The following is a 117,746-nucleotide window of genomic DNA, read 5'->3' as shown; positions in this document are numbered from 1 at the left end:
GGCAAAGGTCTCGCTGGATTGATAGAGCTGTCTTGCCCCTGGAGGGTTAGTAAATGATGGACGCACACCTTAGTTCCATCTAATTGAACAATCATCAATATGAGACTGACTCCAAGGCGCGCACACACATGCAGCAGAAGCCGTACACAAGGTGCAGTATTGTGTAGATGTGTGTATAGTGTGAACACAGATCAATGCCTGGAGGCGTTGTCCCCTTTATCAGACTTGAGATCTGTCCTGTGGAACCATCACTCTCCCAAACCCAGTCATCATCAGGCCTGCCTCTGGTCACTAGTGTGTAAGAGTGTGTGTGTATGTGTGTGTGTGCATGAAAATCACACTGACTACATTTTATTTGGAAATTTTAATGTTTTTAATGTTATTCTTAAAGCGTCAGTTCACCAAAATTACACACACACACACGAAAAAACAAACAAACAAAATAGATTTTCTCACTTGCCTCTATGGCCATGCAGATAGTTTTGTTTTCTGCCTAATACAATGGAGTCTAATTTTTTTTTGTGGTTCTCACAGCACTGAAAAATTCAACTTTAAAAAATTCAACAGCAACATCTCACTCCAGAATCAGTGTCCTCATTACTCTTGATTATCTGGAGAACAAGCTGTCAACAGTTGTCACAGTTTTCCTTTAGTAGAAAATAGTTTTAAAAAAAATTTAAAAAAAACTCCCGACATAAAAGCTGAGTTCTGATTCCTATGTGGATAAATAACACACATAGAAGTGACCCTTTAATCCACTGACACAGAAAAGTTACACACACAACAAATGCAAACATGTAGGCTTCACTTTGCTCACACGGGGGCACAAATTATGGCTGCAACTAACAATTATTCTCATTAATGATTAATCTATTGATTATTTTCATGAATAACCAATCATTTATACTACAAAATGTCAGAAAATAGTGAAAAATATCTATCACAATATCCTAAATCTCAGTGTGATGTATTGCTAGTTTTGTCTGACCAACAGTCCAAAACCAGTAAATGTTTTGGAATTTTATCTTGAAAAATGAAATGATTAATTGACTATCAAAATAGTTTTCAAGTAATTATCAACAAATTAAATGACTCGCTAATCGTTTCAGTTCTAGCACAAACACAAACAAAGGCGTGCACACACACATACTGTACATACCGTGGTTTCCACCCGGTTGTTTCCAGCCAGCATGTTTTGTGATGGAATGAGCATGAAGTTGCACTGGGGACAAACAACTAAGAAAATAAACTGCTGCTACTTACTCTACATGTACACTGATGTACAGCCAGTTTTGGGACTCTGTTCATATGGCAATAAAGGTTAGGATGTGAGGCGATTAGGCTTCAGATGGTATAGACGGACTAGTGCCCATTGTTCCTGGGCCACATGATTTGTGATAAGGTATCCATATCTGGTTCAGTGGTGTGTTCACTGTCGCTGCTGTGGTATTAATAGGCCAGATACACATCAGCTATTCATATTTTCTGCTACGGGGAAAAGGTGAACCAGCCGCTGTACTCTTCATATTCCTCTTGTTATCTGTATTTGCCACATGCATTCATCTTCATTTGCATTCATCAATCAATTCATCATCACAGCTCACCCATGTGCACCTCTCTCTCTTCCTTCTGGTCTCTATGGCGGTCTCTCTCGTTTGCCTACGGCCTATGGTAATATTGGAGTGGTAACATCAGGGTTTATGAGGCATGTGATGGCATGCGTCATCACTGTATTTATTCCACAGTGTGTGTCCGTATGTTTCTGTAGCACACAAAGACAGTCTGAGTACATTTACATGATGTGCTGTTGTGGTTAATAAAGGTTCGATGTGTGGTTGAGGCACATTACTCTGTTGATGTCTGTTTTTCACAGTTCCACCTCACTTTAACATCTGTGAGTGCATGTGTGTGTGTTTGTGTGAGGTTGGTATAGAGAGAGAGTGAGAGAGAGAGAGAGTGAGTGACAGTTTGATCTTTGTTGTTTGGTCTAATCTGATGTGACTGGGCTCCCTTATCTCTATTTACGCATCTGTTTAGCGCTGAGCTAACAATCAAACAATAAGTTTCTCTCTCTCTTTTTCACACACACACACAAATACACATACTGTGTACACAGAAACACAAGGATGCACTTGAAATTCTGGACTCCATGACAACATTCCCACCTATTTTATATTTTATAGAAATCATATTTAAAGAAAAAAGCAAATGTAATAAATGGAATAGATTTGTAAATGAATGTTTATTATGCTTTTAAAAAATATAACATATAAAATTCAACATGCTGAGATGATGCACAAGCAATAAGACAGCAGTGGTCAATAAATAGTGTTATGACTTCATTTCTGAGGAAAAGCTTCTACTACAGTAGAAACAAATTCACCTTTCAGTAAGCTCAACACCAGTTAATGAAGTTTACTGAGCATGTGATGTTTCCCCCTTTTGTAACTATTTCTGTTCTTCCAACTCTCTCTGGTGTACTGAAACATTTCTTTTGCAGCAGTCATTTAAACACTGACAGACCCTGCAGCAGTGGTGGAATATAACTAAGTACATTTACTCAAATACTGAACTTAAGCATTATTTTTAGATACTTATACTTGTGTATTTTGATTTCATACCACTTTATACATCTGCATACTCATCAGTTTGTACTTTTTACTTCATTACATTTATTTTACATCTGTAGTTATTAGTGTTATTTACTGTAAATAATATATATGATGTCTTATAAAACATGATGCATTGTAATAGATTAACTATCCAGTATATAAAGGAGTAGATTGTAGCTCCACTGTGACCAACTACAGTGGTAAAATTCTGCTTGCATTCAGTATTAATGCATCAGTAATCTAATGATTTAACTGCACTGAGTTATCTATTTTTCCTTTAAGTACATTAAGTATCAATAGTACTTACCTTTAAGTAACTGTTTTATTGCAGGACTTTTATGGGCGGCATAGTGTTGCAGTGGTTAGCACTGTCGCCTCACAACAAGAGGGTTCTGGGTTCAAACCCACCAGCAAGATGAGGCCCTTCTGTGTGGAGTTTGCATGTTCTCTCCAAGTACTCCGGCTTCCTCCCACAGACCACAGACATACAGGTGAGGTGAATTGTTGACTCTAAATCCCCCCTGCATCCCTCTAGGGTATAAGCAGTAAAGAAAAAGGAAGAATGGAGGACTTTTACTCATAATGGAGTATTTTTACAGTGTGTGATTTTACTAAAGTTAATTCACGCTCAGTATTAATGTGCTATTGGGAAGGACCAACATTTTGAGCTTGCAAGTTGGATGCTTAATAACTTCGCTTTCATTTACTATTTTATTGGAAAATCCAACCCAGAAGACAAATGATAAACAAATGTAGACAGCCTGCAGCTTAAATAGCTGACGCAATAAACTTAGCAAATGCTACTTAAGACTCTGACTGCCAACAAACATAAGTAATAAAGGTGCATGTTCATATAAGTTTTGTTTTCACATAAATAGGATTTTTCTAGCTTGGTGAGACCATTAAATTTTTCCTGGAAGGGATTTGGCTTTCTCAAAAACAACATGAAAACAGGGAGAAGCAGGTGAAACAGGGACTGAAGACAACATTTTCATTTCACTTGGTGTCTCAGGTGGCGAATGTTTTGAACATTGTCAAACTATTTTTACTGTATACATTGATATTTACATTAAGGGACATTTGTATTTACCACTGATACAAATACTCCCCTCAGCATCTGCAGACACACACCATACAGATGTTGTACACAAGCAATTAAAATTGATTTGTCTACAAGTCAAAGTGCAGTTAATGAGGTTGATAAAGACAGAGAACATTTTTTTTTTTTTTTTTTTTAATCACTAGATTCCTGTCGTGTCAGGTCCCATTGACAAAAAAGACAAGACAGGTGAAAGAAAGAGGTTGACCACAAAGGGAAAGAGACAGGTGATGAGAGGAGAGGGTTACTCATGTCTCAGAGGAGTGGTGTTAGACTGGCAGTATAGTCTACCTCAAATTGAATTTGGCATGTTCCCACAGGCCAAATGGTGGTTTTGAGCGCCACATTTGGCTTTGATCGCTGCAGTGTGTGGGGGCTGGTCGGCTGAACTTGTTGAAATATTCCCATCGCCTTGTACACCAATACACATCAGGTCTTTTTTTTTTTTTTTTTTTTTTTTGCAGCTCTGTTGTTTCCTCTCACTGTGACTGGCAGGTTCCTCCATCTGGCGTGGATGTTGTTAAACAAACAGACCTCGGGCCGCAGGGAATATACTGAGATTTCCACACATTGCCGCATTCAACAGCCGTTTGTGAACTCAACAAATTGCATTTCTTTTGGAGTGTAGGACTCAACTTAAAAGTTGTTGGAGTGACTTTCTGTTCCTGGCTGGACCGTGATGTATTAACATTAAAGACATGAAGCTTTGACAAGGAACAAGACAGTATGGAGGGTGTAGATGAGGGGATGGGGGCCTTGTTATAGGATGGAGACAGAAAGGAACGAAGGGGATTGGTGAGGAAGCAGGCCATGTTTTTAAAAGAGAAGCCTTTTTAGCTCTCTGTAAATTTTTCCACCTTGCATACTATATGTGTGCATTTACTTTGCATTCAGTCGTTCAGTCTATCTCTCATTCCCTCTCCTTCCCACTCCGCACACCGAGCGGAAAGTGAGGGAAAGTGGCAATTGAATTTCCTTCCAATGGCAGTGTGGAATAGGAAAAAAGTGCAGGGCCACAGTGCAAGCCTCTATCTCATGCAGACACTGAACGCAGCCTTAATCCATTCCTCTGCCCTTCCCTTTCCACACATACTTGTCTCCAAACCCCCTCCACTCCATTCCTGGAATAAATTATTTCATTTCTTTTTGGTCCGCAGCATTTTTATTTGTCTCTGTGGCGCGCCTCAACTTCTGTCCCTGTGGAGAGCCCTGATGAATGTGTTGGGCTCACACCCTCTGATCATCCCTGCTCTGAACGCCTTTAGATACACACTGTCTTCTGGCTGCCTCCAATGCACATAAGGACTCTCTCTTTCCTTCACCCTCCTCTCTCTCTCTCTCTCTCTATCTCTCTCTCTCTCTCTCTCTCTCTCTCTCTCGCTCTCTCTCTCTCACACACACACACACACACACACAAATACACAAAGCAATAATGAAAGCTGTAGAATAGATCTGGATTCTTTATCTTTTTCTTCACGCACACAAACTCCATAGAGACAAAAACGCATTTTCACTCTCCTCTGTGGATATGAGCTTGTGCTGCTGCTCCTTGTTCAGATTAATGATGACATTTAAGAACACTGAACAATTTCAAATAACATCAATAGTTTATCCGGGAACATACATACAACAATGTATGGAATTCAGTCTATATTACTGAGCTCATGAATATGTAGAAAAGCTGCAAAATGAATTATTCTTTTTTATAATTGGAAGAGAGAGTCTAAGGACATGATTAACAGAGCAAGAACTCTTTGTGTGTAATATCATGTGTTCATATGGTTGCATGCGTGGGGGGCACTGAACATGTGTGTTTTGAAGGAATTAATGAAGGCAGTTGCGCTTTCTCTTGTGCCAAGTTATCATGTCGGGGTGCTGCGCTGATTGACATGGTCTGGAACGCTGTCTGGGACCCCTAACAATGTTGGATGAGACCTCATCTTCCTCAGTGCCGTGCGCGTGTGTTTCCCAACGCGACATAGCTTGACAACACAAGATTGGGATTCGATAAGGATAAGTGAGCGTACTGTTTCATCCAGGTCACCGGGGGGATTCACTCCTAACACACAGAGATTCACACACACACACACACACACACACACACACACACACACACACACATATATATATATAGAGACCACATTCCCCCTAGCAGGAGGTCCTCCAGTGGTATCAATTAAGGAACCGGTCCAATCAGTGTCAGCTAATCTTAGCACCAGCTTGATACCCAACTACAAGGAGATTAAGATTAAGCTTACATTTTAACACAGAGGAGCCAGCCACACAAACATATACACAAAAGACCCCCCACTCACAACACATAAAACACACATTACACATCTCAACACACAGAGATGTTAACACAACAGCCTCGTTTTTGTCTGCTGTGAAGTTGCATCTGGCGGCATTTCTGCTTTGAGATGCTCTGTGAACAGAGGACAATAATGGAATGTGTACTTTTTCTCACTGTTATTTTTCTCTCCTCTTGTCTCCCCCTTTGCTAGGCTAAAGTCTGACCTAAATACTTCAGGTTTTTGATGATTGGACCAAAACAGAGATCACAGGCGTCCAGCGGGCTTGTCGTGATAGTGGAGAAAAGGGAGGGAGGCTGAGGATCCGGACACACTCACAGAAAGATGCTGGTATTACCACATTTCATAACTGTACAACACGGAGCTCATAAACCAGTCAAACCTTATCCCCACAGACCGCTGAATTCATCATCTTAAATCTTACTCAAAGCCTTACCTTTCACCCTGCCGTGAGATGAAAAAGCTGCAATGTATCGGCTCTGTGCCCTCCACCAAGCCACTGCTAATCCCGGCCTGGGCGGGAGGGGTCCATCATTCACACGCTCAGAGGGGACACCAGAGAACTTTTGCCCTTGGCTTGTGACCACACCTTGAGATTGAAGAGCCGGTAATGCAGCGATGGCAGCTGGCCCACCAGTTAATGATGTGCTTTTTCCTTTTTCAGCTTAATACAGATCTGTACTGCTCACCATCATCACTGTTTTGACACATAGCCACATGCACGCACACGCGCACACACACACACACACATTGTTTCTCTGCCAAACACACACACGCACATGGACACAATAAGAACAGGAAACATAGAGGTCAAAGAACGATTCAACAGTTTTTTAAGAGCATCCATTCATTTTTCATTTAATGACATGAGGCGATGTGATAGGTGTAATCACCGTGATGAAGTCCCCTCCAATTCCATCAACACCTGCTCCTTTGTACCGCAGGACAGGATATAAGAAAGGGCAGCTCAGACCAGAAGAGTTTTAAAAGTCTTTCTCTTGGGTAGAAGGCTTCCTCAGCTGAATTTTACTCATCAGTGTTAAAAGATTAGCTGTGGAGCTAACCACCAAAGTCATAAAGTTACCTGTTATGATATAATAGTGAGATTTTATTATAGTCATTAATCTTAGTTTTCTAAATTAAATGTTTCCCAAGTAGGCAGGAATATTTTTATTTTACCTGCAAAGTATAAATCATCAGATTAGTGCTGTCTAATGCATCTAAAGGTGCGTAGGAAAATTTCAGTCATTCTGTAAGTAGCCTAATAGGCATGTCTGGCAAAGATCTAAGACCAAAACACTGCATTTTTAATAAAGGTAGAGCTGACGGTGTGTGAGAATTTAAACTTCAATTCATAAATAAAAATAATTTGCAAGTAAAACAACAGACCTGTCAAAATAGTAGTTCTCTGAATTCTACTGTTGCTGTGCCTTGAGCTAAATGCTAACATCTGCATGCTAACATGCTCACTATGATGATGCTAACATACCGTTTTTAAGTAAGTATAATGTTTAGCATCTTTGTTTAGCATGTTAGCATGCTAGTATTTGCTAATTAGCACAAAACCCAAAGTGCAGTGGAGGCTGATGGGAATGACATTAGTTTAGTTTTGCAGGAATGATGGTGACGCTACTGTATATGGAAAGTTAAGGGATCACCAAAGTTATTCAAATTCATGTCTTTGGAGAAAATGCACATCTCTCACAAATTTCATGACAATCCACCCTACAGTCAATACATTTCACTCAAAACCACATATCAAGCTCATGATGGTGCTAGAGGAAAAGTCAGGGGATCACTAAAGCCATTAGGCTTCATCCTCTGGGGTCCATGAATGTCTGTTGTTGTTGAGATGTTTCAGTCTGGAAGAAAGTGGTGGACCAACCAATCAACACTGGCATTGCTCTAACCACATCACTAGTGTGGCTAAAAACATTAACTTGTCTAAAACTTCTTGTCTTAAACTTGTCACCTCTGTATCACATTTTCAAAGAATACAAAGGATAAATCTTAGACTACAGTAAACGTCCATTTCATCCAATGATCAATCAGGATCAATCAGGAAACTAATCTTTTGATCAACTTCATAATTGCAGGATCAGTCATCCGAGAGTGCCACCATTTCTCACCATAGTTACCATTAACCCTGTTCCCAAACAACCCGGAAACCACAATTAGATAATCAATTGAAGTAATCAATGACTTGATAAACTGCTGAATACATGTCTAAGTCACCACCAATCATCCTTTAAACTGTGGTGATGCATGTGCTGTCAGAGCTCTGTGTGCATTGAGTCCAGAGAGAATAGAGGCGAAGACAAGCAAAGCACACCTCAGCTCTCTGAAGTGGCTTCCCTTCTTCTAAACACTGATCTGATAAGATAAGAGCAAACCCCACCAGGAATTTGTTTTCACTGCTCTTTCATGGTAGAGCGGATGATAGCGAAGACATGTGGAGAAGAGAGCCACTTTGGCCCCGTCTCAAGACACTAAGAAAAGCAAGTGAATTCCACCAGAGAGGAAGAATCCAGAGCCAGTTATTGGTTTTGGCCCCGTCAGACTGACCCAATGAAGCCAAACATCTGCTTCTCTTATTTGATGGGGAGGCAACAATATGTGCTTGGCAGTCACCGTCAGCGCTCACTCACACAAAGGGAGAATGGCCCGCGACTCAAGGACAGACACGGGCGAGAAATTATGACTGCTTCGATTCCACTACTCATTGACCAAACACAGATTCAATTAAACCCAGCTGAAGGTCACGAGGTAATACAATGTAAGCGAGTCTGGCGCTGTGCTTAATGGAAGTCCTCATGGCTCTGGTAATATTTAATCCAATGGCCCATCCTGACTACCCACGTGTGTCAGGCATTTATATACCATGAGAGCTGTCATAACCTGAGTGTTGGGAAAGAAGTGTCACAGTGGGGAAGGGGCCTGTCTGAGGAATGTGCTTCAAATTCAAAGACTAATGTTAACAACCGTGTTACCTAATGTTGCCAGATATAGAAAGATAATAGTGTTATTGTTGAAAACAGTCTTGGCGACAGAGAAGAAAGAACAGATAGTGATCAAAGAGAAGGAGGGGGTGACACAGGTGAGGAGGTAGTAAAGTACAGTGGGCGGGGAGTGGATACTATGGGAGGGAGAGAAAGGGGGAGGGAGCGGGAGAAAAAAAGAGATAAGGAGGAAACAGGCGAAGGAATTTGCGAGGAACTGAAAGCAGCGGAGGGCGGTTGAGGGGAAAGGGAGGAGCGCTGAGCTGTCAGCAAGGTTACACATGAGAAGTCTAGGGAGGAATTAAAACAAAAGCACAGAGAGGCAGGGACAGAGTAGAACAGGTAGAGTTGGTAAGAAGTAGGTTTCAATCTCACCTCACAGCTAATTACCACTTTCTCACTTTGGTGCAAGGAAGTAAACAGAAAGTAAGAGAGAAAAGCAGAACACACAAACAGAAAGGGCAGCTGAAGGCAGGAGAGGAGAAAGCAGAAGTAACAAGAAAAGGAGGGAGAGAGCGGTTAAAAAAAGTCGTGTCCAGGAGATTAATTGAGGGAGAGAAAAGAAAAAAAGGAGCAGCGAGGGAGAAAAAGTAAGAAAACAGCAGATACTCATTGACAGAGAGGACTGGACTTAACTCCATGGACTACTGACATCAGCAAAACAAGGGAAAGAAGAGCGTCAGAAAAGAGGTCACTGCGGTGCAGCAGCAGTTAGCTTTCCTGAGAGTGTCTACTATGCAACCAAGACAGCTGAGATAGACAGAGTCAAGCACAGAGACTCAGTTCTCAAAGACAAACTCTCTGTAACAGCACCATGTTGATGAAAGAGTACCGTATATGCATGCCACTGACTGTGGATGAGGTAAGTGTGTTTGTCTTTCCCACACTTTTTCTGTCACACACACACACACTGAGTTTTCCCCTCCAACAACTGTAAATTGGAAGACAAGAGGGGTTTATATTTCAAATGTGGAAGTGTTGTTTCAAGTTGTAATCTTGAAAGTGTTAATGTGCTGATAAGAAAACTGCCAACAGAGCACACAGACCTCCTGTAGCTGCTCTGTGGGAGCTTGGCACATTGGGTAGCGAGGTATGTTCAGCACCAACGGACTCGGCCAATCTGACGGAGCCAACGCGAAACACCTGGCCGGCAGCATCATAGCACTGCTGTTGTGTCTAAATTATCTCCCCCATCTGTCTCCCTCTCTGCTTCCCTCGCTCGCTGAAGCGCTCCTCGCTGCACAGAAACTAGTTGGACTGGTTACGGCTTGGCCAGACCTAAATGCAAACAAAGGCATTTGGCCTGCAGGTTTGTAAACAAAGGAGATCCCGCCAGAGGGAAAAGGGGGGAGGAAGAGGGAGTTATGCGCCAAAGTGCCCTTCAAAAGAAATGTCCTCACCACCTCTTATACCGTCCCTCCGCTCCCTCCCCTTCAATTCTACCTGTTACCATAACAATGACAGTGACAAATAGCAGTCCAAAATAGGATTTACTGTATCAGTACAGGGCACACAGAAACTTGAGCTTGCAGCAAATCCTCTTTCGTCTGAATGTAATGCAAGTATAACTGCAGCTTATTTGAGGCAGTGGTATCAAATTGTGACATTTACCTTAGTGCAAGCCATTTACAACATCCTAAACTGCGCTCCACTTTTAAGGGGTGCATTGTTGATTTTCAGGTATGAATTATCCAGTAAGCACTCCTGTAACACAATATAGCTTGGTGATGTTGAAGAATGTTCACTATTGTATTCCACTGTGAGAAAAGCAGACAGGTGGCAGCTGTGGTTTAGGTGGCAGAGTTAATCACCCTTTAATTGTAGGGTTGGTGGTTGTAACTCAGCTTTGATTCATATGTTGAAGTTTCCTTTAGCGAGATACTGAACTCCAAGTTGCCCGTATGAAGGAAAAATGTAAGTCACTTTGAGCAAAAGTGTCTGCCGCGTAAACATAATGCAGTATGAAAGTGCTCATCTAAATTACACAATAATGTGCATTATATACTGTATATTTATCTAACTTTTTTTGGGGGGGGGGATTAGATAAAAATGCTTGTGGTGGTTATTCTGGGAAAAGGTTTTTGTAAAATCTTGTTTTGCAAAATCTATCTCATTTTCATTGTCAGTGATCCAATCCAGGGTTACATAACAAACTCAAGTCTTTCCTTTTATTACTTTATCACAAGTTTCTTTTTTTAAAAAGTTGCCTTGAGCATATTTTTTAAATCATAAATTCTTTCATTTTCAGTTGCTGTCACACTGACACTATCTGCAGAGTCGCCGCCCCTCAGTGATGAGCTATATTTACACTTCATGCAGGAATTTATATCAAACTCACTGATTGTAAACCTATCCTCACCAAGACAGTAGGAGGAAAATACATGCCAAATACTGTCAGTGAATGAGTTTCTCTACACATCTGTCATCACAGCTTTTCAGAGTGCGTAGTAGTGATTTAAGGATATATAAGTCTTTCAACTTCCTGCTGAAATTAACCAGAAAAGTGAAAAAGATCCAAAACCTTTGTGTGGGATGGGCTGACTACTTTGTAGCGTGTTAGTCTTAAGACTAACACACTACTTTTTTTTTTTTACTGTGTAAAAACATCCATCACTGTGATTAATTAAGTTCTATGAATACTCAATAAGTAAATATTGAATGTTGACATTCCACAGTAATTGGAACAAGAAGGAGGAGTGTCACAGTGATTTCGACAGTGTACAGTGAAGGATGACAAACTGATATCTGCCCTCGTCTTTCTCTCTTCCTCCCCATTTTTCTCTGTTTCTCCTTTTAATTAAAATAATACTTTAGTGGCACATCGATATAGGGCGACAAAATGAATTACATTACGGTGGCCACAGCAGAACAGTTTGTGTTTTCAGTATAATTTTATTGCTTTTTCATAATAACTTTATAAACAGAGTTCATCAAGCGATTTGCAATTAAAGCAAACATAATCATGTACACAGAAACAAGTTATGGAGGAATACAAAGAGATACTGTAGATTGCAGCATCAGTGGAAAAAAATAATTACTGTGTAATGCACGTCATTTTAAATTGCTGAAAAGACAACACTGATTCTGTCAGGCTGAGCTCATCCATAGAGCCGGTGCCCAAAGGCATCGTCCTCTTTCGACTCACTAACACAAAATACACCCGACTCATTGGCATCAAGCTCAAACTAGGCCTGCACTAGACAAGAAAGTCCCATCCCCCCTAATTTACACACCATGCATTCACCCTCACTGGCCAAATTAAATTTTGATGTCTGATATGGTCACTTGAGGGAAATCTTTGTACACAGCAAGTGACTATTTAAAAAATGAAGAGCAAATACAAAACTTGTGCATAAGCAGCACTGAGTAGGCTAAGTGCCTGTCGAGACAAAACCAGACTCAGCAACTGTGGCTGAACCTGCTGCCAGGATATTTTCTGTTGTTGTTTTCTCACCAGCTACTAAGAGCTTCCACTAAGTGGGTGGTGCTTATTATAATTACTTCAATGGAGTGCGCAGTTTATTGATTTGATGTGACCGGATGAACAGACACGTAATACATGTTGCATGTACAAAGTAGACAGAAATAACAATACAAATACCTGCTCAGTTTAAATTTTGCAACACTGTCTTAATGCATGACCATAATCAACAAACACTTTGTGAATGAAACTGACCCTGCACTCACTTTGATAGGAGATTGAGGATGATGGAAGATGATTATACTTTCAGCTTCACGTTTTCTCATCACAGTTTTTTTTTTTCTCTCTTTACCCCATCCCCCATCTTCACCACTGTAAACCACATCCTAAACCTCTCCTCGGGTTCCAGTATAGGATTGGGCAGCTGTACATGATCAGTAAGCACAGCTGTGAACAGAGTGGTGGGGGAGAAGGGGTGGAGGTGGTGAGGAACGAATCAGATATTCATCCCCAGCACGGCCCAGGACAGCTGACCGAGAAGCGAATCTACCTCAGCAGGTAGAGTGCACTCTAATGATTCTGTTGCTGAACTATAATTCTGCCAATTTGAAAACTGAGCTTTATCCTCAGGTTGCCAGTTCTTCTTCAATCTTTGATCTCTTACTTCACTGTAAAGCAGGTTGAAGGTATCACTACTGACAAGCCATAAGAGATAAACAGCACAGTAATAGTCATACTACAGTGGAACCTGCCTACATCCAAAGTCCAAATACCAGAAACATGTTGAGGCCTATACTGTGGGGTTACAGTGGAAATGTTATTGTACTGTAATGAGCTCATTGGCCAGAAAACAGTTCAAGTATTTTTGATTGTGTAAATACAGACTGGGAAAAACACACCCACGTCATCCTGATGGTGGTAATTATAGCATATGTGGGACATTTTTAGCCTCTGATATTTATCTTCTATTGTTGAAAATACATCAGTGTATTAAAAGGTATTAAAAGCTATTCACACCGTAACTATATGCACAATAAGCACAAATTATCAGGTACTTTTTGTTAATTGTTAGTCATACATTCAAAATAATGGTAACAATTTACTTTAAATCCCCCTATTTAGCATTTAGAAGCAGTATGTCAACAGGTAATAAATGGTTTATAAATGTTGGGCATCCATAAATGCAGGCTGGTGTATAAATGGATGATGAGTGACAATACAATAAAATACAGATAAGGATACAAAACATGTCTTAAAGGTCCTATATGTTAGAATTATGAAGCAATTTACATGTATTAATTGTTTTTTATTGCCAATGAGTGAACGGGTTGTAAACTCTAAAGATGAGACCTTCCACAACTTTGTTGGTTGGGTCTATCAGCCTTTGGAGAGATTTCTATGTGAAGGACCTGGGCCAGATTTTCTGTGAAAATCCAACGGATGTGACGTTTTTGCATGCTGCCGAGTGCCTAGCCTCTCTCCAACTAACGTCAACATATGACCAACACCCACCACAATAAAAACAGTGCTATCCGAGTAGAAACACCCTGCAGATATTGGTTCTCCAGCTAATGAGACAGCTAGCTGCCTCCATCAACCACTACGCATTTCACAACAAAACACCTCTGCAATGACAAGTCGCCCACTCCCGAGCACACACACACAACTAAAACAACATTATTTCCTCAACAAAGGAGCAGAAAACAAGCTCCAGAGCGAGAGCAGAACATAACTTAACCCTTTTGTTTTTTCTGTTGGTAGTCCAAAGGTGGTAATAAGCACACATTTCACAACAAAACCACAGCGCGTTGCTCCCCAGGCAAAGCTTGCTGAGCCGACCGGTGTTTAGTAAACACGACTGGTAAAAAATAAGTTGGCGGCTTGTGGGTGGGGTCAGCTTTCTGGCAGAGAGTTAGATGAGAACATCTCATCTAATTTTCTGGTATTGATCTTTCTGGCAGGAAAATATAGGCAAATATAAAGCCACAGCTGGCATCTGGTTAGCTTAGTTTGCATGAAACAGGGCAAAACAGCTAGTCTGGCTCTGTCTAAAGGCTACAAAATACAAAATGCAGCTACTACCGCCTCTCAAGCTCACCAATTAGCATGTCGTATAATATTTGTTGAATCTGTACAACAGCAAAAAAAAAAAAAAAAGAAAGTGTAAAAATTACAATTTGAGGATTTACGGGGGTTATGACTGTTTGTTAGCTGGGAGCAGTTACCAGGCAACCTGCAGTGACTCCAGGAAGTTATTGCTGCAAGCAAAGAAATTGTCCGGAACGTAAACCCCTTAATGGGCAGATTTTGTAACCTTTGGAAATGAACAGGATACCCTTTTCCCCTTGTTTACAGTCTTTATGCTAAGCTAATCTAACCGGCTGCTGGCTTCATATTACCATACAAACTTGAGAGTGATACTGATTTTCTCATCTAACTCTGCAAAAGGTGAATTAGAGTATATCCCGAAATGTAAAATAATTGCTTTGATGTGCTGTCAATATGTCAAGAACTTCAACTCCAAGTATTTATATTTTTTATAATATATATATATATATTATAGTATATTAAATACTTCTTCACTTTCCATTACTAAACATCATACCCTTATGCAGTCCATGAGCTGTGGCTGAAAGCTCCTCAAGAAATCTTTTAAGTAGAACTAGTTGGTGGACACTGAGTTAAGATTTTTTTTTTTTTTTTTGCTAAACTACTGCTTGCACGGTTAAGAATGAACCTTGAAACTCAATAGTTTTAAACCCGCTTGTGAATGATTTGTTTATAGACCAGTTATGAATGCTTCAGGAACAAACACAAATACATTAACAAACACTTAAAAATGTATTTATGTCTACTTAAAACTATCTTATTGTGCTTTATAATATACTGCTTATAAACCCTGAATAGGATGGGTTAAAATAAGAAGTGCAGGAATTTGAAGCCTGACTGTAATGTCTGTTTTACTGTGGTTAAAGAATTATTTGATATTAACCCCTAAACCAGTGACAGTTCATCAATCTATTAATTGTGATTATGATGAAAAGCCCAGTCTGAAAACAAGCAGAATTTTCTTTTAACTCTAAATTCATTTCCTAACCCTAAACTCACCTCACTCATTACCCTAATGTAACCTCAACACTAATTCTAATCACCACTATAAACCCAAGGCCTAATTCTAAAATAAACTCTTAGAGAAGTAAAGAAATGTTCTCACTGTGGAGGATTTTCCTAATCTCTGTGCTTGTGGGACATTTAGTCCTCATTAGTGAAGAAATGCCAGAACACACACACACATTTGTATTTCTATCTTTGTGAGGACCCTTATTAACATAATGCATTCTCTAGCCCTAACAAATACAAATAAATATCTAACTCCATCCCTCATCTTAAACTGAACCTAAACCTTTTTCTAACCTTTCAAACCAAGTCTTAACCCTTAAACAGCTCTTTGAAGGTCCTCACATTCCAAAAATGTCCTCACTCCCGAGGTCTAAATCTCAAACTGGTCCTCACAAAGATAGACATACGAGTTTACACACGCACACTCTTAAGTACAGTGAGTGCAGAATGTATCCCACCTCAATCATGTTCTGACATGTGACCTAGAAGCTACAGTTACAATTCATCACCACAGGTGTAATTGGGAATGAGTCATACAAATGAACGCTGTGGTGAGAGTAGCCTACAGGTAATCTGGCTATAAATGGCACAAAAACCACTTAGAATCTCTCTGTCTCTCTCCATAATCTCTCTCTCGGACTCTCTTACCCACTCTTCCACTCTCTCCGACTGATTCTTATTTCTTCTTGTTTTGGATTCAGTAAACTGCCGTCTTGGGCGAAAGCGTTCATCCCGCGATTCTTCTATGTGACAGAGAAGGCCTGGAACTTCTACCCATACACCATCACAGGTGCTTGTGTGTTTGTGTTTGAGTGTCTTTGTTTGTGTTAAACATCAGGTTACTTTCACCTTAATGCATTATACAAAACTTATTTACTTTTAACAGCTGGTTTTCCTGGTACCATCAAATATTTATCATTGTGTATGCATGTATTCCCCTGTGGTACCATGGAGCTATTGCGTGTTCATGCATGTATGAGTAACTAATGCTGTTTCTCCCTTTCCATATTGAACGTCCCTGGTGCTTCAGAGTACTCAGTAAGTATTCTCACACTTCATTTACTGTACATGAATGCAACAGAGCTCATTCTCATATCTTTCCAGTATCAGAGGATCTAATCTGCACTAGCATCCACTCTCTGTGTCTCTACCCCTCAACTCTTTTTCCTCATTTTTACCTCTTGTCACCCTGTAGGTATCATTTCTCCCCAAGTTCAGCATCCGTATTGAGACGAGATTTGAGAACAACAACGGAAGTAACAACAATGTAAGTATGAGGGAGAGAGAGCGAGAGGTGAGAAAGATGGAATGATTAGAGGGGCAGGGGGAGAAGACAAAGAGAAGGAGAGAAATCACAATTTTCTCTACAGCGCAAAGAAAATGTTCATCAAATTGATGTGCCCATTACAAGGAAAACAAGCAAAGCACAAAATGCACTATTGGCAGATCTATTAACCAGACATGCAGCGCGGTGAGCACGGCTGCCATGCTGCATTTTGTCCAAGGCCTACACACATAAAAATACACACACAGACATTCACAAGCAATTGCAACTCTGTGTGGTTCTGGTGCTTGCGCTCGGTAATCAAGAAAGTAACAAGACCCAACATGTCAAAAAATGGAGATCTGGGGATCTGCTTGTGGAGAGAAATGTGGTGATTCCTGTTTCATGTCACTGGTTGTTAAATGTTACATAAGTTTATTCCAAACAAACACCCATGACCTACACACATGATCATGTAACCTTCAAGGCTTTCTGTTTTTCTATGAATATATACACCACACAGAAGACAGAGCGAGACAATGAGTCTGACGAGAAAACCGTGAGAGCATCATGCCCTGAGCATGTTGTAGAAAGCAACACAATACATCCAGCTAATGCAACACATTCCATGAGAGGGAGCAAGACCTTGGGTAGACACAGACCAGAGAGAGAGCACCACAGGAGCGTAGCGGGCTATTATCTAACACCAGGTTTTTTTTATTTGTTAGTTTTCAGCTGTGAAATGTACAACTTCGGCGGAGCATTAGAACAAATTTTTGACAAGGTCAGATAAAAGTGCGCCCACCACCCACCGCCATCCCTCTCAAGGAAAAGTGTATTCCGCCCTCATAACTCTTCTTTTATCCCTTTTAATATCCCTTCTACATCCTTGTTTTTTTTTTCATCCTCGCCCGCTCCTCTCTCTGTCTGTTCTCTCCTCTGCTCACTCCAGTGTAAGTTGCTCCAAGGGCCTCAGGGTGGGATATAGAGAGGGGTGTTATGGTGTGTGACCTCAGTTTTCAACACAGTTACTCATCTACTCTCATCCTTTCCTCCACTGAGTGAGTGAATGTATATGTGTTTGAGAGGGTGTGTGAGTGTCTGCTCTCATTATACTGTATGACCTCCCCGCATCTGTTTGAATGCAGGTGTTTGGGGACACACCGACTCCAGCAGAGGATGTGAGTGTACTGGATATCCTGAGTGACCCCATCCCTGAAAAGCACTACAAAGAGTCGGAGGTACATACTGTTCTTTTATTAACACACAAACATATACTGTTGTTTACTCTTTTGAATCAAGAAAAAAAAGTGTTTTAATTACATTGAAGGAATGGTTCAATATTTTGGGAACTATGCTTTGGGAAACTGGGAGACTGTTGAATAAAGGGTTAACCACAGTTAAATGCTGTAGCCAATCAGAATACATGTTCAACAGATATACTGGACAGAAGTTGTGGGGCTTGCTCCTGATGAAGTAAAGTCTTAACAGCAACCTCATTTTCTGCCTTGTTATTATAGATAACTTAACATGGTGTCAGAATAAAGCTTCGAAAAGTTATCTGAAGTCGCCCAAAGGGGGGAGAAGGATATGCCTCCTTAAGACAGTCAAAAGCCCTCCTGTGTGAAAAATAGAATTAGTGAGTAGCTAAATGGGCTAAACAAGCTAGCAGTGTCGAAAAAAAATTGTTGGCCAACCATAAATTAAGTAAAAATAAGTTGGGGAATAACACAGGAAACAGGCTGTGGATAAGTCAGACAAACATAAATGAGCGAATTAACAGAAAACTACGTGAAAGGCAGAAAAGATGAGTGAGCCAGCACAAGCAGCAGCAGCTCCAGTTAGCAGTGTACAACTGACCCCACCAGCAAAGTCTGATTTTAATAACGCAAGTGAATGGTCAAAGTGGATAAGACATTTTGAGCGCTTCAGAATAGCATCAAGCCTGGATAAACAGACACAAGAATATTGAGTAAATACACTGATGTACACTCTAGGGGACAAAGCTGGGAACAAAATGAATGTCTTGCCCTTAAATGATAATCAGGAAAAATCTTATGAAGATGTGAAACAGGCTTTTGAGAAACACTGTGTGAGCAAAAGGAACATTATTGTTGAGTGTGCACGGTTCAACAAGCACAATCAAGAGCCTGGAGAAAGTGCTGAAGCATTTATTACTGCCGTCCATAGTCTAGCTGAACATTGTGCATTTGGAGATCTAAGAGAAGAATTGATCAGAGACAGGATTGTTGTTGGCCTAAGAGATGAAAAACTGTCTGAGTCACTGCAATTAGATCATGAACTCACATTAGTCAAAACTATAGCCAGGGTGCATCACAGTGAGGAAATAAAGAAGCAGCAGCCAATACTACGTGGCAGCTTAAATGAGAGGCAGTCAGAGAACTTAGATGCAAGGCGGCAGACCGAGAGAGGCACAAAAGGACAAAAATAGAGCCCACAAGTCAAGCCAGAAAATAAAAACAGAGCCACAGGTTGTGGAAGATGTGGAAATGCAACAAATCACCAGAGGAAGGACTGCCCCGCCAAAGATGCAGAATATCACAAATGCAGATTCTGCAGACCATTGAGCAGAAGGTGTCACGTTTCTTGGAGAGGTGGTCATTCAGATTGACAGTGTTGAACATGAGAGGACAGAAACTCTTGAGTTGAGTGGAGAGACAGCGGAGTTCAAATTAGACACTGGAGCTGGAGTTAGTTATTCTGAGCCACCACTAATCTACAGACAAGCATGGGACGCTGCAGCCACCCAGGATACCCCTGTATGATCCGGGCAGGCAGGCCCTGGACGTAAGAGGATACTTCAAATGAGAACTGGAGTTTGGAAACAAGACAACTGAACAGGACATCTATGTGGTGGTCAAACTGATGAAACCTCTGTTGGGGCTTCTAGTCATTGAGGCCTTGACTCAGGTGGGAGACAACATCAGAAATAGTTACCCCATGGTGTTCAAAGGTTTGGGGAAGCTGAAGGACCCATACAAGATTGAACTGGAGCCAGGGGCCACACTATATGCCCTGTCTGTCCCACGTTGAGTCCCTCTCCCACTGCGGGATAAAGTCAGGGCAGAACTGGAAGGCATGGAAGCAATGGGAGGGATATCTAAGGTCACTCAACCCACTCTGTGGTGTGCCGGCCTAGTGGTTGTGCCCAAAGCAAGATCAAAGGAGAAACTCAGGCTGTCTGTAGATCTGACACCCCTGAATAAGTGGGTCAAGAGGGAGAGACATATCCTACCAGCTGTGGATCACACTCTAGCTATGATCTCAGGAGTTAAATTTTTCACCAAACTGGATGCCACATCAGGATTTTGACAAATTCCCCTAACCGAAGACAGCACTCTCCTGACCACCTTCATAACCCCATTTGGTTGCTACTGTTTCAAAAGGCTGCCATTTGGGATCTCCTAAGCTCCAGAACATTTCCAGAGATGGATGATGCAAATGCTGGAGGGCTGCAAAGGAGTGGTATGCCACGCTAATGACATTTTGGTGTATGGCAAAGATCAGGCTGAACATGATACCAGGCTGCAACAGGTACTCAGGAGACTGAGAGATGAAGGGCTAACAAGGACAAACGTGAGTTTGCCAGGAGCAAAATTATGTTTCTCAGACACTGCATCACCACTGAGGGAGTCAACCGTGACCCAAGCAAGGTCAAAGCCATTCTGGAAATGCCGGATCCGACCTGTGTTGCCGACATCAGAAGAGTGATGGGCATGGCTGATTACCTGGGCAAGACCTGCCTCATCTGGCATCATTCACACAACCTCTGAAAGATCTTCTGTCTGAGAAGACAGAATGGTATTGGGGAGCATCAAAACGAGAGGCTTTTCAGAGGCTGAAGTCAGAACTCAGCTCATTCGCTGTATACTCATCCAAAGCAGAAATGTGTCACCTGATGCATCGTCCTTTGGTCTTGGCACCGTACTGATCCAGAAACAGCCAGACAGTAGTGACTGTAAGCCAGTTGTGTTCATCTCTTGAGGTTTGTCTGATGCTAAGAAACACTATGCTTAGATTGAGAAGGAGGCATTAGTGGTGACCTGGTCATGCGAGCACCTGCAATCGTACCTGCTTGGTATGACGTTCACAGTTGAGATGGATCACAAAGTTCTAGTGCCCCTACTAAGTACAAAGGCGCTGGACAAGCTTCCTCCTCAAATCCTGAGATTCCGACTGAAATTCTCCTATGACATTGTACATGTGCCCTAAGGCTGCTCATCACCGCAGACACACTGTCACAAGCACCAGTGGAGCACATGGTCACTCAGGCAGAAGAAGAGCAGGAGGCAGACATCCAAATCTTTGTGGACCCAGACAGTCTCTCCCAGCTACTGAAGTTAGACTGCAGCAACTTGCAGAGAGGCAGAAAGAAGACACCATCTCCAGTACACTAATCCACAACTGTCTAACTGAGTGGCCTGACAAAGCCCACCTGCCACCTGTAGGACCTTACTAGAAGGAGAGACAGAACCTGTCCCTAGCTGTGGGATGTCTCCTGAAATGAAAAAGAATTGCCATCCCCAGCTTGTTAAGAAAAGAAATGCTTGACATCCTCCATCAGGGCCACCAAGGGATAGTCAAGTGCTGAGCCAGGGCCCGCCACTCAGTCTGGTGCCCAGGACTTTCAGGTAATATTAGCCAGAAAGTTGGAAACTTTCCCATATGCACAAAACACAGAACAACACAGAGGGAGGAACCCCTGTTGACAACTTCTATACCTGAGAGACCATGGCAATGTGTGAAGACAGACTTATTCATCTGGGACAAGAACACCTACCTTGTAGTGGTTGAATATTTCTCTCAATATATTGAAGTCGCCCATCTCCATGTTGCATCAGCCAACACAGGCATATCGGCTCTGCAGAACATCTTTGCTCAGCATGGGGTCCCAGAGCTGCTGATGTCAGACAACGGCCCACAGTATGCCTGTACTCTCTTCAAAGACTTTGCCAGAGTGTGTGGATTCACTCACATAATCAGCAGCCAAAGATACCCACAAGCCAATGGAGAGCCTGAGCGAGTTGTGGCCACCATGAAAAGCTTGTGGAAAGAGGGAGGAGTTCATTCTAAAGCTTTACTTGTCATGGAGAGTAGCAGGAAAAGGACCCAAATGCCGGACAGCAAGCAGAGCAAATCTGAAGAAATTTCTTTATTCTGAGATTGTGCAGGCAAAAACAAAAGCTGGCTGATCAAAACAGAATACGGGACAAGCAGATCAAACTGAACAGGACTGAACAGACAGAACAAAGGATCCAACAAAGACTGAACTGAAAACCAGGACTTAAAAACTAACTGAACTAACGAGGAGATGAAGTGCAGGCGGGGAGATGGGCGGAGAAGCTCAGGAGAGGGAAGTGAGGCGACAAAACAGGAGAACAGACAGGGAGTCTTGGCATTGATTCTGCAAGTCTCTGAAACTCTTCTGGAGGGATAAACACCATTCTTCAAACAGATATTCCCTCATTTGGTGTTTTGATGATGGTGGTGGAGAGCGCTGTCTAACACGTCAGTCCAAAATCTCCCATAGGTGTTAAATTGGGTTGGTTGGTTGGGTCACTGTAGGGGTCAAGCATTCAGGTCTGTACCAGTTTTTCCTTTAATTTGTCACCCGTCTGTATTTTACAAGCTCAGACAGACACTCACGTCCACCCAAGAGACTGAATTTATAAAGGTGCAATGTTGGTGAGAAACATAAGTGTTACATGTGTTGCAAAAAAAATAAAATGACTTGGTTTCAGTTAAAGTGGTTATGGTTCAAAAGAAATGAATGGGATCATTAATGTGAATAAAAATAAGGCTAAGCATTTTTTCTTGTTGTTAAATGCTAAAAGAAAAGGAGAAAGAAATAGATACTAGTTCAACAGGTATGTGGAAGTTGTAGGGCTTGTTCCTGACAAAGTTAAGTGTTAACAGCAACCTCACTCTCTGCCTTGTTATTATAGATGATGACAGACCAATGCCACTCTCAAGTCTTTGCACTAAGTATAGAGCTAAAGGCAAGGGAAAATGAGCTTTTAGCTTAACTTAGCATGAAGACTGGAAGACGCCTAGCTAGCCTGGCTCAGTCCAGTTCAAAAATACAACTACCAGTATCTTGTTGGTTTAACTTGAATACAAAGAAATACAGAAGTATAAAAGGGAAAGACAAAAGAAAGAGGTAGATAGAGGAAGGAAGTCAATGCAGCTGATCACTGGTTGCAAAGCAGTAGTTACAGCTCATAACTCTCGATAAAGACACAATATGTCTTTTTTTACATTGCAAAGAAGCATATTTCCTAAAATGCTGAATTATTTGTTTAGGAAATATAGAAATAATGTGGACACCAGCACACAAATTATCATACAAAATGCAAAAACACTCTTTTTCTTTTCTTTACTTGCTTGTGTTTTTGCTTCTGAAAGAGCATAAATCAGTAATACACCCACACACTTTTCCCAATCTGCCCAATCTTCATTCCCTTCCCACTAAGTCTCACACATTTTTACTGCCAGCCAGTCCATAGACCCAAAGGTCAATTCACAGGACTGGTACATGCAGATAAACACACATTGACACAGGTGCAGATACATAAACAAGCGCACATGCATTCACGTACATGCAAAAAAAACCAAAAAAAAACGCAAGCACACCAATCTCATGGATTGCAGTCATCCTTTGGTCATAGATGCATAATGTATGTTATCACACTTTTCTCTTATGAAATGTGTTGAGCAACAATCTGCTTCCACCTCCACACACATACTGTATCATCACACTCACTCTCTCATACACATACATACACATCCATAGCTTCCCTCTGAACATGCCTCAGAGGGCCAAAGTTTCTGCAGACTCAGCAAGTAGCATATAGACCCACTGTTTGCTCTTTGTAGGACCTGAGTTGCTGGCAGTCAAGTAAAACTGGCCGAGGGCCTCTGGAGAAAGGCTGGATAGAGGACCAGAGGCCCATTATGTGCTCCTATAAGAGGGTGCAATGCAGCTTCGAGGTCTACGGCTTCCAGACCAGGACTGAAGAGTTCATACACAAAGTGAGACAAAGTTTTCTTTTTCCCTGTGCTGATGTTAAGGGGGTTGGATCAAGATAAGATCTGCAATTAAAGATACAAGCTTTTATAGGTGTAAGACAAAGTGAAAAAATTAAAATTTACATCTAATTGAATTTAATGAAGTGTTCTGCTCAATTTGAGTATTAATTTCTGTATGTTAGAGTCTTTCACTTCACATTTGGAGTGAAATGATGATCCTCAACAATCCTGAATGATTATTTGTTATTTGAATGTGCTGTGTTGCATTTTGATAAATAAATCATTAACATATTAATTTATAGACATTAGTATTATTACCAAGTCCAACGACAAGAAGGTTGTTAGCCCCAAATGACCTCTGCACTGTATCTTATGTAATGCACCATTGGGTCAGATTTATTAGGATTTTCTGTATTCTTTCTATTCTAGTCTTCTCTGTATTTCTCTGGAAAGTTTTCAGAGTTTCTGACTATGGAGATTAGTGGATTAAGTTAAACAGCTAGTGGAAAAATCACTTTCACAAGAAGAAAAAAAAAGTGAAACTCGCAATGCTCAGTTAGTAACGTTATTACTGTGAAGCAAGAGTGTTTACAGGAAATGAAACAAAGCATATAATACCACTGAGATTAGTAATATTCCACTTATCTGAGATAAGGTACCGCTTATCTTAACCATGTTCTCATTTCTGTCAAGTAATTACACAAAGGTATGGCCATTATATTGACAATGACGTACTGCAAAATAATGCTCAATGTAGCATTTCACACAGAGCTGCACACAATAAATGTAGCATTTTAATGACTTTGTTTCTTTCCCACCATGTTTTTGTTTTCTGTATCATCTCAGAACATCCGGGACATTCTTCTGGTTGGCCACAGGCAAGCCGTAGCGTGGGTAGACGAGTGGCACGGTGGGTCAGAAAGAGTCACAATGCAAATGTTTCACATTAAGATACAAAATATAACAGAGCAGTGCAGTTTTACTTTGTTGTATTTTTAAATATAACTTTACCCTCAATATACATGTGGTGAACTTTAATACATATTTGATGCTCTATTCTAATGCAGTGCGTGCTGTGCTATCCCCCACAGGGCTGAGTTTGGAGGAGGTGAGAGAGTACGAGCGGGCGATGCAAGAGAAGACCAACAGCAAAGTCAAATCAAGCCAGAACAACACAGGTGGGGTTGGAGCTCCTGACCTGCACTGTACAGAAATACCACAGAGAATCGGGAGGGGATGGAGGGGGAGGAGGGGAGTGGGGGAGAGGAGAGAGAATACAGCTGGATATGAGAGCTGTGGAGGTAGAGAGAGATGGAGGTGAAAACGGAGTGTAATGAGTCGCACAGTAGATGAAAAGAACAGTAAGTTTGAAATGTATAGTTGTGCTCCACGGTAATTATTCTTGCATTTAATTTCAGCATAATAAACAGCAGATATACTGTAGCAGAGCTGTGAGAATGTAAAGAAGAGGAAGCACAGAGAGAAAAACACACAGATTCCCATCCAAGGCACACATTTTTGGATCATTAGGAATTTACAATACATCTGAACAGCTATTTATTTACCCTGCCATGTAATCCACTGCTGTCAATGGACTGCATAATAGCATGAATTAATAACTCTTTAATGCTAACAGGCTTGAGCTGAGGCTGGTTGCACCACTAGTGCTTTAGCTGTGCCCTACAAGTACCCAGATGGCTGGTGTACATCTGTGAGAGAAAAATGGAGAGGGAAGAGCAGTCATAAGGCATTTCACAACACAAGGAGCAGTGAGGAGGGAGAGACAGAGGGTGTGTGCCCAGAAAAGGACGACAGAGAGACAGATGTAAAGGACTGAATAAGAGTGTAGACTGGCTCATGAAGTGATAATGCCACTGCGTCGGTCTGATAAACACTGTAATGCAGCCACCTGCTGAACTCTCCCCATCACCAGCCCTTGCAACATAAATAACCAGCCATTGCAGCACTTAGCTGCAAATGTCAGGCCTGGTGGAGTGTGTGGGCATATGTGTTGTCTGTGTATGTGTGCGCGCGTGCGTGTGTGCATACATGTATGTTTGTGTGTGTGTGTGTGTGTGTGTGTGTGTGTGTGTGTGGTCACCCTGCCCCCTGCTGGTTATTCTGGTGAACCTCAGCTGGATGTGAGAGATATCAAAGGTAGAATTCCCAATATGGCCCGTAGCATCTTGCTGCCTGCGCTCTGCATGTACGCTCACTCTCTCTCTCTCTTTCTCTCTCTCTCTCTCTCCTCTCTCTCTCTCTCTCTCTCTCTGCGATATTGAGAGACATCAAGCTGCAACAAATCTGCAGTCATTGCTCAACCTGCTGCAGCTCGCTGCACCGCCATAACCCCCTACAGGCCAACCACTGCTACTGCGTGTATCTCAGCACAGACCGAGTAATAGTTTTCATTTCATTCATCTGCTGTAATAAAAGTAAATGGATGTCATTTACTCTAGAGAGTCTAATAAAAAATCGGGTGTGTGAGTTGAATACCAACGAGGGATTTAACTAACTGTAATCTAAGTGTACAACACAGATTTTAAGTATACTTAAACAAATTGAAAACTCCAACACGGTTCTCCATTTGTTGCTTTTCTTCTCAGTGCCTCTTTCACTTTTCTTCCTCTTTTATCTCTGTCCTGTTGTTTCTTGCAACTCATGTGTATCTTATTGTTTCTCCATCTCTCTGCCTCTCAGTTTCAATTTGCTTTATTGGCATGACATGTTAAATTTATGGACAAAGGGAAAAGGAGCAATAAAAAAAATCTCTTATCTGTCTATCTATCCTTTCTTTCTTTCTTTCTTTCAGGCACACCAGCTGCCTCTCGTCCTGTTTTATCTCGCTCCATCTCCGTGACAGACGAGCGTTCCCTGAAGAAGATGGGAGTGACAACTGCAGCCATGTCTGACCCCTCGGCCTCTTCTGTGCCGCACAATCCCATTCGACTCAACTCCACCCCTGAATGATACCTCTCACACACACACACACACACACACACACACACACACACACACACACACCCCTACTGTACAGTGCATACACACAGAAACCAAAGTCAACATTCATCAGAGCCATGTAATGTTATTTCTCAAACACAACCACATGCTGAATATAATCACATTGTAGAGGTTACTTGTTCTCCCAATTGTACAGCATTAATGCCACACAAATACTATGTGCCTGCTCAAAGACAATTTCTACTGTCACCAGTGTCTTCAACAGCCCGTAAATGCAGTGTATTTCAGAGCTTTCTCTCCATTCCTAAGCTATCGTGAAGCTCACTGACCACCAGCAGGGCTCTACGATTGTTTCCCAGCCCCTGGCCAGAAGCCTACAGACAGATGCATAAGGAGTTTAATAGAGTGGATCTAATGAGAGAGCAGAGGAGAAGACGGGGGAGAGGGGGAGGGGGGCTGTCAATGCTATGGATCTGCTCTCCTCTCCAACTCAGCCAATAGGTCAGGCCAGGTGTATTGACAGAGGGCAGTGAGGCGTTGTATTGGCTCCTTGATCGCTTAGCTGAGAGTTGCAAATGGGTCAAGCCAAGGCTAAACTTCAATTATGAGTCAATGATCTGACCATTTATAAGACTATTAGCTTAATTTTTTTATGTACATTTAGAGGAGAATGGGTTCTAATCATCAGGGATGTTGGCATGATTTCACTGATTTGATGCATATAATGCAGAAATAGTACAGTTTGCTTTTATTCTATTTGTTTTTAATTGTTTATTTGTAATATTAAGTATGAGGATGAATCAAGTGGAAAATGTATGAGGAAATTGCACTGTATAGTCTTTTATAATGGATTTATATCAATAAATACAATTTCTTTCCAATGAAAAGGTTCACTGGTGCCGTGATATCTGCACATATAAGTGAAAAAAATGGACTCCCTTTTGATCAGTATTGACCTGTAAAGATGGACCAGCTGCTGGCCCATCACAGAGCTCACATGTAATCTACTCACCAATTTCACACTTGTGTGCCATGTGGAAACAGCTTCCAGCAGCAGTGGACGTGAAAAGAAGCAGCCACTCGGTCCGGCCTAGTTTGGCTCTGTAGCTCGTAGCGGTTTTCTCTGCAAGACAAGGACGAAGAATAATGAATGTTTAACAGATGCAGGGTTGTGAGTTGGGCGTGTGTGCATGTCTGTCATCGCTGTATCACTTTATTGTACAAGACTTCAGGACAAAAGCCCAGGCTTGTCACGGAGAGACTTGGAAGTTCATGTGATTGACAGACATGGCAGCTTCCTTTGAATGGTGCATTAAATAGCTCACATTATGGGGCTCATTATAGGCGTCTTTTATCCATACAAATCAAGAACCAGTATGACAATTTGTTATTAGGTTCCCGACAAAGGGCTGCAGATGTGCATTCACAAACACACACACACATAAATACATAAATACATGCACGCAAAACTCTTTCTCAGTGTTTCTTTTTACAGTAGCAGCAGGAGGCTGATATGAAAGAGCAAGTGCTCAACACAGCCAGTCCTGTTCACAAGTGCTGCAGAGGGAGCACAAACTGCCAGCTCTACTGCATTAACATTACCTCTTTCTCTTCTACTTCTTTGTCTCTCCCATTAAATTTTCTCTCTCATTATTACCGTCTCCGCTATTCTCCTCCGCTCCCTCTCCTTTCTCTCCGTCCTCCTCCTTTATTCTCCCTCTCTCATTCTTGAAATATCCCTTGATCTCCCTTTCTTTCGTTTTTCTTTATCTGTGTGTCCTCATCTGCGTTCCTCAAGAGGGCCTCTAAAGAAGATGTACTGTGTTCATTATATGGAAATGTTCCCCATGGTACATTATCATAGATCCTGACCCTGTAGCGCTGAATCATCCTGCTATTCCCAGTTCGCCCGTCAGACCCCACAAATAGTATGGCAGAGGAAAGATGGGACGCTCTCCAGAGCTGCACTGCCGTCTGCTCCACTAACTGTACTGTACATGTTACGCCCTGAAAAGGGGAGATAAAAATAAAGACGCTCTGACACGATGCTTCATCTCTGGCAGCTTCATTGAGAATGTATTATTTTCTGAAGTATTTACATAGGTACACAAGTTCTTTCAATATTTTTCAACAATAATGTGTGTTTTCTTTCAATTTAAAGGTCAACTATCCAATCTTATTTTCTTCTTCTCTGTCACCTTTCTTTTACAGGTAAGTAAACAGGTAAGTGTATTGTCATTTCTCACTTTTTCTTAAACAGGTAAAATCAAACGTGACAGGTAAATATTTATGAGAATGGTCTATTAATCAATAAAGAAACTTGAATTGTCAAACTTAAATCATCTGGAGTGAAATAATGATCCTCAATAATTCTGAATGATTATTTGTTATTTGAATGTGCCATGTGTTGCATTTTAACATAAATGAACCATTAACATATTCATTTATAGACATTAGTATTATTACCAAGTCCAACGCCAAGAGGGTTGTTAGCCTGAAATGACCTCTTCACTGTATCTTATGTAATGCACAATTGGGTCAGATTTATTAGGATTTTTTTCTGTATTCTTTCTATTCTAGTCTTCTCTGTAATTTCTGGAAGGTTTTCAGAGTTTCTGACTATGGATGTTGGTGGATTAAGTTAAACAGCTGATGGAGAAATCACTTTCAACACATTTATCCTCCACAATGAAGCAAAGCAATGAATCATGAAGAAAAACCAAAAACACTAAGAGCAAAACTAGCGATACCAAGTTTGCAACGTTATTACTGTGAAGCAAGAGTGTTTACAGGAAATGGGGTCTTAGTTCTAACAAAGCATATAATACCACTGAGATAAGTTTCCACTTATCTGAGATAAGGTACCACTTATCTTAACCATGTTCTCATTTCTGTCAAGTAGGCTAATTACACAAAGGTATGGCCATTACATTGACAATGACGTACTGTAAAATAATGTTCAATGTAGCATTTCACACAGAGCTGCACACAATAAATGTAGCATTTTAATGACTTTGTTTCTTTGCCGCCATGTTTTTGTTTTCTGTATCATCTCATTCTTCTGGTTGGCCACAGGCTAGCTGTAGCGTGGGTAGACGGGTGGCACGGTGGGTCAGAAAAAGTCATAATGCAAATGTTTCATATTGAGATACAAAACATAACAGAGCAGTGCAGTTTTACTTTGTTAAATGTCGTGGAAATCAGCAAAAATATTGTGTAAAACATTAGTATCCATTTGTCTCTTCTAGTTGTTATATTCTTTGTTCCTTATCATAGACAGTTATTTAAGAAATGAACACACAAACGTATTAGTAATTAACCACACACATCAGCACAGTAAAGGTTAACCACACACATACACATTAGCAACCTCATACTCTGCATGCGTGTCTCACTGAGCTAAGCATGATCAAAATGTACACAATGGGCCAAATCCACAAAAATTGGGTTGTGCTGCATTTGCACCCCCAATCTGCCCCGTTTGAAGGTCCTATTCACAAAAGATTTTGCACAAATGATAAGCCATAAAGTTTTGCAGCTGAGTGCAATTTGCCCTTGTTTTGCGTCTGGTTGAGTAAGTTGAGCTGTTTCCAGTGTTTCAGGCTTTTCTCCACACAGACTGGTCGATAATGAAAACTGCAGAGAGCACAAAAGCCTCAATTTGCGTCACAAATCAACTTTCATAAATCAACTTTTTTGCTTCTTTTACTCCTCTAGTATTTCACATCTATAACATAATCTACTGAAATGTCAAAGTAAAGCTATTAATGTGACTCAGGCAGGTCTGACACGTGTTAGATTAATGTCTGAATCTTACAATAATGTTGTTCAGGTGTCACTGAATGTATCCAGGATGTCGCAAAAACTCAGTGCTGATGTTTCTGTTTGTTGGCCACAGCTGGCTGCAGCATCACACAGCAGCTGAAACGATAAGTGCGTCTCCAAACTAAGAAAGAGGCTGCGTGCATTTACGCACACGGCACAGCAGCAGTAACTTCATTAACACTGGATCAGTCAGGATCTGACGATAATTAATACTGTTTGGTGTGTAGGTGTGTTTGGCTACACACCTATAGGTCAGCTGTTACACCCAGATTCCAGGTTTATACGGTGGACTTGTTTGTAATGAAGCAGCCCTTTACTGTATGGATGAATCCTGAGCTCTGTCAGCGCTGTTATTTTTATATCCGATATAAGCCCACAACCCCACTTGATCCACCCATATCTGACTGTAGATTTCGCCCTCATTCAATATCAATTCAGTATCATTCAATACCTGACAAGCTTGAAGATTTGAAGAGAGAGAGTGAGTGAGGATTGAGTCTGTTTTTGCAACGAGGCTTATTTGCATAGAAAGGGACCACTTTTGCGCCAAATGTACGAATGTTACCTAATTTACATACATGCAAATGCAACAGGCGCACCATGACGCTATTTGCTTGGCAGCGCAGTTTGCGGTGCATTGTGAATTACACGCTATCTTCTTGCCTCATTTGCACTGGTTTAGCGGTCGCAAAAGCCGCGCAATCCTTTTGCGGATTTAGCTCAATATGTGTTGCACCTCTGCTGGCCACATGCCGCTCTCTGCAGCATGCCCGACAGCAAGGTTGCAGAGATTTATGGGCATGAAACAAGGTCATGCGCATGCGCAGAACCGCTGAGTGGCACATTCGATAGGTAGCACAAATCAACAGAACACCTGCCAAAGTTTGAACGGAGTTTAGCTAGCTGCTTAACAATGTACCAATTAACAATCTAAAAATCAAAATAATGCTTCCAAAACACTCAACATTCAATCAGCACATTAACAAAACAAACAAAACAACTTAGCAAACATATTCCAACGTTCAAGAGCATAAATAATCATTTCATACCTGAAAAGGAGGGATATCAATAAAGATGCTTCGACGTTTCCTTTCCGACAGCTTCATTGAGAATAAGGCCGACAACTCCCCCTTCCGGCCTCTGCAGGCATGACTAATCAATCAATCTCTCAAAAATGCTCAACAACTAGATCATAGATTAACTCCTCTGGCAGTTAGCTATCCTTATACTTTTTAAATCTGTTAGCCTTGGTTTTTTAACATTTTAACCTCTTTCTTTCGCAGGGCTTAAACATTTTAACCTCTTTCACAAGACTTTGTTTTTATAGGACTTTTTACATTTATAGTTATGATCTATTTATAAATTAATTCCCTTTTGTCTCTGGATCAGCTTCCTAATACAGTCAATCTATCACACACTCCCCTGGAAAATTAGATGTCGTCAGAACAAAGTTTATGTACCAAGGGTTCTCAACCTGATATGTTCTAGTTGTCTCAACTGTCTCTTCAGGGTGATAGCAATGCAGTGACTGTTTTTGGCATGACGATAAATATGGATGTACTGCCTTATACATGACTCCATTAAATCCAGTGATCTTTTCGCTTCAGTCAAACAGTCTTTTTCTGTACTGAACAGCCAAAATCTGTTTTATGCCTTGTATCCCTGCATGAATAAGGGTCGCAAAACTTGGAATTGATTTGTCTACATTGTCACTGGTTGAACTTCTCTATATAGTCTGAGTTGATACTGGTAAAGCATTTCATGTGCTGCACTATAGCATGCTGGAATCCCAAAGTGGTCATAGGTGAAGATTTTAGGGGCTCATCTTTCTCTCTTTGGTCGGTCATGTCATTGTTCTCTGTCATCTTCATCTGAATCTGGATACGGGGATACCAGACTCTCATCTTGTGCTTCTTGAACTGGTTGTACATCTTCACTCTGATTATCATCTTCCCACAGCACATTCCCCTGCTGTGTCTCAGACTCATTTGTGTTTGTTATAGACCATTCTTCAACCACTGGCCCATCAGTGCTCAACACTGGTGTCTTCTGGTCACTGTCCCCTTGTGTGTCAGCATGCTCAATGGTGCTGTCTGCAATGGGCACTACTGGCTTGTAATAGTACCCGCATTCGCCGTCATCATCTTCCTCTTCCTGATTTGCGTTTTCTGCGGCTGTCTCCATCATCTTTTTCTTTTACTTAGATGCTGCTTTTGGCTGAATTTCCAAGGGTAAGTGATCACACAGTAGAAACAGGTTGCGATGCATGATTCTTGATCTTCCCCTTCCCTGTTCAGGCTTGACTTCATAGACTGGGATGTCTTCTCCAACCTGACGGATCACAACATGGATATTCTCTTCCCAATGATTACAAAGCTTTCCAGTGTCTCCTCTAAGTGTCAGCTTTCTACTCAATCACAGAATACAACACTGAGCTTCTCACTTTTCCATCATAATGTCTTTTACTCATTTCTGTTGACTTCTTTGCATTCTCTTGTACTATTTCATATGCTTCCTGCATTTCTCGCTTCCATTATTCCATGTATGTTCGATGGTCTGGTTTTCCTGTGTCAGAGGTGAGACCAGACGGGAGATCAATAGGTAACCTGGGGGACCTTACGGATAAAAGGTAAAAAGGGGAGAAACCTATTGCCTTGCATCGTGTGCAGTTACATGCATGGATCAGCTTGTTCAAGGAATCTTTCAAGTTTGTCTTCTGTTTATCTATAAGTGTCTAGCATTTGTGGCAATGTTCGGTTAAATGCTCGACTTGCCCATTTCCCTGCGGGAGATAGGGTGTTGTTCACAGTCCAACTACACTACAGCTCTTTTTCTTGTCATCTTGCTGTGTTTGTCGAATCTCAGCAACCCAGAATGGTTTGTGCATCTCTTCGCTCACTGCTTTTCATTGGAGAGAGGTAAGTACTGGACAGACCCACGGTGGGCGGGAGTCTTGAGTCTCAACAGCTTGGATTGTCGCTGCCACACAATCTGATGCCAACTCTTCAGTACACTGTCCCATCATCTCCTCAATATTTACAGGCAATCTTGACAGACTGTCAGCATCCACATTTTCTTTACCTGGACAGTATTAGACTGCAAGCTCTGCTACCCATCTGCATCCAGTTGTGTTGAGTACTTGACAGGACATAAGTAAGCAGATTATTATCACTAAACACAGTGAAAGTAGGCACATAATACAAGTAATATTGGAATTTCTCTGTGAATGCCCGCTTTAAGGTGAAAAATTTTCTTGAATGGAGATGATAATTCTGCTCAGAGACTGTAAGTGTCCAGGAACCGTAGGCTATCACATTGAGTTTATCATCTTGTCATTGGTATAGACCTGCCCCGAGGCCTTGGTTTGAGGCATCTGTATGGAGGATAAATGGCTGTGAGAAGTCTGGGAACCTAAGGACTGGTGGCTCGACCAGACAGTCTATTAGCAACTCCAATATGTGTTGATGTTCTTCAGTCCACACAATTGGTTTGTGTGATGGCACTCCTTAACTCTACCCTGTAGCTCGCCTGGTGTTTATCCTGTTTTGTGGCACATTGTTGTCTTCTGTTGTCCCTTTCAGCAAGTTAAGTGGCCTGGAAAGGCCCAGAAAAGTCCTGTATGTATTGCCTGTAATAACTTAACAAGTCCATGGTAGCTTGTAGCTCTCCTATATTGTTCAGTCTCTTATTTGTCAAGGATCTCACAGTGATGGTGTCAGCTGGATTGATTTTGCTACCTTCAGCTGAAATGACTCTTCCTAGATAGCAGACCTTGCATTTAAATAATTCACACTTGCTGGGTTGTAGTTTCATCCCATACTTCCTCAACAGCTGAAGTACTTTTGTGATGTGGTTTACATGATCCTCAAACAATCGACTGTACACTGATGTGTCATCCAGGTAGGGGCCGCAGATGTTGTCTCACATGTCTTCCAAACACTCCTCCATAGAGTGTTGAAAGGCTGTGTGTGCATTCATTTGCACAAATGGAATCCTTATCCATTCGTACAGGCCCCATGGAGTCACAAATGCAGTAAAAGGCCTGCTGTCTTTATCCATAAAGCCCCGATGGTAGGCCTCTCCTTGGTCTAACAATGAAAACCACAAGTGGTTTTCATTGCGTAATCCCAGGACTGTCAAGGATGTCCTGCATTCGAGGAATCGGTTGTCTGTCAGGGTGGGTTTTTTTGTTTAGCTTTTTCCTTACACAGACAACCTCACTGAGACTGAGGCATTGTCATGGATGTATTATAAGAGCTGGATAGGGCTCCGCCACTCAGCCTTGCAGCCAATTTTCCCCGGTGGCCACTTGTGGTATTGCAGCAAAAAATCCCCCTGCGACCCAAGAAGGACTTTCCTCATAGACCACCATTGTAAAAGAGACGTCTGTAAAACTGTTGACAGGACACCTCGGACTGCAAACAATATCAATTATGATTTTTTTCTATTATTAATTTTTGATACATGGTGGTTTTATATTTGTAAAACTTTCCTCGAGCCAAGAAAAGCGATTTTAAAATATATGATGTCATCACAATGTAAAGTCTATGGGCCAAGCAGGAAGTCTTAGGCGGGGCCAGCGGGGGAAACACCACTGCACATATGCAGTGGGCTGCACAACACGGAAGCAAACCCAGAAGCTAGAAACTTTTTTGACATATGTGCCAGCCGAGCAATGCTTATTGGACAGAATTGGCGCCATTTTAACTCCTCTGGTGGGTAGGTATCCTTATACTTTTTCAAAGCTTTTAACCCTGTTAACCTTGTTTTTTAACATTTAAACCTCTTTATTTTACAGGGCTTATATATTTTAACCTCTTTCACAAGACTTTGTTTTTATAGGACTTTTTACTTTAAAGTTATGACCTATTTATAAATGAATTCCCTTTTGTCCCTGGATCAGCTTCCAAATAAAATCAATATGTCACATAAACTGTCACTTTCATGTGGAACCTTGAGCTGGACGCCTGTGAGTGCACAAGAGACAGAGAGAGGACAGCAGCAAAGACTGGGGGAAAGTAAGAAAAAAATTAATTAGGAAATCAAGAAAAGCACACAAAATGACCAAGAAAGAGTAAACTTTAGATAGTATGAGTTATAACAAGCAGGAAGTAGAGCCAGAGTCTGTGTGTCCTGGTAAAGAAAAGAATGAAAAAGTATGTGTGTGTTTGTACATAATTTCTCCTCCACCTTAATGGCATTTTGCCTAACCACACTGATGTATGAGCCTCTCGTCCAGATCAATACACGCTCTCCATTCACTGGACAGACAGTAATGCAACTGCCTCGTTTGTTTGATGATGTGTGCACGTGCCTGTGTGTCTGTGTGTGTCCATGTCTTTCAAACTGGTCCCCATTTCCTGGCAGTATCTTTAACTCTGCCGTTAAGAGAAAGTGACCATTAAGCCACATAGTTTAGCATGTCACTAACTTAATCGCTTAATCCACATGCCAGCATTGATTTCATAAGCGTGTAATGTGTGTGTGTGTGTGTGTGTGTGTGTGTGTGTGTGTGTGTGTGTGTGTGTGTGTGTGTGTGTGAAAGGTCTGTACAGACACACAAATGAGTGTTAAGTGAATTAAAAGGCGAGATAATACTCTCAGAATATTTACCTCCCATTGTAAATTTATCTGTGTCTGATATGGCATGTATGTGTGTATATTTCTCAGAGATTTTGTGTGTGCGCGTGTGTGTGTGTGTGTGTGTGAATGCCCATGAGTGTTAGTCTTGCATAGGACTAAAAGGTGAGGCTAGGATGCTTGTGTTCCCTCATTACAGTGTCAGCAATACAGTTTTTAGCCCACTCAACCACATAAATGACTTCAAATCCTCTGTGTATTAATCCTCACCACTGGGAACCCAATTTGTAACCTCTGCCCAGTAATACGTTAACTGGACTTTATCTGGGGACAGGCAGAGTGTAAAATTCATACAGTATCTGAGAGAACTAATTGAACCAATTAAGAAAGTGAATATGGATTACTGTGAGACTGTGAACACACACATCCCCTCTGGAATAGAGTTGGAGACCACTGCTTTCACGCGATAATGATTGTCATTGCAAATGGATGGCAGTGCTGGGTCTCAGTGTGCTGCGTAACAACACTCCCAGAGTCGGCTGGCTTTGCATTTACACTGATGTGTTTTCATTTCCTTAGCAGCTGATCCCACGGCTGCTATTCTGGGCAGTAATTAATTGCATGCGGGTAAAGGAAAAGTCAAGGATAAGTGTTAAAACTGTTCCTCGCCTTGTACACACGCTCACATCACACACAAACATAAAGGCAGCGCTCGTTTTTCACACAAACACACATTTGCTAGAGGAAACAAAAAGGGGAACGAGTATAAACAAGGAGATACACAGAAACTTGCACAAAAATAAGAGCCTTGGGTACTTCATGCTTTAAATATCTTAATCAGCAAGCCCATAAAGCCTCCCGATTTTAATTGCCCCACCATGACTATTAATTACATAACAGCCATTGCAGCCAGCATGCCCATATGTTTGCTAATAGGAAAGGATGGATTAGAATAGTGAGTGGAATATATTAGAATACAATGGTTTTTATTGATCTACAAAGGTAGAATTACATTTCCCCTCCGGGATGCACACATAAACAACAGCTTTTTTTTTCTTGTGAGCTCCAAAGAACGACATAAAACACATGGCAGGAGACATTTCATAGGCAGAGAGAACAATGTATCGTATTATTGTAAAAAGGTAAGGCAGAACACCATAGATTACTGTATAACAAAAGATGCTTCATACAGTAGGCTGCAAGAAAAATGCACCATATTGTTGTGAAACTGAAACACTATCTTGTGAGTTGTTTGTGGACAACATCCTCTGAGGGGACAACATATACAGCTCTGATAATACAAGAATGGATCCACTCACATGTGGATCAGGAAACCTTGCCTGGGATTTTTGCATGTAAACCTGATGTCAGTTTATAAGATTGTAGACAAACTGATTCAAGAGCCACCAAGCTCAGCAAGCTACCTTGGCTAGATTCTTAGCACCTTAAAATATAAATCTATTTCTTCATGGAGGGATCAAATGTTTTCATCTGTAAAATGATACATATTTGTTGAATTTGTAAAACAACAGTTACATTTTTATACCCATTGTACCACAGGTCTCAGAGTTTATTCCCTTCAGCAGAGCAACTTTTAATGTGCTAAGTGCCTGTTGACTGTAATCCTGCCACAAGACTGATCCCAATATCTTTTAAAGGTGCAAGTATATAATGACTGAAATTTCTCCTCTTAAAAAATGGTCCCAAACACCCAGGTTTCCAGCACTCTGGCGGCAGCAGTTAGACAAAAGCAACCTTTTCTGTCCTTGGCCTCCAAATCTTTTGCAGTTTTGTTGTGTGATTTTGATTATTGCTATCTTGTAAGAGCTTGCTGGTCCTAGCGACATAGTTTGTACTTATCTGTGTAAATTCTGTTAATAGAATGATCCACCTTTTGTGAATAGTACTGAAGCTTCATTAATACTCTTATACTAAGAGTTAGATTTAGTGAACGTCTTTTTGATGTTTTTTTGTTTGTTTTTTGTTTGCTTGTGTGATAATTAAGAATATTGCAAAAATATTAACATCATTTATGCTACTATTGTTATTTTTAGTGGACAGATAGTTCCGAGGATGTAAAAATACCCGATAATGTATATTTCCAAACAGTTTCAACAAAAGTACAAATCATTGAGCTGATGCTGCCTTCCGGTGGGCTGTTGGGCTTCAAACTGTAGGCAGCCCACAATTTTTTACCATAGATATATAGACGTGGATGCCTAATTTGTAAAGAGAAAAATAAAAGCACCCTAGCCGCCATATCTCACTGGCCGAATGCGCAATCTAAGTGTATATATCTATGGTGACCTCACAAAGGTAATTTAGCACTAATAGCAACAGTCAATCAATGAACTTCAGTCCAATCCACTCAACTGTGCTCTTCCTTCAGCTTACATGATTTACAAGGTGAAGGCCCCTTTGATCAATTATATATTGTTGAACTGAATGATCATATTGTTATGACCGTTGTTATGACTATTTTATCCCGTGCTCTTTCTCTCCAAGTTTCTGTGTCTGACCTACAAGGCATGGTGACAGGCCGCTTTAGACTGACTGTACTGTGGGATACAGGCAGACACATGTCAACAGGTGATTGGCTCTTCAGTGACAGTTCAGGATGACAGCGAGGTGTCAGCTGGTCTGCAGATCGGAGCAGAAGTCTCCTTTCATGTCTCCCACCCCACCTGACAGTTTTGTCTCTATTAGTAGGAGTGACCTACTACTGCAATTTGCACTTCTGTGAGACATATTGTTGCTCATGGAACAATAAAGCTTGTAAACAGAGACAATTTTTTAATTTGTTGGGGACCTAGTTCAGCTGCACTTTGTGACTGATTTTGATCTGTTTTTGGTTGAGGGGTTTAGGGCAGAATGATGTACTTTATTTTTATTTTGCAAGGCTACATGGATTCTTCTCACCCAGACTGTTTGTTTACATTTTGGCTTGACAGTTTGTGCATTATTTATTATATAAAATTATCATTTATGGCTCCTCTGATTATTATTTAGTCTTTCATATCAGGAGAGCACAAGAGTTTGGTGTCATAAATTTGAATTTATATTCAGCATATAAAGCTTCTCACTTGTCACGTCATCCTTTCTGTACTTTAAATATCTTTGAGTGAAAGACTTGTTAAGCAGTTCAAACTGTTTTAAATGTATGTAACTGTATATCTGTGTGTATTATTTGGGGATGTAATTTGAAGAAAAAAACCAATGAAATCCTATGAAAAACTGAAAAGTCTTAGACAATATGGTAATGACTACCCAAGTGTTAATTCCATATAAACGCCCACATGGTTTTTATTCTCCTGCTGCTCACATAACATCTATTACAACTTTCCATAGCTCTAGGCCAAACTTTCCTCTCGTCTCTCTTTCTTCCCACCCTCTGTCTTTCTCTCCCTCTCATCTGCGCTCATTTCCAACTTTGCCACTGCACTCTGTTTTGTTTCCAAATCAAAGTAATGAAATGGATCTTTACTGAGGTGATTTTCATAGCAAGCAAAGAGGGGGCTGTCATTAGTGCATCATTCGGGGGGGACGATGAGCAAAATGAAAAACAGGAGGAGAAAGTGAGCAGAGAGACAAATCAAAGAGACTCGGCTGCCTGGCTTACTTTTCCAGCCAGATCTATAGCTCTCGCCTTAAGGTAAAATCCACCCTTGAATACTCTTACACTGTTATAAGTCATCAATCTGTGGTGTTCAGTGGATTGCAGCAGTTCGTTTGTCATTAAGTGTTGACATTTTTACTCTACAATGGATTTCTCCATGTGTGTTGAATACTGATGTAATCTTGTACATCTAGAAAGAAGCTCCTGTTCTTTGATTCAAAGATGCTGTTGCCAAACCCAACCGAACACTGATATTTCAGAAAACTCAATTTTATGTGCTACTGAACTAGCTAAAAGTATTTTGACATGACATCACACCATCTGTATTTGGACAGTCATTCATGCTGTCCAAGACTAACAAGCCATGCTGTGAGGCTGTACTCAGGCACAGCAATGCCTTGAGCTAAATGCTAAAGTCAACATGCTAACAGAATGATGTTTATGAAGTTCATCATCTTAGTTTATCGTGATATCATGCTAACTTTTACTAATTAGTGCAAAATACAGCTGAGGCTGAGGGGAACGTTAGTTTTGCAGGTGTTTGGCCATAAACCAAAGTATTGGACTAATTGAAATTTTGACCTCATGGTAGTGCTAGATTAAAAATCAAGGGATCACCAATGCTGTTACAGTTCATCGTCAGAAGAACAGGAATTTTTGCATCAAATTACTGGCAACCTATCCAAAAATTATATAATCTTTACCAGATAACTGGAAACCTGTACCTGCTGGTGGTGTTAGAGGAAAGGTCAGGGGCTCACTGAAATCTGTAGGATTCCTCTTCTGGGGAATATGAATGTCTGGAAATCCATCCAATAGTTGTTGAGATATTACTATTACTCTACTGACCAACGAACAAGGCAACATTTCCAAACCTTGAACCATCCCACTAAAATGACTAAAAAAGTACGACACCAAACAACAAAAGTGACTTACAAGTGACTTACTTATTAGTGAAATACAGATTTTAGCAGCAAAAGCTTCCCTAAATTGTTTGTTTTTTACAGTGATTTTTTTTCTTCTTTAAGCCACATTAGTTAAAAACACGTCACTGGAAATAACAAATGGTGCTTTTTAATTCATTAACTGGTATTTTGGTGAATTCCCTTAAGTTATCAGGGTGGAATGGAGCTGAAGTGCGCCTGTGAGCCTCTGTTACTATGGGCCGTTGTATTGTGCTGTCGTGTCTACCTGCTTCACAGGCCTATTATAGAGACATCAGGGGAGTAACAGAGGCCGACAGAGACAAACAGGTCACCCTTACCTGGGCTGCAGGATAAACGATTTCCCCTCCACCACTGCTCTACCCCCCCTTATTTTCTCTTCAACTTCATCCCTCCATTCAACCCCCCATCAGCCAACCTCTCCTCTTTTCTACCTGTCTGCCATCGGACTTCTTCCCATCTCCATCCCCTCGACTAGCTCCTCTGCCCGCCCTCTACCTCCCTTCTCCCCATCCCAACCCCATCTCTGTGCCCCACCTCCCCACCCCCTCACTCCCACCCCCACACACAACAGAATTAATATTAAAAAGGTGACTGTGTGTGTGTGCAGGGAGGGGGTGATGAGAGGAGGACAGCGTGTACAATGACCTTACTCGCAAATCGTTGCCTCATGTACAGCAAGCATGTCCTTGTTGCAACACCATAACAGCTCCAAGCCCCAGACCACAAGGAGGCATAAACAAACACACACCCTTGCACACACACACACACAAACATGTACTCCAACAGCTACTTCTCCCTCTCTCTTTCCACAGCAGTGTAGGATGCTCATTATCTACCCTTAAAATTTCATTCAGTTTACTTGGTTGGCATTTAACAGAAAGAACAGCTGATACTCCGTTCTTGTGGGAAAGTGTTGTAGCTGAGTATAACATAGCTTTTTTTAGCTCTGACACCTCAATCAGGTGAAGAATGTGCCTGCAGCCGGTTCCTCTTTAACTGTCATAGAAAGGGACAAATGATGTCAGACTCTGTTGCCACTGCTTCAAAGATGCACATGTCCTTTTAAAAAGCCCCGGAGCTCTGGCATTTAACATTAACATAAGACAGGTGCCGTCATGCATTCAGCTCTGTGTCACCAGCTTGCGTATTTATGCATGCAATCTCATCCGCTGATGTATGATCACATGCATACCGCATACGTGAATGCATAGGTGTGCATGTATGCGCGTGTGTATGTGTGTGTGTGTGGGTCTGTGTTGCTGTAGCATAAATCATTGGAGCTGAGCAGGGGGCTGGTGCTGCTCCCTCCATCTGTCTCTGTCTGCAGGGGTGAGGTATTTTACACTGATGATAGGGCGAACGGAGGGAGGTGAGAAAAAGTGAGCCATGCTCGAGTCGTGTGGGATGGACAGAAAAATAAATGCTGTGGTATCGAAGGGCAGCGGGCAGCGTGTGCATCCTGTGAGTACGTGGAGAGACTTGGGGGAAGGGATGCGTCGAAGCCTTCAGCTCACATAATCCGCATCTCTGCAGGGCCTGTTACTCACTACCTAAGATCTACTTCTGTGAAACAGACTGTTATGCAGTGCTGAAAAAATAATGCTGCTCCTATGAGGTATCTGCATGCAGTCCTCCATCTACTGCAGGCTGCATACTGGATATGTATGAATGAATGCCACTGGAAACTACAAACTCAATATCTGCTTGGTCCAACATTTACTTTGTGTCGGTAATATGGACACATTAGCCCCTCTTTTGGACTAAATGATGTTTTCTTGTTCCGTCTACATGCAGAGACGGAACAATCCTAGGAACTGGCTTCATCTGTGGGAGAAGAACTGGCTGTCCACTAGTTACCTCCCTTCCATCAATCCTGCTCACCCCCCTAACAGGATAAACCGAAGCAGAACAGCCCCTGAACAAATGTATCCAGTACTTCCTGATCAGGTTGTCACAGTGACGAGGGAAAACGCTCTTCAACTGTACAGCATAGGGATTCAAGCTACTACACTGAGCTTGTTCCGCTGAGGTGTCCTTGAGCAATGAAATGAATCCCCAACACATCCAGAAATTGTTCTGAGAGCGACCCTGCAGTCTGTCCTACCTGTGGAGAGGAGGCAAGTGTACAGAGAATATACACTATGGGTTACACATGCAGCAAACTCACTTAAAGCAGCAGCAGCTGGTCGGCACATCATACAGGACTGAGCGCAACACCGCTGGACACTCTGCTTCGTTGAGCAGCCTCTGTTCCAGCTACACCCACAAGAAACTGAGAGAGCTTAGTGCAAAAACAATTCAAAAGCTGGAATAGGTTTTGAGCCCCCATTTATGACTCGTGTTGAATCCCTCATCCCTCCTATCCATTTGGATTACAGAGTTTCGAAGAGAGTGAATGACAAAGACAAGAGGAGAGACTGTTGGCTTATGTGGGTCTACCGTTGAAGGAGAGGGAGTCATGCTTGGTTGGCTTGGTTGTTAAGGTAGAGGGAGCAGAATCTCTCCTGACAGACAACCAGTAGCTTGCCACACTGCAACATTTGGTTCTGGGTTCTGAGATTAGCTCAAGCATGGCAATCTCTCCTTGGAAGCATTCTGGAGGGCTTAAAGAGGCAGCCTTAGAGCAGCAACATAACTGTGGAAAGGACAGAGCCATGCCAGGATTTTTTTTTTTGATTTTTTTTGATTTTTTTATACAAACTCAGAATTGGCAACTGAACACTGCATAGTAACAGTCGCATGATTGTTGCTGCATGTCATGTAGCTTGGTTCTTAAAGGAACACTTCAATATTTTATTTTCCAAGGGTTAGATGGGAAGACTGATATCACTCATATCTGTCCATTCAATATGAAGCTAGCAGCAGGTTAGCTTTTACCTTGCGAGGCAGCTGGATTGACAAGATCACATGAGAATCCATCTTGTCAGCCTTCGACTTATGCACTTGTGTCCGAACCACCAGTGGTTCGAACCAATCAGCATCCTATGAGGATTCTCATGTGATCGCATGATCTCAAGAATCTAACTGCCTAAGATAGTGATAAACAGATGGTTCATCCAATCACCTGCCAAGTATTTTTTGAAAGTGCCTTCCCCTTTCCAAACAGTTTCCAAGGACAACCACTCAGATGGTTCTGTGTAACAAACCATCTGGCACATCTGGTTAGGTTAGCTTAGCTTAGCATAAAAACTGGAAATAGGGGGATATACAGCTAACCTGGTTCTGTCCAAAGCCATTTTAATGAGGCCAGTCTGTCAACACAGCAGAGATGCCAATGCAATGAAAAAATGTAGGGTTCTTCAGCAAGAAAGTTGAGCCTGGTTCAACTGCAATGCAACATCATCTGGCAAGACGCTATGGTTACCAATCAAATACGAGCAAGTGCACATTACTTTGCAACGTAAAAGGCGGCCAAAACAACATGTCCCTTCCAACACTTCACTAATTTACATGTTATATCTCATTTGTGTAATCCGAACAAAAATTAAGTGTAACAACAACAATCTGTGGTTTTATGAAGAGTTACATGCTGGACTATTTCTTGGCCAGGCACAGTGACTTACTGAAATCAGCACCATTAGGTTGCCAAGCAACCAGCACAGACTCTAAGAAGTCACTGCATCCCGCCAAGACATACAATAGTCCAGCACATAATGTCTGTAAAAACACAACCTGTCTTTTAACCTTTGTACAAATGAAACAAGTAAGATATAACGTGCTGTTAATTTTAGAGGTGCTGTTATAGGTTTTATATAGTTTTTTTTTAACCTTTGTTTCCCTCTGTTTCCAGTTTTTATGCTAAGATAACCAGCTGCTGACTGTAACTTTATGTTGCATGGACAAAAATGAGAGAAATATCAATCTCCTTGTCTAACTCTCAACAAGAAAGTGAATATGCACTTTTCCCAAAATGTTGAACTATTTCTTTAAAAGTATGCCGTTTGGGCAGAGCATCATAGCTGCTATTAACAGTGTGCAAGGACACACTCTTACCATCTGTACAAGACAGATAATTGAACTGTGTGATGTTCAGTGGGGTCAACTCTGAGTTTATTCCATGTTATAAATAAAATGAAGATGTAAAAGAGCACTTCTGATCATATGGGTGAGAGGTATTGACCCACCTTGAGCACAAATGTGGGTTACGATAAACATGTAGAGATATTTCCACATACAGAAACCCACACATGTGACGAGGTCAATCTAATCTGTGGCTGTATTCAAAGCATATAGAATAAGGATGCAGGGGGTAGTTAATCCCTACAGTACTCCTACGACCTTGGAGGGATGGGAGCCCTTATATCCTCATTAACATGGATGAAGCATGGCCATCGGGTGAATACACCTACCAGATCACCCTGGTTCTCCTGCAAACTACTAGACAAGTAACAAGCATACTCAGATCCAAGTGCATACATGTATGCACACTGAAAAGAGCAGCCAGGCATGCACAAACCTCCAGCATCTATTTTTCATTATTACAATGCTATCAGCTGGAGGCAAGGTTGGGCTATGTTACACTGCAGCTGTGCAGAGGCTGCGTGTGTGAGGTGGGCTGTCATTGACACTCGCCCTCAAACATGAGTCGTTGCTAAAAAGTACAGGAAAGACCCAGCGGGAAGCAGAAGGGGAGCGGTGAGCAGTGTAGTCTAGTCCACATCCTGCGCTGGAACTCAGCTGTGTCCTTTGCAGGCTCAAACACACACAAGACTGCTTGTGGCTTTGTTTTATCTGATTTGGCTGTAATCTTTCTTCCACAAGACAATAACTTACAAGAGGACAAATATCAGCAGCTCAGGTGCAGGCAGTTTAACAAAGTGCACAGTAAGGATCAGATCATTTTGTGTTTATGTTCTCTGCAATGTCCTGTCCTGTGTACTTTTATGTCTTGTCAAGGATAAACTGTGAACTATTTAAAAGGAACAAAAAGTGTCTGAAGTAAGAAGGTAGTCCCTCATGTTGACATATATATCAGATGTCTTGAGGGTTTAATGTAGAGAAAAAAGTACACTAAAGCTTGTTCGTACTAAATTCATGCAGAGATGTCACATGTCAAGGCTGTCAAAACAATAACCACAGCAGCTATTGGTGCTAAACATTCATTAACAAACAGAACAACTCAATAAATTAGACAGGACAGGGCACAGAATGATCTAATCCTCTGTCAAAATGAGGGACAATCAGTTCTACAAAACACAAAAAAACATCAGGCAGTAATACAATCTTGTGTTATTTGCCAATTAAATTTTCATGAACAATTGGAGCAAGTACTGATGATTTACATGGTACTATTATTTGTTAAGTGTCACGGCTTTTTAGACTTACTGCGGGTCACTAACATTGAACTCAACATGCACACATACACACCTGCAAGGGAAAATTGGTCCCTATAATGTGATTTTTGATGTAACTTTCACAGAGATTTCTTGTTGGGTCTTTGCTCTTTATTATAAAGATAAAAAACTAAATTTGGGTTTCAATTTGGACCAAATTGACAAAAATTGACAAATTGTTATGCAAAGTAGCTTAACAAGACAAACCTCAACACTGACATAAAGGTTGAATCACCTTTGAGGATGTAAGTGGAAATTTGTGAAGGATTTTTCTTCCTAAAAACACTAAAACAAGATAAAAATGTCCCAACCTGAAGCCAAATAAACATCCTGCAGTTTTGTTGGCAAACAGTTTGCTCTGATTTTGTAGAGCTTTATATCTGCTGTTGCTCTGTTGAAGACAGTCATTAACCCGAACACAATTAACACAACTAAGCTTTGCTCTATGAGCCTCTTTTTCTCCCAAAGCTTGTATGAAGTGTTCAATTAAAAAAATCACATTACTCATCCTTCTGCCATTCTGCTCATTGACCTTCTTTCCAGTGGTGGAAGAAGCAGGCATCCTCTTGCAGTATTAAAACACTACATTACAAGTAAAAGTGTTATAGAGCAAAATGTACTAGGGTATCAAAAATGAAAGTACTCATAATGCCCTCTGAATGTTAGACTACATATATATTATATATTGGATTATTATTACTGAGGCATTAATATGTAAATTGCATTTTACTATTGTGTTAGCTGTTAGCTGTAGAGGTAATATTAACTATTTTATACACTGTCGGGTAGTTTATTTTACAACAGAGCATCATATCTTATAAGCTCATGATATGTTTTGTATGCAAAATCTAAATCTGTAACTTGTAACTATGTACAGTATAGTATGAAGTAACAGAAAATGGAAATATTAAAGGAAAATACAAGAACCTCAAATTTATTCTTAAGCGACTATACTGTAATGTACTTTTTTGAGGGGATTACCTCACCATACAATAAGAGCAAAGAAAAAAAAACAAATAAATAAGAACACTTAAAATAGTAATAATAATAATAATAATAATAATAATAATAATAATAATAATAATAATAATAATAATGACATAAATTTTAGTCAATGATGAGGGTGATCTGTATAGCTTCACCATATCAACAACCATCATCACCAGTGTCATAAATATCATCGTCACAGTTATTGAGCATCAGATATTTTTAAGACAATACTGTGATGTGTCAGCAGGAGGCAGAGAAAAGCAGGCTAATAGCTACTAATAGTAGAAAAACAAAATAAGCCAAACACCAGTGCACTGAGATTTTAATTCACAGAGTATTGCTATACTGTTGATTTTTTATTGCTTTATGAAATGCAGATCCTGTCATGAGTCATTGGATTAATGTCCTGAAAAAGATTTTTTTTCGCAACATGTCCAAATTTCATATTAAAATATTCACAGGATCCGCGAAAGCTTCTCAGTTTCTTTTTACATTATAATAAACCACGATAATGGAAAATACTGTCTATATTTATCCCACCCTAAGCCTACAGCATGCTAGTAAAGTTTCTAGATAGGCACACTTACTAAAAAGCCTCTGGGTTACTTTTTCTGTTGGTACAAGGCAAAGTGTGAGCTGCACAGAGGAGTCATTTTAGGCTGATATTATAAAACACTGTAGCAGCAAATTATAAAAAATCAGGCACAAATTCTTCAGATGGTCTTCATGTTCCTTAACAGATCCTGAGCAGAGTTCAGCAAAACACTCTGACTGACTAGTTTCATGTATCACATTAAGGAGTAACCTTCACATACATACTGTGGAAGAAGAATTGTTTTCACAGTGTATGAATTGGAGTTGCCTGAACTTCTCTTTATGGGTCTATATTGGGGTAGTCTTTATGAAGTCTTCATGAAGTCTTGGGGTCTTGGGATTGCAGTTGGAAACTTCAAACATTTTCTAAGGTAACACTAAGCCGAGAAAAAAAAATATGCTTCAGAGAAGAAAAGTTGAAAGTTGGTTAAGCTTTCATCCCACAGGGTTGTACAGCTCCACTACTGACTGTCAAGAAGCTCGGCTGGAGTTGTTGAGGTTCCTGCTATTGTGGCGAAGGTCAGTTTAAGAACCAGTACATCAAAAACATTTCTACCCACTCGTTTTGTGACTGCAGAGCCAAATAATGCCACATCGGGTTAGCCTTGAAAATGAGGCTCTTTTCTTCCTGCATTTTTTTTTTCTTTTTTACTAAAAGAGGCAAAACATCTGTGGTACAGAAAGACTGTTCAGTCAAGCCTTGTTTTGGTGCTAATTAGTCCAATTAGCCTTCCCCATCTCACACAGTTTTAAACAAAGACGAGCAGCAGCTCTGCTCAGCTTAACCAGCCCCGCAGTTTGATGTGTGGTAGCGCTGGAAAGCTGCAGGAGCCTCTAGTTACAGACACAGACGCAGGCTACTTTAAACAGTTTCGGGGCATCCTTCCTCCACAGGATAAAACTGCACCCTGCCATGTCTTTTGAAATATTCTGTGTATGTCCCTTTAGCAAGATTTTAGCACAGAAACGTGCTTTTGTGTGTTAGGAGTCAGACTGCAGTGTGGAGGTAATATTCCCACAGCCGTAACTTCATGATTAGCAATGCTGAAGGGCACGTTCCATATTGGTCGCCTCAGCCTGTACTGTGTGATAACAGATTTCATGAGGAGGTGTAAATGAACCAGTTAGATACAGCTCAACAGAGAACTACAAGGAAATTTGTTATTCTGAACATATGAAGAATAATTAATCATTCCTCAACAACAAGCCTCTTTAGAAGCAGTTTATCATCATGAATCAACCCACTTCTTCTTTCCATTTGTCCTCTTATGAAAATTAAACAAGTTATTATTTACAAATCATATAATTATGAACAGTAAGATACTGATATCTGACTGTTGTCACACCATTAATTCTACTGTCTTATAGCAGAAAGAACAACAAGAGGGAACAGAATTTGAATCTTTCAGACATATCCTCCTTGGGGCAGAGGAGCAGTAATAATTCACCAGCTTTTGCAGCAGAAAACAAGACTTCTGTGGTGGTTTCATTGAATGCCCGTGTTTTATGTCCCAAGAGGAAATGATACATTCAGATGTTTTTATTTTCTTTCTACAGACTACCAGTCTGAGGGTCAATGTAAAAGTACAAAACTGTACAGTGAATGCCCTCTCAACACTGGCTGTTGATAGAAAGGTCTAAAAAAAAGTCTATGAGTCAAGAATATGTTCAGTCGTATTGCTTTTTCTTTTGTTTTCTTTCATTTTCATTATTGAAAATGCTGTATTTTATTGATCTTATTGATCTTTATTGAGTTTATTGAACATTTTAATATATATCAAAATGAAAGAAAAATTAAACACATAAAATGAGAAAGGGGTGTGCTCGAATACAAATACATTTTTCGGCTAAGCACAAATAGTGGATTTTATACAAATATTTGTTTCATACAAATATTTTTAAAATTATTTGTTGAGGATGTTCCCCAGAGATAAAGCTGAGCTACTGACACAAGCAAAGTGCTCCCAAGGGACTCTCCATAACCTGTTGTTCCCCTTCTCCTTTCCACAAAGTTAGGTTGTAAAAAATAGGCAATAAATGAAAAGTGCAAAGCAATAATTGCCTTTGAAGTTCTTCCCTACATGTTACACAGTGGGCTGTGAAAGATAAACTGAGGAGAAGTCTGCTCATCACCAAGTTAATACATCCTGTGAATATATATTTATATTTTTCACAGTGCTCCATGATTTCAATGTTTGCTCCTAATTTAGGAGCACATGTACACATTGGGGGGCAAAGTTAGCTTATAGTCCAACACAAGTAACGTTTTCCCCGTTTCAATGTTGAAAAACATGTAATTGCTACCAGAGTTTTAATTCTACATTTATCAGTCAGAAGTGGAATTTTTCTGTTATTTATTTTGGTATGTTTATCCAGGCCAGCCAAGGCTCGTAACATAATGTATTGTATGTACAAGAGTTTGTGACTGTGTCATGTAGCACTTATTTTGTTTTATTTTGTTGTTTCTCCAGCTATGAGAGAGGTCCTGTAGCATCGATGTATGGTATCACCTTTATCTTCATCCTAAAGTGACTGTGTAATAGGTCAGGGGTATTTCACCATATGCCATTGATGGCTTAGAGTACGTTGGTTTTCATTACAACCAAAGACAACAAAAGTTGATTTCACTGAATAGCTACTTGTCTCTGACTGAAAGTGTGTTAATCAATTAAATAATCTGATCTAGTCTGTTGTTGGGATGAAAATCTGCATGGAATAAGGTTGAACAGTTTCTGGTGAGCACATTAGATAAATAAATAGATAGATAGATAGATAGATAGATAGATAGATAGATAGATAGATAGATAGATAGATAGATAGATAGATAGATAGATAGATGATTTATAACAGTAAGTTCATTCATTTGTGCTGTTTTATTTTTCTCAGGCACTATGGGTTGGCATTATTCACCATGTCTGTGACATTCACACCCGTCATCAGGAGAGGTCTAGATAAGTGATACACATTTGTTTGCCTATGTAGCATATTAACTTACCCTGTAAGTCCTACTCTTGGTTAAATAACACTATTTTCACATGTACAACTGTATAAAATGTATGAAATAGTAAATTATCTCTATGTGTAATGGTACTGTCCTCCACAGAAGCAGTTTTCCATGCACCTGCTGCTCTACACACAGCTCCTAGAGCAGATGAGGAACAGCAGTGCCAGTGAATCATGGGTGTTGTTCCTGCCATGAGAGCATCTTCATCCCAAGCAGTAAATTGAATACCTTTGGTGTGGTTTTGGTCTGACCTTTGTCAGCTATTATATGTGCAGCAATTTGACTGCTGGAAGGTGATCGGATAAGTTTAATCACACTGCTTTTAGTGTTCAAACAGACTAATGATTTGATAGATTATTCTGTCTTTATCAGAATCAACTCTGAAGAACACAGAATAAGCTGTCAATATGTTTGTGTTTGAACAGTAAAAGCTGCATGTTTATGTTATCCTTTTATTGTCCAGATTGAAAAGGATGTCCAAAAACGTTTCTGTTAAATAAAAGATATTTTTATTACAAATGTCATTATTCTCAGTGTTGTTTTTTATATATTTTTTTGTGGCTCAAACTAGTGAATTACAGTTAACATAACCTGAAGTGGCAATGAAAATTAATCCATAACATGTACTACAGTGCCCTGTTCTGAGGATCAGTGGTATTCCAACTTCACTACTGTTTTATGTTGCTTTATAAATATAAATAATGACAATATAAATTAATGGTGGAAGTGGTAATGACAATATACTGACTGCAGGGAAATACTGTCAATGTATAAGTATATATTAATATGTTTATCATTGCAATTATCACAGCACATCTGATGAATATCATTTATTTGGTAAACTTGCACATTTAAGTTGAACAAATGTGAATATATAAACAAAGAGTTTAATAATTATCCAGAAAATATATAAATATAGAAAATGTATAGAACAAGTATAAAATAAATAAAATATCAGAAATGTAACAAATAAATATGAGATGATTTGATGCCTTGATGATGAACAGGCAGGTGTGTGAGTACCTGAGATACTGTGTGGACGTTCCAGAGGACCTGGAGGGAAACTCAGAGGCCAGGTGTGAAACCAGTGTGATGTCTTTGGAGGACCAGGGAACTTGTCCCTGATCCTCCAAACACAGCAACTGGGGATGACAAGTCGGTTTCCCTGGCCTAAAGAGCCATGCTGTCAATAGATGAAATGTCTATAGGCAGCATAACAGTACTCTTGGTTGTCATCCCCAGGCTTCCTGGTTTGGCCAATTACCATAATGTCCTCCCAGTACCGCCTGTGAATGTATAAAGAGCATTTTCAAGACAGTACTGGGAGAAGTGAGGTATTATTATTATTACACAATCTGCAGGGTACTGGCCACAGCATTTCCTCTCCCGGTCCGTAGGCATGTCTCTACAGTTACTACAAGTACATCATGGTACCCCTGGCACTCCAGCAAACGATGGGACACCATGCCTGCACTGATGCATCATCAAGGCATCAAAAATGAACCCTGGCCGCCTCCGAAGCAGTTCACTGGTGAGCTGCCTGTGCTCCTCCAAGGTCATCTCTTCAAGAAGTGTCTGAAAACATAAAACACAGGAAAAACACAGATAAGGCTTTATAGGTTATAAGTTTCATGATATGTTGGAAATATGGTAATGGTAGTGCAGAATATCGATTGTAGGCTATCCAGTGTTCCCAAACATGTCTACAACAATAACATGATTTTTGAAAAAAGTCAAAATATTGCTGCTCGATACTGTTCCTATATAGTATTTATATAATCATTCAGTAGTGTTGCTGATGTTTTCAGTAGCCTCTTTTATACAGAGAACCCGCATTATAGCCGTAAAGAGGATCCAAGGGGAGGACATTTCTCTTCGTTTGATAACGTTAAAAGTAAAGTTAGACTTTTCTGTCGGCTTCCCGATTCATTTTAAAAAGACGAGAGAAAGAGAGAGAGAGAGCAGCTGTGGTCGAGTGAGCTAGAGGGTGAATGAAGAGAGGGAGCGCTAGTAACGTTAGTGGGGAAGCTGGTGAACCAGATTGATATACGTTATTTTCCGATTGTTTCACAGCGGTTAGTTTCTAAAGCACAAACACACCCACACACCTCTTCAACCCTGCAGCTGTACGCTGCGCCACCTAATTTGGTCTGAATACGGGCTAAACAGAACAGCGAGGCGGATTACAGGCGCAGTATTCCCGCCTTGAACGGGCTGTGTAAAAGGGGCTACTGACTCACATTACACTGATAACACATCAAACTATACAGACTACAGTGATGTAAAGCACAGAGCTGCTATGTAAATACCACTTTGTGTTGTATTGGCATTTTTAATATCGTGCAGAATGGGTAGGAATATGATAAAATGATTGTATAAATAACGTCACAAACCTCAGTCGCTTCGGTCCCTTTGGGGGGTATCCAGCCTCTTGCCCTGCTTCCGCGGTGCCGGTGTTTGCTCTCCTCCCTCGCCTGGCCCTGCCTGCAGAAGAACCGCTAACTCACCTTCTTTCTCACCCTCTTCCTCCTCCTCTAACCTCCAGTACTTGACTCTGCAAATGGATAATAAAATATGTAACGTTATCCTGCCAACGCTATCTCGCCATCAATAATGCCTAACGTTAGAATAAAATAACATAAATTTCGTTTAGCATGATGTTGCTAATGTTAGCTTGTATTACCAAAACAATAAAACACTCATAAGTGCTATCTTACTTGTGAGATATAACCTATGGTATTATAGACTAAATAATTAAATAACATCTTCAACTCATCGTTTGACTTGTTAGAAATGCTCGAAGTTGTCGTGGACGATGACATCTTCAGCAAATAGCTTCTTGTCCTTGAAGGCCACCGTAGCTTCTGGAACCTCTCCAAAGTCTTAGGGAGGGGAGGCGTGAGCAGCGGAGTGCTTCAATCTAGAACTTCACTGTTAGAGGCCGCTAAATACCACACATATTACACACTGGACCTTTAAAATCTACTGCCATCATCTGGTCAAAAAATGTTCAATTTGTCCGATACTTCGGTTTAAATACTTGCAAATCTAATGACATTCCCTTCAGTCTCAGCTGTGCTAATCTGCAAACGTTAGCAGGCTAACATGCTAAACTAAGATGGTGAACATAGAAAAAATTATAGCTGTTAAACATCTGCGTGTTAGCTGGCTGGCCAGAGAGTTAAACATATCATTAATCAGATCACCTAATCATAAATCCTGTCCTTAGAACAGATGTTTGGTTGGTTTGTTATTCATCATAGAAAGGCTTCAAAAGGTCAATCAGGGAACAAACCTGCTTTTTTCGGCAATAAGTGCTTCTAGTTCATGATCAGGTGACTCAGCAGAGGCCTTTTACATGGGTGTAAATTTGCAAAAAGGTTTTGACTAAATATACTCATAATAATAAATTAATTAAATAAATACCATACCTTTTTAGTGAGTAAAGTGTGTTTCCATTATGTTCTAATTAATGGCTTTAAACTAGAAGTTATTTGACTAGATTCAGCCTCACTTTTTGTCTCTCTCTCCATTGTTTAGTTTCCCTGTGTCTTCTCTCTTCTGTGTGAATGCTGTGCCTGACTTTTTCTTCATGTATGTATGTGTATAATTTTGTCATCCAGATTTTCCATGTTGTCACTTTGCTATTTTTGTCTGAACACACAACATCTATTGCATGTCTGTTCATCCTGGAAAAGGGATCCCACCTCTGTTGCTCTTGCTTACATTTCTCACATTTTTTCCACATTAAAGGGTCTCCTAATCCAATTTGAGGGTCTGATGACAGAGTGTGTCATATGTTGTACAGATTGTAACACCCATTGAGGCAAATGTGTCATTTGTATATTGGGCTATATAAATAAAAGTGACTTGACAACATTTTTGTCATACAATTAAATTGTCAAGGTTGTTTTGGTCAAGTTTACATTCATACTACTACCATGTGGAGAATTGGCTGGACTTTTCCTTTTAAGCATATTTTTGGGCATTTTATTCACTTATTGGACAGCGACAGTTGAGAGATGACAGGAAATGACATGCAACAAATGTGGTTATGTGGCATTTGGCTTAACCACATGGCTACCAGGGCCTGCCTGGCTGGACTTCATCCTTTAACCAATTCTTCTTACGTTTAGCCAACAATTTTTATTCATTAATTCAACTGTTTATTTCTTATTTTTAGCTAACTATTTCATTCAACATCACACCAATATGTCCTTTGTTTTTCTCCTTAACATAAATATATTGATATATGTTTTAATCAAATCAAAACTTCTATTTTTAAGTTGAGTTAGATCAGATAAGTTGAGTTAATTAGTTCAGCTTTCCATGTTCCCCCTGGCAACTGCAAAAAATGCCGCCTGGGGCCAGTACCCCTGGTTAATAATCACTATGTACTGTATATATGTATATATGAGGCTGTCGCTGGAGAGCCAGCAGCAGTTCAGGGCCTCATGCTCTTGCAGTCTTTCATTGAGTCTCTTATAACCACACAGCTCACATAGTAAAGAGATTATTTGATGGATTTTACAACCCATGTATTGGTTGCTGTGGTACCAAATGCCTTTTTTCTGCTCTAATACTGAAAACGTGATTACTGCTCACTGTTGGCTAACTGACACACTGGCTACAGTAGCTGCTGAGAAATTAACATCCCTCTGCCTGCTCTCATATGGTTTATAATTGCAAAGCAAACCTCTCAGAGGAGCGCCACAGAAATCGAACCATAGCGACCTTCTGCCAGTGATCAAAGCCTACCTCAACTAGCCCCCACCACCCCCACCCCCACCCCAACACCCCACCCCAACCCCGACCCAAGAGACGAAACGAGAGAGCAAGGAAAAGAGAGAGCGAGATGGAGGGAGAGAATCCACACAAACCACCTCACATCTCAGGGAGAGCTACCTGCTTTACATATGAAACACACCTTTCTCCCTTTAATTCCCATGAAATCGCGCAGGAAGCGGTTATTGCAAGGGGGGGTGGGGGGAGGAAGTGATGTGGAACGGCTAGAGGGGCCATTACAGAGACTCCCTCATTACACCCTGGTCACAGCTTTGGAGTATTACCCCTGTGAAAACACACTCTCTCACCCCCGGGTGTCAAAGAGAGTAGATTGTCTCCTCTTATTTCTCTCTTTGTACCTTGTCTCTAGACAGGTATGGTAGGGTTAAACTTATCAACACATTATGCAGCTGTAGCTTGCTGTAGCACTAACAGACAGGCTGGTTTAGATCTCTCCAGGCTGTAATTGAGTCTAAAGAATTGTCTGTTGTATTCTTATGTTCCCCTCTTTGATTGGAACAGAGATGGATCCTCACAACATATCTTGGTCTGTGAACAATCAGTCAATTAATCAACCCACCGGCTTTTATAGAGGCTCCTCATTTGCAGCAACAGTGTCTTAACCACTGAAGAGAGCTGTTAAATCATCAAGTCTGATGAGAAAAAAAGAAATGCCTCTCTAAAGGCGTATTCTTGCGTTGGAGAGCAATATGAGTTGTTTGGCAAGACATCAAAGAGGAAAAACATCCTGACTCATCTGTCAGATTCATGTGCATCCATCAAGCCGACTTTCTCTGTTCATTAGGAGATGCAGTTTACAGTAGAGGCTGTTTGCAGGAATATTGGCAAATGCAAAAAATAATTGATTGTAAAATACATAATTCAGTACATCAGTATCAACACAAGTGAGAAAACAGCTGCCACAGTTAGAAATTATGTATTCAACTGACTATTCAGGTACCTGTGTTGAACTAAACTTTGGCCCAGTAACAGGTCTATCAAAGAAGGGTATAATTTAGGGTTTTCAAACCTGTCCAGTTGAATCAGACTCTAGTTTGTTTTCCCCTTTGGTGCGAATCGTTTGGGCAGATCTGAACACTGCAATCATACTTGTGTGCAGACTAAAACAACCCTACCAAGACCCTTTGAGGAAGTGATCTCAGTCCAGTCTTGTGTCGAAGTCTGTTCCCCCTAGAATAGTGTTTCCCTTCCATTAGAATTGTGTTTCCCATCGCACCACCTCCATGGCTGGCGTTAGTGCTTAGGTTATGGTTAATGTTAGACGTAGCAGATATAACCGGTTGGGGTCAGGTTAAAGGTATACTATGCAGGATTTTCCTAAAAGAGAATGTATAGGCTCATACAAAAATAATCGCTCTAAATCATTACTTATGACCCACTAGAAGTGTGAAGTGGTGTATGTATCTGCAGAGACTCTGCTCTCTGCCTGTATTTTCTTATTTTCGTGCGCTTCGGCTGCATTCACACCAAATCTGGCAATACGGCACCTTCCCAAAGGGTTGTGCAGATATGTGGGTGTGTATTTGTGCTTTAAAAAGTAACCACTGTGAGACAATCAGAAAATAACGTTCTATTTATCTGATTCACTGCTTTTTTCTCGCTAGCATAACTCCCTCTCTTCGTTCACTCTCTTGCTCGTGCTCTCAGCTCGTCCTGGTGTCACTGAGCCAGAGAGGAGGGGCCAACATTGAATGTTGTGTTTATAAACAGCAACCGACAAATCCTGCATAGTGTGCCTTTAAGCATCTCAGAAGACAACTGGTTGGGGTTAGGGGTAAGGTTGGGTGCAGGTTAAGGTAAGGGGAAATACATATCATCAGGGAAACAGACACAACACTGGTCCCAAATGAATTCAGGAGTGATTCGTCTGCCATGGGAACATGATCTGACCACAGTCCGACCCAACTAATAGGCGTACTCTGCAAGTTTGAACTCCCGTAGTCAGGTACGCTTTGTTTGCTGGGATGTGGATGAGCAACATAAACAGTTGCTAGCAGCTAGACAGAGAGTGAGTCAAGATCCAACCTGGACCAGCGCAACCAAGTATGTTGCATTTGGGCAGAAGACCTTCATCAAGACCTTCTTCCTGTCTTTATGTCCTTGCTCCCGCCCCTGACACATCTGACCAATGAGTGGAGTGAACATTGTCACGTGGCTTTTAGTGATGCATTTTGGTTCGCTTGAATTTTTTCTGGGTGATAAACCGAACCAATGGAAAACACAACAGTTGCAACTCAACTACTGATTCAGACCAGAGCAAACTATAGATTGAAAACACCCTTACTGTGAGTTCAGACAGAACACAAAGTGAGTTTTAGAGGCAGCACAATTGCATATAAAGTCTGATGGAAAGACATGAATGTCTGCAAGAGTTGAAAATGTTTCAACTTGAGCGAAATATTTGGGCTTAATGAATGTGTTTCATAAACATATAGAGAGGAGATGAAATGAGACTGGAAGGAAATAACAGAAAGAACCAGAGTTTCTGGTGAGTTCTGAGTTCAGTCAGAGGCTGAACTGAGCACAAACACACAGACACAGTCTGTCCTTTGCTAGCTAGCTTAGAGCTAATGTACAGTTGGTATTTTGGCCATTCGGGGCAAATAAACACAAATAGTCCAGCAGTAAAAAACATGCGAATGAGGCATGGTGAAAATTCACTTTGCGTTCTGTCTTAACACACCATAAGACTAATAAGGTTTTCATAGTCGAGAGTCAGTATCTAAACTCAGTTTAATCACCTTTTTATCTATATGTAGGTCATTATGACCTAAACTTGGACACATAATTCATTACAATATGTGATTACATTAAACATTAAAGTGATTTAAGTTATGTGATGACGTGGTATTTGAAGGGAAAACACAATTTACAGTTTTTTAAAAATATCTTTTATCTTTTAGGGGGTTTTTTGGTGGTCCTTTGCCTTGATGATCACTGACTTTACAGCTACATTATTGTTCCTCCAGATAATGATACTGTGTCATTATGAAGATTAATCATCAAGCCATGTGGGTGTCAGTGCTGTTGCACTGATATTTAAGCAGCATATTGGTAGAAATGAATATTTAATTCACTTTGAGATCATCAATATTTGATAAGACATAATTTTGGACAGTTTCTTGTGAAATATATAAGCAATCAGTAGTTTTTCTTACAATTTCTTCATAAAGTAGTCCACTGGTTAATCCGTTCAGCATGTCGTATCACAGCAATGATACTTAACTCAGATAAAAGTTTGATCGCTTAACCCAGATAAAAGAAACAAAGAAGAGCCACGTAGAAAATCTATTAAGACTTTAATTTTCTTAATGCTTTTAAATACATTTTGGACAGGGGTCGATATCTTTGGCATGAATAAATTACATAATAAATAAAAGCAAACACATTGTATTTTGTCTCATGTTTACACAAATAAGGCATTTATAGCAGCAGAAGTGGCCAACAGAGTCTCAGTTACCTGTAACACCCTGGTGTTTCCGGCTTCAAATCTAAATCGGGTCACATTATAACAGTATGTAACCTGGGTTTAGTCAAACCTGTGAAACTGTCTCAGGGGTGATCTGGTCTCTGAGACAGGAAACTCTGCACTAGTGTTCGGAAATTAAATTAGAAACAAGGAAAACACTAGTGGAGGCCCTAAAGCACTGGAAGTCACAGGAGGTAGCATCTTACTCTCCTGCCTATCAATTTTCTTTTTTTTTTGTCATGCAGCTGGCAATGTTTATTGATCGCTATGATTATCATAGCCATCCATCCACATTTAACTGCATTTTTCATTGTTTCTGTAGTAAAAGCTGCACAAGAAATGCTTCAACATAATCTGTAGTATTGTGTTGAAGGCTTGCCTATGCTCAGATATCTTCTTCCAATAATTCATCGCAACTGTCTTGCTTAATAAGACATTGGTTTATCATTAGAACAAGAAACTAGAGGTTCAAAGGTTTGCGTACAAAAAAAACATGACATGATCACAGTATGACCTTACATCTGCCAGTTGCTGTGCCCTTTACATAAACCATATTGCACTCAGCACATTACTTTTATTTTAACACAATACGGTGGAGAATGAGCAGGGGACGAAACACAGTTTTTGCAAAATAAAGTGGTCTTACAGAAAGACATCCAGTTAGTTATTCCCCATATGAATGAGCCAATCAGAACCCCTCAAAATGATTCATGGCATATGCAGCCAATTAAGAGTAAAATGTAATATATGTAGATGGGATCTTGTGTCTAAATTACATTTATCTGGTGCAGGATAGGTTAATGGCAGCTAACCTCTGTCAGATTTTTTATTGATGTTATTATGTTAAATGGGGTTGAGAATGTATATGAGGAGATTGGACATAACTCACTGAAAGTGTATTATACAAACAAATAATGTACCCATTTCTACATGACCAGTAAATCATTTAGAATATGAAAGCAACATCACTGTCACAATTAGGAAAATGTGCAGCATTTACTGGATTAGTCCCAACTGACAAGCTCACCTCTGGTCATGTGACATGTCTCATATACTCCAAACATATCACGTGCTAATTTTACAGTGCATTTTATAGTCACTTCTTATATTGAACTGTACAGCAAAGATTTAACAAAGTCAAATAATACATTCAAGGAATTAATTTACAGAGTGAACAGGTGTGGTCTTGGCGCTGGGTTATAAATTGTGCTAAATCTGGCTTTGCCAGTAGCAGGGTAAGCACTGAGCAGCGGGCCAGACACAGTTGGGGGTTAATCAGGGAACAAAATGACCACCTGTTTTTGCAAAGCGATGAGGAAACTCTCACTTGTCTGATTGGTGCATTTGTATGGGGACTATTTTTGGGGCGGTTGCCTGATTGCTCTCCTGGAGAATGGTGACTTGAACAAGGTAATGTGGCTGTTCTGATGATTACACTGGATATCTACACTGGAGTTACTGCCCGCTGGCAATGAGAATACAACGAAATGTCTGGTCTGAAATGTGGACACAGCCTCTGTTCTGTGTCTTCCACTCGTATCCTATACAGATCAATCATACCGCACACAAACAGGCACACTTAATTGTAAGTGTGTGTAACTACAAGTGCATTTGGCAATAATGCTTATAAATATACATGGAAGCATTTTTGTGTTGACACATACAAACAAAAAGCAGCCCTTTGTGGACAGTCACATACAGTCAGAAATATTGAACACACACATACTTACACACATAAGCTCGCACACACACTTGCACTTGCACGTACACATGAACACGCACACACACTGCTTGTTTGTAGCTTCTGCCAGCTTTCTCCCTCTGCATGCCGACTGTGTGTCTGGCACTGGGGTTAAGGTCTGGAGCCACACACAAGCTGTGTGCGCTGCCTGGCTTTTACACACTCTAAATGGGCTTTATGAATGGCTAGGACTCAATGACTGAGTCAACACCAGGGGCCACACTCAACCCAATCCGACAACAGGTTTTGGAGATAAGTCAGAAACAACATTCTCCCAGCGCAGCCAGGAAGCATGTTTAAATTAATATGCCACCAGGTTTTCTTTTGTTTTGCACTGCAAACATTGTGCTGTGGAGTGTGTCAATCCACAGATGTGTTGCTTGTTTGCCATTTCTGGCTGAGCCCAAGTGCTTTTAAACAGCGCTCTGCAGTGTCTATGTGTGTGTGCATGTGTTTGTGCTCTTGTTGCCCCATCAAAGCTATGTTTGATCTGATCGCTGCAATGAATCCAGCTCTCGACATTGCGTGGAGCCAATGACTCTGACAGCCTATCAATGATGGATGGATGGAGGCCTCTATTCACAATCTTGTGCCCTCAGTGGGATTCATACACTCTTCCCCATTCATGACAATCAAACAATACAACGCTCACCTACTGTACATAGAGAGTTATAAACAAATATGCGCACACAAGTTCTCACCACTGCTCTATCATTAGATCCAACACTCAATTGGCACTTACTCGCGTTGTTCTCCTGACTAGATCCTTGCTTGTGTTGTATTAACGCTCAGATGTACGTTAGATAAAAGCATCTGCTAAATGAAATTGTAACACTGTAACATTGTAACATTCAGATCTGAATCCAGACTGAAGTCTGTCTCAACGAAGGGAGCTGTGGGCGGGGTAAGCGGGCGCAGGCCAGACGTCAGCATTTCAAGCCAGTCAGCAGCATCAAACTGTGTCGGAGCCCGTCGTTTCCGTGACTTTCCAGTGGACAACAGAGGGGAGGTGCAGATGGGGGGTGGTGGAGGAGCAGGGATCACCTGGCTTGGGGTTATTACAGCAGGAGATGGAGGAAGCTCCAGTAAGAGAGAGGAGCAAAGAGGCGAAGGCAAGAAGTTGTCATCCTTGGTGTGCTGCTGATCGGCTTGAGGGGGAGGAGAAGGGCTGGGGGCCGAGTGGGCAAGGGATTTATGATCAGAGACATTGGTGGAGCCTGGAAGGATGGTAGTAAAAATGATTAGACACTGAAAGAAATAACAGTTCCATTTAGGTTACATTCATGATTAATTATGGGATACTCACGGACGCAAGTAATAGACTCGTCCAGAATGTCATCTATGGACTGCCGAGGGTCCATCTGTTGGCAAGAGAAAGGAAAAACACTTAATTCCCTCTGTACAAAAGGAACTCTTCCTGAGGTGATCTCCTGTTCATCTAAAGACTCTAACCTGTGCTTTCTGGATGGCCTCCTGTAGTTCTTCCTCCAAGCTGCGAACACCAGGCAAGGCCTGAACAGGACTTGCTGTAATCTGAACTGGCAGCTCAAAGTCCTGGCCAATCACATCACATGGTTGGCAGCAAAACACCTGATTAGAAAGCACAGGGTAAATTAGTTGACAGGTGGTGCTGGGAGCATGCTCAAACGTTTAGAAAGCAAGGCTCTGTGGTGCATCCTTGAAAAGAGGCATCTGCATGTGATGTGTGTGTATTGATTTTTGTGTTTACCTGTGTAAACAACACCTCGGTCTGTGCGTCTGTTTCTGGCTTCCCTCTAGAGCATCCTGGGTCCTGTTGCAGGAACGGATGAAGGGATCCTCCGCAAGACTAGAAGATGACAGGAATGGTAAAAAGGTAGTTATGATTTTATTTCTTGAAAACAGTCACCCTGTTAAATGGACTGTTCTCCAACACATCTGAGATCAAAGATCCAAGCCTGTCAGTCCTCACCTCATTGCCAGTGTTAGCAGAGCGTTCCCTAGGCCTGCTCCGTATTCTCTCCCTCATCTCCAGCTCCACGCTCAGCTCCTGCTGCTGTTGCTGCTGCTGCTCATTATCAGTTCTCCAGGGAGTACCACATTGCAGAGGCGAGGAGGACGACATGGGTAGACTGGGACTTGGAGTTCCTGAGGCGGTGCTGGCAGGAGCCAGGAAGACGGTGTTGGTAAGACCACACTGTTCACCTGCCAAACTGACTGATGCAGCATTCGAGAAACCATTCGAGACAGCATTCAGGATCCCATTTGGGGCTTCACTGAGAATCCCATTAGGAATTCCCCTGTCCTGGATGTACATCTGTTGGTTGGGGCTGCTGCCGGGCGAGTCTGGTCCAGAGCTGGAGCTTAAGCTGGGGCTCTGGTTGGGTGGCAGCTGGGGGCTGGGAGTGAGGGGCTCCATGCTAGTCCCCAGCTGGCAGAGGGGTGCAGGAGTGAGACAAGCATGGGGGAGCTGGAAGGGACGGAGACGCTGCAACAGGGCAGGCTTAGTGCCGGAGACAGGGAGGCCGCGCTTACGCAGCTGCTGCCGCAGCTCTGACACCTAGGGGAGGGAAAGTCTTATGAGTTTGTCTTAAATTGTAAATAAGAGTTGTTGGTTCTCAGACATTTTCTGCTTTTCAAAGCTTTTCTTACTGTTAGATCAACAAGATTGGCCGGGAGAAGCTCAGGCTTGGATGTGGAGTTTGTGTCCATAGGCGTGTGGTTTGTTGTGGCAGGAACAGGTTGGGGGTTCAGGGGCATGGCACCAGAGGACTTCACAAGATCACTGTGACCTCCACTGGAGGAAAACGGGACCATTAACTCACCAGAAACAGGACTAATGTCCTGCATAGTTCCCAGGCTCAGATTGAATTACCCGACACTATCAGCAGCAAACTACTAACTGCATACCTTGGTACAACAGTGAGCTGCTGTTGTGGTTGTAGTTGTTGCTGTTGTTGCTGCTGCTGGTTCTGAAGGATTTGCAGCTGGAGGAAGACCTGCTGCTGCTTCAGGAGATGGGAATAGGCTGGGTCTAAAGACTGGGTAGAGGTAGGGCTCTTCTGTTTGGCTCCTCCCCCTGGAAATAAACACATTTCCAGGCTTAATTCAAACACCAAGCAACAAGAGCAAGTCTTGAATGGACTAATGAAAGGAATTTTTAAATAAATGTAGAAAAGCAAAGCATCAAATTGGTACCTCCAGTCCCAGACCCTCCTCTCTGGTCTGGAGGAATGTACTGGTGATACTTGAGTTTCCTCATCTTAGGTTTGGTGTCCCGCGGTTTCCGTGGGCGGGGGAGGTGGCTGAAGTTGAGGGAGGATGGCAGGGAGGAGGAACAAGTGGGGCTGGGAGGCCGAGCTGTCTGTAAAGATACAAAATACCCACATTTCCTTTAAGTGTAACTATACTGAGGTTCCAATGAGTAATTTCAAGAATAGCATGTAAAATATCACACAGAGAAAATGTCAAGCCGTTTCACGTTGTTTGACAGTATTTGCCCCATGTCAAGGTTAAATTCTTACATGAAATGTACAAATGTCTCGCAAATCTCCAGATGACAGCATGTGCTGGTTCTGACATATAGCCACGCTGCTTTCGTGTGAATGTGTTAACCTACAGGGCAAATACTGAGCTCCCCCAGAAGTGCAAATTGACAGTAATGAATGCAGAGCAGCTTACAGCAGAGCATTGTGTTTGACAAAACAGAGGAGTGACCATCCTGTTAGGTTAAAGACCTTTACAATGCTGTTTTATCTCTCATGTTGTATACCTGCTGTGAATACCTGTCACCAACACAAGCACACACTCACACGTACACAATCTAAATGCTGATTTCCTCAATGAAAATCACGTTTATTTCCCTGCATTCATGACATTGACATTTTATTTTCCGGAGTCAAAATAAAAAAAGACCCTTATAAAATTTAAAAAAAGAAAACCTAAATGAAAGCAACAGAATTAGTATGCATTAACCCCAGGTTACCTTTGGCAGCAGGGGTGTGGTCTGAGAGGTCAGATAGATCCCATTTGGTCTCCCAGTTGTTGCCATGGAGTTTGATTCACCCAGTGTTACACTCATTGGTTGTCTGATGCCCTCGGTTGCCGGGAGCAACGCCAAACCAGACTGAAAACAGAATATTACATTATGAGAGTTAACGTAATTTATAAACTCATCAGTCTGTTAATATTTATTTTAATGTATTTATCAGAGGGTGTTGATGGGAAGTAATTTAACTTCCCCTCTTTTTAACTTTTCACAATTCATGAATCTTAATCAAAACTAAATCTCAGTGCTGTTTCCTCACCTGAGCATGACCGGGGCTGTGGTTAAGGGGCGGGCCCACAGCTGAGAAGTCACTCAGTAATTGGTCACCTGAGAGCCCTGGCAGTGAACGGAAGGCCGGTGATTGGTGAACGCCGTGTTGCTCAGTGGGCGAGGAGGAGGAGCAGGTGGAGATGTCATCTTCGAAGACATCAGCGGACAGAGGGAAAGAGGCAGGACCTGAGGAAATGTAAAGTGAAAAGAGGTAAGGTCACAGGAGGAGCTGAAGAGATTGGGTGAGAAATAAAATGTATGCAATACGGTGTGTGTGTGTTTGGACTCGTGTTGACTCACGGTTCTCAAGGGGCAGTGTGTGTTCGTGCTGTTGCTCCACAGGTCCAGGCGGATGTTGGATCCTCTCGCTGAGGTCCTGTGCCTGGCGAGCCTTCTTCTGCCTCTGGGCCCCGCATACACTCCTCTCTGTGGGTGGGAGGAAGAGGGAGGGATGGTGAAAGATAAAGGGGACAGATGGGAGACCAGCAGAGAAAGAGAGAGAGAGAGAGAATAGGAGATTGGAGTGAGAGAAGCAACAGGATTTCAGAGCATATGTGATGTGAGACTGTGTTGCTACAGGCAATCCGTCCGAATTCAAACCAACAGAGGCATCAAAAAATAGTAAACACTCCTGCCCATAGGGAGATGTACTCCCTTGGATATGAACATGCACACACAACATTTTTAAAAGGGCAGAAAAGGACTGTTTAGGAAATCAGACAGTCTGAAAAGCCAGATATTATAAAAGCAGTGTTTTCAATTAAAAAGAAAGGTTAGAGGGGTGCGAAGAGGAGGAGGAGAGATAAAGAGAGATGAGAGAGTAAGATGTCAGTAATGGGAGAAAATGATGACTCTGATCCCTGGATGGGCGGGCTTATCATGTGCTGCCAATCACTGATATGTTTGCTGGCTGCTTCGAATGCAGAGTTACAGTGTGCAACAAGGTCACATTTCTATTTAACTGACAGCTGATGAAACGTCAAGCCCGTTGCTAGATTTACACACTTCATTTCCTCGTGCAACTACTGTACAACAGAGAGCAGAGGGCAGCACAGATATGATAAAATACAGACATGGAGAGGAAGAGAGAGAGCAGAAGGAGACAGCGACAGTACTGTAAGCAGGGCATCACCTTGTGCAGTTTCAGTGTTCAGACCACTAGGGGGCAACTTCTGAGTGGCACCATCGTCAGTTAGACGCTGCATCAGGAAACAGCAGGTCAAACAAACAGCCAGGGATTACAATGCAGTTTACTCAGGGGAAAGTTAAATACTGCTGTAGTCCAATGGCAATTATTTCCTCCAGAGTTTTTGCAAGATCTTTGAAGCAGCGCTTGGAATTTATGCAGCAAAGATCCTCCACTGAAACCAATGTAAAGTCTTTTTTCAGGTTATTTTTAGTCTCCACTCAGTCTATTCAGTTGTTTTTCAGTGGGAATGTTGATTTATTCCTCAAGAAAACACAGCAAAAGTAAACAAAATTTGGTCTCATCATGTTCTTTCAAATAAAAAAATGATCCTAAATGTGAAGTGAAAAATTTCTTTACATTGCATCATGGCTCTTACTGCATCAACATCCTTATTTAATCAGTTGGATATCAATGAGAAACAGGATGCTACTCACCAGAGCTTCACTCTGGTCTTTCTCCGCTTTTTGAGAGGGACAAGTAGATTTCAACCCTACAAAAACAAGATGAAGTTATAAGTCAAAATGACAATGCAGCAGAGGAAGAGAAAGATTGTTTTTCAAATCAGAACCCTCATTTCTACTAGCCTAGTAGAGGAGCAACTTGGGTGAACTGAGAACAAAGCACTTTCAGCCTTCAATTCATCCCTTCAAGTTACAGCATGGAGCATCTCAGGTGCTCTTTTGTGTCGACAGGCATCAGAATGTGCAGCGCTTCTTGTGCAACCCGCTTCAGCCTCAGAAATCAAGGAGGGAACTGAAGCAAGGTGCACTGCCTGTCGACAAAGGGATTGTTTTTTGCTTCCCTACGCTGTGAACTACTCTGTAAATTTACTGCAAAAATCTGGATGAATCTGAATGTGCATGTTCTGCATATGAGTCTGCAGCACATTTTATTTACATAGCTTCTTACATATACATATAATGAGTGATATTAAGAACATATTATTATTTTTGCACATACGTTAATTCCTGCATGTATGCTTGTATCCAAATTGGCATAATCCTTGCATGATTGTATCTGCATTTCAAAACTCGCTGCAATGAAAATATGCAGGTTTTTTTACAGTGCATCTTTACAATCCTGACACCTTGCTGTATGTGTGGCCTTGTTAAGTCTTGTTAAGGTGAATACAACACACATTGTGCATATCATATATTATATTTTTGTTATTATCCATTATCATTTTCTCTGCATATTTTCATATTATTTAGTTACATTTTCCCATTATTAACATGCATTTTTAAGCACAAATTTTAGTAGAATAAAAGAAAGTAAACAATCAATATCATTAACTTACAAAGACATTTACAAATCAATAGGCAATCATCTTTCAGTTAGATGAGGTGACCTAAGGATCATTAATATGAAACTGAATCAATTATTATGTTAATGATATACATAGACTAACCAGGGTCTGCATTGATCTCACTCTGCCTTCGGTTCTGAATCCTCAACTGCAGGACTGAAAGACAAGAACAGAGTTTGTTTGGGCTGTTAAAAAATTACGAAATATAACAAGTTACACTTATGGAGACGGACAAACAAAAAGTTTAAAGAACAAACTATCTGGAAAAATAAATCACACACTTGACGGAGAAAGGTAAGAGTTGAGCAAAGCAAGACAGCATGCTCACTGTCAAATGATACGTCCTTGCAACTTATATTACCGCATGACTTTGCATTGCTTGTAGATTATATATCCTCTTGCATGCATACACACGTATGCACAGACGCATTAACATTCAGTACACAAACAGGTGAAGAAGGGTAGGGCTGGGCCGGGGGCCACCAAGTGCCCCCCTCCCCCCCGATACATTTTGGTGAGTTTTGAGACCTGAGAGACCTGACGAGGGGAGCGGAGGTCTGCACAGGGGGTTGAGGCCAGTAACTATTTATCTCTCAGTATGTCTATTTCTGTTGGTCCCATCCCCCCTTCAGCTGTCCCGCTCTCTCCACAAGCCTCTCATGCATCCCCTTCTCACGTCATCCTCATTTGTGCTGCTAACTATACTCTTCCTGCTTTCCTGCCTCTCAGACGACTCAAAACAAAAGTTTAACATGGTAGAAATCTGGATTTTAAGCACCTTCACACAGCTCCGTTCTTATAACAAGCAGTGCTTGACACACTGGAGTTTCAGATCAGTTCCAGAGTGTACCAGCAGAGTTTTTATGTACTTAAACACAGGGCCCAAAACAAACCCTGAACACCACTTTTAATCACAAACATGCATTACATAATGTAGCAGTTCCCAGCCTGGGAGTCAAGATAAATCAGAGTAAAAACAGAGTAAAAAACATGTATTTCTGTCACTGAAATGCATGTGGTTTTGTTTTGTTGGTGGGATTTTTGTGACTTTGCAAAAAACTGTCTCCTCTTAAATCATTCAAATTGAAGAATCCCAGAATGATTCTTTGGTTGAACTTCTCACAACTCAAGACACAAACAACCTGTGAAGACAGGTTGCATGTAGACATTTGTATGAGGGATCCTTTTTCAAAAGGTTTGGGAATCACGGCTTTAACATAAGGATAAGTATGTTTTCTTAGAACTGACATAAACATTAAGCATATGCCTTCTTATGTAACATGAGAACTTTGCATCAGACCATTTAATGTCAAGAGTTTCAGGTCAACAAAAACAGTAACAACAAATTTAAACTATCATACTATAAACAGACTGACACTTGGCAAATCAGTCTAATATACTGGCAAACTGATATTTTGGTCTAGCACTTCAACAGTATGTACATACATGATTTCAAACAGAGCAGCTGCCCTAAAGAATCACGTTTTCCAGCAGGTGTTTGTACACCTAGGGGACTGTCTCCATGTCATTTCCCCGGCTCTCTTATTTTACCAGCCGTTTGCGACAGCTGCCTGGGAACACAACAGCAGCCGCTACAACTTGTAGGGAAACTTGCATTACTTATGGGAAGGTTGTTTAATGCTGTTTGTCAAAGAACACTGGTTGTCCCCTGAAAGTTGTAAATTAGTGGAGTAGTACATCAGATTGGTACAAACATTTCATTAATTTCAGCTACTATTTTTCTGCTCGAGATCTTAACAGACTGTAACAGGATATCATCAGTCAGTTCAGATACAATGATGTTTACATATTTCTTGTGTGAAATTTTGGATTTGATTGGATATAATCAAATGTACTCAACAAAATCCACTTTTCAAAATTCTCTGTGCTTTTCAGTACACTGTCTCTGATAACAAACCTTGAACTTTAGTGTCAGAGCTACACTGTATTTCTCTGATGCCATTTGTTTAATTGACTCTAATTTTAAAGGGCCATAGTCTATTTTACCATAAATAACAATAAATGTACACATGTCCGGGTTAAAGTGTCACACAGTAACATGCAGAAATCTTTAGCCTCCGGCTCAGCTGTCCTCACATCTATTAAGACGTCTCTGTCTGTGGGTAGCAATCACTAAATCCATTCACTATGATCAATACCTTCACTCTATTGATCACATGATAGACAGCCTGACTGACTAGCCAATAACCTTCACAAACTCTTCACCTCTACATATTGATGCTAATCGTGCCAATTATGCCTGAGATGTACAGCCATTGTTGTGGGGAAAATAATTCCTTCTCCCCTTAATTGGCGTGAGTTGAGTTGATTCCTCACCTGAGCGGAACTTGTTCCGGATGAGAAGCGACCTCTCGGACGCCAGCAGTGTCATGGTGGAGGGGGGTGGGGAGAGTGGCGTGGGGGGTGGGGAGTGAGGGAGTGGAGCAGAGAGAAAGAAAGAGGAAATTCCTGGTGTCACTCTACCAGGAGGAATGGACCCTCTTCTTCTGTCTCTCACTGTTGGGAACGCAGGGAAGCAGAGGAAGCAGAGGGGAGTAAGAGAGACAGATGCTTGTTAATCCACTGATAGACACAAACCGATATTGATAGTGGCACACAAAGCACAGCAGAGATAGATTGGGGGGGAAATAGAGACGCAAGGCCTCTCAGACCTACAGGCAGACTGAACGCTGCGGTGAGCTGCTCTGGCAACAGCAGGCCTCCCCACAGACAGCCTGTCATAATCACACAGAGAGTCACAGAGGCCCACACAGAGAGACAGAACTAACGACACAGAGAATTAAACAGACAAGGAGGCTTTTAGAGAGACAGAGCGAGAAGACAGAGGAATAGAGGAAAAGAGGAGAGTGGAGCTGCGTGAGTGACGGAGACAGAAGCCCCAGTAGATACTCAGACGTCATGGCTGAGGCGTGCTGGAGGACACTGATTGTGACGGACAAACATGAACTTGCAACACCTACAGCATCGCACTACACATTCGCCGTGTTTGAATGAGTGACCCGCAAATGTGTCTTGTGCTGTAAAAGAAGAGGAGCTGCCTCTTAAATAGAGAAAGCCGGAAATCTACATAAGCTGCATTAGTGCACACACACAACCTATTCACAATATTGATCTCAACCGGCCAGCTGCAGAACACCCAAAGGAAGCCTGTTTGAAGGGAATGGACAAACACACACAAACAAAAAAACACACATGCTGTTGAATAGCTGAGGTTATGCATACTAAATCACCACGGTGCTCCTCCAATCCCATAAACGCACACACCTCACTTATTTACAGTATGAAGAGTGCTCCAAAAGAAGAAGGCCACTCACTCATTAATGCAATCAAATAACAAACGATTGATTGAGATTTGATGTCTGGCAAAGGCATTAGTTCGCAGTAGGGCACTGAGGCACAAGAAGGCACCAAAAAAGCACTGAGCAGCCTGAGAATAAAAGCAAGAGAATGAAAGAGAATACTTACAGGAAAAGAGAGAATTGAGTCCCTCGGGGGAAATTGGAGTGGATTTAAGATTAAATTGAGAGAGGTGCGAGATAGAGGAAGAGAGGGAAAGAGAGAAATTCGTAGTGCGTTTAATGACGATTTCTTTCTTTCATGTTCTTTTCATATCCTTTTTTTTCCCCGTCCCTTTTCCACACTTCTCCGTTTTTTTTTCTTCCTAAAGGTGAATATGCAAGGAGAAGAGGATCTGTGGTTTCTTCGTCCCCTTACGATAGAGACTCACCCTATCCTTCTCTCTCTACCTCTGTCTCGCTCTCTCTGCCCCTCTCCCTGTCCGCCCCAAAGCATCCTGGATCCTTGGTGCCAACTGTGAGCGACTGTCAAAGTTTACCCCTCCCCCTCCGCGGCCTTGTCTCCCCCTCCCCTTCACCTAGCACCATTCACTTCCCCCCCCCTCTCCGTCTGACATGTGCTGACTGACTGATTGATTGAGGAACAGATTCAAAGACAATAAGCACTCTGTGTGTTTGTAACATGACTTTGTCAGACATAGACTCACTGATGAAGTCAGTGCAGTTCTTTAATGTTAGCAGCTGAATTGCCACACAATGTGACGGATAGAAAAGTGAAGGCTGGATAAAGAGACGGTTTATTACAAGGCAGAGAGAAAAGCCCGGGAGTGTTTTGGACTCACATCAAATCATGTACTGCAGCAGGACTGCAGGCTCATATGCTCCTGTCAAGATACCTTTGGGTCACCCTCTTAAAGTGATTTAGTACTGTTTGCGTGCACATATGCGCGTGTGTGTGTGCGTGTGTGTGTGCGTGTTCGTGTGTGTGTGTGTGTGTGTGTGTGTGTGTGTGTGTGCGTGTGACACCACAGAGGGTCACAGATCAGTAAGTCAGTGTCCGTCAGCATATAGTAACAGTATGTATCAGCACTGGTGCCAAGCAGAATCACCCAGGTTTCACCTCGCTGCTCAAGCCTCCAAAACAAGTCAGGTGAACATGTAGGTGAGTGTTTGCCTGTGTGTGCATGTTCCCTATTGTACATGTGTCTGTGCATGTGTGTGTGTGTGTATATAGTGCCTTTGGGCTGCAGAGGGGGAAAAGTGGGGGAAGTGAGGTCGTAGCTGGAGCACCTGTTCCGTCGGTTTGACAGACAGGCCGGTGTGTGCTGGTTCAGCAGGTCATAGAAGAGGGAGGGAAGGAGGGAGGGAGACTGAGAGGGAGTGGGTGGGTGAGGGTGAGGCAGAAGAGACGGCAAAAGTTAAAGAGAAGGAAAGGGGAACCGCACGGGAAAAGTCTTAATGACAGGGACAGGAAGAGGGGAGCCAATAGGGAAACAGACCAAGAAGGAGGTTGCTGCCATTTTATCTGATGTGGAAGGAAAGAGTCTGACGTTGAGTTCCACTAATCAGAGAACACAGAGCAGAGATAGCACCGCATGGGCCAATTACGGTTGCCATGGAACAAAATTCGAGCAACTAATGGAACACAAAATGAATGGGAACCTTAATTTAATACATGGTTACAGACGGACAGCTCTTGTAGGTGCTATTTGCACAGTGCGTCTGTGTTTTCCTTCATTATAAAATCTCACCTTTGACAGCTTTTCCTCTCGTGCCCTGTGAATGCATTTCGCACGCACGCACACACATAACAGACATATATAAACACTGACTGCACTGACAGCGTGGCACATTATTGGAGGAAAGGTGATGTAATTGCTTTTTCCTCTGGTTCCCCACCACAGCTACACCCTCTCCCCTACAGCCGGGACTCCCTTTCTGATTAACACCTGTTACCCTCCTTCTTCCTCCCTCCCTCCCACTCCTTCCCCCTCTCTCTCTCTCTCTCTCTCTCTCTCTCTCTCACTCTCTCTCACACACACACACAGACTCACACTCCATAGTGTTAATCCTGCACTGTGTCTGGTGAGCGAGGAGGCTTGCATGCTGTTAACCTTTCCCTTGTGCTGTATCATATTTCTCTGTGTAATTCTGGGCTTCTTTTTTTGCAGCACACCAGCTAAAAACACACTTGGCCCATCATACAGCTTTGAGTGGAAATATACTACATGTGTAGGCGATTTCATATATTTATGTGAAAAAAAAAAAAAAAAAAAAGCTTCCTTCGCTGCTGAAACTGCAGAATTTTAATGTAAATCCAGCCCTCCCAAGGCTCAGTCTTCTGCTTTTCACCCTGGTATAAGTATCCCTCCACCATTTGAGAGAGCTGAGAGACAGTATAAGGAAAGAGCCAGTACATGCAGCACTTCATAAGTGTAAGTGTGCCCTCACATGGCTGAACTGTGTAACGACAGACATGCATGTTGGACCCAAAAAAAAAGCATCCACAGTTAGTTTAGCTCTCCATCATTTTGGCTCTCAGTGGCAATAATGAGACGCCTGTGATGCAACAGAGCGGGTATACAACAAACATATCAAAGTGCCGAATGTATCAAAGAGGATAAAAAGCTGAAACATACCAGCCTAACACTTCATTACATCTGCTGCCTCTGCCTGGTCGTTCATCACTGGATCTATTCTCGTCCCTCTCCCCTCTCCTCCACTACCTTTATCACTTCAATCACTTGGCGATGTGCCTCGTGCCACTCAGAAGGCCTGCTGCCTGTTCCACTTCACGCAACACAAACACAGGCACACACACGGACACATTTCAAACACACACACACACACACACACACACACACACACACACACACACTGCAGATTTCTGTCCTCAGTCTGTCTGTCATCCATCTGTCTGTCAGTCACTGCACTTTGAAGCTCTGTACAACCTGGACAGTTACCAACCCTGCACACACATACTGTACTGTACACACACACACACACACACACACACACACATACACTCATCTCCAGCTGGACTGCTGATCTCACACACTTGGTCGGCTGAATATTCATCATCATCACGCACTGAGGACCTTGTAGGCTCAGCGATGCAACAGCCCAGTGGAGTCAATTAGGGGACGAGAATCTGATTTGTGTCAATTTATTCTTTTTTTTTCTGACAGATCAGCATTGATTTAATGGCTGAACTCTCCGAGTGACCTTAACAACGAGTACCCGGCACTTAAATGAGTTTCTACAACAGAGCAGTTAGGAACAGTTGTTAGTTAGAGGCCCATCTTTTATGGGATGAGGAGGTGTAAGCATGACTACAAAATGAAATGAATCAAGTTAATGATTACACTGGTTGCAGGGTTTTCTAATGGGAGAGCGGTGAGTGAAATGGATTAAACATTCTATCACGGTATTTGTAACATTATATTGTGATACATATACCTGTCTATAGTTATTATTCATAAATAAAACAGACAGTTATGCACACACAATGGCTTATTGAGGGGATTAAATAACTAGTAAATCAAGATTCTTCATCACATTGTTGCAACAACCTTGTAAATCTTTTTTTTTTTCTAGGATGTGCTGGCAGCTTAGAGGTTAAAGATGCTGAACATAAACTGAAGCATCCTCAGTTCAAGTCCAGTCAAGGACCTTTGTTGCATGTCCTTCCACATTTATTTATTTCTCTTATTTTGTGTCATCCCTCACTGTCGAGTCTCATAAAATGCTCAAAATATTTTTAAAAATCCAATAGTGCCATAAAGTAGACATTCTCATTGATTTGCAACTTCAAATACAATGGACAACAAGAGAGTAAAAAGCAGCGACCACAACAAATAATTCAAAATCTCTGACAGTTTAAAAATGTGCATCACAGCATACACTTACCGAGCACTTTATTAGGAACACCTGTGCAATCTAATGCAATCCAATACAACAGCTCTGCCATACATTCTCTTTTTATGAAGCTTATACATTTTCAGTTTTCATTGTCAGAAAGGTGATAATTCTACTTTATTATTGAGGTTGTAGTGGTTGATGGTGGTGTACTGGAGGGCATCATATTGACAAGGGTTCCTAATATCTTGTCCACTCCATTAAAATACATGAAAATATTAGGAACACTTTTCAATATAATGTACTCCAGCACACCACCACCCACTGCGACCTGAATGATAAACATGATTAATAAAATAGAATTATCACCTTTTTGACAAAAATTGAAAATGGCGAAGCTTCGTAAAAGTAGACTTAATGGCAGAGCTGTTGTATTGGATTGCAGTAGATTGCACAGGGTTTGTTTATTTTTTACACTTTCTTGATCTTTCAAGAAACATAAACAATACAGAACTATATCAATATACAAACACAATACAAAAAAATAAAATAAAATAAATATACATTATCCTGTAGCTAGTAATCACCAATGTCCAACTTCATCCCACCATACAGTCAACATAAAGCGAGGCCTGCTAGGCTTCCTCATAGAGGAGAATATCAATCACCTCCAAATCCACTCAGCTGTCCTAGTATACTTTCCAAGTCTGTATGTTCAAAGTCATTAATAAAAAGGACCCCACGCTTTTTAAATAGCTCTTGTTTTCCCTTAATGGAATAGGTATGTTTTTACATGCAGACAGTTCTTCATTTACCAATACTTGGTCTATTTACATTTTTTGATAGTGCTATTATCCGTTTTGCCTGTAACAAACATAGATCTAAAATTATTTGCTCTTTCTTCCTTATATTACATTCTTTTGGATAATAACCTAATAAGAAGAACTTGGGCTCCATAGTTAATTGAATTGATAAAATCTCTTCCATCATATATTTTTCCGCTTCCCACAACTTCTTTTATCTTATTACATTGCCAAACACAATGAAAAAATGTTCCCTTGGCTTGTCCACATTTAAAACATAAATCTGGGATATTACTATTAAATTTATTATCTTTTCTGGGATAATATATGTGCGCATCAGCCAATTATATTGTAAAATCTTAAGACGGGTATTTGCAGTTCGTGTTTGAGCGTCCTTGCAAGCACGTTCCCACTAATCAAATGAAATGTCTTCCTGTAAATCCTCTCTCCAAACTCTAAGTTTAGCTTTGGAAGACTCAGGGGACCAAGATATAAGTAAGTAATAAAATACAGATATTAAGTTTCTTCCTGTGCAGTCCTTTAAAATAGTTTTCTAATGGTGAATAGGGAGGTATATTTAGTGATTGTTTTTGGCTTGCTCCAATGAAGCGTCTGAGATGCAAGAATTTGAAAAAATGTTTCCGTGTTTAATTACAAGCTCCTCAGATGACATCAGTTTATCATCCTAAACCCAATGTCAGCTCTACCTCGAAGCGAAGTCATCATTTCCCTAAATTGGACTAAAACATGATAGAGAATGTGGTTCAGCCAGGTGTGTCCTCACCTCATGCAAACATTAATCATGTTCCTAACAATGGGGTTAGTAGAAGACTAGCTGAGTACATTTATGTGGGAAGAGATAACTCTAAAGATTGGAGCTCCATCTCTCTCCAGGCTGGTCATTTGTAAAATAAAACATAATAGTTCTCAATTGAGCTGCCCAATAGTACCAGAGACAGTTAGAATGCTGGAGCACCCCTCTAACAATTATTAGATTGCACAGGTGTTCCTAATAAAGTGCTCAGTGAGTGTATATCTACATATCTCTGAGCCACAATGTGTATTGTATTTAACTGTGTAATTCATAAGCCCTTCTGAGATAAAAGGTCATTTCTGTAATTAAGAGTGCTCCCTCTGTGAGTTGCTGATTATATATTCATTTAAAGGTATAAAATAGTAAAAGTAAGATGTGCACTAAACGTCTGCTCTTACTGTTTTACTAGAGCAAATACTTCACTATCTCTGTCTTTCTGCAGCACATGCTCTATTCTCAGAAAGTCTGCTTGGTTAACCTTTGCTCCACACACTCTATACCTCTCTCCTTCCACTAACCACCTATAAAAGTGAGTTTGCCGAACTATAATACAATGGCGCTTAGAGCAGGGCTTTCAGCATGCATCTCTATTCACACAATGGCCAATGTAGAAATAAGGAATGGGACGGCCATGAGGATCCAGTCAGGTCATTTGAGCGATACGGTATTTAATAACTTATCTTGAGCTTAGCTCTGTTAGGCTCCATGGCTTAAATGGAGCAGAAAATTGAGAGAGTGCAAAAAACAGAGGACTGTCTTACAAACTCAATTACTCCCTGGAGGCAGTCCAAGTGGTCAGCTTGAATGGCCCAGCAGATATATATCGGGTATCTTTTTCTTCACAAAGATCCGTGTAAAGTCTGGTCTGGTCTTTGGTAATTAATGTAGAAAAGAGAATCGAGTCGTAGGATCATCTTAAATTAAAGGAGAGATATGGACCTTGTGTTCATTACCAAGCAGAGTTATATGTGATTAAAACCTTTTTATGCAAAGCCACATTAGAGATACTCCATCTGTATAAAAAAAGACACCGAGGTTTAATAGAAAACGGGACAAAGATTCAGTTACAGTTGTCAAAATTTAATTGAAATAAGTTAATATAATTCACATTAAACAAAAAATCTGAATATAGTGTTTATGTTAGAACAACTCAAAACATTTGGTCAAACTCTTACATGATACGTATTAAATACATAAAATCAACAGGCAACAAAGGACAAAGTAAGTATTTTCATTCACAATGTAAAAAAAGTGAATATTGAGTAAAGTAAAACAAGTGCAAATGACTCACAGTGTCTCTGACGGTAAGAAAGATAGATTACATCTTTCACATAAGATAGTGCAGAAGTGCAGCTCTTCATATATACAACTAGAGCAGAGAATTGTTTTAGTAAATAAGTTATCTTTCTTTTTGAGCACTTTAGGGTTTTATCATGTAGATTGTGTGGGAATGCAATTTAATGGGGACATGTTAGCATTATAGTTAATATTTTGACCTCACATAAAAAACATGATTTTCAAGCTTTCCCTTTCATATATGCATCTTTTTTTCATACAGGAAAGCAAATTCAAAATCATGTATGACTTTGAAGGCTTTATTTTTGGCCCATCAAATGGAATGGGAATAATATACATTCATATAAATAAATTAGCATCAAAACATTAAAATAAATATTGCAAGTGCTCCCTTCTTTGAATGTTAGTTAATTACTCCTTAAGTTTCCATTTCAGACTCCGAGTTATCCAAATTAGACACAGTTGAGCTGTACCATTCGGCACTCTCTTCCTCTTCCTGCACTCCGGATCCGCCGCCTCCTCCGTCTCCTCGGCAGCCTCCTCTGTCTCTTCTCTCGCTCAGCATTTCCATGGCTACTTGGTGGTATGGGTGTTTGCGTTTGGTGTGTCGGCGTAGTGTGTTGCGCTCTGCAAAGCGCGTGTGGCAAAGTTGGCACTGGTAGGGTTTCTCTCCAGTGTGGACCCTTTGGTGACGCTGGAGCTCACCGGCCTCCCTGAAGCGTTTGGCGCATATGGGGCACACAAAGTTCCTCTGGCCTGTGTGGATGTGCTTGTGTCTCTGTTGAGAGAAACATTTTATCAAAAATCTGTAGAAAATGAAACTCAACACTTGGCTATAATCAATATCTTTATGCTAGCAATGGATCACATGACTACTTGTATGTAAACAGGGTCACAAATAGTTAAAAATCCATAATTATCACCTGAACCCTCAACTCTCAACAGTATTTTGGCATCTTTAAGCTCATTTTGTTATCTTCTAGCCAGCAGAAAAATAACAGTCAACTATTTTGATAAGAGATTAATTGTTTTGAGTAATTTTTTAGTGTAAAGTGCTAAAACTCTCTTGTTTCAGCTTCTTAAATGTGAATATTTTCTGGTTTCTTTAGTCTTCTATGACAGTAAACTGAATATCTTTGGGTTGTGGACTGTTGGACAGGACAAAACAAGACATTTTAGGTTGCATCGTAGGCTTTAGGAAACAGTGACCAACATATTTCACCATTTTCAGACATTTTAAAGACCAAACAACAAATCAACTAATCAACAGATAAAATATTCAACAGATGAATCAATAATGAAAATAATCGTTAGTTGTAGCTGTATTCTCATAACTGCTTTTTCAGTTGCAGCAAGCAGCTGTTGTCAGTGAAAAAGCTCTAAAAATCCACTGAACGCTACCTGCCCAACACCAAACAGCAAACAGACAAAGTTAGTGACTAGCTGGTGAACACAGTGGAGCATTTAGCAGCTAAAGAGAAAAAGAGATCTTTCTCAAAAATTGGTGAAGACCAAAGCTAAAAACTAAAAAGAAAATGAATATTGGTGAATATTATTCATCAGGTGGCCAGAAACACTACTCCAAATGAATACTAATGTTGCTCCGTATTTGCTGGATGTGTAAATAGGAAACTGTTAACAAATTATTATGTCAGAGTTGTATTCACAGCATGTTTCCCGATGCCACCGGAAAATTAGTTATTGCACATTATCTAACAGTCGCTGCACTAATAATTTGTGACATCTAATTAAATGATTTCTGTTATTACTTTTGTTGCTGATGAAATGATGTTTATAATTTGTTTGCACTGACCTGCAGATGGCTGGAGCGTTTGAAGGCTTTGCCGCACTGCTGGCAAACGTGAGGCTTCTTCTGTGAGTGAGTGATGGCATGGCGCTCAAGGTCAGAGAGGTAAAAGAAGACCCGCGGGCACAACTGGCAGTACAGCACCCTGCGGGAGCTCATGGCGTTGGGTGACGCCGCTGGAGAGAGAGGATCCAGCGGGTCAAGGGGGTCAAGTTTGCCAGAGGGGAGGATGGGTCCAATCAGAGGGGAGGAGGGAGCAGCGGCGCTGGAGAAGTAAATATGGTCCTCCAGAGGTAAATGTTCTGACTGCAGGTCAGAGGGGTCAAATTTGGGCTCTGAAGCTGGTGATTGGGCTTCTGCCTCTGAGCTGGGCTGAGCTAAGGGGTCATAGGTCAAACCAGCAGCGCACTGTGTGTGTGGAGAGGATGCTGCTGCTGTAAAAGTTGATGGCTTGTTGTTCTCGTTTGAGACTTCTTCAGCAGATATGGCTTCAGTTCCGAGGTTTGAATCAGAAGAGTTGATCTGAGTGTGAATGAGTGCTCCTCCAGAAGTGTTAAGGTGATTGTTCTGGAGAGCGGGGGCGGGCGAGGGGACAGCAAGAGAGGTGAGAACGGAGCTGGAGTTTACATTATTTACTCCCGACAGGATAACGGGGGGGTTATTGGGGCTTAGTCTGATGACAGGTTGAGACAGCGTGGGCAGAGGTGATCCCAGTGTGCTGACCTGACCAGAGGGCAGAGGAAGAGAGACTGAGGCGGAGTCGGCAGTGATCTGGGACAACTGACCGGTTGTGGGGTCGAGGACAGCGATAGGAGTGGAGGTAGAGGCAGAGTCACCAGAGGAAGAGGTTACAGACGAAAGGAGAAGAAACATAGGAGCGGAAGCACCAGGTGAGGTCTGAGTGACAGAAAGGGGAAGCGAGAGACCCACCGGAGCAGAGGAGAGCTGGGTAGAGGAAGAGGAGGATGATAAAAGCAGAATCGGAGCATTAGTAGAGGAGTTTGTGAGGATCTGAATGGGCTGGCTGGAGACTGATATCCCAGAGGGTTGGGACAGAGCAGCTTTAGGCTCCTGAACAGATTTACACGGCTCTGAGGCCTTAGAGGAATCTGAGTTTGTGATCAAACTCATGAAGACTTCTGGAGCCTTTGTCTGATCCACACCTAGTGATGGTGAATCAGTAGCAGGGGCTGGTGAGGGATATATATCATCAGAAGGTGCATTTAGTGCATTATCTAAACTTTGGCTGTGGCTAGGACCTGCTAACATGGCCAACTGCGATGACCCCTTTCTCTCCACCTCTGCTGGATTCGCCTGATCTGACTGAGGATCCTCTGACGTGGAAGCATCGACTTGTGGCACTTTGAGTCCGTCTGAACTGAGAGTATACGGGATTCCTTGGTCGTCTATGAGAAGAAGGTTCTCTGTGTCACAGTCTATCGAAGAGAGGGAGGTGAAGACAGAGGTAGAAAAGAACGAAGGAGACAAGAGAGAGTCTTCAAGCGTATCTGTGCCACCCATGCAGTACACAGAGTCCTCTCCATCATCTTCTTCTACTATGTCTCTGTCTCCTTCTCCTTCGTATTCATCTACCTCCATAATCAATGAGCTCTCACAGACAGAATCATCCAGAAAGCGCCCTCGACTTTCTCTTTTCTTGGGCAAACTCAGGTCTAGCGGTTCTGTCTGTTCCTCCATCCTCACTTCATCAAACTTCTTACAAGATTTCAAGTCCATTTCTTGCAAAATTAGAGGAATATTTTTCTCCAGTTCTCTCTCTGCACTTTCCTCTTTAATCCCCTGCCAGCTTAGTATTTTAACTGTATTGGTGTTGGAGATAAAAGGAGTTTCTGACCCATCAGTGTGGATGATTTTAGCATCCAAAACATCCCTTTTCTCCCCCCTCTGTGCCTCCGTACCATGGAATGATTCTGCTTCAGTCTTTTGATGTGTAACTTCCTTGATCTCTCCTTCATTCTTAACAGCAGATATTTGGATTTTACCACTGTTTTCTTCTGTGATCACTGCTCCGGCTGAGATCAAAACAGGTCTTCTGAAATGTGAGCGAGCAAAGTCTTTGGTCAGGCTGATGGTGGAGTTTGTGATTGGCCTTTTGCACCGTGGGGGAACAACAATTTTGATTCTGATTGGCTGGCTGCGCAGAACAGGCACTCCAGTCTTTACTGTAATTGGCTGCCTGAACCCACCAATCTTACTTGTTTCCTGAGAGGCTGGCTTAGAAGTCCCGCCCACCTCTGGCTTTTTCCCATTGATTGATAGAGCATCCTGCCTGATGGTCACTGCTTTGACAGGGCATGGCTGGAGGTTACCTGCTAGAGTACTTGGTGAGGTTTTTTCCTTTGGGTCCAGAAAAACCTCTGTCACTGGCCCTGATCCCTCTGCACACTGGCTGCCATTTTGGACATCCAGGCTGCCACTGGTCAGGACTGTAGCCAACTGAGAATCCATTTTGGGGCATACCTATTTATATTTCTATAAAATAGGAATAAAATAATAAATTAGAAACTCAGAGAAGCAGAATTAGAGTGAAAAATAAACACATTTCATGGTGGAAAGGGAAAGGAATTAAATAAATAATTGTGGTTGGTTGAGAAAACTCATGTCTGGTGATTATTGGGGTCAAGTTGAGAGCAAAAAGCCAATAATCACCATTGATTTTGTGATATTCTTTACATATTAAGCAGATGATGCTTTCTAATCCCACAGTCCGAATTGATGAGCGACTCATGTGACCCCCTCCTCTTCCTCCTCCTCCTCCTCCTCAGCAGCAGACCGTCCTGTTAATTGTGCTACCTTGCATGATCCTAAATTATAGCTCAGCGGATTGCTTACCGAGGGGTCGCCTGGAGTCGCCGATCATTCACAAAAACGCACCGGAGTACAGAAGGGTCCGAATGATGTGAGCGAAATAACATTTCCTCTCTCATACTTCTACCATCCACATGCAACACGAATAAATAGCTAATAACTCGTTTCATTTCGGATCTGCCTCACATCATTATTCATATTTCGTTTTAGTTTTGCGTATACCAGCCTGTTCTCTTTGGTTAAAAATTTGGCTGAGGATAAACCGAGGAGTCCTGTCCGCGGAGGACGCCATTACGCACAGTCCTAGGTGCGAAATGCCAAGATCATTATGATGCGTGTGCGCCTTGACAGCTCTCGGACCTGGGACAACACCATCACTACATCACATCTGAGTAGAGAAACGTGTATATTTACAGACTGTCGCGGTGTGGAGCGGATCCTTCCCTTTTGCACCGGAGCCTGCTCGGACCTACAGCCAGCCATTTTAGAGCCGAGGGTCCGAGACACCGAGAGCGCAACCCGGCAGCTTTAGGACAAACTTTCCCGCCGCGCTGTCATTTATTGCAGCCCTGCTGTCAGAGCCGGCGGAGGACGCGCCGGACACGCTTTCGATACATTTAAAACTGTATTTTTAAACTATACTCCACCCATACACTCGCTGCATAGGGACTGGCTTACCCGAGCTGTGGATATTTCCGGAGGACCAAATATGACTGTGCAGTGTAAAGGGTGATGCTGCGAATGCTGAGGGAGGGAGGGGTCAAGGGGAGTTGCTATGGTGTCGCAGCCTACCGGGTCCGACCAGTAGCCATGTTCAGCCTATGAGTACTGTTGAACCTGCAGCCTGCAAAAGGAGCTTTCCCTCTGCGCGCCTGGCAGTCAAAGAGACGGAGGCAAAGCTGCAAGAGATAAATATGAGGATGGAGAAAAATGGGCTTGAACTCTCCTAGTTGGACTTTCTGTGTTGTTAAAAAAAAAAAAAGAGAGAGAGACAGAGAGCTAAACCACTTTGACATAATTTTATTTAAAATCACTCACATCTTTACAACTTACAAGCCTCAAGACTTGATGCGTTCCGGCTCAACAGAGGAAAGAGAGATCACACAGTGAGATATCACAGAGTCAAGCCATTATGAGTTAGGCTACATGGATGTACCATCACAGGCATAACAAATGGTGTAGTATGTATTAGAGCTATATACATCATTTATGGATTGCCATCTACAATATGCATCGGCTCAAGCTGGAGGAGGATGAAAGTACTACTTGAGGGGTTACAATTAAGCCTGCAGTGTGATATTATGCAGGAGAGAGTGACAAAGGCCACAAGCACAGGAGAGACGTACAGCTTATAGGGTGCTGATGCACAGGATCACTGTGAAAAATATTTCAGCGTCTAACAGACCACGATCATAGCACAGATTATGACATAGCATAGTGTAAGCGAAGCTGCAGAGTGTTCATGGTGCTGCTGTGTGTGTGTCAGGAGGTGTTGGTATGTGTGGGTCGAGGTCAGACATGGAGGTCATTACTCCACATCATCAGGCTCGCACGCTTCGATCTCTGAGACCAGCCGATGAGGGAAGAGTTTATACTGCAGCCATGTGGGCTCTGAAAAAGAAAGAGAAAGTCAAGAGTACCGTCATTAATACATCCAACTGACATCTGCTGACACAGATATAGATAAGAAAATGATGTATGGCCTGTAAGAGTGGCCCAAGGTTTACCAAGATAGCAGGCTGGTGGCTGCAGGTTTCCGTCAAAGCAGGTCTGGGTTGCAGTGAAGCTGCACTGCTTGCGAGGGTGTTTGCAGTAGAATGTCACATTTTCCCCATGAGGAACCATGGCATCTGTAATGTCAAAGGGCCAGCGCTTCACCCCACCGATCTCCACACGGCTCCTCTCAGCAGGGATGAGACAGCGAGCTGGGAACAACATGGTATCAGAGTATAAGTATGAAATGCAAAATGCTATTTCTGCATGCTTGTAAGTGATTAAGCCTGTGCAAATTGGTGTTAGCATGTTTGTAGTTTGCATGTTTGCATACTGCATACATTCAGTGTTTTTATCTGCATAAGTAGACTCTTATTTTAAGTTATTTAATTAGTCAAATGCATAGATTTTGTTTCTGGTGCAGACATTTGAAACCTCCAGGATCTCCCTCACCTCTGCAGTATGGGGGCGATGCACTCCAGCTGCCGTTTGACAGGCAGGTGACCTTCTGGGGTCCATCCAGCAGGAAGTTCTTTTTGCAGAGGTAGTGGATGTCAAAGCCCACTTCATATTCCGTCTTCTGGACAGCCACCACGTAACCCTGCTCCACCTCTCGAGGGGGCTGGCAGTTCACATCTAGGGGAGTGAGAGGATTATTCTTATTTTTTATACAAAACTCAGGGTCAGACTTATTTCATATCCTATAAGAATTCCCCATTCAAGTGTAACAGGCCATGAAATGCCAGTTTAAGCCACAAGATGGCAGAAAAGCACTGCGAAAGAGAGCAGTAGAGCCTGACAGATGTACATTTGAAGGGGCTTCAGTCTGTCTCCTTTGATTCACTCAAACATGCACACATGAACGCAAGCATGAAACACAATTTCCATCCATTCAAAGTGATCACATATGCAGTCTCTCTGTTCATTCAATCACACCTCAACCATCACTCCTTCTTCTCCTGCAAATCTTAAAGACAAACTGAGTGAAAGAGTGTTAAGAGGATGTAACCTACATGCACGTTCACATGCGTATGGTCAGTGCATGAGATAGTACACTTACTTTTACAGATGGGGTGAGGATACTGCCAGGTTTGATTCTCCTGGCAGAAGTTTTCACTGCTCCCCACTATATCCGCTCTGCAGTAGAGAAAAGGAGAGAGCGGCTGTGACAGATGGCTGTGTGGCATGTACAGTATTGACAGCTAAAGGAGCGTCGTCTAAATAAAAGTGATGAAAAAAGGTGTAAATGATTCCTTTTTCCACTCGAGTGTCTAAATTCTGTGTGTACCAGATCTGGCTGACACATCTACTCAGGCTCATCTTATCCTGTGGATGAGTCAGTGTGAAAAGGGGAGTCAATGCGAGATTAGACTGTAATGACCTAGTTAGCTCAATGGAGAAATCGTCAGCTGGGAGATCAAAATGAATTTGTTTGCCATTCATCACTCATCATTCCCCGATACCTCTTCTTTATTCAAGCCTTCACTTAATCTTCTTCACACTACATCCTCATCCCTCTCACTTCCTCCATTTCTACCTCTGTACCATCTCAGGTTTTCATAGCCTCTGCCTACGCACTCACAACCTTAAACCTCCCATGTTCTCTCACCCCGACAGGCAGCTGTAGCCGATGGATGTTCCTACAGTAGCGTCGCCCTGGATGCTGAAAGTGTTGATCACTTCCTCAGGCAGAGGGCAGGTTTGGGCAGCGGACGGTTCAGGCTGCTGAGTCTCTGAAGGTCAGAGAAGAAGAGGAGGAGCAAACAAGCAGCAGGAGGTTAAAGACTTTGCTGTCAGATAAGGAACAGCATAACAGACAGATGTGATATTTTCTCTGCTTTTCATCTGCTCTTGGATTTGCCCAAGTAAGCAATGTATTATTTCATCTTAATACCCAAACCTGTAGAAAAAACAGCAGTTATTTTACATTTTGTGCTGTTTATTTAACAGATGAAGAAAAGTATCATCTTCCCAAACCAGTGGTGGAACGTACGTTACTCAAGTACTCTAAGTTCAATCCTGAGGTATTTGTTCTTTACTCAAGTATTTTTAAATTATGCCTTTTAATACTTCTACTTCACCACAGTTCAGAGGCAAATATTGTACTTTTTACTCCACTAAATTTATCTGCAGCTGTAGTTACTAGTTAATACAAAACCTGTAATAAAGGTATAAAATACAATACCCAACAGTGTAAGGTAATTAAAATGGACTCAGCCTTGACATGCCCCAGTATTAAAATACTGCTTACACATCAATGTGCCAGTAATAATTATTGTAATAAAATAAATAATAATATCATACTGTCAATACAGACATTACTGAATACTGAAATCTTGAATGCAGATCTTGTGCTTGTAGTGGAATATCAACAGTCAGGTGCCCATTTGAACACTCAAATAAGTTTTGCTGGCTGTAATTATTCCTCCTGTCCATACAGGCCATTAGAAGAGACTCTCCAAATGCATTTACAGTGTAAGTGATGGGAGACAAAATCCACAGTCCTCGTTTTGAGAAAAAAATATTTTAAAAAATTTATCTGACAGTTATATGAGGCTTCAGCCATCTGAGTTAGTCAAATAAACTGGATATCTTCCACAGTTACAGTCTTTTTAGGGGAAAATTCCCACTTTGTGTCTGAGTGTTTTCCTGTTCAGCTGCAGAGGTAGTATAATAACAATTATTTGAGCACCTTTGGACTATTGTTTTAGGACAGAATTGAAAAACTTTGAACCTACCCTTTAAGTAAAGGTTTTTAATTTGTCCTTCACTACTGCCCTGTAGTGACACTGATGTGTGACGTTTGTAAAGCACCTCAAAGAGAAATGCAGCAAGTACACTCAGTGTTTATCTAATGTCTGTGTGTGTGTCGCATTGTAATTCAAAGAATTAAACACTCATACAAACACAGTATATACCCAAAATAGCCCAGACTGACAGAACCTGCACAGAGGAAAAATTAGAGTCTGCATTGGTATGTGATTAATGAAAGCAAATAAGTGAAAAAACATGAAAGAAAGAAAGCAGGAATGTCCATCATGCTACCTCATTTAACTTGTATAAACCAAGGTTTCTATTTAGTTTGTGGCCCACGGAGGCGTTTCACCCAGTGTCTTGTTCTATTTAAGTTGTAATAACCCTTCTTAGGTAATAAATCAAAGTTCGATGAGCAGGTGAAACGCCCTACACCTCTCCACGCTCACAGCTATATTCTGTGATTGTGTAACACCTAGCAGTGTTCATTCCTGAAAGTTTGAGTGCCTCATGCTCATGGAAATATAAATATCAAGAGTGGTGCTTGGAGAGAGGCTGGAGCGACCTGAGCTTCATCAAGCGCAGGGTTTCGGAGCTGAGCGCAGCTTTGAAAGGCAGAGACAGCTCTTGCCTGAGGGCTGTCTTGGTTATCTGAAACCAAGAAACGTTAATATAAGGATGTAAAGGGACCTATGGGAGAGGGAGAGTTACGAGTCTGTTTGGCTGTGGATGAGAGCCCGAAGCCGAGTTCTGTTTTCACATACCGCCCCTCTCCTGCCTCGCACTGCTGCCACCCACACACGCTGCAGCACAAAACTGCTATGAAGCAGGTATATCAAATTCATCTTTTAAAAAATTAGAAAATAGTGATTTTGAATGAGCATCTGCGATAAATATACAGCAACCGGATTGAGATTAAAGACCAAAAGTCCAGCCAGGCTTCATATTTGCCCCTTTCTGTATTTTTTTTTCTCCTCTGCCTTTCTCACACAAACATACACACAGACGCATGCACACACCACAAACTAAATAGCCCCAAGCTGGATGCTTGTCCTTGGCTTCCATTGTAGAAAGAGACCTTATCAGAGGCCTCAGATGGAAGAGGATGAGAGGAGAAAGAGATGAGAGGAAAAGAGGATGAGAGAAGAGAGCAGAGGAGAGGAGAACAGGGAACAGAAAGGCCTGAAGCAGCATGAGCAAGAGAGCTCTCTGACTCTCCTGACTGTGATCTGTCGCCCACACACACACACACACACAAACACACACACACACACACACATGCACACGTAGAAACTCTGTGACACATGTGCAATCCGCCCCCCCTACACACACACACACACACACATCTAATGTACACAGAAAAAAATCTACCTCTCTCCGATAAACACACACACAGACAGACACACGTTCACACTCACACTGTGCGCACACAGCTCTGCGCCACTTTGACAGTGATCTGCCACCTACTGCCTCTTAACAGGCATGAAGGAGCTCGACTCACACTCAAAACACACACATGCAAAGGACACACAATGCAAACGCTCTCACACGTTCAAATCCCACCTACCTTCTGCTTGTCTCTCAACAGGAAGATACTCTACGAGAGAGAGGGAGAGAGCTGAAAATCATATCTTTATTTCATATCTTTGAATAGCTTAAAAATCTCAGTGAGAACGGGATCCAGCTGGGTTGAGGATTCCTAAAAAAGCATGTTTGCTGTAGCTCCAGGTGTGTGAATAATGCAGCAGGCCTCACACCTTTACAGCTGAAATTTTATTGTTTTTATCAGAGCTGACAGGTTGACAAAAGCAATGAGCAGAACATATTTTAAGGTGCTGTGTGTTAATGAGATGTGTTGTGATACTAAGAAGCATTGATAGCTTTACTTTCATGTACCGCTGTGCACAGTGGGAGAAATAATAAGGCTGCACAGCAGCAGAACAAATTTTGTCTTTTGTGGTGCAGCCTATTCAGATTTTGGTTCTATATTTAGAGAGACAGAAAGTTCAGATATTTCACCACTAGATTATCTCGGGGCACAGTGGTACTTTGGTTGTAAATTAACATGAATCATGGAAATGGTCTTTCCAAATGTGTTTACAGCTCTGCCCTGCTGACCTATGTCACATGTCAGTTTTAGGTCAGTTAAGACATCTACCACATATTATCGACTTATAATGTTAGATCTTTATTGACACTTTCTCCACAATGTGTTGATTCATCTTGATTATATTTTTAGGCTGTAATCTGTGTTTTTGTTGTGTTGCATTGCTTTATATGGTTTGTTTGGTTTTTTTGGACTTTTTGTCCATGAGTGGACTGCAATGCAAGTCAATACAACAAACCCACAAACTAAATGCAAAATACATAGATTTGTGAGCTGTAGCATTGACTCTGATAGCATGCATGTGTTTTCAGATTTCATCATTTAAACTTATCAAGAGTTCAGCAGTAAAACCTTCAGACAGCCGATATGAACAACTAAAGCTCCGGTTGCTATGGTGATGAGGAGAACAGGTCCCAGTTGTGCAATGTCTCGGTCGACATGATCACAGAGGGGTTTCATTCCTGACTATCTGTCTCTCTCTCTCTGTCTGTCTCTCTGTCTGTCTCTGTCTTTCATAAACACAAAAAGCTACCTTCAGTCTTTGACCACCGACCTAAACACACGTACGGCACACATGCAGTGCGCCTGTTGCTTCTGTTAAACAAGAAAAACAATATTACATTTGAGAAAGTAACAAATACCACAGCAACGTTCTTTCCAGATAATGTTTATTACCTGTGCCATGAATTCCTTGTTATGAAGGAACATGGAGAGAGAAAAAGAACATTTCTCTGTTGAACTCAAAACCCACCTGTGCAGATGGGCTCATCCCCACTCCACTGTCGGTCACCTTGACAACGGCGAATAGTGGCATCCAAGCCATTGGGCAATGCGAATCCTGGCTTGCAGCGCACTTCAAGCAGGGCAGAAAAAGAGTGAGTGGGAGAGAGCAGGCGAGCCACTGAGCTTTCACTAGGGGGTAGAGGCCAGGGACAAGTACGACCTGAGGAGAAAAGAGATGATCCGGAGAGAAGAGAGGAGAGAGGAAGCCGTAACAAAAAGATTCTCAGAATGTGCTGGATTGTTCCTTGTATTAAAAGAAATTGAATGGTAACACTAAACCACTTTTAAAGGACACTAATGAGGTTGTATAACTAGACTGGATCCATGCACAGTGCCCCCTTTTTACAATGCACAAGCATAATAAAAAGCTTGTGTTCAGTTCTGGCACAGAGCACATTTTGAGTCCACATTTTGTGCATGACCAAGGCTTTTATTTTATTTTCCAGGAAAACACACACACGGACAGATGTATGTTGGCACAGCTGCGTGTACACACACACACACACACACTCAAACACTTCTAATGACTGAGCCCACAATGGTGTTCACAGTGACAACTGAGGGCACACATGCATACAAATAGTTACCTGGAGCCACACAGCTGAGACCACACTGGCCGTCACACAGACACTGGCGCTTGCTGCCACAATCTTTGTCTGCTTTGCAGGGCCGAGGACACGTCCTCCTCCTCTCCTCTCCCAGGAGTCTCTCTGGACACGACCCTGTTGTGATACCACACACACTATCACACTCTCACAGTAATTGCCCCTTTGTTTACTTCTACTCCATTCATGGCCCCTTGTAAAAACCGCAAACACTAAGGGCCGCAATAAGATTTTGTTTGCCAGTTTGCCTCCTTTGCTTTCTGTTTGAAGGAGAGTAAACCCAGTGTGGGTGGCCGGGCAAGCATTTACCACCCAGGTTGCCTGATAAGTAAGTATTTAGATGGAATGCTTTACTACTCTTTGCCATTCAGCTATCAGTCTTGTTTTTCCCTAAAAAGTGTTATCGCACTTCTGTGAATAGTATTTATTGCATATTTGCTCAGTTGAATAACTTTGCCTAAAATGCAATTCATGTTTGAACCGAATCAGTCTATCAGAGTCCTGTAGTACCCATAAACCCTCCTCATTTTCCTCATTTCTTCACTATAGATTCCATCAGACATCATAAAAACAACTTATTTCACAATGCACGCCAACATCCACACCCTCAATGTACAGAACATTTGAGGGGGAGTGGGGAGGGAAAAGGGGGAGACAGACTGGGTTCCCCATAATTCATCTCACAGAATGAAAACATGTGTGCTACTGTATTCACTCTGCCCAAAGCACGTGTGAGCACTTTTCCCACCCAAACACACATGTGCTGTGCTTATGTACACATGATCGTCCCTGTTCAGCATGGAGACACACTGTACAGTACATCCATGTAGCACCTATTACACTGGCAATAATCACTGCATATCATGAAATATGGACCAATGTTAGAATTGTCTACGGAGCTATACATTTAAAATAAAAACTGTGATCACATAATTAATAAATAAATGAAACAAGTAAACTCATTTACATTGTCTTGACTTAATTCATTATTGATTAATCTATCAATTATTTTCTCGATTAGTTGATTAGTCATTTAATCTTCAAAATGTCCGAAATGTTGATCACTGTTTCCCAAAGCATGCAACCTAAAATGTTTTGACTTGTCCCAACCAAAAGTCCACAACCCAAAGATATTTGGTTTACGGTCACAGAAGACTAAAGAGACCAGAAAATATTCACATTTAAGGAGCTGGAGCGAGAGTTTTAGCACTTAACCTTAAAAAATGATTCAAAACAATTGAGCAGCTTTCCAAATAGCAAATTTTCTGTCGATCGACTACCTGATCAATCAACAAATCATTGCAGCTCTAAATCAGTGCACTATGAACATGAATACACTATATTGCACAGTCCTTTCTTCAGTTAGTGCAAATGATTAAGTGCAACTGATTAATTGCACATTTCCAAGCCTTGATTGCATCATTATCTTTACATCCAAATGCAACAAAGCTTGCAGGGAAAATTTCAACTGTATATTGCACCAACAAAGGTAACTCAGTTAATAAATACAAAAGTAATTCCCCATCAAACCCCAGTATTTATTGACAGGTAAGCTGTGTTCATTGTGTATGCAGAGTTTATTGCTCTCCCAGGTGTGAGTGATGGATAGAGTCAGAGGGCTTACCTGAAGCCTGCAGGGACACAGTTCCAGTCAGAGCCCACAAGGACAGCAGCAGCAGTGCACGGTCCATCCTTGAAGCCAGGCCTCAGACGATATGAGGGAGGGACGCACAGACACAGCATTTTTAAGGAAGGGGAACAAAGGGTGGGAGAGGGGGGGGGGGGGGGGGGGGGAGAGAGTGAGAGAGGGAGTGAAAGAGAGCGAGAGAGAGGGTACAGCCCAGGAGCACACATCTGGTTTGTGTTGAGGAGGAGAGATTTGGGAAAAATTCCATTCTGGAGGACCTTTCACCCATTTCTGTTGAGACAGCAGATAACGGGGATGACCTATGTATGGCTGTTGCCCCAAAGCACAACAAACAAACAGGAATAAACAAACAGGAAATTGCAATCAACTGAGGATTTTTTGGGGGGGATTTCACCTGATGTTAAAAACCCAACATTTAATCTTCTACACATCGAACCACGTAGCTCAATGTGGCTTTAATTCTTTAATTTACAGATCTGTATACAAGACTGTATTTTGAAACTCCACCCTCTTCACACATAAATGTTCTGTTATAATAAAATGTGAGTTTCATTGGAGAAAAAATCCCATTTATGAGCCCTTTATCCCCGTAAACGTAGAGTACATTTAATTTAGAAATGTGTAAAATACTCCTTAAATGTCCAAGGAAGGCAGCGTTGCATTTGTTGGGCAAGAGCACATATTTGGACTGCTTTGCCTATTAAAGGAATGTACACAATGTGAACAAACAGGGAGGATATCAAAACAAGTTGTTTTGGGACATTTCGCTGCATATTATTGACTAGTTATCAGGCTTACGTAAACAAATCAAGTAGTAGTCCCGAAATTTGACCTTTGCTGCCCATTTTCATGGTGAAAACTAGGCTTTAATTCAAGATATGAGAAAACACAGTATAAAAGAAGCAAAAACAAGATAAACTTGCAATAAAACACCTAAGGAAATCAGAGCAGTAGTGAATGAGAACAATCTTTTATTGGTGTTTTGGGGAAATCTCGACTACATCCAAATAACCAGCATTTAGTGGGCTGGGCACCATGGACACCACTGATGCAGCAGGGCAGTTGTAGTTCAATTAAGAGTCACTATAAGATTTATCAACCACATCTGTGAGGATATTAGAGACAAAATCCTGTTGGGAGAGCAAACAATCACTGATTGAGGTGATAAAGGCTGAAATAAACCGACAAGGACAATAGCGTGCATAGTCCGTACACAGCTGGGGAACAGAAGAGGTCATCATGAAAGGTAAAGTAAGTCTGCATGAACATCATGTTCAAGTCTTTGAGCCACATTTGTAGAAATCCATGGTCAAAGAAACCAAGGTGGCAGTAGTGTCCGTAGCAGAAGTGAGAAATGTTGAATGTCTGGAGGTCTGAGACAGGATGCAAATAGCAGAAAGTGAGGGTTGTTTTTTTTTTCTCCATTTGAATAGTCTTTCTGGGGAACACTGAAGATCAAAGATGTTTCAAGGTGCAACAGATCATGTTCATCCAAAGAAAGAAAATCATTCAATAATATAGAACAGCAACAATAAGAGGGATACTCATCATAACCATAACAATAATAATAGCAGTAATGGTAACTATTCATCATGGTCATTAAGGGGATTAAAATCACACTCTATTACTAGTCATCCCTCCCCAAGGAACATAACATAGTGTACCATGCCCCTGTGTAGGTGTTGTGGGTACACAGAGAAGTTTATAGATACAGTAAAAAGTAAGGAGTAATAACAGGAGTGAACAATAAGGAAGGAGCATTATTGAAAAAAGCACTAAATAGCAACAAGCTTTGTGGATCAACACAGGAAATTTTGGCTTTTATTTCTCCCAGAAATCTGAGAAATTAACACCATTCCACTCAATGGGGATATTCAACCCATCTCCTGGAATACATCAAATACACAAAATAGTATAGGCCTATCCAATATACACAGTATTCCCCCCCTCGCCCCCATAATAATGCTAATTAAAATGTGTTCATAAAAGTACAGTAAAGTAACGATGTGCGTTTTACTGGGAAAATTGATTACGATTTCAGAATACGTTACAACACTGAGATTCAACTACTCTATGTACCATCTAGGTACAAGAGACATAGGACAAAATGTTAATGGGAAGAGTGCACATAACTGTGAGGGGGACTGGCTGTAAGTGAGAGCAGACAGAAATAGAGCAGGTGGATACAGAAACAGAGGAAATGTCCCAACAATTCAAAGAGAGGATCAAGAGGAGCAGAGTTACCCAGAGCAGCACAACAGGCTTTCACCAGCTTAGGTAAGATATTCAACAACAGAGTAGATTAAAAATCACTCAACGCCGGGGAGATAAAGTCAAAGATACAAGTATGGATATATGAATCTCATAAAATTTAGCCCAAGGTACAAATAACTAATATTGGTGGGGGGTAAACGGGGGAACTTAAAGACCAATCATATAAAAAGGATGAAGTGGCTCTATTAAAAAAAACAAAAAACGCACAAGACTGGTCGAGACAAGTGTTTGAGGATAGTGCTGGACTGTATACATGGTGTCTCCCTCCTTGTCTCTCCTTCTGTCTCTCCGTCCCAGCATGCCCGATCCCAGTGACAAGAAACATAATAGGAAAAAAAATTAAGTGCTTGAGTAAGATCCACAAAAATGTTGAACTATACGATTTTAAAGATAATTTTGCTCTCTATATTACAATTGTTACATGCGTCCTCGCCCCTGCTGCTGCGTCCTGACTAATAATAACCAAGTCGAAAAAATACCCATCAATGGCTGACCACCTGTTAAACATTTCCTGACTCATCTATAATAAAAAGATATTTACCATAGCATTGCCCCATCTCTATGTCCCAGTCATGTAGAAAATATACAAAATTATTCTCCAAATTTTCTCTCCCTCTAATTTTTCATAAGTATTATAAAAATATACAATTCTCCAATAACAAAACTCTTAAAAGTCACATCTTTCATCCGTTAAATTATTCTCTCCATCCATCACTTTTAAGAGTTGACACCTCAACAAAACACCTGAGCTTCAATACACAAACCTCCTCCATGTCTTATACATTCATCATCATAATCATCATCTTCCTCATCATCATCATCATCATCATCATCAACATCATCACCGTGACCCCATTCTGTCCATCGTGACACCCAAGAATTCAGAGTCTTTAAATTTAATCCAGCTTATTCCTCCTCTTCCTTGCTTTCGCTGCGCGCCTTCATCACTGGTCAGCGAGACGGTTCTCGTATTTACTAAGGATGTTGCGACACCGGCCGAGTTCCTTCCGCATCTCGGCCACTTCCTGTCGTAGGGCGGCGTTCTCTCTCTCCAGGTAGGCAGCGCGCACGGATATTTGGTTCTCCTTGAGACGGCGAGCGTCTCGGGAACGTTTTGCTGCTTCATTGTTTTTATATCTTCTGGTCCAGTACTTCTCATCCTAAAAGAGGAGAGAAAGGAGAGAGGAAAGATTATTTTAGCATCACCCAAAAAAAATATTTACCTAGACCAGGGAATACAAGTATTATGAGATAAAAGTACTCCAATAAAATAATCAATGAATGGTCAGACTTGTTTCTTAAGAAGTGTGCAGTAATCTTGTACATCATGTTTTTGGTCAAAGTGGGTGTTTGGCCATGAATGAGCGTGGGACACATTCTATTCAGATGCCTAATCCTCCGAGTTTGGTCAGTACTGAGTTAGTCTGAGATCAAATAAAGTATGCAAACAACCTCCATGTCCTACATCCCAGAAATAACAAAGTTTTAACATCCTCAGTGTCATTTGGGATTTTTTTGTGTGTGTGCTCATTGAAATTAAGCACTGAGTCTAAATTTATTTTACTTCGTTAAATATTAGCCCAGAGCCTGATATGTGGTGGGAAACCATTAATTAATTGAGAAATAAAACCTTTTTTTCCCTTACATTAACAATATGTGCCTTAAAATCTAATCTAATCATGACCTAAAATGATTTCCCTCCCAATGCACAAGGCGCTGACTGACCACCACATGCTCTGAATGTTCCTGCTGTTGCAGTGACGGGTTTCACCAAGTGTTCACCTTCAAGTCGTCAGGCACCAGGATCTTGCGTGCCTTCTTGATCATTGGCTGCGGTTTGAGCTCCTCTTCACTGAAGGACTGCCTCCTGGGGTCAAAGTTTTGCTGCCCAGAAGAGTTGGACAAAGACATGTCTGAAGAATCCATGTCAAACATTCCAATCACATCTGGCCCGCTGCCTGTGGGCGTCAGCAAAGGTGGACAAGAGGACGAGGAGGAGGACGAAGGTGACTCACAGGAGTCGTTCATACTCGTCTGACTCCCTGGAATTAAAGAGAAGAGAAATCTGGTTTACATCCTTTTCGTTGAACTATATTGACTCTGAAATACATTATATTGTCTCAATAAAACAGATTAGCCGATGACAGCAGGCCACAAAGAAAACAACACAAACACATGCAGCATTTCATCATGACGACCACCAGATGGAAGCAGAGAGCTTCTTTCTTAGTATAAAAGCAATAAACAACATTCCTTTGCCCTTAACTGATTCCAAAGATTTGAAGACGGTTTTCAATCAGTTTTCATGGACAGTGAGGATTTTTATACCTCACAGAGGGGCAGAGTGATACACAGATACATTTCTATTATGACAAACACATACATCTTTTAGCATACACATAAGTAAATATAATGTTATATATAATTTTCCAGAATATACTTTTGTACACAGATGATCTCTACCTACAGTACTTCATGTCAAGTACTCCATATTAGATATATACACATATCAAACATCCATTGTTAGATATGATTTATTACTGCATGCAATCTGTCAATAATGGAAAACCTGATCAAAATAGTTCTTATGTATCTCTCATTGAGCACACTACTATTTAATAAAAGTTAATCTACAGTCCTTATCTTGTACTTTTAACAAACTGACACATCAAAGTACATGATGTCTATCAGCTCAATCAGTGCATGATCTTATCAATCAAACCATTGAGAAATTCTGGTAGACCAACATCCTGAACTAGATGCCAATAGAGAAATCTAAAAGTGGAAATGTTATGTAACTTTCTACCCCTCCCCTTAAAATCAGTTTTTCTTTAAGTGGGGCCCCTATAGGGCTATACCTCACCCCACCCCCTTTAAGGCCCGATGCACCTTACTCAACTGACTTTCTTTCAGTTACTGACTAACTGTTCCTATATCTCCATTAACAAACTCTCATTTGTTATGGATGTATTCAGATTCAGTGGAACAAAAATGTGATTTCCACATGAAAGACAGACTTTAAACTTAAAAAGACAGCTACACAGTCCTGTAAATGCTAGTCAGAAGTATGTGTTAACCTAAAAGTGATCTGACAGTCACACATGTTTACACTTTAAAAGCTGAATTGAGCTAGTTTTAAACCTGCAACAAAAAAACTATTTTAATGGGAAGTCTCAAAAGCTATCACAATATAAGAAGCCCCCATCAGGGATAGATGGATACATAACAGGATAGTTACTTAACATCACAACACTGCAGCCTTACAAATGACCACAGATATGCATCTACATATTCAAAACAGAACCTGAAAGCTGGTAATTATGGCAGGCTTGCTATGAGGAAATGAGAATATAAATAGTGCATAATGTGGTCTAATGGGAACCAAAGCCTATACCTGAGCAATGGGGAAAATACTAAATAGGTTTATAATTTATCTTATACTCTTTTCCTCTTATAGTTGGCTGTTGGTTGGAGAAAAACAGAACCAGCCTTAAATTCCTGATAAGTGTTTGATGTGTAATATATGAGCAGCTATCGCGTGAGTAAAGGCCATATAATGGTCAGGTAACATGAGGGCATGTTATCACACATGGTGCACACTAGACTGTTCAGTTATGATGTTCCCACATACCACAATGACAGTGCCATCATAACACAGCAAAATACATTCAAAAAAAGTGCTTTCGTAGACACCCTGAGGAAGTCAAGCATTCCCATAATACAAAACCAGCAGGTCTAAACATCCCTGAGTCTTGGTGTGGAAAACAAACACGTGCCACAGAAGCCAGCAAATATTCACATTCTCCTCTCTGTATGACTAAACCAGGAGATTTCACTGATTTATGCTGCTTAAACCCGACAGCAGGAACTAGTCAGTGCAACCACCTGGTGGAGTGTTTTGTTGGAATGAGGACCTGCGAACCCTCAGCGCTCCTGTGGCACATGGTTGCCTCTCCCTGCTTTTTTGGGGAAGCTCTGGAATGCAGACTGCAAAGTAGATTTGGTGCGTTTTTCTCCACGTGTCTCAGCCCCTCGGAGAACAGACGGCTTTCATTTTTTGGAAAGAAACGGTCGAATAAGCGGTTACACACATTTCAGGACTTGTGCAGTAACATTCCAAAAAGGGCCTGAAGCTGTTGTGAAGGCAAAGAACAGCCTCACGCCTTCTTTGGTAGCTAATGATAATATTTTGTTAGGAGTTGTACATTCAATATTAATGAAGCAGCTGTCGGTCGGGCACCTTTATAGCACCAGATTAGAGTGATATTTCTCTGGTGTCAAGCTTTGGTAGAGTTTATGTGACTTATTAAACCAATTTCACCAAAGTAGTAAGACATATTTAACCAGAAAGGCCTCATTTTCTTATTAATATCTTTAGAGTTCTTCTTTCATGTAATTATAAGTCAGGAGACTTTCTCCTACTATATAAATGCATTATTAGAGGTTATGAACATGCATTTAATGGCTGAAGGGCTGAACTAAAAGACCTGCATCCACATCCCCACACAGTATAAAATAATATTCTGGATATCAGCATTCTCAGCGTCATTCATTGTTGATCAAATGTTCCAGCAGCAGCAGCAGCAGCAGTGGGAACCTCTTCCTGTTGCCTTTGTCCGTCCCTCCCCCTCTGGGCTCCACCTACATATCTACTGGCCCTGCCTCTAGTTCTCTCAGTCCAGTACACTCAGCCTCGGCACGTGTACTGACGCGTGCACATGGCTGTGGCGTGTGAAGTGGGGAGAGATTTAAAGACACGCAACCGCAAACACTCCACACACACACACATCTCTCTCTCTCTCCCTCTCTCTCTCTCTCAGTACTGTTTTGACCCTGCTGCATATTAATAATTGGCATGGAGGAGTGGATGCTGATTGTCTTGTACATTTAAGCACATAGATCACATGCCAAACTAACCCGAACCTCCTTGTCACTACTGTGAGGTAAAATATCTGAAGACTGCTTCCTTTACAGCAACTATTTCTTTAATATTCTCCACCTCCACAATTCTCCCTGCTCCCTTGTCCAACTATAAGACAAGCTGGGAGAAACAGATTTTAACCCTGCATCATTACTACAGGATGAAAAGTACATTTCGGCTGTTATTAAGCAGCCATTTCTGAGCTGTGTTGTTTTCTCTGTCAAGTTGAACCATGTGACTCTATCTGCTGCCTTCAGTCTGACCCCACAGGACAGAAAAATGCTTGGTCACCATGGCATTTGTTATAAACTCAAAGGTGAGTTAAAATGCTGAATCACAAGCCCATGGGAACATTATAAGAACACCACGTAACCTTCAAGTTCAACCTATAGTGAATTGTAGGGTCTACTGGTCTCCTATCAGTGGAAGGGGACAGTTTGTCTCTTTCAGCTCATGAGCTGATATGGATGAGCCTTGAAAGAAAGAACTGTCCTTGTTCATTTCTTTTACTGTGGTTGAACCAAAAAACGGCCCCCCACGTCACGTAAAAACTCACCGTGCAGACAGTCGTTTCCTCCCGTGAGGCTCTGGGGCTGAGCCACTTCCAAGCCAATGAGCGATGGGGAAGAGGAGGACGAGGGCGATGAGGATGAAGAGCCAGGTGGGGATGAGGGCGGCAGGCACTGGGAGCTCTGGTTGGGCACAGCTGACTGGGAGCTCTGTGAGGGGATCTGGGCTGAACTGGAGCTGTTGTTGTTGTGCATGCTGCCCATTCCGTTTTCGGTCAGAAACTCCTCCAAGTCCATGTACTGAAGCTGGAAGAGGCCCCCGTCCGCAGGTAGGGTGCGATCCCACAAGAGAGGCCCCAAGAACTGGTTGAAACTTCCTCCTCCATTTCCACCGCCACCTCCGCCTCCTCCGCAGCCATTACTGCTATTGCTGCTGCCAATTCCACTTCCATTCCTCATGGGGCAAACTCCTAAGGAGTCCTCATCAAGGTCCAGAGATCTGTCTTTGTCTGCCAGAGAGCAGAGAGTAAAATTATTATTAGTTCATGATGAAGATGATGAAGACTTTAACAGCTTTTCAAGACACAATAAAATGGTTTTCTTAGGATATTACACTCTGTGGCTTGCGGAAAACGGATGCTAACATCAACTCTCCATATTAGCGAAGCACTAAAATGTGGTGGCAGGTGTATCACATAAGATGCACTTCAGCAAAATCTCCCTTTTATTCTCTCTCACACACAAATACACACTCACAGATGGACCAGATGGCGGCTGAATTGCAGCATTAAGCGAAGAGCCGAAACCAATTTGTTGTCATAACGTACGCGTAAGCTCCCACCGGAACAAATCTCACAATAGCAGAAGATACAGCAAGCGGTCCAGAACGCATGCCCTGCACAGCATTACGGCTAAACCAAAACATATTATCACTCATTGTAATCTGGATCCTAATTTGGGAGTCGCAGCAGTGATTATAATCCAGGTGACTACTCATCAGGGTCACGGAGGAGTCATGGTGAATACGCGTGACTGTGCATCTGACTTTGGTGAGAAATTCTGTGCTCAAAATTATTACAAATTAAATGTTTTGTTGTATAATAATGTTATTGTAATATATTTGTATTGCAATAACAACAGCAGTGGGTGGGATAGGGGCGTTTGATTTATTCATGTTGAGGATGGACTGTGTCAGGTGGTTGCACAATCAACATAAACAACATAGTGTGAAGCAATCCCATCACCTTTCACCTCACCTTTTGCATCACAGGGGCTTTTTAAACGCTGGTCTCCCTTCATGGGGTGCTGCAGGAGGGATTTCAGCCCCGCCATAGAGTTGAGGTGCCCCCCTGTTAGGGAGCCCGCAGGCTGAGTACAACTTCCAAACTGTGGGCTTGCACCGGCAGGGAGGTCGGGGGTCGGAAGCTGGGAGAGCTGCCTGGACATCCTGGACCAGACGTGGGAGGGGGGGGTCTCACAGATAAGACACCTGGGGCACTTGGAAGGGGCGAGGCGAACTGACCGGAGTACCTACCAATAGGACAAGTATGCTGGATGACTGCAGGAGGGGTGGACGTGAGAGGGATTGGAGAAGGGAAGGGGAGGGTGGGGGTTTAGAAAGAGAGAGAGAGAGAGATAGTTTTGATAAGTGTCCATGCAGAATAGAGCAAACACTGTAATTTATGAGTTTAGTAATAATGACGCAGTTTTATTAGTACACTTTGACAACTTGAATAAAATATCACATGCACCATAATTACCTTTTTATTATGTGCAGTTAAGCAGGAGTCCTTGTTTCGTTGAAGAAATATTTTTCATCGGTTTTCCATTGCAGTTGTTAAAAGTATTCAAGCAGATCAAGCTGTTATTCTCAGCGGAGGGACAGTTAGACCATCTGAGTGGGAAAACTGTCCATAATAAAAAAAAAATAATAATAATAATAAAATGCGAAAATGACAATGAAACCCGGAGAGTGAACCGACAGGAAAATGTTGCAATTAAAAGTTGTTGTTGTAGAGAAATATCCCCGAGTTAATCCGGGTCCGGTTATTCACAAAAAAAAAAACAAGTTGCAAACCGAGCGTCCGTCAAAACAAAACAAGCGAAGTGTGTATAGGAAAAACACGCACACACACACACACACGGCGACAGGAGCTCTGTGGCTGTGTTGGTCAGATGACAAGTTGAATTGGTGTTTCTCCTCTCTGCTGTCGCGCTCTGCTGTCCGTCGGCTGGAGGGAGGGAGGGGGTCGTTTCCTCTTTCTCTGTCTGTACCCTTTTTTTTCTACATCCGGTGGATCCAGTCACGGGCGCACGGGTCTGTGGGTCTGTGTTTGGGCCGCGCGACGTCCACGTCCGACCGTCCTCCTCTCACTCGCGCTCAGCTGGAACTGACACGGGCAGTTCACGTGACGTCACACCTGGCAGAACAAGCGAACGAGGCGCGAGAGAACGGGTGGTGGTGGAGGGGAAGGAGGGGAGGTGGGGGGCGGGGTTCTCTTCTTACTGATCTCTCAATTCTCGCGTACTATTTATGAGACACACCTACCCTCGTGAAACACTTCGAGGAGAGAAGGGTGTTTGTTGTTCTGTCTGACAGGTACAAACTGACTTTTTTCTGGTTTGTTTATACTGCGGACATAAACGTGAATTTGTTATTAACTTGAGTATAACAGAAAGAAAAATGTCTTTTTTTCCCTTTCAAGTGGGCCCTGTCATCACAAATAACTCATTTAGTCTGGCACGAGATTACTGGTTTAAAACGTTGCCCATCTCTATTAGAGCATAGTTTGTCTTTCTGTAATAATCAGGTAGTGCAGCATGGCTTTTCCAGTTTCCTTGTAATCCACAGAAAACGTGAGTGCGCCGTTTTTTCAGGCGAGAGGAACGCTTCAGCACGTTGCCTCCCGGCGTACAATAGCTGTTCCACCTCACGTGTATCAGGCACGCGGAGACGATGCCTGTCCGCTCGCGGCTCTGGTTCGGATTGGCTTCTGGAACATCACGCCCCGCCCACGACGAGCGCCTATTGGACAGAATTAGGTCGAATAAACCCGCCCGCTCGGATTCCCCGTGCATGCCACTGCCGCGTGAGACCAGTTCGAAACACAAAAAGCGCGAGGACTGTCTGCTCTTACAGTACAGTTGCAGAGCACATGCAAAACATTGCGCGCTGCAGGAATTCACCTTTGTTTTTTCTTCCCCAGTCATGGACATGCAAAAGTAAATAGTTAACAGACTCAAGTTACCTTAGTGTACAATTTATAATCTGTATGAATATAATGTACTGGACGTGTTCAATTAAACTATTTGTGTTGTCAACACTAAGTAGAGGTTCAATTACTGCCCTGTTTTTTCAATAAAATAATCCAACTGGAAATTTTGATGTCATCTCCAGCTGTGGGGCCCTAAAATTGCAACCATTGTTCACCCCACTTGAGAGTACAGTAGGCATGAATCATCATTTTTCAGGTTTACAGGCAAAACTTAACATTACCATCAATCTGAATCAAAACACGCACTCTTGTTGCTTTAAAGTAATTTAAACATGTCCACATCACTTGCATGCATCACAAACTTTGTCGAATTCCACAACCACATTAATTTCTGTACTGTTACTTTTCATTTAAACGTAGTTAAACTCAACTGGTCATGGTTACTGAGTGATGCCACAAGCATTTTGTTTACTTTGTGTTATTAATTTTTCAGTCAAGAGCAAACAGACACACAGTCATACAACACTCAGGCACACTAGTCCACCCCCCTATCAGTGTAAAATCCATGTGACTGTCACACTCCTCCACACCAGGGCATAAGTACAGTATAAATGAGTTGTTTACTGCCATCTTGTGGAGCTGGAATAGGAGTGAGATGCTTTACAGAGCCATTTATTTCAAGTATAGTAAATATATAGTATAAATATTAATGATTGAAAACAATTAACCTAGGGTAATCTGACCAATAACTTGGGCAGGCCTAAGAATTTCAATGAAATTTATTGGTACTACATCCTTAAAATCCATTTAATCCACACAGTGATATCAAATTCACATAGGACATATAGCTAAATATAATTGTGTAACTTCAATACTGGCTTTGGTAACAGTTACATCTTAACTATGTTTAATAACTAGCAGTTTGTACCGTCTTCTGGATATTGCAGTTTGTAACTTTGAACGAGAAATGAAAGGGAAAACAAATGATTACACTTAAGGTTTATTCATTGCTGAAATATAATCAACTACTGACTTTTCAGTAAATAATGTGATAGAAATCTACTAAAACTATCATTTTTTCTTTAGAAGAAAAAAAAACAAGGCTTGAAAGGGGTATGAACATTTCATGTGAATAAAGTGACAAAACTTATTTTTCTTCAGAAGAAAAAAAAAAAGGCTTGACAGTAAGAATATGATTGCAACTCAGCAAAAAAGAAAAAACAAGGTAGAAGGAGTTAAATATATTGGCATGAAGACTGATTGGGTTACACACATAAATACATGGAATATTACATTTGCCTCTATTATGATAGGTCCTTGACTTAAACACACCGTGAAGTACTGTAGAAATAATCACTGCTAAAAAGAGCATACAAATAACATGAGATAAACATGTGTTACAGTCCACTTGTTTAACCTGTTTTCAATCTCTTGGTATAAAAGCTAGGAATATCTCAAATAAATGAAGTAAAGTGAACATAACAAGCAAGGCTTTTTGTAAGTTTCTTCATTTTGGCAGGAGAGGGATCCTTGTACTAATTACCAGCAACTTTGACATTTTATCTATACGTGATTAAATCACTAGGGAATATAGAGCAACTTTCAAATCAAGTTTACACTACAAACTTCTGGGGATATACTGAATAAACCATCACATACTGTAGGAGTGATATCACCTCAGCAAAAAACTTGACCAGAGAACAAACATGCACTGACAAACTATCAACAAATGTCTTTGTCCCCATGTCCCTACTCCTAATAAATGCACTTTACATTTAAAAAAATCCTCAGAGCCTCTAAGTGAACAACAACAAGACAAAATACACAGCAGAGACGTTTATCATACAGCAAGAGGTGTAGCAGGGATTCTAGTTAGGATATGGGGAGGAGAGATACATTAGCAGGTCATTTCACCTAAACTTGTCTAGTAACTGCACAGTGTCAGCCAAGCATAGTGTCAATGCACTTAAGGGGTTAGTGATCCTATGGAAACAGTCACGTCTTTGAAACACCTTCCAATATAATCTGGAAGAATTTCTGGTGATATTTTATAGGATGCTCTACAGTAGTTGTTAACACACTCATTCTAATAGTCAGCAGAGTAGATGTCAACACAGACACCAGGCAAATTCTCCTAAAGGCAATAGATGCCTTTTCAAGTCCCTTTTTTTCTCACCTTCCCATTTAGAACAGAAATATCCCTCTTGTATGCCACTCTTTTGAGATACCAGGATGCTCAGTATCTGTATGGTCCCTGTAGGAATGGCATCTCCCCCTGACCCTCTCGGGTCTGTCTCTCTCCTGGTCTCTTTGAAAGCGTAAGCATCTTAGCATCACCTCGCTGCAGTCCTTTAGCCCTGCGGCGGCAGGACACCTTGTGCCTGTAGAGAAGTGTAGCATTCCAGAAGCGAGCGGAGCAGCGTTGGCAGGAGAAAGTCCCTCTGGCACGATGGGAGGCCCGATGGATGAAGGCTGCCAAAGGCCGGTGAGACTGCTTCCCACATACACTGCACCTCAGTCGCTCCGGAGTGGTCAAGGCTTTTTGTGGGTGTTTCACTGCCATGTGGACTAACAGTCCCGCTTTGCGGGAAAACACAGAATTGGGACATATAGGACAGCCAAAACGTTTCACAGGAACTTTTAGAGATGACAGGATCTGCACCTTCATTCCCCCAGTGTTGACAAGCTTATAACCACCACCACCTGATCCTCCTCCCCGCCTAATTGTCAAACGAAGAGAGCCTTGTTTTTTATTCAACTGCCCTCTTATTGTACAACTTATCTTTCTCTTCCTTCTGATTCCATCAAATCTGACTAAATCTTGGGATTCCCATTTATTTTCCCTCCGATCTCTCCTCTCGGACTTTTTTTTTTTCTTCTTGTGTCGTCTCATGTCATCATGTGATAACTGGATGCTGCAGTCAAGGTGTTGGTGGGACTGGGTACCTGACTGATGATGAGGATGATGGTGGGAGAGGAGATGATGATGATGATGCAGATGATGATGTTCAGTGGAGGGCAGTTCCGTAAGGGGCTGGAACGGGGCTGTGGTGTGAAGCGTGCGGCTACGGGATCCAGCTGGATATATGTGCTCTCCTTTCACCCCGGCTGGGGAGTGCGGGTGCTGCGGGGGCATGATTGTTGAGTTTGGAGGCAGAGGCTGAGAATAAGTTGGGGCATTAGATGCTGAAGTTTGGGCTGCTGCAGCATCATAAAAGAGAGGAGAATAACCAGCTGGTGGTGGTTGTGGGGGTGGCTGCTGGTGGCTATGAGTGACAACGCTAAGACTCTGCCCTCCATGGCCTTCTGTGGAAGGAGCCATCTGTAGCAGGGCATTGGTGGCAGCCTCACTCTCTGACGTTGACTGATTAACATCACTCCCACCTCTGTTGTCTCCAGACCCGCTGCTGCCTTCTTGAGGGTTAGACGGCTCAGTGCGGGTCATCCCATGCTGTGATTGCCTATGTCGAGTAAGGCTATTGGAGTAAGCAAATGCCTTCCCACATACCTCACAGCAGAAGAGCTTTTCACCCCCTCCTTCATGAACCGTCTGGTGATGGGCAGTCAGGTGGAAGTGATGGCGGAACGACTTCCAACATATAGCACAGGTGTAAAGTCGAGGTGGAGGTGGGGCCTGGGGATGTGGCTGGGGTGGGGGTTGTGGCTGAGGGTTGGTGTCTTGAGGCTTGACATCTTGAGGGTAGGAGTAATAGGAGGAGGTGCTTGGTGCTTGGTTCTGGCTCCTGTCTTGGGCCACGCTACATTGAGGGTTTGGGTTAAAGCTGTTTAGGTTCTCTGCAGCTGGTGTTGTGGGCACCTCTTCCAGCTCCCCTTTCTGGTGGAGTTTACTGTGCCTCCTAAGGCTCTGGGAGTAACCAAACTCTTTCCCACAGATACTGCATTTGTAATTCTTTGCCCCAGAGTGGACTGTTTGATGCTTGCTTAGGTGAAAAGCCTCTCTGAAATATTTTCCACAAACAGTGCAGTGATGAGGCTTTTCTCCAGTATGGATGCGGTCATGCCTGCGTAGGGTCTCGCGACGTGCAAATCCCTTACCGCAGACACTGCAGAGGTGAGTGCGTGGGAGACCGCTGGGCCCCATTCTCGGAGTGTATTGCCTACGTTTGGGGGGCTGTCCACCAACTGCTGGATCTTTCTTTGCTCTGGGTTTGCGGGGACGTTTTGGCTTGGCAGCAGGATTCTGTGGGTTGCTGCTCATAGCCTCCTGGTTCCCACCACCTCTGAAATTCTTATCCAAGCCAGATGTTGATGAAGGTGAGCCCAGAGGACCTAAACCAAGACCACCTAGTAGACCTCCTATGATGTCTCCCCTATCATCCCCTCTATTTCCACTGTTGCTAGCTGCTGTTATAGCAGAGATTGCATTATTGACAGAGCTAGTGACATCATCCTCTGAGTCATCCAGTAGAGAAGATAGGGGCAGGTGGGGCTGTTGCTGCGGATGGTGGTGCTGGTTGTGGCTCTGTGAGTGTGGATGCAGTGTCGGGGCCAAGGGTGCCTTTCTCAGAGCTGGGCCCGCCATCCCACTTCCACAGGGAGAGGCACCAGAGTAGCATGGAGATGGGTTACCTTGAGAACGGTGATCATCATGGTAGCCTGTGTAACGATTCCGAGAGTAGTCAGTGGGGTATTTACTATCTGTTCTGTCCCTGTCATTTGAATTCCCTTCCCTTCCAGACTGAAACAGACCATCACATCCTAAACCTGATTTTGGTTCTCCTTCCCCCACAATGATTACACCATCTTCTTCCTCAGTTTTCCCATAAATTACCCCTCTATTGCTTTGATAAGTTCCCCCTCCTCCATTACCTCCTCCACCCCCTCCCCCGACTCTGTCCTCACCATCATTTCCTGTCTTGCTGCCCCGTTGTTTGGGTCCCCTACCTGGCTTGCCGCAGGTGCCTGAGGCAGCATGGTTGAGTAGAGAGGTGCTCTCACGGAAGGCACGACCACAGGCAGGACATCTGAATGGCTTTTCCTCATGTATCTTCTCATGGCGTGTCAGTGACTCTCTACGATTAAAAGCCCGAGAGCAGGTGGAGCAGCCATATGGGCGGGCTGAAGAGTGTAATACACCATGTTGCAGGAGGTGCCCTTTTTTCTTAAAGCCTTTGCCACACTCAGGGCAATGAAATATTTTGTCTGGGCTAGGACAAGAATTGGATGAGGGTTGGGGAGTTTCTTGGGTCGAATGGGGAAGGCTTGGGTCAGGTTGAGTTTTAATGTGTACAGGATTTGGGCCAGTAGTAGCACTTTTGCTAGTACCAGCTGTGGTTGGCTCATGCATGCGCAAATGCCTGCGAAGGCTTGAAAGGTGAGGGAAGCTTTTGGCACACTCTCCACAGCTATAAATGTGCTCTGTATCAGACTCTGTGGGGTTGGGTTGCATTGAGCTCTGGTTATCAGATTTAGAAAGGTGAGAATCATTAGTAACCAGTACTGAGGCAGCAGTGGAAGAGGGAGCAGAGGAGGAGGAAGAAACTACTGATGAGGATGAAGATGATGAAGCAAGAAGGGATGATGGATCTCCACCCATATTTGACATACCAACCCCACTCCCAATTAAAGCCGGGGGCTGACCATGACTAAGCCCTCCACTATTACTACTAGCGCTAGGATTACCACTGTGGCTGTTGTGGCCATGACTGCTGCTGCCACCATTACTAGTGCTATCAGATTTTCTCTGTGGCAAATAACCAGCCATAGCTTTCTTCCTTCTACTGCTGCTGCTACTACCAGTACTACTTCCACCTCCACTGCTTTCCCCTTTACCATCATCCTTTGACAAGGATAAATGAAGTGGCAAGGGGAGGGGTAAACCTGCTTCCTGCTGCATCAGAGAAGCTATCTGATTTGATGAGAGTACAGGGATGCCCTGTAAGTCAAAGCCACTCAATGATGAGTGCTGAGAGCCTGGGTGGAGCGGGTGGTGAGGATGGGAATGAGAATGAGGATGAGACAGGGTGTGAGGTGGAAGCTGTTGCTGCTGGGGAGGCTGCTGTGGGGCCTGCTGTGGCTGGGGGGTGGAGTGGCCATGTGAGTGCGAAGAATGCAAAGCAGGAGGCGGAGCGAGACTAGAACTAGGCTCCCCACCTGTCTGACTTAAACCAATCCCTAAGTGGTTATGGGTTCCCTGTTGAACAAGAAATTGCTCTAAACTAGCATTAGCAGGCACCCCAGAAAGGAAATACTGATTAGCAGCTAACATGCAACTAAATTGTTGGTGAAGGCTCCGTGCATCAGACTGGGCCCCAACCAACTGGTGTCCCAATGAGCTGACTGCACTGCTGCTAGAAGGGTTGTTAGAGGTGGCCACAGAGGTTGAAGGGGAAGGAGAGGAAGAGGGGGGGCCGGGTGATGCTTGGGGGACAGAGAGACCGGGATGCAGAGGAGGAGGGGGTGGAGGTGCTGATGTTACTAATCCTCCTAATCCCCCAGCACTCCCACTACTGCTACTTCCCCCGGTAAAGTGCTCAAAGCGGCCTACACCTGGATGTAACTGCTCCTGTGCTAGTGCTGCCTCAGACGGGTGGAAAGAGCGCAGGAACTGTGGGTAGCCTGAAGAATGGCTTGAGCTGCTGCTGCTCATCTTGCTTGACTTTGAACGAGAGCTCTGAGATGAGGAAGGCTGTTGTTGTAAAGGTGGGGGAGGAGGGGCACTCATCTTGGCAAAAATGGAGGCAGAATCAGAAAAGGCGTTACCTCTAGACCCCTGCAGGGGGCCCAAGCCAAGTCCAGACAGAAGAGCTCCAGAAGACTCAGCCTGCTGCTGCTGCTGCTGCTGGAGTTGATGCTGGTGAAGTTGCACTTGCTGTTGATGCTGTAGTTGTCGATCTAAACCAAGGCCTTTGAACTGGTGGGCCTGGTGCCCACTTAACATCTCTATAATGTCCAAATTGTATTTTCCAAATTGGAACATTTCCCACTCACTGGCACATGGGGGTGCAGAGCCAAACCTCCAGCGCTAGGAGCGGCAACAATGATCCCACCACTGACTGGTGAAAGACAAACTTTACCCTAAGGGTGAGGTTATGCTACTATTTCTTCCAGAACTACTTGAATGTCAGCTTGACTCTAAAGTTCGTCTCTCCAGACTGTACAGTTCAGCTGTTGTTACTCCCTCTTGATCATCCACTGCCCACACTTTACTTCCAAAAGCAGTGGGGTAGCTGAGAAGATGACTTTATGATCAAAGGGTAAAGATGTCTTTTTGACAGATAGAGGAGTTCCAACTAATTTTCAAAAATTTCCTTTGAGAGTTACTGCATTGACATTTTCCTTCATCTAAGCAAGATTCCTCATCTGCGTTCAGCCAAGAAGTTCCTACAGCTGAAAAAACAAAGGTCAAAAAGGGATAAAGGTCATAGAGGAAAGAAAGAAAATCCTTTTGAACAAATTTTACTTTCTGTCCCTTTCTGAAAAGCAACATCTGACCCTATAAAACGCTGCTCCATCCATTCAGGCAAATCTGTATGTACATGAACAGAATTCATTTAAGTCAGTACTGTAACATAACAAGATAGAAATGTATCTCCATGGCCCACATTATGTGCAACAATCATTGACTATGTAATTGTAATGAATTTCAAACAAACTTAGCCACCAATGACTTGATGCTTAGTTCAGCATCATCTCACTAGGTTTGACACTGAATTTTAGTTCCACTCTTTGTTCTTGATATACATTAGATTTGATATCAAAATAACAGATACTAAGTTTCTTATTCATCCTACAATTTCTCTTACAAAAGGTTTATTAATACTGTGATCATTTTTTATTTATCAATGGCACATGGATAGCTACAAGCCAAAAGCCCCCAAGTTAAAGTGAGGTATGTGACCATTGTACAATATAACTTATAGTTTAACTGGAGTCTACATCAAGTGAAGAAACATAAATAATTGAACAATACATTTCTATTTTTTTAGCCACCTCATCAGGTTAATAATTATAAGGAACATTTCACATTTTATAATAACTTACCATGAGGTGGTTCTGCTGGGTTGCAGCACAACCAGAATCGGTGAATGAATGCTCATTTTCACTAACATTAGATTCATTTGTTACTATGGAGGTAAATATGGATCTACATAATGTAGAAAAGTTCTTTTCTACATTCTTAAAAGCCTTTACATCTAGATGTTCATAGACCTCTGCTACAAAGGTATAAGTTACTGGTTTAATGAGGCAGAGGTTGTTTAAGGGTTAAAGGTTGTTGCTTATTTAATAGACCTACTTTAGACACAATTTATTACAGTATTATACACTGGCCAACCTACTCTTAAACCTTTTATGCTGTAGTAGTTCTGTAATGTATTTCATACTGTATTTCATCCTCGCAGTTGAAATGTACAGTATAAATGGCTATCTATCTCTACCAATACCACAGAGTACATAGATGTGACCGTGTTGACTGAAAAAACACATCAAACAGCAAATGCATCACTTTTGGTTAAATGCAGGTTTTGTGTATTTTAACTGATTATTTGGATTTTACTTGTACTCACCCTGCTATTCTGCAAAATATGACAAATACTATCACAAGGAAGTTGAGAGTGTAAACACTGCATTTTCCACCTTGCTCACAGTCATAAAAAAAGAACTCAGCCATGAAAGATAGGTCCTATCACAGTGTGGCTGTTATTCTTTGAAAACATGCTTTTCGCTGCTTTTAGGGTTTTACTATTAGACAGTGTTAACCCTCAGGGTATGTACTGGAGAACAGAGCTTCCTGTAACCTGTTCTTCAGTGATTTCAACATTTTGGATGCAATCCATCATCATGATGAAAGAAACTAAAATGACTCAGACTGATGATAAAAAATTCATTGAATATCAGATAACGCAAGTGAGATTTTGTCTCAATTTATGATGTTATTCTTTGTTGAGAAGTCATATTTCTGCATACCTTGTTATGAGAGCTTGGCATGGTGTCTTACCGAATAGTTCTGATGCATAAATTGGTAGAAATCATTGGGACAGTCAGTCCCTTATCCAGGTTTTCCTTTTCAGCATGAAACTATTAATTGTGTGGAAATGTACATCAAAGAGCATTACAAAATGTTTTCAAATGCAGGTCAACCTGTCCTGCAAAAAAATGTTAATTATTTTCATTCAATCCTCTTTTAAAACTTGTTTGCTCACATTCTCCAGCCCCAGAATTGACCCAAATTGCACCATTGACTTTTTTATTTCTGTTTTTATTTATTTATTACAAATTGGCCCAATGGCATGCAGCTATTAGGTACATTAAACAGCCATCACTGTTTCATTCTTAGAATGAAAATAAGTCTACATAATAGAAAAATATATGGCATTACATCCATTCATATTGCTCACACTCTAATTGGTTATAGATCATCCAGTTTTGTTTAAATCTATGACACCTTGCACATACTTGCACTATCTGGTTAGATACTAAACTGGATTTTGGTGTACTGGCACTTACACTGTACAATGACTACTAAATTTAATTAAATCTAATCTACAACCATCAACAACAAAGACACAAACATAAACAATTTAATGATGAAATTATTTCTCTTTGATGAAAAGGGGAACAAGAAAAAAAGACAACATTGCAAATAAATTCAACGTTTTACCAAGTGTTCAAAAACAGTGAAAAATATTGAAATGCATAAGTTGTTAATCACATTAATATTTCCCATTGTTGTACTTGTAGGCTGAAGGTAATCTGGCTACACTTGAATCACTCACTTTGAATGTCGATTTTCTCACCTCTTGTATTCTTACCGTTTCCTCTAATTGATCCGATGAACCTACAGGGGAGTACGATCCCCTGGCAGATGAGGAAGATAATTTATCGTATATTTGACTGCCTCTCATTTTTATGTAAACCAGCAAATCCTGTGAAGAAGGGCAGAAATGCTACAATTAACATCAGCATCACACTCGCTGCACAATGTAAACATTAGCAGTACGTTACAGGCGCAAGTAACAACGGATGCACTTGAGGAGGCAGCCTGTAATAGTATTGGCTAACATTTGGAGTAAAAAAAAAGGAAAACATTGGACGCGCTTGCATGCAAAACTTCACGGTTCCCCCCTTAGCATCCTATTTCACACTGTGCTCGGCGTGTTTAGCCATTTGGTGCCACACGCAATCTAGAAAACCCACATAACCACTGTTGCTAACGTTAGCCATCCTTCCTAACTACAATATCCAATGCACCGTTAGGATGCTAACGCTCGCTTATACATCTGCGTATATTGAGAAAATGTTTACCTACGCATCCAGTTGCAGATGGATGAGGCCTGTCACGCCTTCTTCTAACCGCCTAGCTAGCTATCGTCCGCGTCCATTTCTGCGTGCTGTTTTCCAGTCGTTAGTCAGAGCCATTTTCACTGATGCTGAGCTGGGTAAAAGCTTACACGGTTCCCCCCAGAAATCAACGCGGACGGATACCGCCGCCGCCTTCTTGCCATTTGATTATGACCGTTTGCGCCGGTGTGGCAAGGGAGCTTTCTCTAAAGAACTCGACGGCCGAGGAAATTTGGATGGTCGGTGATAATATTTTTGGGTAAAAGTGAGTGACGTGTGCTCCCTTAACATTGGTCCTTTCCGGCCCTTGTAATATTTCCGGGTAGCAGCAGCAGCAGCGGGGCTCGCGGACAGTTGTTTGGGCTCATAGTAGTTTCCCCCCGTTTGGTTGCACGTTGAGTCCAAAATAATGCTGCATACCCGGATAATTTGAGCCTATTCCACCACCACACCCCTGTATCCGATGATATCAAATGTTACCCAGCCCCGGTGGGAGGCTGAGGACTTTTCCCAGGCTGCATAATGGCCGATGTCTTGTAGGCCATAGAATAAAAAACATAACTTCAGGCTATAACTTTTCATCGCATGAAGTGAAAGTGAAAAAACAGGTTGCAAGCTTTTTTTTTTTTAATTTATACGATTTGGAAATGTAATTTTCCTATACGTGATGCAAGATCTTATTAATTAATTCATTGAATTATTCTGTAACTAAAGGGGTAGTAATATACATCATATAATCCCTAACATGCGTGCACAAGTACATAAGTGTTAATGTTCCAAAAAGATACACAAGCAATAATTTGAATTAATGCTATACAGTATGAATGAGTAACAATGCAAATATGACTATTGATGGATGAATGAATGAACTTTATTTATATAACACATTTCATGCACAGGAAAGTGCTTTATAATTCAACAGCAAAACCAAAACAAACGTTTAAAACCATACAAATACACAAGAAGGAAAGTAGAGGATGAGTGTTACTATTTATAACCTAGTATTTACACAGTTACACGGTCATTAAATAGAAAATGGAGAAAATCATAAAAGATTAAAACAGACAGTTGCAAGTTATAGGCTATATTAAAAAAGATTATCGTTTAAAACTGTCCACTGAATCAGCAAGTTTAATATTTAACGACAGTGTTCCATATTTGGGGCGTGTTATGGCCAAAAGCAGCAGGTTTTAGTGGTGACCTTGGGAACAGTAAAAAGAGCAGCTGTGGAGGATTTAAGGGGACTTGGAGGATCATAAAACGATTTGATTGACTATTGACTAAATATCGATGATTACTTACCTGTTGTCTGCTCAAATTATTTTTCATGTTTGTTCACTTTGTGGCCCAAGACAAATATCAGAGAAACTTGACATTAAAGTGAATCCAATCTAATAAATAATAGTGTCAAACTAATTTTTAGAGGAGATAGATTAAAGGAAATGTGCACCGAATCATTCCATCTGTTTGTTTGATTGTTAGTCAGTAGGATATCTTAAAAACTATATAAGCTATATAAACTCAAATATTGTTGATGAAATGGTCTTGGGAACATTTACACTAGAGCCCGACCAATATATCGGTCAGCTGATTTTATCAGCCGATATTGGCCTATCACAGATATATCCACATATATGTTGTCCGACATGCACCAATATATATGTTTTATTTTTTTTAATTATATAGGCAGAATTTTTTTATATATTCAATCCTTTTTCTTAATTCAAGTTGAATATGTATGTACATATGTTTTTTGTTTTGTTTTTTAATTTATAGTTATTTATAATTATTAAATTCCCAATGAAGTTCACTGTTTCAGTGCACTGATGTCATTTTATACAATAAAGTTTATTGTTAAACTGTAACTGCCCCCATTACTTATCTTTTTCACAATTGTTTGGTAACCACATTTGAGGGATCATTGCAAAAAATGTATTTTTATGTATATATTCTGTATATGTAAGATTATATATATAGCTATATCAGAATTTTTTTACTCCCTAATATCGGTATCGGCATCAGCCCCAAAAATCCAATATCGGTCAGGCCCTAATTTACACCTCTCAAAAGACATTGTTAAACCAAGGCAGCTTGTTTTTTGTTTTGTTTTTTTATAACTTGCCTATTATTTTTTTAGGGAGTTTTTCCTTACTCAAATTGAGGATCTAAGGATAGAAGATGTTTTATTGCTGTAAAGATTGTAAAACCCCCTCAGGCAAATTTGTGATTTGTGATATTGGGCTACACAGATAAAAGTGAACCTGACTTGACTTGACTATTAGTCACAAACAAGTATATAACTCCTCCTTTAAAAACCTGCAGCAACAAATGTGACCGAATACAATAATGAAAAGGAATCATATAAATTATTACTCAACACAGAAAGAGTTTCACTGCATATCTCTTACCAGTCTCTCCTCTTTATTGCCAATGATATTGCTCCATGTTTGAGCCACTGTAAAAATGATCACACGCAAATCAATAAATGGCATTATTAGATTAATAGCATGATTAAGATATATCTATATGATGTTTAGTGTAAGTAAAAATGGATCCTGTTATGATTATATAACAGATTGTGTTTTTCTAAAAATGTGAGAAAAGTGGCGAGTGAACCCAGACGAAATCATAATTTCATCATCACATAGCCGACATCTTGGATTTGATTCAATCATTTTAATCACAGAGATGTGAATAATTTCAGCTCTGCGCCGCTCTGTGATTTTTAAGGATGTTAATCATGCCTGGGTTGGGATGATAATCATGTGCACAGAGCATGTAGGGAACAGAATCTTTCACTCTGGACCATCAAAGACCCTCAAACCTTCAATTCACATACATAAATTTACAATTTAAATATTGATTGGTCTTTTTTTCCCCATAAACCAAGCATCACTGGTGAGTTGTCACTTCACTGCACAGATATTGATTGGTTCTACTTTCTTCAGCGTACTCTACACATTATAAACCTTGCAGTTAACCCTGTATGTTAACAATAAGAGGTTTAAGGTGTCAGTTCTGTGTCATTCTGAGAAAAGGCTTCATGCACAGTTTTAGAGTTAAAGGAGCCACTGAACCTCCTGGTGGTGAAATGTGCAAATTACAACAACTGTAATGCATCAAAGGCTTCCAGTGTCTAAATCAAACATAATCATTTTGTTTTCCCTTTGTGTACTTCCTGTAAAACATATTCCGGTATCAGTACAATGGCAGTCGTCTGCTCTTTCATTTAAGCCTTCATACATCTCAGTGCAATAAATGTAATCACAAGGGGTTTAAAATATGAGCTCCATTTGCCCTTACCTCCTTGTAAGGATCCAGCCAGGGTACAGTATGATATAACCCTGCACTCACATGGTCTGGCGCTGTGAATGATTTGAAGACAATTTCATTTTTTCATTTCATTTAAAAAAACAGAGGTATCCATTCCCTCTGGCACTGTATAGCCTTGGTGTGGCTTATACAATATCTCACAGTGATGTAGGACTTTATCTTTATCACACTGTGTGCTCACTACCTACTCAAAGCTAAAAGGCATTTTGTTAATATAGAGCTGCTGCTTCAGGTTTGACCCCTTATAAAAGACTTATTGTCTTGTGATTATTTTTAGAATCTCAATTTCATAACAATTTGTCCCAGACCAAGGCGCTGGTCTCCGAACTGCGGCTTCTTGCACAAACATATGTTAGACTGGTCAGACATATGTTTGGCATGACTGAGTGGTTTGAGCCTAAAGTGAGTTTGATGTTTTTACAAAAATAGACTTTAACTATAAACCTTGAAAGAATAGCCGCTCTGCCGCAGGCAATCCCACAACTAAGAGCTGTGTTTCTGTAATAATCAATGACAGCTGACAGGAATGTTACAGAAAGAGCAATGGAAAGAAATTTGTAGAAGAATGTACATATAACAGGTAAATTCATCCAGAAATAGAGGCTTTCTGCTGGAAATGAGATGTAGCTATGTTTTATATACACAAATAGTTTTTCATTTAGCTAGATTGTACAGCAAATTAGCCCTGTGTAAAATAATCCAGAGTTAGTGTTGTGCAAACAATGATCTAAACTCTAGAAATTGTTAGATCTTACACAGAAACATTTGTGTAACCAGGAACTTGAGATTATTGTTATTATTACTATTATCATTATATTTTAGATAAATTCTTTAGGTAAATACTTTTATATTCCTACTTCTTACTTCCTACTTTTCTCTTATATTCCTAAAACCTTATCATTAAATGTAATGTAATGTAAATACTGTTTTATTTTAATCACTAAATAAGCCACTTTTTATTAAGATTTTCATTAAGGGTAATGATGTTGCATTGTTACAAGTATATGACAATAAACTTGACTCTGAAACTTAAACCATAATTGAAAACCTTGTAGCCCCATTTGTATTTTGCTTTGCTGCATGGTAAAGTGTGTGTTGCTTCAATGTTTGCTTCTTCAAGAAAGCAGTATGAAAAGGTTTAATTTTTGAGGAAGATCTGTAAGATGTTGCCCACTTAGATAACTGAGAATATATTTCAATATTACTGAATGAGAGTTATAGTTATTGATAACTGTGGTGCATGTGCCAGAGACTTAAACTGCAGAGGTTGGAGGTGACGCAACCATTCATGTCTCAGAGAAATAAGAGTGAGGCGATACTCAA

At 41.5% G+C, this 117,746-nt stretch overlaps 6 protein-coding genes and 2 long non-coding RNA genes across 20 annotated transcripts; 1 reads left to right on the top strand and 7 right to left on the bottom strand.

The window, feature by feature from the left end:
- Positions 1 to 2,236: 2,236 nt before the first annotated feature.
- LOC122987577 lies at positions 2,237 to 32,067 on the bottom strand. Of its 2 annotated transcripts, XR_006404526.1 has the most exons (4): positions 31,713 to 32,067; positions 27,851 to 27,961; positions 6,460 to 6,781; positions 2,237 to 3,143 (listed from the first exon to the last, which is right to left on the bottom strand). It is a non-coding gene; the product is annotated as an uncharacterized LOC122987577 (long non-coding RNA). The 2 variants fall into 2 exon arrangements; XR_006404527.1 differs by lacking the exons at positions 2,237 to 3,143; positions 6,460 to 6,781 and adding an exon at positions 26,804 to 26,906 and having other exon boundaries at positions 31,713 to 32,060.
- On the top strand, positions 9,303 to 26,898 carry pitpnc1b (phosphatidylinositol transfer protein cytoplasmic 1b). The gene is made up of 10 exons (XM_044359517.1): positions 9,303 to 9,884; positions 12,853 to 13,001; positions 16,265 to 16,353; positions 16,594 to 16,601; positions 16,759 to 16,830; positions 17,976 to 18,068; positions 23,725 to 23,880; positions 24,724 to 24,787; positions 24,969 to 25,055; positions 26,690 to 26,898. The coding sequence occupies exons 1-10, from the start codon at positions 9,837 to 9,839 to the stop codon at positions 26,845 to 26,847; spliced, it is 924 nt and encodes a 307-aa protein (XP_044215452.1). The 5' UTR covers positions 9,303 to 9,836; the 3' UTR covers positions 26,848 to 26,898.
- Positions 32,068 to 51,681: 19,614 nt separating the features above from the next.
- On the bottom strand, positions 51,682 to 54,174 carry LOC122987499. 4 transcript variants are annotated; one of them, XR_006404499.1, is made up of 3 exons: positions 53,445 to 54,171; positions 53,121 to 53,281; positions 51,682 to 52,302 (listed from the first exon to the last, which is right to left on the bottom strand). It is a non-coding gene; the product is annotated as an uncharacterized LOC122987499 (long non-coding RNA). The 4 variants fall into 4 exon arrangements; XR_006404500.1 differs by having other exon boundaries at positions 53,934 to 54,171; XR_006404501.1 differs by having other exon boundaries at positions 54,023 to 54,171.
- Positions 54,175 to 58,815: 4,641 nt separating this feature from the next.
- Positions 58,816 to 71,352, bottom strand: si:dkeyp-69b9.3 (myocardin). The gene is made up of 16 exons (XM_044359992.1): positions 71,022 to 71,352; positions 69,873 to 70,052; positions 67,638 to 67,691; positions 66,664 to 66,719; positions 66,173 to 66,239; positions 65,341 to 65,466; positions 65,030 to 65,226; positions 64,708 to 64,848; positions 63,921 to 64,086; positions 63,633 to 63,801; positions 63,375 to 63,519; positions 62,695 to 63,282; positions 62,473 to 62,571; positions 62,196 to 62,333; positions 62,050 to 62,104; positions 58,816 to 61,960 (listed from the first exon to the last, which is right to left on the bottom strand). The coding sequence occupies exons 2-16, from the start codon at positions 69,925 to 69,927 to the stop codon at positions 61,560 to 61,562; spliced, it is 2,457 nt and encodes an 818-aa protein (XP_044215927.1). The 5' UTR covers positions 69,928 to 70,052; positions 71,022 to 71,352; the 3' UTR covers positions 58,816 to 61,559.
- Positions 71,353 to 77,751: 6,399 nt separating this feature from the next.
- LOC122987738 (zinc finger E-box-binding homeobox 1) lies at positions 77,752 to 83,035 on the bottom strand. Of its 4 annotated transcripts, none has more exons than XM_044359757.1 (3): positions 82,938 to 83,035; positions 79,437 to 81,923; positions 77,752 to 78,401 (listed from the first exon to the last, which is right to left on the bottom strand). In XM_044359757.1, exons 2-3 carry the CDS (start codon positions 81,897 to 81,899, stop codon positions 78,042 to 78,044), a joined length of 2,823 nt encoding a protein of 940 aa, XP_044215692.1. In that variant the 5' UTR covers positions 81,900 to 81,923; positions 82,938 to 83,035; the 3' UTR covers positions 77,752 to 78,041. The 4 variants fall into 4 exon arrangements, with proteins under 4 accessions (XP_044215692.1, XP_044215691.1, XP_044215693.1 ...); XM_044359756.1 differs by lacking the exon at positions 82,938 to 83,035 and adding an exon at positions 82,101 to 82,930; XM_044359758.1 differs by lacking the exon at positions 82,938 to 83,035 and adding an exon at positions 82,284 to 82,930.
- A 228-nt stretch (positions 83,036 to 83,263) lies between these two features.
- ntd5 (ntl-dependent gene 5) lies at positions 83,264 to 91,958 on the bottom strand. 2 transcript variants are annotated; one of them, XM_044359760.1, is made up of 9 exons: positions 91,846 to 91,958; positions 90,204 to 90,338; positions 89,585 to 89,776; positions 88,294 to 88,323; positions 85,582 to 85,705; positions 85,033 to 85,109; positions 84,426 to 84,608; positions 83,987 to 84,184; positions 83,264 to 83,870 (listed from the first exon to the last, which is right to left on the bottom strand). In XM_044359760.1, exons 1-9 carry the CDS (start codon positions 91,910 to 91,912, stop codon positions 83,788 to 83,790), a joined length of 1,089 nt encoding a protein of 362 aa, XP_044215695.1. In that variant the 5' UTR covers positions 91,913 to 91,958; the 3' UTR covers positions 83,264 to 83,787. The 2 variants fall into 2 exon arrangements, with proteins under 2 accessions (XP_044215695.1, XP_044215696.1); XM_044359761.1 differs by lacking the exon at positions 88,294 to 88,323.
- Positions 91,959 to 92,823: 865 nt separating this feature from the next.
- dbpb (D site albumin promoter binding protein b) lies at positions 92,824 to 101,920 on the bottom strand. Its single transcript, XM_044359779.1, has 5 exons — positions 101,334 to 101,920; positions 100,830 to 101,131; positions 99,621 to 100,082; positions 95,926 to 96,185; positions 92,824 to 95,303 (listed from the first exon to the last, which is right to left on the bottom strand). Exons 2-5 carry the CDS (start codon positions 101,017 to 101,019, stop codon positions 95,088 to 95,090), a joined length of 1,128 nt encoding a protein of 375 aa, XP_044215714.1. The 5' UTR covers positions 101,020 to 101,131; positions 101,334 to 101,920; the 3' UTR covers positions 92,824 to 95,087.
- Positions 101,921 to 104,965: 3,045 nt separating this feature from the next.
- On the bottom strand, positions 104,966 to 113,599 carry si:dkeyp-69b9.6 (zinc finger protein 865). 5 transcript variants are annotated; one of them, XM_044359778.1, is made up of 4 exons: positions 113,055 to 113,596; positions 112,562 to 112,675; positions 107,694 to 110,138; positions 104,966 to 107,405 (listed from the first exon to the last, which is right to left on the bottom strand). In XM_044359778.1, exons 3-4 carry the CDS (start codon positions 109,726 to 109,728, stop codon positions 105,025 to 105,027), a joined length of 4,416 nt encoding a protein of 1,471 aa, XP_044215713.1. In that variant the 5' UTR covers positions 109,729 to 110,138; positions 112,562 to 112,675; positions 113,055 to 113,596; the 3' UTR covers positions 104,966 to 105,024. The 5 variants fall into 5 exon arrangements, with proteins under 5 accessions (XP_044215713.1, XP_044215711.1, XP_044215709.1 ...); XM_044359776.1 differs by having other exon boundaries at positions 104,966 to 110,138; positions 112,547 to 112,675; positions 113,055 to 113,599; XM_044359774.1 differs by having other exon boundaries at positions 104,966 to 110,138; positions 113,055 to 113,599.
- Positions 113,600 to 117,746: the final 4,147 nt, after the last annotated feature.

Source organism: Thunnus albacares, chromosome 8, assembly GCF_914725855.1.
Source record: "Thunnus albacares chromosome 8, fThuAlb1.1, whole genome shotgun sequence".
Lineage (NCBI taxonomy): Eukaryota > Metazoa > Chordata > Actinopteri > Scombriformes > Scombridae > Thunnus > Thunnus albacares.
This window is presented reverse-complemented; position numbering and strand designations above follow the sequence as displayed.

Excerpts from the sequence above, each read along its gene's own strand:
- si:dkeyp-69b9.6 (XM_044359776.1), bottom strand. The coding sequence starts at position 109,728 with ATGTTCCAATTTGGAAAATACAATTTGGACATTATAGAGATGTTAAGT.
- dbpb (XM_044359779.1), bottom strand. The coding sequence starts at position 101,019 with ATGTCCAGGCAGCTCTCCCAGCTTCCGACCCCCGACCTCCCTGCCGGT. Across the intron at positions 100,083-100,829 it reads AAGCCCCTGTGATGCAAAAG|ACAAAGACAGATCTCTGGAC; the intron begins GTGAGGTGAAAG and ends GCTCTCTGGCAG. Across the intron at positions 95,304-95,925 it reads TGGTGCCTGACGACTTGAAG|GATGAGAAGTACTGGACCAG; the intron begins GTGAACACTTGG and ends CTCCTCTTTTAG.
- pitpnc1b (XM_044359517.1), top strand. The coding sequence starts at position 9,837 with ATGTTGATGAAAGAGTACCGTATATGCATGCCACTGACTGTGGATGAG. Across the intron at positions 9,885-12,852 it reads TGCCACTGACTGTGGATGAG|TATAGGATTGGGCAGCTGTA; the intron begins GTAAGTGTGTTT and ends CTCGGGTTCCAG. Across the intron at positions 18,069-23,724 it reads AGCACTACAAAGAGTCGGAG|GACCTGAGTTGCTGGCAGTC; the intron begins GTACATACTGTT and ends TGCTCTTTGTAG.
- si:dkeyp-69b9.3 (XM_044359992.1), bottom strand. The coding sequence starts at position 69,927 with ATGACACTGCTGGCGTCCGAGAGGTCGCTTCTCATCCGGAACAAGTTC. Across the intron at positions 65,227-65,340 it reads CACACTGCCCCTTGAGAACC|GTCCTGCCTCTTTCCCTCTG; the intron begins GTGAGTCAACAC and ends ACATTTCCTCAG. Across the intron at positions 62,334-62,472 it reads CCGAGGTGTTGTTTACACAG|GTGTTTTGCTGCCAACCATG; the intron begins GTAAACACAAAA and ends CTTTCTAATCAG.
- ntd5 (XM_044359760.1), bottom strand. The coding sequence starts at position 91,912 with ATGGACCGTGCACTGCTGCTGCTGTCCTTGTGGGCTCTGACTGGAACT. Across the intron at positions 89,777-90,203 it reads TCTCAGCTGTGTGGCTCCAG|GTCGTACTTGTCCCTGGCCT; the intron begins GTAACTATTTGT and ends TTTTCTCCTCAG. Across the intron at positions 83,871-83,986 it reads GCCACCAGCCTGCTATCTTG|AGCCCACATGGCTGCAGTAT; the intron begins GTAAACCTTGGG and ends TTTCTTTTTCAG.
- LOC122987738 (XM_044359757.1), bottom strand. The coding sequence starts at position 81,899 with ATGGATTCTCAGTTGGCTACAGTCCTGACCAGTGGCAGCCTGGATGTC. Across the intron at positions 78,402-79,436 it reads AACGCTCCAGCCATCTGCAG|AGACACAAGCACATCCACAC; the intron begins GTCAGTGCAAAC and ends TTCTCTCAACAG.